A 137,356-nucleotide genomic window follows, 5' to 3' on the forward strand; every position below is an offset into this window, starting at 1 on the left:
TAAGTCTTGGGGCTAAGTCTTAGGGTTAAATCTTAAATCTTAGGTTTAAGTCTCAGTGTTGAGTCTTAGGGATAAGTCTTTGAATTAAGTCTTCAGGTTTTGTCTTAAGGTTTAACCTTAAGTTTAAGTCATAGGGTTAAGTCTTAGGGTTAAGTATTGAGTGTAAATCTTAAGGTTACGCTTTAAGGTTAAGTCTTAATGGTACATCTTCAAGTTAAGTCTTAGCATTAAGACTTAGGGTTAAATCCCAGGGTTAAATTTCAAGGTAAAGTCTCAAGGTTAAGTCTCAGGGTTACGTGGTCAAGTTGTGTCTTAGGATTCAGTCTTAGGGTTAAGTTTTGAAGTTAAACTTGAGGTTAAGTCTTAGGGTTAAGTCTCAGGATTATGTCTTAGGGATAAGTCTTAAGTTTAAACCTTAAGCTTAAGTCTTAGGGTTAAGCCTTAAGGTTAAGTGTCAGGGTTAATTCCTAAAGGTTAAGTCTTAAGTTTACATCTCATAGATTGAGCCTTAGGGTTAAGTCTTCATCTTAAGTTTTAGGGTTAAGTCTTAGAGTACAATCTTGAGGATAAGTCTTATGGTTAAGTCTCAGGGTTAAGTCTTAATGTTAAGTCTTAAGGTTGAGCCTTAGGGTTAAGCCTTAGAGTTATGTCTTGGGGATAAGTCTTAGGGCTAAGTCTCAGGATTAAGTATCAAGGTTAAAGCTCAAGGATAAGTCTCAGGGCTACGTTTTAGGGTTAAGTCTTGAGGTTAAATCTTAGGTTTAAGTCTCAGTTTTCAGTTTTAGGGATAAGTCTTATGGATAAATTTCACGACTAAGTCTCAGGGCTGAGTCTTAAGGTTAAAACTTAACCTGAAGTCTTAGGGTTAAGTCTTATGGTTAAATCTTAATGTTAAATCGTAATTTTAAGTCTTAGCGTTCAGTCTAAAGTTTAAATCACAAGCTGAAGTCTTAGGGTTAACTCTTTAGAGTTACGTCTTGGGGATAAGTCTTAGGGTTAAGTCTTAACGTTTCAGTCCTAAGGTTAACTCTCAGGGTTAAATCTGTAAGGTCAACACTTAAGGTTAACTCTTAGGGTTAAGTTTAGGGTTAAGCCTTAAGGTTACATCTTCAAGTTAAATATTAAGGTTAAGTCTTAGGGTTATTTCTTAAGTTTAAGTCTGAGGGTTATATCTGAGCGTTCATTATTAAGTTGAAGTCTTAGAGTTCATTCTCAGGGTTAAGTCTTCAAGTTACTTCTTAAGGTTGAGACTCTAGGGTTAAGTTTTAAGGTAAAGTCCGAATGTTACATCTTAAAGTTAAGTCTTAGGGTTAAATCTCAGTGTTAAGTCTCAAGGTTAGGTCTCAGGGTAGAAGTCGTAAGGTTGTGTCTTAATGTTCAGTCTTATTGTTAAGTCTTAAAAGTTATATTTTAGGGTTCAGTCTTAGGGTTAAATTTTAAGGTTAAGTCTTCAGGTTAAGTCTTAAGGTGAAGTCTTATGGCTTGAGTCTTAGGGTTAAGTCTAAAGTTTAATTCATAACTTGAAGTCTTAGACTTAAGTCTTGGGGCTAAGTCTTAGGGTTAAGTCTTAAATCTTAGGTTTAAGTCTCAGTGTTGAGTCTTAGGGATAAGTCTTTGAATTAAGTCTTCAGGTTTTGTCTTAAGGTTTAACCTTAAGTTTAAGTCATAGGGTTAAGTCTTAGGGTTAAGTATTGAGTGTAAATCTTAAGGTTACGCTTTAAGGTTAAGTCTTAATGGTACATCTTCAAGTGAAGTCTTAGCATTAAGACTTAGGGTTAAATCCCAGGGTTAAATTTCAAGGTAAAGTCTCAAGGTTAAGTCTCAGGGTTACGTGGTCAAGTTGTGTCTTAGGATTCAGTCTTAGGGTTAAGTTTTGAAGTTAAACTTGAGGTTAAGTCTTAGGGTTAAGTCTCAGGATTATGTCTTAGGGATAAGTCTTAAGTTTAAACCTTAAGCTTAAGTCTTAGGGTTAAGCCTTAAGGTTAAGTGTCAGGGTTAATTCCTAAAGGTTAAGTCTTAAGTTTACATCTCATAGATTGAGCCTTAGGGTTAATTAAGTCTTAAGTTTACATCTCATAGATTGAGTCTTAGGGTTAAGTCTTCATCTTAAGTCTTAGAGTACAATCTTGAGGATAAGTCTTATGGTTAAGTCTCAGGGTTAAGTCTTAATGTTAAGTCTTAAGGTTGAGCCTTAAGGTTAAGTCTTAGGGTTAAGCCTTAGAGTTATGTCTTGGGGATAAGTCTTAGGGCTAAGTCTCAGGATTAAGTATCAAGGTTAAAGCTCAAGGATAAGTCTCAGGGCTACGTTTTAGGGTTAAGTCTTCAGGTTAAATCTTAGGTTTAAGTCTCAGTTTTCAGTTTTAGGGATAAGTCTTATGGATAAATTTCACGACTAAGTCTCAGGGCTGAGTCTTAAGGTTAAAACTTAACCTGAAGTCTTAGGGTTAAGTCTTATGGTTAAATCTTAATGTTAAATCGTAATTTTAAGTCTTAGCGTTCAGTCTAAAGTTTAAATCACAAGCCGAAGTCTTAGGGTTAACTCTTTAGAGTTACGTCTTGGGGATAAGTCTTAGGGTTAAGTCTTAACGTTTCAGTCCTAAGGTTAACTCTCAGGGTTAAATCTGTAAGGTCAACACTTAAGGTTAACTCTTAGGGTTAAGTTTAGGGTTAAGCCTTAAGGTTACATCTTCAAGTTAAATATTAAGGTTAAGTCTTAGGGTTATTTCTTAAGTTTAAGTCTGAGGGTTATATCTGAGCGTTCATTATTAAGTTGAAGTCTTAGAGTTCATTCTCAGGGTTAAGTCTTCAAGTTACTTCTTAAGGTTGAGACTTAGGGTTAAGTTTTAAGGTTAAGTCCGAATGTTACATCTTAAAGTTAAGTCTTAGGGTTAAATCTCAGTGTTAAGTCTCAAGGTTAGGTCTCAGGGTAGAAGTCGTAAGGTTGTGTCTTAATGTTCAGTCTTATTGTTAAGTCTTAAAAGTTATATTTTAGGGTTCAGTCTTAGGGTTAAATTTTAAGGTTAAGTCTTCAGGTGAAGTCTTAAGGTGAAGTCTTATGGCTTGAGTCTTAGGGTTAAGTCTAAAGTTTAATTCATAAGTTGAAGTCTTAGACTTAAGTCTTGGGGCTAAGTCTTAGGGTTAAATCTTAAATCTTAGGTTTAAGTCTCAGTGTTGAGTCTTAGGGATAAGTCTTTGAATTAAGTCTTCAGGTTTTGTCTTAAGGTTTAACCTTAAGTTTAAGTCATAGGGTTAAGTCTTAGGGTTAAGTATTGAGTGTAAATCTTAAGGTTACGCTTTAAGGTTAAGTCTTAATGGTACATCTTCAAGTTAAGTCTTAGCATTAAGACTTAGGGTTAAATCCCAGGGTTAAATTTCAAGGTAAAGTCTCAAGGTTAAGTCTCAGGGTTACGTGGTCAAGTTGTGTCTTAGGATTCAGTCTTAGGGTTAAGTTTTGAAGTTAAACTTGAGGTTAAGTCTTAGGGTTAAGTCTCAGGATTATGTCTTAGGGATAAGTCTTAAGTTTAAACCTTAAGCTTAAGTCTTAGGGTTAAGCCTTAAGGTTAAGTGTCAGGGTTAATTCCTAAAGGTTAAGTCTTAAGTTTACATCTCATAGATTGAGCCTTAGGGTTAAGTCTTCATCTTAAGTTTTAGGGTTAAGTCTTAGAGTACAATCTTGAGGATAAGTCTTATGGTTAAGTCTCAGGGTTAAGTCTTAATGTTAAGTCTTAAGGTTGAGCCTTAGGGTTAAGCCTTAGAGTTATGTCTTGGGGATAAGTCTTAGGGCTAAGTCTCAGGATTAAGTATCAAGGTTAAAGCTCAAGGATAAGTCTCAGGGCTACGTTTTAGGGTTAAGTCTTGAGGTTAAATCTTAGGTTTAAGTCTCAGTTTTCAGTTTTAGGGATAAGTCTTATGGATAAATTTCACGACTAAGTCTCAGGGCTGAGTCTTAAGGTTAAAACTTAACCTGAAGTCTTAGGGTTAAGTCTTATGGTTAAATCTTAATGTTAAATCGTAATTTTAAGTCTTAGCGTTCAGTCTAAAGTTTAAATCACAAGCTGAAGTCTTAGGGTTAACTCTTTAGAGTTACGTCTTGGGGATAAGTCTTAGGGTTAAGTCTTAACGTTTCAGTCCTAAGGTTAACTCTCAGGGTTAAATCTGTAAGGTCAACACTTAAGGTTAACTCTTAGGGTTAAGTTTAGGGTTAAGCCTTAAGGTTACATCTTCAAGTTAAATATTAAGGTTAAGTCTTAGGGTTATTTCTTAAGTTTAAGTCTGAGGGTTATATCTGAGCGTTCATTATTAAGTTGAAGTCTTAGAGTTCATTCTCAGGGTTAAGTCTTCAAGTTACTTCTTAAGGTTGAGACTTAGGGTTAAGTTTTAAGGTTAAGTCCGAATGTTACATCTTAAAGTTAAGTCTTAGGGTTAAATCTCAGTGTTAAGTCTCAAGGTTAGGTCTCAGGGTAGAAGTCGTAAGGTTGTGTCTTAATGTTCAGTCTTATTGTTAAGTCTTAAAAGTTATATTTTAGGGTTCAGTCTTAGGGTTAAATTTTAAGGTTAAGTCTTCAGGTGAAGTCTTAAGGTGAAGTCTTATGGCTTGAGTCTTAGGGTTAAGTCTAAAGTTTAATTCATAAGTTGAAGTCTTAGACTTAAGTCTTGGGGCTAAGTCTTAGGGTTAAATCTTAAATCTTAGGTTTAAGTCTCAGTGTTGAGTCTTAGGGATAAGTCTTTGAATTAAGTCTTCAGGTTTTGTCTTAAGGTTTAACCTTAAGTTTAAGTCATAGGGTTAAGTCTTAGGGTTAAGTATTGAGTGTAAATCTTAAGGTTACGCTTTAAGGTTAAGTCTTAATGGTACATCTTCAAGTTAAGTCTTAGCATTAAGACTTAGGGTTAAATCCCAGGGTTAAATTTCAAGGTAAAGTCTCAAGGTTAAGTCTCAGGGTTACGTGGTCAAGTTGTGTCTTAGGATTCAGTCTTAGGGTTAAGTTTTGAAGTTAAACTTGAGGTTAAGTCTTAGGGTTAAGTCTCAGGATTATGTCTTAGGGATAAGTCTTAAGTTTAAACCTTAAGCTTAAGTCTTAGGGTTAAGCCTTAAGGTTAAGTGTCAGGGTTAATTCCTAAAGGTTAAGTCTTAAGTTTACATCTCATAGATTGAGCCTTAGGGTTAAGTCTTCATCTTAAGTCTTAGGGTTAAGTCTTAGAGTACAATCTTGAGGATAAGTCTTATGGTTAAGTCTCAGGGTTAAGTCTTAATGTTAAGTCTTAAGGTTGAGCCTTAAGGTTAAGTCTTAGGGTTAAGCCTTAGAGTTATGTCTTGGGGATAAGTCTTAGGGCTAAGTCTCAGGATTAAGTATCAAGGTTAAAGCTCAAGGATAAGTCTCAGGGCTACGTTTTAGGGTTAAGTCTTGAGGTTAAATCTTAGGTTTAAGTCTCAGTTTTCAGTTTTAGGGATAAGTCTTATGGATAAATTTCACGACTAAGTCTCAGGGCTGAGTCTTAAGGTTAAAACTTAACCTGAAGTCTTAGGGTTAAGTCTTATGGTTAAATCTTCATGTTAAATCGTAATTTTAAGTCTTAGCGTTCAGTCTAAAGTTTAAATCACAAGCTGAAGTCTTAGGGTTAACTCTTTAGAGTTACGTCTTGGGGATAAGTCTTAGGGTTAAGTCTTAACGTTTCAGTCCTAAGGTTAACTCTCAGGGTTAAATCTGTAAGGTCAACACTTAAGGTTAACTCTTAGGGTTAAGTTTAGGGTTAAGCCTTAAGGTTACATCTTCAAGTTAAATATTAAGGTTAAGTCTTAGGGTTATTTCTTAAGTTTAAGTCTGAGGGTTATATCTGAGCGTTCATTATTAAGTTGAAGTCTTAGAGTTCATTCTCAGGGTTAAGTCTTCAAGTTACTTCTTAAGGTTGAGACTTAGGGTTAAGTTTTAAGGTTAAGTCCGAATGTTACATCTTAAAGTTAAGTCTTAGGGTTAAATCTCAGTGTTAAGTCTCAAGGTTAGGTCTCAGGGTAGAAGTCGTAAGGTTGTGTCTTAATGTTCAGTCTTATTGTTAAGTCTTAAAAGTTATATTTTAGGGTTCAGTCTTAGGGTTAAATTTTAAGGTTAAGTCTTCAGGCTAAGTCTTAAGGTGAAGTCTTATGGCTTGAGTCTTAGGGTTAAGTCTAAAGTTTAATTCATAACTTGAAGTCTTAGACTTAAGTCTTGGGGCTAAGTCTTAGGGTTAAGTCTTAAATCTTAGGTTTAAGTCTCAGTGTTGAGTCTTAGGGATAAGTCTTTGAATTAAGTCTTCAGGTTTTGTCTTAAGGTTTAACCTTAAGTTTAAGTCATAGGGTTAAGTCTTAGGGTTAAGTATTGAGTGTAAATCTTAAGGTTACGCTTTAAGGTTAAGTCTTAATGGTACATCTTCAAGTTAAGTCTTAGCATTAAGACTTAGGGTTAAATCCCAGGGTTAAATTTCAAGGTAAAGTCTCAAGGTTAAGTCTCAGGGTTACGTGGTCAAGTTGTGTCTTAGGATTCAGTCTTAGGGTTAAGTTTTGAAGTTAAACTTGAGGTTAAGTCTTAGGGTTAAGTCTCAGGATTATGTCTTAGGGATAAGTCTTAAGTTTAAACCTTAAGCTTAAGTCTTAGGGTTAAGCCTTAAGGTTAAGTGTCAGGGTTAATTCCTAAAGGTTAAGTCTTAAGTTTACATCTCATAGATTGAGCCTTAGGGTTAAGTCTTCATCTTAAGTCTTAGGGTTAAGTCTTAGAGTACAATCTTGAGGATAAGTCTTATGGTTAAGTCTCAGGGTTAAGTCTTAATGTTAAGTCTTAAGGTTGAGCCTTAAGGTTAAGTCTTAGGGTTAAGCCTTAGAGTTATGTCTTGGGGATAAGTCTTAGGGCTAAGTCTCAGGATTAAGTATCAAGGTTAAAGCTCAAGGATAAGTCTCAGGGCTACGTTTTAGGGTTAAGTCTTCAGGTTAAATCTTAGGTTTAAGTCTCAGTTTTCAGTTTTAGGGATAAGTCTTATGGATAAATTTCACGACTAAGTCTCAGGGCTGAGTCTTAAGGTTAAAACTTAACCTGAAGTCTTAGGGTTAAGTCTTATGGTTAAATCTTAATGTTAAATCGTAATTTTAAGTCTTAGCGTTCAGTCTAAAGTTTAAATCACAAGCTGAAGTCTTAGGGTTAACTCTTTAGAGTTACGTCTTGGGGATAAGTCTTAGGGTTAAGTCTTAACGTTTCAGTCCTAAGGTTAACTCTCAGGGTTAAATCTGTAAGGTCAACACTTAAGGTTAACTCTTAGGGTTAAGTTTAGGGTTAAGCCTTAAGGTTACATCTTCAAGTTAAATATTAAGGTTAAGTCTTAGGGTTATTTCTTAAGTTTAAGTCTGAGGGTTATATCTGAGCGTTCATTATTAAGTTGAAGTCTTAGAGTTCATTCTCAGGGTTAAGTCTTCAAGTTACTTTTTAAGGTTGAGACTTAGGGTTAAGTTTTAAGGTTAAGTCCGAATGTTACATCTTAAAGTTAAGTCTTAGGGTTAAATCTCAGTGTTAAGTCTCAAGGTTAGGTCTCAGGGTAGAAGTCGTAAGGTTGTGTCTTAATGTTCAGTCTTATTGTTAAGTCTTAAAAGTTATATTTTAGGGTTCAGTCTTAGGGTTAAATTTTAAGGTTAAGTCTTCAGGTGAAGTCTTAAGGTGAAGTCTTATGGCTTGAGTCTTAGGGTTAAGTCTAAAGTTTAATTCATAACTTGAAGTCTTAGACTTAAGTCTTGGGGCTAAGTCTTAGGGTTAAGTCTTAAATCTTAGGTTTAAGTCTCAGTGTTGAGTCTTAGGGATAAGTCTTTGAATTAAGTCTTCAGGTTTTGTCTTAAGGTTTAACCTTAAGTTTAAGTCATAGGGTTAAGTCTTAGGGTTAAGTATTGAGTGTAAATCTTAAGGTTACGCTTTAAGGTTAAGTCTTAATGGTACATCTTCAAGTTAAGTCTTAGCATTAAGACTTAGGGTTAAATCCCAGGGTTAAATTTCAAGGTAAAGTCTCAAGGTTAAGTCTCAGGGTTACGTGGTCAAGTTGTGTCTTAGGATTCAGTCTTAGGGTTAAGTTTTGAAGTTAAACTTGAGGTTAAGTCTTAGGGTTAAGTCTCAGGATTATGTCTTAGGGATAAGTCTTAAGTTTAAACCTTAAGCTTAAGTCTTAGGGTTAAGCCTTAAGGTTAAGTGTCAGGGTTAATTCCTAAAGGTTAAGTCTTAAGTTTACATCTCATAGATTGAGCCTTAGGGTTAAGTCTTCATCTTAAGTCTTAGGGTTAAGTCTTAGAGTACAATCTTGAGGATAAGTCTTATGGTTAAGTCTCAGGGTTAAGTCTTAATGTTAAGTCTTAAGGTTGAGCCTTAAGGTTAAGTCTTAGGGTTAAGCCTTAGAGTTATGTCTTGGGGATAAGTCTTAGGGCTAAGTCTCAGGATTAAGTATCAAGGTTAAAGCTCAAGGATAAGTCTCAGGGCTACGTTTTAGGGTTAAGTCTTCAGGTTAAATCTTAGGTTTAAGTCTCAGTTTTCAGTTTTAGGGATAAGTCTTATGGATAAATTTCACGACTAAGTCTCAGGGCTGAGTCTTAAGGTTAAAACTTAACCTGAAGTCTTAGGGTTAAGTCTTATGGTTAAATCTTAATGTTAAATCGTAATTTTAAGTCTTAGCGTTCAGTCTAAAGTTTAAATCACAAGCTGAAGTCTTAGGGTTAACTCTTTAGAGTTACGTCTTGGGGATAAGTCTTAGGGTTAAGTCTTAACGTTTCAGTCCTAAGGTTAACTCTCAGGGTTAAATCTGTAAGGTCAACACTTAAGGTTAACTCTTAGGGTTAAGTTTAGGGTTAAGCCTTAAGGTTACATCTTCAAGTTAAATATTAAGGTTAAGTCTTAGGGTTATTTCTTAAGTTTAAGTCTGAGGGTTATATCTGAGCGTTCATTATTAAGTTGAAGTCTTAGAGTTCATTCTCAGGGTTAAGTCTTCAAGTTACTTCTTAAGGTTGAGACTTAGGGTTAAGTTTTAAGGTTAAGTCCGAATGTTACATCTTAAAGTTAAGTCTTAGGGTTAAATCTCAGTGTTAAGTCTCAAGGTTAGGTCTCAGGGTAGAAGTCGTAAGGTTGTGTCTTAATGTTCAGTCTTATTGTTAAGTCTTAAAAGTTATATTTTAGGGTTCAGTCTTAGGGTTAAATTTTAAGGTTAAGTCTTCAGGTGAAGTCTTAAGGTGAAGTCTTATGGCTTGAGTCTTAGGGTTAAGTCTAAAGTTTAATTCATAACTTGAAGTCTTAGACTTAAGTCTTGGGGCTAAGTCTTAGGGTTAAGTCTTAAATCTTAGGTTTAAGTCTCAGTGTTGAGTCTTAGGGATAAGTCTTTGAATTAAGTCTTCAGGTTTTGTCTTAAGGTTTAACCTTAAGTTTAAGTCATAGGGTTAAGTCTTAGGGTTAAGTATTGAGTGTAAATCTTAAGGTTACGCTTTAAGGTTAAGTCTTAATGGTACATCTTCAAGTGAAGTCTTAGCATTAAGACTTAGGGTTAAATCCCAGGGTTAAATTTCAAGGTAAAGTCTCAAGGTTAAGTCTCAGGGTTACGTGGTCAAGTTGTGTCTTAGGATTCAGTCTTAGGGTTAAGTTTTGAAGTTAACCTTGAGGTTAAGTCTTAGGGTTAAGTCTCAGGATTATGTCTTAGGGATAAGTCTTAAGTTTAAACCTTAAGCTTAAGTCTTAGGGTTAAGCCTTAAGGTTAAGTGTCAGGGTTAATTCCTAAAGGTTAAGTCTTAAGTTTACATCTCATAGATTGAGCCTTAGGGTTAATTAAGTCTTAAGTTTACATCTCATAGATTGAGTCTTAGGGTTAAGTCTTCATCTTAAGTCTTAGGGTTAAGTCTTAGAGTACAATCTTGAGGATAAGTCTTATGGTTAAGTCTCAGGGTTAAGTCTTAATGTTAAGTCTTAAGGTTGAGCCTTAGGGTTAAGCCTTAGAGTTATGTCTTGGGGATAAGTCTTAGGGCTAAGTCTCAGGATTAAGTATCAAGGTTAAAGCTCAAGGATAAGTCTCAGGGCTACGTTTTAGGGTTAAGTCTTGAGGTTAAATCTTAGGTTTAAGTCTCAGTTTTCAGTTTTAGGGATAAGTCTTATGGATAAATTTCACGACTAAGTCTCAGGGCTGAGTCTTAAGGTTAAAACTTAACCTGAAGTCTTAGGGTTAAGTCTTATGGTTAAATCTTCATGTTAAATCGTAATTTTAAGTCTTAGCGTTCAGTCTAAAGTTTAAATCACAAGCTGAAGTCTTAGGGTTAACTCTTTAGAGTTACGTCTTGGGGATAAGTCTTAGGGTTAAGTCTTAACGTTTCAGTCCTAAGGTTAACTCTTAGGGTTAAATCTGTAAGGTCAACACTTAAGGTTAACTCTTAGGGTTAAGTTTAGGGTTAAGCCTTAAGGTTACATCTTCAAGTTAAATATTAAGGTTAAGTCTTAGGGTTATTTCTTAAGTTTAAGTCTGAGGGTTATATCTGAGCGTTCATTATTAAGTTGAAGTCTTAGAGTTCATTCTCAGGGTTAAGTCTTCAAGTTACTTCTTAAGGTTGAGACTTAGGGTTAAGTTTTAAGGTTAAGTCCGAATGTTACATCTTAAAGTTAAGTCTTAGGGTTAAATCTCAGTGTTAAGTCTCAAGGTTAGGTCTCAGGGTAGAAGTCGTAAGGTTGTGTCTTAATGTTCAGTCTTATTGTTAAGTCTTAAAAGTTATATTTTAGGGTTCAGTCTTAGGGTTAAATTTTAAGCTTAAGTCTTCAGGTGAAGTCTTAAGGTGAAGTCTTATGGCTTGAGTCTTAGGGTTAAGTCTAAAGTTTAATTCATAACTTGAAGTCTTAGACTTAAGTCTTGGGGCTAAGTCTTAGGGTTAAGTCTTAAATCTTAGGTTTAAGTCTCAGTGTTGAGTCTTAGGGATAAGTCTTTGAATTAAGTCTTCAGGTTTTGTCTTAAGGTTTAACCTTAAGTTTAAGTCATAGGGTTAAGTCTTAGGGTTAAGTATTGAGTGTAAATCTTAAGGTTACGCTTTAAGGTTAAGTCTTAATGGTACATCTTCAAGTGAAGTCTTAGCATTAAGACTTAGGGTTAAATCCCAGGGTTAAATTTCAAGGTAAAGTCTCAAGGTTAAGTCTCAGGGTTACGTGGTCAAGTTGTGTCTTAGGATTCAGTCTTAGGGTTAAGTTTTGAAGTTAAACTTGAGGTTAAGTCTTAGGGTTAAGTCTCAGGATTATGTCTTAGGGATAAGTCTTAAGTTTAAACCTTAAGCTTAAGTCTTAGGGTTAAGCCTTAAGGTTAAGTGTCAGGGTTAATTCCTAAAGGTTAAGTCTTAAGTTTACATCTCATAGATTGAGTCTTAGGGTTCATTAAGTCTTAAGTTTACATCTCATAGATTGAGTCTTAGGGTTAAGTCTTCATCTTAAGTCTTAGGGTTAAGTCTTAGAGTACAATCTTGAGGATAAGTCTTATGGTTAAGTCTCAGGGTTAAGTCTTAATGTTAAGTCTTAAGGTTGAGCCTTAAGGTTAAGTCTTAGGGTTAAGCCTTAGAGTTATGTCTTGGGGATAAGTCTTAGGGCTAAGTCTCAGGATTAAGTATCAAGGTTAAAGCTCAAGGATAAGTCTCAGGGCTACGTTTTAGGGTTAAGTCTTGAGGTTAAATCTTAGGTTTAAGTCTCAGTTTTCAGTTTTAGGGATAAGTCTTATGGATAAATTTCACGACTAAGTCTCAGGGCTGAGTCTTAAGGTTAAAACTTAACCTGAAGTCTTAGGGTTAAGTCTTATGGTTAAATCTTAATGTTAAATCGTAATTTTAAGTCTTAGCGTTCAGTCTAAAGTTTAAATCACAAGCTGAAGTCTTAGGGTTAACTCTTTAGAGTTACGTCTTGGGGATAAGTCTTAGGGTTAAGTCTTAACGTTTCAGTCCTAAGGTTAACTCTCAGGGTTAAATCTGTAAGGTCAACACTTAAGGTTAACTCTTAGGGTTAAGTTTAGGGTTAAGCCTTAAGGTTACATCTTCAAGTTAAATATTAAGGTTAAGTCTTAGGGTTATTTCTTAAGTTTAAGTCTGAGGGTTATATCTGAGCGTTCGTTATTAAGTTGAAGTCTTAGAGTTCATTCTCAGGGTTAAGTCTTCAAGTTACTTCTTAAGGTTGAGACTTAGGGTTAAGTTTTAAGGTTAAGTCCGAATGTTACATCTTAAAGTTAAGTCTTAGGGTTAAATCTCAGTGTTAAGTCTCAAGGTTAGGTCTCAGGGTAGAAGTCGTAAGGTTGTGTCTTAATGTTCAGTCTTATTGTTAAGTCTTAAAAGTTATATTTTAGGGTTCAGTCTTAGGGTTAAATTTTAAGGTTAAGTCTTCAGGTGAAGTCTTAAGGTGAAGTCTTATGGCTTGAGTCTTAGGGTTAAGTCTAAAGTTTAATTCATAACTTGAAGTCTTAGACTTAAGTCTTGGGGCTAAGTCTTAGGGTTAAATCTTAAATCTTAGGTTTAAGTCTCAGTGTTGAGTCTTAGGGATAAGTCTTTGAATTAAGTCTTCAGGTTTTGTCTTAAGGTTTAACCTTAAGTTTAAGTCATAGGGTTAAGTCTTAGGGTTAAGTATTGAGTGTAAATCTTAAGGTTACGCTTTAAGGTTAAGTCTTAATGGTACATCTTCAAGTTAAGTCTTAGCATTAAGACTTAGGGTTAAATCCCAGGGTTAAATTTCAAGGTAAAGTCTCAAGGTTAAGTCTCAGGGTTACGTGGTCAAGTTGTGTCTTAGGATTCAGTCTTAGGGTTAAGTTTTGAAGTTAAACTTGAGGTTAAGTCTTAGGGTTAAGTCTCAGGATTATGTCTTAGGGATAAGTCTTAAGTTTAAACCTTAAGCTTAAGTCTTAGGGTTAAGCCTTAAGGTTAAGTGTCAGGGTTAATTCCTAAAGGTTAAGTCTTAAGTTTACATCTCATAGATTGAGCCTTAGGGTTAAGTCTTCATCTTAAGTCTTAGGGTTAAGTCTTAGAGTACAATCTTGAGGATAAGTCTTATGGTTAAGTCTCAGGGTTAAGTCTTAATGTTAAGTCTTAAGGTTGAGCCTTAAGGTTAAGTCTTAGGGTTAAGCCTTAGAGTTATGTCTTGGGGATAAGTCTTAGGGCTAAGTCTCAGGATTAAGTATCAAGGTTAAAGCTCAAGGATAAGTCTCAGGGCTACGTTTTAGGGTTAAGTCTTGAGGTTAAATCTTAGGTTTAAGTCTCAGTTTTCAGTTTTAGGGATAAGTCTTATGGATAAATTTCACGACTAAGTCTCAGGGCTGAGTCTTAAGGTTAAAACTTAACCTGAAGTCTTAGGGTTAAGTCTTATGGTTAAATCTTCATGTTAAATCGTAATTTTAAGTCTTAGCGTTCAGTCTAAAGTTTAAATCACAAGCTGAAGTCTTAGGGTTAACTCTTTAGAGTTACGTCTTGGGGATAAGTCTTAGGGTTAAGTCTTAACGTTTCAGTCCTAAGGTTAACTCTCAGGGTTAAATCTGTAAGGTCAACACTTAAGGTTAACTCTTAGGGTTAAGTTTAGGGTTAAGCCTTAAGGTTACATCTTCAAGTTAAATATTAAGGTTAAGTCTTAGGGTTATTTCTTAAGTTTAAGTCTGAGGGTTATATCTGAGCGTTCATTATGAAGTTGAAGTCTTAGAGTTCATTCTCAGGGTTAAGTCTTCAAGTTACTTCTTAAGGTTGAGACTTAGGGTTAAGTTTTAAGGTTAAGTCCGAATGTTACATCTTAAAGTTAAGTCTTAGGGTTAAATCTCAGTGTTAAGTCTCAAGGTTAGGTCTCAGGGTAGAAGTCGTAAGGTTGTGTCTTAATGTTCAGTCTTATTGTTAAGTCTTAAAAGTTATATTTTAGGGTTCAGTCTTAGGGTTAAATTTTAAGGTTAAGTCTTCAGGTGAAGTCTTAAGGTGAAGTCTTATGGCTTGAGTCTTAGGGTTAAGTCTAAAGTTTAATTCATAACTTGAAGTCTTAGACTTAAGTCTTGGGGCTAAGTCTTAGGGTTAAATCTTAAATCTTAGGTTTAAGTCTCAGTGTTGAGTCTTAGGGATAAGTCTTTGAATTAAGTCTTCAGGTTTTGTCTTAAGGTTTAACCTTAAGTTTAAGTCATAGGGTTAAGTCTTAGGGTTAAGTATTGAGTGTAAATCTTAAGGTTACGCTTTAAGGTTAAGTCTTAATGGTACATCTTCAAGTTAAGTCTTAGCATTAAGACTTAGGGTTAAATCCCAGGGTTAAATTTCAAGGTAAAGTCTCAAGGTTAAGTCTCAGGGTTACGTGGTCAAGTTGTGTCTTAGGATTCAGTCTTAGGGTTAAGTTTTGAAGTTAAACTTGAGGTTAAGTCTTAGGGTTAAGTCTCAGGATTATGTCTTAGGGATAAGTCTTAAGTTTAAACCTTAAGCTTAAGTCTTAGGGTTAAGCCTTAAGGTTAAGTGTCAGGGTTAATTCCTAAAGGTTAAGTCTTAAGTTTACATCTCATAGATTGAGCCTTAGGGTTAAGTCTTCATCTTAAGTCTTAGGGTTAAGTCTTAGAGTACAATCTTGAGGATAAGTCTTATGGTTAAGTCTCAGGGTTAAGTCTTAATGTTAAGTCTTAAGGTTGAGCCTTAAGGTTAAGTCTTAGGGTTAAGCCTTAGAGTTATGTCTTGGGGATAAGTCTTAGGGCTAAGTCTCAGGATTAAGTATCAAGGTTAAAGCTCAAGGATAAGTCTCAGGGCTACGTTTTAGGGTTAAGTCTTGAGGTTAAATCTTAGGTTTAAGTCTCAGTTTTCAGTTTTAGGGATAAGTCTTATGGATAAATTTCACGACTAAGTCTCAGGGCTGAGTCTTAAGGTTAAAACTTAACCTGAAGTCTTAGGGTTAAGTCTTATGGTTAAATCTTCATGTTAAATCGTAATTTTAAGTCTTAGCGTTCAGTCTAAAGTTTAAATCACAAGCTGAAGTCTTAGGGTTAACTCTTTAGAGTTACGTCTTGGGGATAAGTCTTAGGGTTAAGTCTTAACGTTTCAGTCCTAAGGTTAACTCTCAGGGTTAAATCTGTAAGGTCAACACTTAAGGTTAACTCTTAGGGTTAAGTTTAGGGTTAAGCCTTAAGGTTACATCTTCAAGTTAAATATTAAGGTTAAGTCTTAGGGTTATTTCTTAAGTTTAAGTCTGAGGGTTATATCTGAGCGTTCATTATTAAGTTGAAGTCTTAGAGTTCATTCTCAGGGTTAAGTCTTCAAGTTACTTCTTAAGGTTGAGACTTAGGGTTAAGTTTTAAGGTTAAGTCCGAATGTTACATCTTAAAGTTAAGTCTTAGGGTTAAATCTCAGTGTTAAGTCTCAAGGTTAGGTCTCAGGGTAGAAGTCGTAAGGTTGTGTCTTAATGTTCAGTCTTATTGTTAAGTCTTAAAAGTTATATTTTAGGGTTCAGTCTTAGGGTTAAATTTTAAGGTTAAGTCTTCAGGTGAAGTCTTAAGGTGAAGTCTTATGGCTTGAGACTTAGGGTTAAGTCTAAAGTTTAATTCATAAGTTGAAGTCTTAGACTTAAGTCTTGGGGCTAAGTCTTAGGGTTAAGTCTTAAATCTTAGGTTTAAGTCTCAGTGTTGAGTCTTAGGGATAAGTCTTTGAATTAAGTCTTCAGGTTTTGTCTTAAGGTTTAACCTTAAGTTTAAGTCATAGGGTTAAGTCTTAGGGTTAAGTATTGAGTGTAAATCTTAAGGTTACGCTTTAAGGTTAAGTCTTAATGGTACATCTTCAAGTTAAGTCTTAGCATTAAGACTTAGGGTTAAATCCCAGGGTTAAATTTCAAGGTAAAGTCTCAAGGTTAAGTCTCAGGGTTACGTGGTCAAGTTGTGTCTTAGGATTCAGTCTTAGGGTTAAGTTTTGAAGTTAAACTTGAGGTTAAGTCTTAGGGTTAAGTCTCAGGATTATGTCTTAGGGATAAGTCTTAAGTTTAAACCTTAAGCTTAAGTCTTAGGGTTAAGCCTTAAGGTTAAGTGTCAGGGTTAATTCCTAAAGGTTAAGTCTTAAGTTGACATCTCATAGATTGCGTCTTAGGGTTAATTAAGTCTTAAGTTTACATCTCATAGATTGAGTCTTAGGGTTAAGTCTTCATCTTAAGTCTTAGGGTTAAGTCTTAGAGTACAATCTTGAGGATAAGTCTTATGGTTAAGTCTCAGGGTTAAGTCTTAATGTTAAGTCTTAAGGTTGAGCCTTAAGGTTAAGTCTTAGGGTTAAGCCTTAGAGTTATGTCTTGGGGATAAGTCTTAGGGCTAAGTCTCAGGATTAAGTATCAAGGTTAAAGCTCAAGGATAAGTCTCAGGGCTACGTTTTAGGGTTAAGTCTTCAGGTTAAATCTTAGGTTTAAGTCTCAGTTTTCAGTTTTAGGGATAAGTCTTATGGATAAATTTCACGACTAAGTCTCAGGGCTGAGTCTTAAGGTTAAAACTTAACCTGAAGTCTTAGGGTTAAGTCTTATGGTTAAATCTTAATGTTAAATCGTAATTTTAAGTCTTAGCGTTCAGTCTAAAGTTTAAATCACAAGCTGAAGTCTTAGGGTTAACTCTTTAGAGTTACGTCTTGGGGATAAGTCTTAGGGTTAAGTCTTAACGTTTCAGTCCTAAGGTTAACTCTCAGGGTTAAATCTGTAAGGTCAACACTTAAGGTTAACTCTTAGGGTTAAGTTTAGGGTTAAGCCTTAAGGTTACATCTTCAAGTTAAATATTAAGGTTAAGTCTTAGGGTTATTTCTTAAGTTTAAGTCTGAGGGTTATATCTGAGCGTTCATTATTAAGTTGAAGTCTTAGAGTTCATTCTCAGGGTTAAGTCTTCAAGTTACTTCTTAAGGTTGAGACTTAGGGTTAAGTTTTAAGGTTAAGTCCGAATGTTACATCTTAAAGTTAAGTCTTAGGGTTAAATCTCAGTGTTAAGTCTCAAGGTTAGGTCTCAGGGTAGAAGTCGTAAGGTTGTGTCTTAATGTTCAGTCTTATTGTTAAGTCTTAAAAGTTATATTTTAGGGTTCAGTCTTAGGGTTAAATTTTAAGGTTAAGTCTTCAGGTGAAGTCTTAAGGTGAAGTCTTATGGCTTGAGTCTTAGGGTTAAGTCTAAAGTTTAATTCATAAGTTGAAGTCTTAGACTTAAGTCTTGGGGCTAAGTCTTAGGGTTAAATCTTAAATCTTAGGTTTAAGTCTCAGTGTTGAGTCTTAGGGATAAGTCTTTGAATTAAGTCTTCAGGTTTTGTCTTAAGGTTTAACCTTAAGTTTAAGTCATAGGGTTAAGTCTTAGGGTTAAGTATTGAGTGTAAATCTTAAGGTTACGCTTTAAGGTTAAGTCTTAATGGTACATCTTCAAGTTAAGTCTTAGCATTAAGACTTAGGGTTAAATCCCAGGGTTAAATTTCAAGGTAAAGTCTCAAGGTTAAGTCTCAGGGTTACGTGGTCAAGTTGTGTCTTAGGATTCAGTCTTAGGGTTAAGTTTTGAAGTTAAACTTGAGGTTAAGTCTTAGGGTTAAGTCTCAGGATTATGTCTTAGGGATAAGTCTTAAGTTTAAACCTTAAGCTTAAGTCTTAGGGTTAAGCCTTAAGGTTAAGTGTCAGGGTTAATTCCTAAAGGTTAAGTCTTAAGTTTACATCTCATAGATTGAGCCTTAGGGTTAAGTCTTCATCTTAAGTCTTAGGGTTAAGTCTTAGAGTACAATCTTGAGGATAAGTCTTATGGTTAAGTCTCAGGGTTAAGTCTTAATGTTAAGTCTTAAGGTTGAGCCTTAAGGTTAAGTCTTAGGGTTAAGCCTTAGAGTTATGTCTTGGGGATAAGTCTTAGGGCTAAGTCTCAGGATTAAGTATCAAGGTTAAAGCTCAAGGATAAGTCTCAGGGCTACGTTTTAGGGTTAAGTCTTGAGGTTAAATCTTAGGTTTAAGTCTCAGTTTTCAGTTTTAGGGATAAGTCTTATGGATAAATTTCACGACTAAGTCTCAGGGCTGAGTCTTAAGGTTAAAACTTAACCTGAAGTCTTAGGGTTAAGTCTTATGGTTAAATCTTAATGTTAAATCGTAATTTTAAGTCTTAGCGTTCAGTCTAATGTTTAAATCACAAGCCGAAGTCTTAGGGTTAACTCTTTAGAGTTACGTCTTGGGGATAAGTCTTAGGGTTAAGTCTTAACGTTTCAGTCCTAAGGTTAACTCTCAGGGTTAAATCTGTAAGGTCAACACTTAAGGTTAACTCTTAGGGTTAAGTTTAGGGTTAAGCCTTAAGGTTACATCTTCAAGTTAAATATTAAGGTTAAGTCTTAGGGTTATTTCTTAAGTTTAAGTCTGAGGGTTATATCTGAGCGTTCATTATTAAGTTGAAGTCTTAGAGTTCATTCTCAGGGTTAAGTCTTCAAGTTACTTCTTAAGGTTGAGACTTAGGGTTAAGTTTTAAGGTTAAGTCCGAATGTTACATCTTAAAGTTAAGTCTTAGGGTTAAATCTCAGTGTTAAGTCTCAAGGTTAGGTCTCAGGGTAGAAGTCGTAAGGTTGTGTCTTAATGTTCAGTCTTATTGTTAAGTCTTAAAAGTTATATTTTAGGGTTCAGTCTTAGGGTTAAATTTTAAGGTTAAGTCTTCAGGTGAAGTCTTAAGGTGAAGTCTTATGGCTTGAGTCTTAGGGTTAAGTCTAAAGTTTAATTCATAACTTGAAGTCTTAGACTTAAGTCTTGGGGCTAAGTCTTAGGGTTAAGTCTTAAATCTTAGGTTTAAGTCTCAGTGTTGAGTCTTAGGGATAAGTCTTTGAATTAAGTCTTCAGGTTTTGTCTTAAGGTTTAACCTTAAGTTTAAGTCATAGGGTTAAGTCTTAGGGTTAAGTATTGAGTGTAAATCTTAAGGTTACGCTTTAAGGTTAAGTCTTAATGGTACATCTTCAAGTGAAGTCTTAGCATTAAGACTTAGGGTTAAATCCCAGGGTTAAATTTCAAGGTAAAGTCTCAAGGTTAAGTCTCAGGGTTACGTGGTCAAGTTGTGTCTTAGGATTCAGTCTTAGGGTTAAGTTTTGAAGTTAAACTTGAGGTTAAGTCTTAGGGTTAAGTCTCAGGATTATGTCTTAGGGATAAGTCTTAAGTTTAAACCTTAAGCTTAAGTCTTAGGGTTAAGCCTTAAGGTTAAGTGTCAGGGTTAATTCCTAAAGGTTAAGTCTTAAGTTTACATCTCATAGATTGAGCCTTAGGGTTAAGTCTTCATCTTAAGTCTTAGGGTTAAGTCTTAGAGTACAATCTTGAGGATAAGTCTTATGGTTAAGTCTCAGGGTTAAGTCTTAATGTTAAGTCTTAAGGTTGAGCCTTAAGGTTAAGTCTTAGGGTTAAGCCTTAGAGTTATGTCTTGGGGATAAGTCTTAGGGCTAAGTCTCAGGATTAAGTATCAAGGTTAAAGCTCAAGGATAAGTCTCAGGGCTACGTTTTAGGGTTAAGTCTTGAGGTTAAATCTTAGGTTTAAGTCTCAGTTTTCAGTTTTAGGGATAAGTCTTATGGATAAATTTCACGACTAAGTCTCAGGGCTGAGTCTTAAGGTTAAAACTTAACCTGAAGTCTTAGGGTTAAGTCTTATGGTTAAATCTTAATGTTAAATCGTAATTTTAAGTCTTAGCGTTCAGTCTAAAGTTTAAATCACAAGCTGAAGTCTTAGGGTTAACTCTTTAGAGTTACGTCTTGGGGATAAGTCTTAGGGTTAAGTCTTAACGTTTCAGTCCTAAGGTTAACTCTCAGGGTTAAATCTGTAAGGTCAACACTTAAGGTTAACTCTTAGGGTTAAGTTTAGGGTTAAGCCTTAAGGTTACATCTTCAAGTTAAATATTAAGGTTAAGTCTTAGGGTTATTTCTTAAGTTTAAGTCTGAGGGTTATATCTGAGCGTTCATTATTAAGTTGAAGTCTTAGAGTTCATTCTCAGGGTTAAGTCTTCAAGTTACTTTTTAAGGTTGAGACTTAGGGTTAAGTTTTAAGGTTAAGTCCGAATGTTACATCTTAAAGTTAAGTCTTAGGGTTAAATCTCAGTGTTAAGTCTCAAGGTTAGGTCTCAGGGTAGAAGTCGTAAGGTTGTGTCTTAATGTTCAGTCTTATTGTTAAGTCTTAAAAGTTATATTTTAGGGTTCAGTCTTAGGGTTAAATTTTAAGGTTAAGTCTTCAGGTGAAGTCTTAAGGTGAAGTCTTATGGCTTGAGTCTTAGGGTTAAGTCTAAAGTTTAATTCATAACTTGAAGTCTTAGACTTAAGTCTTGGGGCTAAGTCTTAGGGTTAAGTCTTAAATCTTAGGTTTAAGTCTCAGTGTTGAGTCTTAGGGATAAGTCTTTGAATTAAGTCTTCAGGTTTTGTCTTAAGGTTTAACCTTAAGTTTAAGTCATAGGGTTAAGTCTTAGGGTTAAGTATTGAGTGTAAATCTTAAGGTTACGCTTTAAGGTTAAGTCTTAATGGTACATCTTCAAGTTAAGTCTTAGCATTAAGACTTAGGGTTAAATCCCAGGGTTAAATTTCAAGGTAAAGTCTCAAGGTTAAGTCTCAGGGTTACGTGGTCAAGTTGTGTCTTAGGATTCAGTCTTAGGGTTAAGTTTTGAAGTTAAACTTGAGGTTAAGTCTTAGGGTTAAGTCTCAGGATTATGTCTTAGGGATAAGTCTTAAGTTTAAACCTTAAGCTTAAGTCTTAGGGTTAAGCCTTAAGGTTAAGTGTCAGGGTTAATTCCTAAAGGTTAAGTCTTAAGTTTACATCTCATAGATTGAGCCTTAGGGTTAAGTCTTCATCTTAAGTCTTAGGGTTAAGTCTTAGAGTACAATCTTGAGGATAAGTCTTATGGTTAAGTCTCAGGGTTAAGTCTTAATGTTAAGTCTTAAGGTTGAGCCTTAAGGTTAAGTCTTAGGGTTAAGCCTTAGAGTTATGTCTTGGGGATAAGTCTTAGGGCTAAGTCTCAGGATTAAGTATCAAGGTTAAAGCTCAAGGATAAGTCTCAGGGCTACGTTTTAGGGTTAAGTCTTCAGGTTAAATCTTAGGTTTAAGTCTCAGTTTTCAGTTTTAGGGATAAGTCTTATGGATAAATTTCACGACTAAGTCTCAGGGCTGAGTCTTAAGGTTAAAACTTAACCTGAAGTCTTAGGGTTAAGTCTTATGGTTAAATCTTAATGTTAAATCGTAATTTTAAGTCTTAGCGTTCAGTCTAAAGTTTAAATCACAAGCTGAAGTCTTAGGGTTAACTCTTTAGAGTTACGTCTTGGGGATAAGTCTTAGGGTTAAGTCTTAACGTTTCAGTCCTAAGGTTAACTCTCAGGGTTAAATCTGTAAGGTCAACACTTAAGGTTAACTCTTAGGGTTAAGTTTAGGGTTAAGCCTTAAGGTTACATCTTCAAGTTAAATATTAAGGTTAAGTCTTAGGGTTATTTCTTAAGTTTAAGTCTGAGGGTTATATCTGAGCGTTCATTATTAAGTTGAAGTCTTAGAGTTCATTCTCAGGGTTAAGTCTTCAAGTTACTTCTTAAGGTTGAGACTTAGGGTTAAGTTTTAAGGTTAAGTCCGAATGTTACATCTTAAAGTTAAGTCTTAGGGTTAAATCTCAGTGTTAAGTCTCAAGGTTAGGTCTCAGGGTAGAAGTCGTAAGGTTGTGTCTTAATGTTCAGTCTTATTGTTAAGTCTTAAAAGTTATATTTTAGGGTTCAGTCTTAGGGTTAAATTTTAAGGTTAAGTCTTCAGGTGAAGTCTTAAGGTGAAGTCTTATGGCTTGAGTCTTAGGGTTAAGTCTAAAGTTTAATTCATAAGTTGAAGTCTTAGACTTAAGTCTTGGGGCTAAGTCTTAGGGTTAAGTCTTAAATCTTAGGTTTAAGTCTCAGTGTTGAGTCTTAGGGATAAGTCTTTGAATTAAGTCTTCAGGTTTTGTCTTAAGGTTTAACCTTAAGTTTAAGTCATAGGGTTAAGTCTTAGGGTTAAGTATTGAGTGTAAATCTTAAGGTTACGCTTTAAGGTTAAGTCTTAATGGTACATCTTCAAGTGAAGTCTTAGCATTAAGACTTAGGGTTAAATCCCAGGGTTAAATTTCAAGGTAAAGTCTCAAGGTTAAGTCTCAGGGTTACGTGGTCAAGTTGTGTCTTAGGATTCAGTCTTAGGGTTAAGTTTTGAAGTTAACCTTGAGGTTAAGTCTTAGGGTTAAGTCTCAGGATTATGTCTTAGGGATAAGTCTTAAGTTTAAACCTTAAGCTTAAGTCTTAGGGTTAAGCCTTAAGGTTAAGTGTCAGGGTTAATTCCTAAAGGTTAAGTCTTAAGTTTACATCTCATAGATTGAGCCTTAGGGTTAATTAAGTCTTAAGTTTACATCTCATAGATTGAGTCTTAGGGTTAAGTCTTCATCTTAAGTCTTAGGGTTAAGTCTTAGAGTACAATCTTGAGGATAAGTCTTATGGTTAAGTCTCAGGGTTAAGTCTTAATGTTAAGTCTTAAGGTTGAGCCTTAGGGTTAAGCCTTAGAGTTATGTCTTGGGGATAAGTCTTAGGGCTAAGTCTCAGGATTAAGTATCAAGGTTAAAGCTCAAGGATAAGTCTCAGGGCTACGTTTTAGGGTTAAGTCTTGAGGTTAAATCTTAGGTTTAAGTCTCAGTTTTCAGTTTTAGGGATAAGTCTTATGGATAAATTTCACGACTAAGTCTCAGGGCTGAGTCTTAAGGTTAAAACTTAACCTGAAGTCTTAGGGTTAAGTCTTATGGTTAAATCTTAATGTTAAATCGTAATTTTAAGTCTTAGCGTTCAGTCTAAAGTTTAAATCACAAGCTGAAGTCTTAGGGTTAATTCTTTAGAGTTACGTCTTGGGGATAAGTCTTAGGGTTAAGTCTTAACGTTTCAGTCCTAAGGTTAACTCTCAGGGTTAAATCTGTAAGGTCAACACTTAAGGTTAACTCTTAGGGTTAAGTTTAGGGTTAAGCCTTAAGGTTACATCTTCAAGTTAAATATTAAGGTTAAGTCTTAGGGTTATTTCTTAAGTTTAAGTCTGAGGGTTATATCTGAGCGTTCATTATTAAGTTGAAGTCTTAGAGTTCATTCTCAGGGTTAAGTCTTCAAGTTACTTCTTAAGGTTGAGACTTAGGGTTAAGTTTTAAGGTTAAGTCCGAATGTTACATCTTAAAGTTAAGTCTTAGGGTTAAATCTCAGTGTTAAGTCTCAAGGTTAGGTCTCAGGGTAGAAGTCGTAAGGTTGTGTCTTAATGTTCAGTCTTATTGTTAAGTCTTAAAAGTTATATTTTAGGGTTCAGTCTTAGGGTTAAATTTTAAGGTTAAGTCTTCAGGTGAAGTCTTAAGGTGAAGTCTTATGGCTTGAGTCTTAGGGTTAAGTCTAAAGTTTAATTCATAACTTGAAGTCTTAGACTTAAGTCTTGGGGCTAAGTCTTAGGGTTAAGTCTTAAATCTTAGGTTTAAGTCTCAGTGTTGAGTCTTAGGGATAAGTCTTTGAATTAAGTCTTCAGGTTTTGTCTTAAGGTTTAACCTTAAGTTTAAGTCATAGGGTTAAGTCTTAGGGTTAAGTATTGAGTGTAAATCTTAAGGTTACGCTTTAAGGTTAAGTCTTAATGGTACATCTTCAAGTTAAGTCTTAGCATTAAGACTTAGGGTTAAATCCCAGGGTTAAATTTCAAGGTAAAGTCTCAAGGTTAAGTCTCAGGGTTACGTGGTCAAGTTGTGTCTTAGGATTCAGTCTTAGGGTTAAGTTTTGAAGTTAAACTTGAGGTTAAGTCTTAGGGTTAAGTCTCAGGATTATGTCTTAGGGATAAGTCTTAAGTTTAAACCTTAAGCTTAAGTCTTAGGGTTAAGCCTTAAGGTTAAGTGTCAGGGTTAATTCCTAAAGGTTAAGTCTTAAGTTTACATCTCATAGATTGAGCCTTAGGGTTCATTAAGTCTTAAGTTTACATCTCATAGATTGAGTCTTAGGGTTAAGTCTTCATCTTAAGTCTTAGGGTTAAGTCTTAGAGTACAATCTTGAGGATAAGTCTTATGGTTAAGTCTCAGGGTTAAGTCTTAATGTTAAGTCTTAAGGTTGAGCCTTAAGGTTAAGTCTTAGGGTTAAGCCTTAGAGTTATGTCTTGGGGATAAGTCTTAGGGCTAAGTCTCAGGATTAAGTATCAAGGTTAAAGCTCAAGGATAAGTCTCAGGGCTACGTTTTAGGGTTAAGTCTTGAGGTTAAATCTTAGGTTTAAGTCTCAGTTTTCAGTTTTAGGGATAAGTCTTATGGATAAATTTCACGACTAAGTCTCAGGGCTGAGTCTTAAGGTTAAAACTTAACCTGAAGTCTTAGGGTTAAGTCTTATGGTTAAATCTTAATGTTAAATCGTAATTTTAAGTCTTAGCGTTCAGTCTAAAGTTTAAATCACAAGCTGAAGTCTTAGGGTTAACTCTTTAGAGTTACGTCTTGGGGATAAGTCTTAGGGTTAAGTCTTAACGTTTCAGTCCTAAGGTTAACTCTCAGGGTTAAATCTGTAAGGTCAACACTTAAGGTTAACTCTTAGGGTTAAGTTTAGGGTTAAGCCTTAAGGTTACATCTTCAAGTTAAATATTAAGGTTAAGTCTTAGGGTTATTTCTTAAGTTTAAGTCTGAGGGTTATATCTGAGCGTTCATTATGAAGTTGAAGTCTTAGAGTTCATTCTCAGGGTTAAGTCTTCAAGTTACTTCTTAAGGTTGAGACTTAGGGTTAAGTTTTAAGGTTAAGTCCGAATGTTACATCTTAAAGTTAAGTCTTAGGGTTAAATCTCAGTGTTAAGTCTCAAGGTTAGGTCTCAGGGTAGAAGTCGTAAGGTTGTGTCTTAATGTTCAGTCTTATTGTTAAGTCTTAAAAGTTATATTTTAGGGTTCAGTCTTAGGGTTAAATTTTAAGGTTAAGTCTTCAGGTGAAGTCTTAAGGTGAAGTCTTATGGCTTGAGTCTTAGGGTTAAGTCTAAAGTTTAATTCATAACTTGAAGTCTTAGACTTAAGTCTTGGGGCTAAGTCTTAGGGTTAAATCTTAAATCTTAGGTTTAAGTCTCAGTGTTGAGTCTTAGGGATAAGTCTTTGAATTAAGTCTTCAGGTTTTGTCTTAAGGTTTAACCTTTAAGTTTAAGTCATAGGGTTAAGTCTTAGGGTTAAGTATTGAGTGTAAATCTTAAGGTTACGCTTTAAGGTTAAGTCTTAATGGTACATCTTCAAGTTAAGTCTTAGCATTAAGACTTAGGGTTAAATCCCAGGGTTAAATTTCAAGGTAAAGTCTCAAGGTTAAGTCTCAGGGTTACGTGGTCAAGTTGTGTCTTAGGATTCAGTCTTAGGGTTAAGTTTTGAAGTTAAACTTGAGGTTAAGACTTAGGGTTAAGTCTCAGGATTATGTCTTAGGGATAAGTCTTAAGTTTAAACCTTAAGCTTAAGTCTTAGGGTTAAGCCTTAAGGTTAAGTGTCAGGGTTAATTCCTAAAGGTTAAGTCTTAAGTTTACATCTCATAGATTGAGCCTTAGGGTTAAGTCTTCATCTTAAGTCTTAGGGTTAAGTCTTAGAGTACAATCTTGAGGATAAGTCTTATGGTTAAGTCTCAGGGTTAAGTCTTAATGTTAAGTCTTAAGGTTGAGCCTTAAGGTTAAGTCTTAGGGTTAAGCCTTAGAGTTATGTCTTGGGGATAAGTCTTAGGGCTAAGTCTCAGGATTAAGTATCAAGGTTAAAGCTCAAGGATAAGTCTCAGGGCTACGTTTTAGGGTTAAGTCTTGAGGTTAAATCTTAGGTTTAAGTCTCAGTTTTCAGTTTTAGGGATAAGTCTTATGGATAAATTTCACGACTAAGTCTCAGGGCTGAGTCTTAAGGTTAAAACTTAACCTGAAGTCTTAGGGTTAAGTCTTATGGTTAAATCTTCATGTTAAATCGTAATTTTAAGTCTTAGCGTTCAGTCTAAAGTTTAAATCACAAGCTGAAGTCTTAGGGTTAACTCTTTAGAGTTACGTCTTGGGGATAAGTCTTAGGGTTAAGTCTTAACGTTTCAGTCCTAAGGTTAACTCTCAGGGTTAAATCTGTAAGGTCAACACTTAAGGTTAACTCTTAGGGTTAAGTTTAGGGTTAAGCCTTAAGGTTACATCTTCAAGTTAAATATTAAGGTTAAGTCTTAGGGTTATTTCTTAAGTTTAAGTCTGAGGGTTATATCTGAGCGTTCATTATTAAGTTGAAGTCTTAGAGTTCATTCTCAGGGTTAAGTCTTCAAGTTACTTCTTAAGGTTGAGACTTAGGGTTAAGTTTTAAGGTTAAGTCCGAATGTTACATCTTAAAGTTAAGTCTTAGGGTTAAATCTCAGTGTTAAGTCTCAAGGTTAGGTCTCAGGGTAGAAGTCGTAAGGTTGTGTCTTAATGTTCAGTCTTATTGTTAAGTCTTAAAAGTTATATTTTAGGGTTCAGTCTTAGGGTTAAATTTTAAGGTTAAGTCTTCAGGTGAAGTCTTAAGGTGAAGTCTTATGGCTTGAGACTTAGGGTTAAGTCTAAAGTTTAATTCATAAGTTGAAGTCTTAGACTTAAGTCTTGGGGCTAAGTCTTAGGGTTAAGTCTTAAATCTTAGGTTTAAGTCTCAGTGTTGAGTCTTAGGGATAAGTCTTTGAATTAAGTCTTCAGGTTTTGTCTTAAGGTTTAACCTTAAGTTTAAGTCATAGGGTTAAGTCTTAGGGTTAAGTATTGAGTGTAAATCTTAAGGTTACGCTTTAAGGTTAAGTCTTAATGGTACATCTTCAAGTTAAGTCTTAGCATTAAGACTTAGGGTTAAATCCCAGGGTTAAATTTCAAGGTAAAGTCTCAAGGTTAAGTCTCAGGGTTACGTGGTCAAGTTGTGTCTTAGGATTCAGTCTTAGGGTTAAGTTTTGAAGTTAAACTTGAGGTTAAGTCTTAGGGTTAAGTCTCAGGATTATGTCTTAGGGATAAGTCTTAAGTTTAAACCTTAAGCTTAAGTCTTAGGGTTAAGCCTTAAGGTTAAGTGTCAGGGTTAATTCCTAAAGGTTAAGTCTTAAGTTGACATCTCATAGATTGCGTCTTAGGGTTAATTAAGTCTTAAGTTTACATCTCATAGATTGAGTCTTAGGGTTAAGTCTGCATCTTAAGTCTTAGGGTTAAGTCTTAGAGTACAATCTTGAGGATAAGTCTTATGGTTAAGTCTCAGGGTTAAGTCTTAATGTTAAGTCTTAAGGTTGAGCCTTAAGGTTAAGTCTTAGGGTTAAGCCTTAGAGTTATGTCTTGGGGATAAGTCTTAGGGCTAAGTCTCAGGATTAAGTATCAAGGTTAAAGCTCAAGGATAAGTCTCAGGGCTACGTTTTAGGGTTAAGTCTTCAGGTTAAATCTTAGGTTTAAGTCTCAGTTTTCAGTTTTAGGGATAAGTCTTATGGATAAATTTCACGACTAAGTCTCAGGGCTGAGTCTTAAGGTTAAAACTTAACCTGAAGTCTTAGGGTTAAGTCTTATGGTTAAATCTTAATGTTAAATCGTAATTTTAAGTCTTAGCGTTCAGTCTAAAGTTTAAATCACAAGCTGAAGTCTTAGGGTTAACTCTTTAGAGTTACGTCTTGGGGATAAGTCTTAGGGTTAAGTCTTAACGTTTCAGTCCTAAGGTTAACTCTTAGGGTTAAATCTGTAAGGTCAACACTTAAGGTTAACTCTTAGGGTTAAGTTTAGGGTTAAGCCTTAAGGTTACATCTTCAAGTTAAATATTAAGGTTAAGTCTTAGGGTTATTTCTTAAGTTTAAGTCTGAGGGTTATATCTGAGCGTTCATTATTAAGTTGAAGTCTTAGAGTTCATTCTCAGGGTTAAGTCTTCAAGTTACTTCTTAAGGTTGAGACTCTAGGGTTAAGTTTTAAGGTTAAGTCCGAATGTTACATCTTAAAGTTAAGTCTTAGGGTTAAATCTCAGTGTTAAGTCTCAAGGTTAGGTCTCAGGGTAGAAGTCGTAAGGTTGTGTCTTAATGTTCAGTCTTATTGTTAAGTCTTAAAAGTTATATTTTAGGGTTCAGTCTTAGGGTTAAATTTTAAGGTTAAGTCTTCAGGTGAAGTCTTCAGGTGAAGTCTTATGGCTTGAGTCTTAGGGTTAAGTCTAAAGTTTAATTCATAACTTGAAGTCTTAGACTTAAGTCTTGGGGCTAAGTCTTAGGGTTAAGTCTTAAATCTTAGGTTTAAGTCTCAGTGTTGAGTCTTAGGGATAAGTCTTTGAATTAAGTCTTCAGGTTTTGTCTTAAGGTTTAACCTTAAGTTTAAGTCATAGGGTTAAGTCTTAGGGTTAAGTATTGAGTGTAAATCTTAAGGTTACGCTTTAAGGTTAAGTCTTAATGGTACATCTTCAAGTTAAGTCTTAGCATTAAGACTTAGGGTTAAATCCCAGGGTTAAATTTCAAGGTAAAGTCTCAAGGTTAAGTCTCAGGGTTACGTGGTCAAGTTGTGTCTTAGGATTCAGTCTTAGGGTTAAGTTTTGAAGTTAAACTTGAGGTTAAGTCTTAGGGTTAAGTCTCAGGATTATGTCTTAGGGATAAGTCTTAAGTTTAAACCTTAAGCTTAAGTCTTAGGGTTAAGCCTTAAGGTTAAGTGTCAGGGTTAATTCCTAAAGGTTAAGTCTTAAGTTTACATCTCATAGATTGAGCCTTAGGGTTAATTAAGTCTTAAGTTTACATCTCATAGATTGAGTCTTAGGGTTAAGTCTTCATCTTAAGTCTTAGAGTACAATCTTGAGGATAAGTCTTATGGTTAAGTCTCAGGGTTAAGTCTTAATGTTAAGTCTTAAGGTTGAGCCTTAAGGTTAAGTCTTAGGGTTAAGCCTTAGAGTTATGTCTTGGGGATAAGTCTTAGGGCTAAGTCTCAGGATTAAGTATCAAGGTTAAAGCTCAAGGATAAGTCTCAGGGCTACGTTTTAGGGTTAAGTCTTCAGGTTAAATCTTAGGTTTAAGTCTCAGTTTTCAGTTTTAGGGATAAGTCTTATGGATAAATTTCACGACTAAGTCTCAGGGCTGAGTCTTAAGGTTAAAACTTAACCTGAAGTCTTAGGGTTAAGTCTTATGGTTAAATCTTCATGTTAAATCGTAATTTTAAGTCTTAGCGTTCAGTCTAAAGTTTAAATCACAAGCTGAAGTCTTAGGGTTAACTCTTTAGAGTTACGTCTTGGGGATAAGTCTTAGGGTTAAGTCTTAACGTTTCAGTCCTAAGGTTAACTCTCAGGGTTAAATCTGTAAGGTCAACACTTAAGGTTAACTCTTAGGGTTAAGTTTAGGGTTAAGCCTTAAGGTTACATCTTCAAGTTAAATATTAAGGTTAAGTCTTAGGGTTATTTCTTAAGTTTAAGTCTGAGGGTTATATCTGAGCGTTCATTATTAAGTTGAAGTCTTAGAGTTCATTCTCAGGGTTAAGTCTTCAAGTTACTTCTTAAGGTTGAGACTTAGGGTTAAGTTTTAAGGTTAAGTCCGAATGTTACATCTTAAAGTTAAGTCTTAGGGTTAAATCTCAGTGTTAAGTCTCAAGGTTAGGTCTCAGGGTAGAAGTCGTAAGGTTGTGTCTTAATGTTCAGTCTTATTGTTAAGTCTTAAAAGTTATATTTTAGGGTTCAGTCTTAGGGTTAAATTTTAAGGTTAAGTCTTCAGGTGAAGTCTTAAGGTGAAGTCTTATGGCTTGAGTCTTAGGGTTAAGTCTAAAGTTTAATTCATAAGTTGAAGTCTTAGACTTAAGTCTTGGGGCTAAGTCTTAGGGTTAAATCTTAAATCTTAGGTTTAAGTCTCAGTGTTGAGTCTTAGGGATAAGTCTTTGAATTAAGTCTTCAGGTTTTGTCTTAAGGTTTAACCTTAAGTTTAAGTCATAGGGTTAAGTCTTAGGGTTAAGTATTGAGTGTAAATCTTAAGGTTACGCTTTAAGGTTAAGTCTTAATGGTACATCTTAAAGTTAAGTCTTAGCATTAAGACTTAGGGTTAAATCCCAGGGTTAAATTTCAAGGTAAAGTCTCAAGGTTAAGTCTCAGGGTTACGTGGTCAAGTTGTGTCTTAGGATTCAGTCTTAGGGTTAAGTTTTGAAGTTAAACTTGAGGTTAAGTCTTAGGGTTAAGTCTCAGGATTATGTCTTAGGGATAAGTCTTAAGTTTAAACCTTAAGCTTAAGTCTTAGGGTTAAGCCTTAAGGTTAAGTGTCAGGGTTAATTCCTAAAGGTTAAGTCTTAAGTTTACATCTCATAGATTGAGCCTTAGGGTTAATTAAGTCTTAAGTTTACATCTCATAGATTGAGTCTTAGGGTTAAGTCTTCATCTTAAGTCTTAGGGTTAAGTCTTAGAGTACAATCTTGAGGATAAGTCTTATGGTTAAGTCTCAGGGTTAAGTCTTAATGTTAAGTCTTAAGGTTGAGCCTTAAGGTTAAGTCTTAGGGTTAAGCCTTAGAGTTATGTCTTGGGGATAAGCCTTAGGGCTAAGTCTCAGGATTAAGTATCAAGGTTAAAGCTCAAGGATAAGTCTCAGGGCTACGTTTTAGGGTTAAGTCTTCAGGTTAAATCTTAGGTTTAAGTCTCAGTTTTCAGTTTTAGGGATAAGTCTTATGGATAAATTTCACGACTAAGTCTCAGGGCTGAGTCTTAAGGTTAAAACTTAACCTGAAGTCTTAGGGTTAAGTCTTATGGTTAAATCTTAATGTTAAATCGTAATTTTAAGTCTTAGCGTTCAGTCTAAAGTTTAAATCACAAGCTGAAGTCTTAGGGTTAACTCTTTAGAGTTACGTCTTGGGGATAAGTCTTAGGGTTAAGTCTTAACGTTTCAGTCCTAAGGTTAACTCTTAGGGTTAAATCTGTAAGGTCAACACTTAAGGTTAACTCTTAGGGTTAAGTTTAGGGTTAAGCCTTAAGGTTACATCTTCAAGTTAAATATTAAGGTTAAGTCTTAGGGTTATTTCTTAAGTTTAAGTCTGAGGGTTATATCTGAGCGTTCATTATTAAGTTGAAGTCTTAGAGTTCATTCTCAGGGTTAAGTCTTCAAGTTACTTCTTAAGGTTGAGGCTTAGGGTTAAGTTTTAAGGTTAAGTCCGAATGTTACATCTTAAAGTTAAGTCTTAGGGTTAAATCTCAGTGTTAAGTCTCAAGGTTAGGTCTCAGGGTAGAAGTCGTAAGGTTGTGTCTTAATGTTCAGTCTTATTGTTAAGTCTTAAAAGTTATATTTTAGGGTTCAGTCTTAGGGTTAAATTTTAAGGTTAAGTCTTCAGGTGAAGTCTTAAGGTGAAGTCTTATGGCTTGAGTCTTAGGGTTAAGTCTAAAGTTTAATTCATAAGTTGAAGTCTTAGACTTAAGTCTTGGGGCTAAGTCTTAGGGTTAAATCTTAAATCTTAGGTTTAAGTCTCAGTGTTGAGTCTTAGGGATAAGTCTTTGAATTAAGTCTTCAGGTTTTGTCTTAAGGTTTAACCTTAAGTTTAAGTCATAGGGTTAAGTCTTAGGGTTAAGTATTGAGTGTAAATCTTAAGGTTACGCTTTAAGGTTAAGTCTTAATGGTACATCTTCAAGTTAAGTCTTAGCATTAAGACTTAGGGTTAAATCCCAGGGTTAAATTTCAAGGTAAAGTCTCAAGGTTAAGTCTCAGGGTTACGTGGTCAAGTTGTGTCTTAGGATTCAGTCTTAGGGTTAAGTTTTGAAGTTAAACTTGAGGTTAAGTCTTAGGGTTAAGTCTCAGGATTATGTCTTAGGGATAAGTCTTAAGTTTAAACCTTAAGCTTAAGTCTTAGGGTTAAGCCTTAAGGTTAAGTGTCAGGGTTAATTCCTAAAGGTTAAGTCTTAAGTTTACATCTCATAGATTGAGCCTTAGGGTTCATTAAGTCTTAAGTTTACATCTCATAGATTGAGTCTTAGGGTTAAGTCTTCATCTTAAGTCTTAGGGTTAAGTCTTAGAGTACAATCTTGAGGATAAGTCTTATGGTTAAGTCTCAGGGTTAAGTCTTAATGTTAAGTCTTAAGGTTGAGCCTTAAGGTTAAGTCTTAGGGTTAAGCCTTAGAGTTATGTCTTGGGGATAAGTCTTAGGGCTAAGTCTCAGGATTAAGTATCAAGGTTAAAGCTCAAGGATAAGTCTCAGGGCTACGTTTTAGGGTTAAGTCCTCAGGTTAAATCTTAGGTTTAAGTCTCAGTTTTCAGTTTTAGGGATAAGTCTTATGGATAAATTTCACGACTAAGTCTCAGGGCTGAGTCTTAAGGTTAAAACTTAACCTGAAGTCTTAGGGTTAAGTCTTATGGTTAAATCTTCATGTTAAATCGTAATTTTAAGTCTTAGCGTTCAGTCTAAAGTTTAAATCACAAGCTGAAGTCTTAGGGTTAACTCTTTAGAGTTACGTCTTGGGGATAAGTCTTAGGGTTAAGTCTTAACGTTTCAGTCCTAAGGTTAACTCTCAGGGTTAAATCTGTAAGGTCAACACTTAAGGTTAACTCTTAGGGTTAAGTTTAGGGTTAAGCCTTAAGGTTACATCTTCAAGTTAAATATTAAGGTTAAGTCTTAGGGTTATTTCTTAAGTTTAAGTCTGAGGGTTATATCTGAGCGTTCATTAGGAAGTTGAAGTCTTAGAGTTCATTCTCAGGGTTAAGTCTTCAAGTTACTTCTTAAGGTTGAGACTTAGGGTTAAGTTTTAAGGTTAAGTCCGAATGTTACATCTTAAAGTTAAGTCTTAGGGTTAAATCTCAGTGTTAAGTCTCAAGGTTAGGTCTCAGGGTAGAAGTCGTAAGGTTGTGTCTTAATGTTCAGTCTTATTGTTAAGTCTTAAAAGTTATATTTTAGGGTTCAGTCTTAGGGTTAAATTTTAAGGTTAAGTCTTCAGGTGAAGTCTTAAGGTGAAGTCTTATGGCTTGAGTCTTAGGGTTAAGTCTAAAGTTTAATTCATAACTTGAAGTCTTAGACTTAAGTCTTGGGGCTAAGTCTTAGGGTTAAGTCTTAAATCTTAGGTTTAAGTCTCAGCGTTGAGTCTTAGGGATAAGTCTTTGAATTAAGTCTTCAAGTTTTGTCTTAAGGTTTAACCTTAAGTTTAAGTCATAGGGTTAAGTCTTAGGGTTAAGTATTGAGTGTAAATCTTAAGGTTACGCTTTAAGGTTAAGTCTTAATGGTACATCTTCAAGTTAAGTCTTAGCATTAAGACTTAGGGTTAAATCCCAGGGTTAAATTTCAAGGTAAAGTCTCAAGGTTAAGTCTCAGGGTTACATGGTCAAGTTGTGTCTTAGGATTCAGTCTTAGGGTTAAGTTTTGAAGTTAAACTTGTGGTTAAGTCTTAGGGTTAAGTCTCAGGATTATGTCTTAGGGATAAGTCTTAAGTTTAAACCTTAAGCTTAAGTCTTAGGGTTAAGCCTTAAGGTTAAGTGTCAGGGTTAATTCCTAAAGGTTAAGTCTTAAGTTTACATCTCATAGATTGAGCCTTAGGGTTCATTAAGTCTTAAGTTTACATCTCATAGATTGAGTCTTAGGGTTAAGTCTTCATCTTAAGTCTTAGGGTTAAGTCTTAGAGTACAATCTTGAGGATAAGTCTTATGGTTAAGTCTCAGGGTTAAGTCTTAATGTTAAGTCTTAAGGTTGAGCCTTAAGGTTAAGTCTTAGGGTTAAGCCTTAGAGTTATGTCTTGGGGATAAGTCTTAGGGCTAAGTCTCAGGATTAAGTATCAAGGTTAAAGCTCAAGGATAAGTCTCAGGGCTACGTTTTAGGGTTAAGTCCTCAGGTTAAATCTTAGGTTTAAGTCTCAGTTTTCAGTTTTAGGGATAAGTCTTATGGATAAATTTCACGACTAAGTCTCAGGGCTGAGTCTTAAGGTTAAAACTTAACCTGAAGTCTTAGGGTTAAGTCTTATGGTTAAATCTTCATGTTAAATCGTAATTTTAAGTCTTAGCGTTCAGTCTAAAGTTTAAATCACAAGCTGAAGTCTTAGGGTTAACTCTTTAGAGTTACGTCTTGGGGATAAGTCTTAGGGTTAAGTCTTAACGTTTCAGTCCTAAGGTTAACTCTCAGGGTTAAATCTGTAAGGTCAACACTTAAGGTTAACTCTTAGGGTTAAGTTTAGGGTTAAGCCTTAAGGTTACATCTTCAAGTTAAATATTAAGGTTAAGTCTTAGGGTTATTTCTTAAGTTTAAGTCTGAGGGTTATATCTGAGCGTTCATTAGGAAGTTGAAGTCTTAGAGTTCATTCTCAGGGTTAAGTCTTCAAGTTACTTCTTAAGGTTGAGACTTAGGGTTAAGTTTTAAGGTTAAGTCCGAATGTTACATCTTAAAGTTAAGTCTTAGGGTTAAATCTCAGTGTTAAGTCTCAAGGTTAGGTCTCAGGGTAGAAGTCGTAAGGTTGTGTCTTAATGTTCAGTCTTATTGTTAAGTCTTAAAAGTTATATTTTAGGGTTCAGTCTTAGGGTTAAATTTTAAGGTTAAGTCTTCAGGTGAAGTCTTAAGGTGAAGTCTTATGGCTTGAGTCTTAGGGTTAAGTCTAAAGTCTAATTCATAACTTGAAGTCTTAGACTTAAGTCTTGGGGCTAAGTCTTAGGGTTAAGTCTTAAATCTTAGGTTTAAGTCTCAGTGTTGAGTCTTAGGGATAAGTCTTTGAATTAAGTCTTCAAGTTTTGTCTTAAGGTTTAACCTTAAGTTTAAGTCATAGGGTTAAGTCTTAGGGTTAAGTATTGAGTGTAAATCTTAAGGTTACGCTTTAAGGTTAAGTCTTAATGGTACATCTTCAAGTTAAGTCTTAGCATTAAGACTTAGGGTTAAATCCCAGGGTTAAATTTCAAGGTAAAGTCTCAAGGTTAAGTCTCAGGGTTACGTGGTCAAGTTGTGTCTTAGGATTCAGTCTTAGGGTTAAGTTTTGAAGTTAAACTTGTGGTTAAGTCTTAGGGTTAAGTCTCAGGATTATGTCTTAGGGATAAGTCTTAAGTTTAAACCTTAAGCTTAAGTCTTAGGGTTAAGCCTTAAGGTTAAGTGTCAGGGTTAATTCCTAAAGGTTAAGTCTTAAGTTTACATCTCATAGATTGAGTCTTAGGGTTCATTAAGTCTTAAGTTTACATCTCATAGATTGAGTCTTAGGGTTAAGTCTTCATCTTAAGTCTTAGGGTTAAGTCTTAGAGTACAATCTTGAGGATAAGTCTTATGGTTAAGTCTCAGGGTTAAGTCTTAATGTTAAGTCTTAAGGTTGAGCCTTAAGGTTAAGTCTTAGGGTTAAGCCTCAGAGTTATGTCTTGGGGATAAGTCTTAGGGCTAAGTCTCAGGATTAAGTATCAAGGTTAAAGCTCAAGGATAAGTCTCAGGGCTACGTTTTAGGGTTAAGTCTTCAGGTTAAATCTTAGGTTTAAGTCTCAGTTTTCAGTTTTAGGGATAAGTCTTATGGATAAATTTCACGACTAAGTCTCAGGGCTGAGTCTTAAGGTTAAAACTTAACCTGAAGTCTTAGGGTTAAGTCTTATGGTTAAATCTTCATGTTAAATCGTAATTTTAAGTCTTAGCGTTCAGTCTAAAGTTTAAATCACAAGCTGAAGTCTTAGGGTTAACTCTTTAGAGTTACGTCTTGGGGATAAGTCTTAGGGTTAAGTCTTAACGTTTCAGTCCTAAGGTTAACTCTTAGGGTTAAATCTGTAAGGTCAACACTTAAGGTTAACTCTTAGGGTTAAGTTTAGGGTTAAGCCTTAAGGTTACATCTTCAAGTTAAATATTAAGGTTAAGTCTTAGGGTTATTTCTTAAGTTTAAGTCTGAGGGTTATATCTGAGCGTTCATTATTAAGTTGAAGTCTTAGAGTTCATTCTCAGGGTTAAGTCTTCAAGTTACTTCTTAAGGTTGAGACTTAGGGTTAAGTTTTAAGGTTAAGTCCGAATGTTACATCTTAAAGTTAAGTCTTAGGGTTAAATCTCAGTGTTAAGTCTCAAGGTTAGGTCTCAGGGTAGAAGTCGTAAGGTTGTGTCTTAATGTTCAGTCTTATTGTTAAGTCTTAAAAGTTATATTTTAGGGTTCAGTCTTAGGGTTAAATTTTAAGGTTAAGTCTTCAGGTGAAGTCTTAAGGTGAAGTCTTATGGCTTGAGTCTTAGGGTTAAGTCTAAAGTTTAATTCATAAGTTGAAGTCTTAGACTTAAGTCTTGGGGCTAAGTCTTAGGGTTAAGTCTTAAATCTTAGGTTTAAGTCTCAGTGTTGAGTCTTAGGGATAAGTCTTTGAATTAAGTCTTCAGGTTTTGTCTTAAGGTTTAACCTTAAGTTTAAGTCATAGGGTTAAGTCTTAGGGTTAAGTATTGAGTGTAAATCTTAAGGTTACGCTTTAAGGTTAAGTCTTAATGGTACATCTTCAAGTTAAGTCTTAGCATTAAGACTTAGGGTTAAATCCCAGGGTTAAATTTCAAGGTAAAGTCTCAAGGTTAAGTCTCAGGGTTACGTGGTCAAGTTGTGTCTTAGGATTCAGTCTTAGGGTTAAGTTTTGAAGTTAAACTTGAGGTTAAGTCTTAGGGTTAAGTCTCAGGATTATGTCTTAGGGATAAGTCTTAAGTTTAAACCTTAAGCTTAAGTCTTAGGGTTAAGCCTTAAGGTTAAGTGTCAGGGTTAATTCCTAAAGGTTAAGTCTTAAGTTTACATCTCATAGATTGAGTCTTAGGGTTCATTAAGTCTTAAGTTTACATCTCATAGATTGAGTCTTAGGGTTAAGTCTTCATCTTAAGTCTTAGGGTTAAGTCTTAGAGTACAATCTTGAGGATAAGTCTTATGGTTAAGTCTCAGGGTTAAGTCTTAATGTTAAGTCTTAAGGTTGAGCCTTAAGGTTAAGTCTTAGGGTTAAGCCTTAGAGTTATGTCTTGGGGATAAGTCTTAGGGCTAAGTCTCAGGATTAAGTATCAAGGTTAAAGCTCAAGGATAAGTCTCAGGGCTACGTTTTAGGGTTAAGTCTTCAGGTTAAATCTTAGGTTTAAGTCTCAGTTTTCAGTTTTAGGGATAAGTCTTATGGATAAATTTCACGACTAAGTCTCAGGGCTGAGTCTTAAGGTTAAAACTTAACCTGAAGTCTTAGGGTTAAGTCTTATGGTTAAATCTTAATGTTAAATCGTAATTTTAAGTCTTAGCGTTCAGTCTAAAGTTTAAATCACAAGCTGAAGTCTTAGGGTTAACTCTTTAGAGTTACGTCTTGGGGATAAGTCTTAGGGTTAAGTCTTAACGTTTCAGTCCTAAGGTTAACTCTTAGGGTTAAATCTGTAAGGTCAACACTTAAGGTTAACTCTTAGGGTTAAGTTTAGGGTTAAGCCTTAAGGTTACATCTTCAAGTTAAATATTAAGGTTAAGTCTTAGGGTTATTTCTTAAGTTTAAGTCTGAGGGTTATATCTGAGCGTTCATTAGGAAGTTGAAGTCTTAGAGTTCATTCTCAGGGTTAAGTCTTCAAGTTACTTCTTAAGGTTGAGACTTAGGGTTAAGTTTTAAGGTAAAGTCCGAATGTTACATCTTAAAGTTAAGTCTTAGGGTTAAATCTCAGTGTTAAGTCTCAAGGTTAGGTCTCAGGGTAGAAGTCGTAAGGTTGTGTCTTAATGTTCAGTCTTATTGTTAAGTCTTAAAAGTTATATTTTAGGGTTCAGTCTTAGGGTTAAATTTTAAGGTTAAGTCTTCAGGTGAAGTCTTAAGGTGAAGTCTTATGGCTTGAGTCTTAGGGTTAAGTCTAAAGTTTAATTCATAACTTGAAGTCTTAGACTTAAGTCTTGGGGCTAAGTCTTAGGGTTAAGTCTTAAATCTTAGGTTTAAGTCTCAGTGTTGAGTCTTAGGGATAAGTCTTTGAATTAAGTCTTCAGGTTTTGTCTTAAGGTTTAACCTTAAGTTTAAGTCATAGGGTTAAGTCTTAGGGTTAAGTATTGAGTGTAAATCTTAAGGTTACGCTTTAAGGTTAAGTCTTAATGGTACATCTTCAAGTTAAGTCTTAGCATTAAGACTTAGGGTTAAATCCCAGGGTTAAATTTCAAGGTAAAGTCTCAAGGTTAAGTCTCAGGGTTACGTGGTCAAGTTGTGTCTTAGGATTCAGTCTTAGGGTTAAGTTTTGAAGTTAAACTTGAGGTTAAGTCTTAGGGTTAAGTCTCAGGATTATGTCTTAGGGATAAGTCTTAAGTTTAAACCTTAAGCTTAAGTCTTAGGGTTAAGCCTTAAGGTTAAGTGTCAGGGTTAATTCCTAAAGGTTAAGTCTTAAGTTTACATCTCATAGATTGAGTCTTAGGGTTCATTAAGTCTTAAGTTTACATCTCATAGATTGAGCCTTAGGGTTAAGTCTTCATCTTAAGTCTTAGGGTTAAGTCTTAGAGTACAATCTTGAGGATAAGTCTTATGGTTAAGTCTCAGGGTTAAGTCTTAATGTTAAGTCTTAAGGTTGAGCCTTAAGGTTAAGTCTTAGGGTTAAGCCTTAGAGTTATGTCTTGGGGATAAGTCTTAGGGCTAAGTCTCAGGATTAAGTATCAAGGTTAAAGCTCAAGGATAAGTCTCAGGGCTACGTTTTAGGGTTAAGTCTTCAGGTTAAATCTTAGGTTTAAGTCTCAGTTTTCAGTTTTAGGGATAAGTCTTATGGATAAATTTCACGACTAAGTCTCAGGGCTGAGTCTTAAGGTTAAAACTTAACCTGAAGTCTTAGGGTTAAGTCTTATGGTTAAATCTTAATGTTAAATCGTAATTTTAAGTCTTAGCGTTCAGTCTAAAGTTTAAATCACAAGCTGAAGTCTTAGGGTTAACTCTTTAGAGTTACGTCTTGGGGATAAGTCTTAGGGTTAAGTCTTAACGTTTCAGTCCTAAGGTTAACTCTTAGGGTTAAATCTGTAAGGTCAACACTTAAGGTTAACTCTTAGGGTTAAGTTTAGGGTTAAGCCTTAAGGTTACATCTTCAAGTTAAATATTAAGGTTAAGTCTTAGGGTTATTTCTTAAGTTTAAGTCTGAGGGTTATATCTGAGCGTTCATTATTAAGTTGAAGTCTTAGAGTTCATTCTCAGGGTTAAGTCTTCAAGTTACTTCTTAAGGTTGAGACTTAGGGTTAAGTTTTAAGGTAAAGTCCGAATGTTACATCTTAAAGTTAAGTCTTAGGGTTAAATCTCAGTGTTAAGTCTCAAGGTTAGGTCTCAGGGTAGAAGTCGTAAGGTTGTGTCTTAATGTTCAGTCTTATTGTTAAGTCTTAAAAGTTATATTTTAGGGTTCAGTCTTAGGGTTAAATTTTAAGGTTAAGTCTTCAGGTGAAGTCTTAAGGTGAAGTCTTATGGCTTGAGTCTTAGGGTTAAGTCTAAAGTTTAATTCATAACTTGAAGTCTTAGACTTAAGTCTTGGGGCTAAGTCTTAGGGTTAAGTCTTAAATCTTAGGTTTAAGTCTCAGCGTTGAGTCTTAGGGATAAGTCTTTGAATTAAGTCTTCAGGTTTTGTCTTAAGGTTTAACCTTAAGTTTAAGTCATAGGGTTAAGTCTTAGCGTTAAGTATTGAGTGTAAATCTTAAGGTTACGCTTTAAGGTTAAGTCTTAATGGTACATCTTCAAGTTAAGTCTTAGCATTAAGACTTAGGGTTAAATCCCAGGGTTAAATTTCAAGGTAAAGTCTCAAGGTTAAGTCTCAGGGTTACGTGGTCAAGTTGTGTCTTAGGATTCAGTCTTAGGGTTAAGTTTTGAAGTTAAACTTGAGGTTAAGTCTTAGGGTTAAGTCTCAGGATTATGTCTTAGGGATAAGTCTTAAGTTTAAACCTTAAGCTTAAGTCTTAGGGTTAAGCCTTAAGGTTAAGTGTCAGGGTTAATTCCTAAAGGTTAAGTCTTAAGTTTACATCTCATAGATTGAGCCTTAGGGTTAATTAAGTCTTAAGTTTACATCTCATAGATTGAGTCTTAGGGTTAAGTCTTCATCTTAAGTCTTAGGGTTAAGTCTTAGAGTACAATCTTGAGGATAAGTCTTATGGTTAAGTCTCAGGGTTAAGTCTTAATGTTAAGTCTTAAGGTTGAGCCTTAAGGTTAAGTCTTAGGGTTAAGCCTTAGAGTTATGTCTTGGGGATAAGTCTTAGGGCTAAGTCTCAGGATTAAGTATCAAGGTTAAAGCTCAAGGATAAGTCTCAGGGCTACGTTTTAGGGTTAAGTCTTGAGGTTAAATCTTAGGTTTAAGTCTCAGTTTTCAGTTTTAGGGATAAGTCTTATGGATAAATTTCACGACTAAGTCTCAGGGCTGAGTCTTAAGGTTAAAACTTAACCTGAAGTCTTAGGGTTAAGTCTTATGGTTAAATCTTCATGTTAAATCGTAATTTTAAGTCTTAGCGTTCAGTCTAAAGTTTAAATCACAAGCTGAAGTCTTAGGGTTAACTCTTTAGAGTTACGTCTTGGGGATAAGTCTTAGGGTTAAGTCTTAACGTTTCAGTCCTAAGGTTAACTCTTAGGGTTAAATCTGTAAGGTCAACACTTAAGGTTAACTCTTAGGGTTAAGTTTAGGGTTAAGCCTTAAGGTTACATCTTCAAGTTAAATATTAAGGTTAAGTCTTAGGGTTATTTCTTAAGTTTAAGTCTGAGGGTTATATCTGAGCGTTAATTATTAAGTTGAAGTCTTAGAGTTCATTCTCAGGGTTAAGTCTTCAAGTTACTTCTTAAGGTTGAGACTTAGGGTTAAGTTTTAAGGTAAAGTCCGAATGTTACATCTTAAAGTTAAGTCTTAGGGTTAAATCTCAGTGTTAAGTCTCAAGGTTAGGTCTCAGGGTAGAAGTCGTAAGGTTGTGTCTTAATGTTCAGTCTTATTGTTAAGTCTTAAAAGTTATATTTTAGGGTTCAGTCTTAGGGTTAAATTTTAAGCTTAAGTCTTCAGGTGAAGTCTTAAGGTGAAGTCTTATGGCTTGAGTCTTAGGGTTAAGTCTAAAGTTTAATTCATAACTTGAAGTCTTAGACTTAAGTCTTGGGGCTAAGTCTTAGGGTTAAGTCTTAAATCTTAGGTTTAAGTCTCAGTGTTGAGTCTTAGGGATAAGTCTTTGAATTAAGTCTTCAGGTTTTGTCTTAAGGTTTAACCTTAAGTTTAAGTCATAGGGTTAAGTCTTAGGGTTAAGTATTGAGTGTAAATCTTAAGGTTACGCTTTAAGGTTAAGTCTTAATGGTACATCTTCAAGTTAAGTCTTAGCATTAAGACTTAGGGTTAAATCCCAGGGTTAAATTTCAAGGTAAAGTCTCAAGGTTAAGTCTCAGGGTTACGTGGTCAAGTTGTGTCTTAGGATTCAGTCTTAGGGTTAAGTTTTGAAGTTAAACTTGAGGTTAAGTCTTAGGGTTAAGTCTCAGGATTATGTCTTAGGGATAAGTCTTAAGTTTAAACCTTAAGCTTAAGTCTTAGGGTTAAGCCTTAAGGTTAAGTGTCAGGGTTAATTCCTAAAGGTTAAGTCTTAAGTTTACATCTCATAGATTGAGTCTTAGGGTTCATTAAGTCTTAAGTTTACATCTCATAGATTGAGTCTTAGGGTTAAGTCTTCATCTTAAGTCTTAGAGTACAATCTTGAGGATAAGTCTTATGGTTAAGTCTCAGGGTTAAGTCTTAATGTTAAGTCTTAAGGTTGAGCCTTAAGGTTAAGTCTTAGGGTTAAGCCTTAGAGTTATGTCTTGGGGATAAGTCTTAGGGCTAAGTCTCAGGATTAAGTATCAAGGTTAAAGCTCAAGGATAAGTCTCAGGGCTACGTTTTAGGGTTAAGTCTTGAGGTTAAATCTTAGGTTTAAGTCTCAGTTTTCAGTTTTAGGGATAAGTCTTATGGATAAATTTCATGACTAAGTCTCAGGGCTGAGTCTTAAGGTTAAAACTTAACCTGAAGTCTTAGGGTTAAGTCTTATGGTTAAATCTTCATGTTAAATCGTAATTTTAAGTCTTAGCGTTCAGTCTAAAGTTTAAATCACAAGCTGAAGTCTTAGGGTTAACTCTTTAGAGTTACGTCTTGGGGATAAGTCTTAGGGTTAAGTCTTAACGTTTCAGTCCTAAGGTTAACTCTTAGGGTTAAATCTGTAAGGTCAACACTTAAGGTTAACTCTTAGGGTTAAGTTTAGGGTTAAGCCTTAAGGTTACATCTTCAAGTTAAATATTAAGGTTAAGTCTTAGGGTTATTTCTTAAGTTTAAGTCTGAGGGTTATATCTGAGCGTTCATTATTAAGTTGAAGTCTTAGAGTTCATTCTCAGGGTTAAGTCTTCAAGTTACTTCTTAAGGTTGAGACTTAGGGTTAAGTTTTAAGGTTAAGTCCGAATGTTACATCTTAAAGTCAAGTCTTAGGGTTAAATCTCAGTGTTAAGTCTCAAGGTTAGGTCTCAGGGTAGAAGTCGTAAGGTTGTGTCTTAATGTTCAGTCTTATTGTTAAGTCTTAAAAGTTATATTTTAGGGTTCAGTCTTAGGGTTAAATTTTAAGGTTAAGTCTTCAGGTGAAGTCTTAAGGTGAAGTCTTATGGCTTGAGTCTTAGGGTTAAGTCTAAAGTTTAATTCATAACTTGAAGTCTTAGACTTAAGTCTTGGGGCTAAGTCTTAGGGTTAAGTCTTAAATCTTAGGTTTAAGTCTCAGTGTTGAGTCTTAGGGATAAGTCTTTGAATTAAGTCTTCAAGTTTTGTCTTAAGGTTTAACCTTAAGTTTAAGTCATAGGGTTAAGTCTTAGGGTTAAGTATTGAGTGTAAATCTTAAGGTTACGCTTTAAGGTTAAGTCTTAATGGTACATCTTAAAGTTAAGTCTTAGCATTAAGACTTAGGGTTAAATCCCAGGGTTAAATTTCAAGGTAAAGTCTCAAGGTTAAGTCTCAGGGTTACGTGGTCAAGTTGTGTCTTAGGATTCAGTCTTAGGGTTAAGTTTTGAAGTTAAACTTGAGGTTAAGTCTTAGGGTTAAGTCTCAGGATTATGTCTTAGGGATAAGTCTTAAGTTTAAACCTTAAGCTTAAGTCTTAGGGTTAAGCCTTAAGGTTAAGTGTCAGGGTTAATTCCTAAAGGTTAAGTCTTAAGTTTACATCTCATAGATTGAGTCTTAGGGTTCATTAAGTCTTAAGTTTACATCTCATAGATTGAGTCTTAGGGTTAAGTCTTCATCTTAAGTCTTAGGGTTAAGTCTTAGAGTACAATCTTGAGGATAAGTCTTATGGTTAAGTCTCAGGGTTAAGTCTTAATGTTAAGTCTTAAGGTTGAGCCTTAAGGTTAAGTCTTAGGGTTAAGCCTCAGAGTTATGTCTTGGGGATAAGTCTTAGGGCTAAGTCTCAGGATTAAGTATCAAGGTTAAAGCTCAAGGATAAGTCTCAGGGCTACGTTTTAGGGTTAAGTCTTCAGGTTAAATCTTAGGTTTAAGTCTCAGTTTTCAGTTTTAGGGATAAGTCTTATGGATAAATTTCACGACTAAGTCTCAGGGCTGAGTCTTAAGGTTAAAACTTAACCTGAAGTCTTAGGGTTAAGTCTTATGGTTAAATCTTAATGTTAAATCGTAATTTTAAGTCTTAGCGTTCAGTCTAAAGTTTAAATCACAAGCTGAAGTCTTAGGGTTAACTCTTTAGAGTTACGTCTTGGGGATAAGTCTTAGGGTTAAGTCTTAACGTTTCAGTCCTAAGGTTAACTCTTAGGGTTAAATCTGTAAGGTCAACACTTAAGGTTAACTCTTAGGGTTAAGTTTAGGGTTAAGCCTTAAGGTTACATCTTCAAGTTAAATATTAAGGTTAAGTCTTAGGGTTATTTCTTAAGTTTAAGTCTGAGGGTTATATCTGAGCGTTCATTAGGAAGTTGAAGTCTTAGAGTTCATTCTCAGGGTTAAGTCTTCAAGTTACTTCTTAAGGTTGAGACTTAGGGTTAAGTTTTAAGGTTAAGTCCGAATGTTACATCTTAAAGTCAAGTCTTAGGGTTAAATCTCAGTGTTAAGTCTCAAGGTTAGGTCTCAGGGTAGAAGTCGTAAGGTTGTGTCTTAATGTTCAGTCTTATTGTTAAGTCTTAAAAGTTATATTTTAGGGTTCAGTCTTAGGGTTAAATTTTAAGGTTAAGTCTTCAGGTGAAGTCTTAAGGTGAAGTCTTATGGCTTGAGTCTTAGGGTTAAGTCTAAAGTTTAATTCATAACTTGAAGTCTTAGACTTAAGTCTTGGGGCTAAGTCTTAGGGTTAAGTCTTAAATCTTAGGTTTAAGTCTCAGTGTTGAGTCTTAGGGATAAGTCTTTGAATTAAGTCTTCAGGTTTTGTCTTAAGGTTTAACCTTAAGTTTAAGTCATAGGGTTAAGTCTTAGGGTTAAGTATTGAGTGTAAATCTTAAGGTTACGCTTTAAGGTTAAGTCTTAATGGTACATCTTCAAGTTAAGTCTTAGCATTAAGACTTAGGGTTAAATCCCAGGGTTAAATTTCAAGGTAAAGTCTCAAGGTTAAGTCTCAGGGTTACGTGGTCAAGTTGTGTCTTAGGATTCAGTCTTAGGGTTAAGTTTTGAAGTTAAACTTGAGGTTAAGTCTTAGGGTTAAGTCTCAGGATTATGTCTTAGGGATAAGTCTTAAGTTTAAACCTTAAGCTTAAGTCTTAGGGTTAAGCCTTAAGGTTAAGTGTCAGGGTTAATTCCTAAAGGTTAAGTCTTAAGTTTACATCTCATAGATTGAGTCTTAGGGTTCATTAAGTCTTAAGTTTACATCTCATAGATTGAGTCTTAGGGTTAAGTCTTCATCTTAAGTCTTAGGGTTAAGTCTTAGAGTACAATCTTGAGGATAAGTCTTATGGTTAAGTCTCAGGGTTAAGTCTTAATGTTAAGTCTTAAGGTTGAGCCTTAAGGTTAAGTCTTAGGGTTAAGCCTCAGAGTTATGTCTTGGGGATAAGTCTTAGGGCTAAGTCTCAGGATTAAGTATCAAGGTTAAAGCTCAAGGATAAGTCTCAGGGCTACGTTTTAGGGTTAAGTCTTGAGGTTAAATCTTAGGTTTAAGTCTCAGTTTTCAGTTTTAGGGATAAGTCTTATGGATAAATTTCACGACTAAGTCTCAGGGCTGAGTCTTAAGGTTAAAACTTAACCTGAAGTCTTAGGGTTAAGTCTTATGGTTAAATCTTCATGTTAAATCGTAATTTTAAGTCTTAGCGTTCAGTCTAAAGTTTAAATCACAAGCTGAAGTCTTAGGGTTAACTCTTTAGAGTTACGTCTTGGGGATAAGTCTTAGGGTTAAGTCTTAACGTTTCAGTCCTAAGGTTAACTCTCAGGGTTAAATCTGTAAGGTCAACACTTAAGGTTAACTCTTAGGGTTAAGTTTAGGGTTAAGCCTTAAGGTTACATCTTCAAGTTAAATATTAAGGTTAAGTCTTAGGGTTATTTCTTAAGTTTAAGTCTGAGGGTTATATCTGAGCGTTCATTATTAAGTTGAAGTCTTAGAGTTCATTCTCAGGGTTAAGTCTTCAAGTTACTTCTTAAGGTTGAGACTTAGGGTTAAGTTTTAAGGTTAAGTCCGAATGTTACATCTTAAAGTTAAGTCTTAGGGTTAAATCTCAGTGTTAAGTCTCAAGGTTAGGTCTCAGGGTAGAAGTCGTAAGGTTGTGTCTTAATGTTCAGTCTTATTGTTAAGTCTTAAAAGTTATATTTTAGGGTTCAGTCTTAGGGTTAAATTTTAAGGTTAAGTCTTCAGGTGAAGTCTTAAGGTGAAGTCTTATGGCTTGAGTCTTAGGGTTAAGTCTAAAGTTTAATTCATAAGTTGAAGTCTTAGACTTAAGTCTTGGGGCTAAGTCTTAGGGTTAAGTCTTAAATCTTAGGTTTACGTCTCAGTGTTGAGTCTTAGGGATAAGTCTTTGAATTAAGTCTTCAGGTTTTGTCTTAAGGTTTAACCTTAAGTTTAAGTCATAGGGTTAAGTCTTAGGGTTAAGTATTGAGTGTAAATCTTAAGGTTACGCTTTAAGGTTAAGTCTTAATGGTACATCTTCAAGTTAAGTCTTAGCATTAAGACTTAGGGTTAAATCCCAGGGTTAAATTTCAAGGTAAAGTCTCAAGGTTAAGTCTCAGGGTTACGTGGTCAAGTTGTGTCTTAGGATTCAGTCTTAGGGTTAAGTTTTGAAGTTAAACTTGAGGTTAAGTCTTAGGGTTAAGTCTCAGGATTATGTCTTAGGGATAAGTCTTAAGTTTAAACCTTAAGCTTAAGTCTTAGGGTTAAGCCTTAAGGTTAAGTGTCAGGGTTAATTCCTAAAGGTTAAGTCTTAAGTTTACATCTCATAGATTGAGTCTTAGGGTTCATTAAGTCTTAAGTTTACATCTCATAGATTGAGTCTTAGGGTTAAGTCTTCATCTTAAGTCTTAGGGTTAAGTCTTAGAGTACAATCTTGAGGATAAGTCTTATGGTTAAGTCTCAGGGTTAAGTCTTAATGTTAAGTCTTAAGGTTGAGCCTTAAGGTTAAGTCTTAGGGTTAAGCCTTAGAGTTATGTCTTGGGGATAAGTCTTAGGGCTAAGTCTCAGGATTAAGTATCAAGGTTAAAGCTCAAGGATAAGTCTCAGGGCTACGTTTTAGGGTTAAGTCCTCAGGTTAAATCTTAGGTTTAAGTCTCAGTTTTCAGTTTTAGGGATAAGTCTTATGGATAAATTTCACGACTAAGTCTCAGGGCTGAGTCTTAAGGTTAAAACTTAACCTGAAGTCTTAGGGTTAAGTCTTATGGTTAAATCTTCATGTTAAATCGTAATTTTAAGTCTTAGCGTTCAGTCTAAAGTTTAAATCACAAGCTGAAGTCTTAGGGTTAACTCTTTAGAGTTACGTCTTGGGGATAAGTCTTAGGGTTAAGTCTTAACGTTTCAGTCCTAAGGTTAACTCTTAGGGTTAAATCTGTAAGGTCAACACTTAAGGTGAACTCTTAGGGTTAAGTTTAGGGTTAAGCCTTAAGGTTACATCTTCAAGTTAAATATTAAGGTTAAGTCTTAGGGTTATTTCTTAAGTTTAAGTCTGAGGGTTATATCTGAGCGTTCATTAGGAAGTTGAAGTCTTAGAGTTCATTGAGAGGGTTAAGTCTTCAAGTTACTTCTTAAGGTTGAGGCTTAGGGTTAAGTTTTAAGGTAAAGTCCGAATGTTACATCTTAAAGTTAAGTCTTAGGGTTAAATCTCAGTGTTAAGTCTCAAGGTTAGGTCTCAGGGTAGAAGTCGTAAGGTTGTGTCTTAATGTTCAGTCTTATTGTTAAGTCTTAAAAGTTATATTTTAGGGTTCAGTCTTAGGGTTAAATTTTAAGGTTAAGTCTTCAGGTGAAGTCTTAAGGTGAAGTCTTATGGCTTGAGTCTTAGGGTTAAGTCTAAAGTTTAATTCATAACTTGAAGTCTTAGACTTAAGTCTTGGGGCTAAGTCTTAGGGTTAAGTCTTAAATCTTAGGTTTAAGTCTCAGCGTTGAGTCTTAGGGATAAGTCTTTGAATTAAGTCTTCAAGTTTTGTCTTAAGGTTTAACCTTAAGTTTAAGTCATAGGGTTAAGTCTTAGGGTTAAGTATTGAGTGTAAATCTTAAGGTTACGCTTTAAGGTTAAGTCTTAATGGTACATCTTCAAGTTAAGTCTTAGCATTAAGACTTAGGGTTAAATCCCAGGGTTAAATTTCAAGGTAAAGTCTCAAGGTTAAGTCTCAGGGTTACGTGGTCAAGTTGTGTCTTAGGATTCAGTCTTAGGGTTAAGTTTTGAAGTTAAACTTGAGGTTAAGTCTTAGGGTTAAGTCTCAGGATTATGTCTTAGGGATAAGTCTTAAGTTTAAACCTTAAGCTTAAGTCTTAGGGTTAAGCCTTAAGGTTAAGTGTCAGGGTTAATTCCTAAAGGTTAAGTCTTAAGTTTACATCTCATAGATTGAGTCTTAGGGTTCATTAAGTCTTAAGTTTACATCTCATAGATTGAGTCTTAGGGTTAAGTCTTCATCTTAAGTCTTAGGGTTAAGTCTTAGAGTACAATCTTGAGGATAAGTCTTATGGTTAAGTCTCAGGGTTAAGTCTTAATGTTAAGTCTTAAGGTTGAGCCTTAAGGTTAAGTCTTAGGGTTAAGCCTCAGAGTTATGTCTTGGGGATAAGTCTTAGGGCTAAGTCTCAGGATTAAGTATCAAGGTTAAAGCTCAAGGATAAGTCTCAGGGCTACGTTTTAGGGTTAAGTCTTCAGGTTAAATCTTAGGTTTAAGTCTCAGTTTTCAGTTTTAGGGATAAGTCTTATGGATAAATTTCACGACTAAGTCTCAGGGCTGAGTCTTAAGGTTAAAACTTAACCTGAAGTCTTAGGGTTAAGTCTTATGGTTAAATCTTCATGTTAAATCGTAATTTTAAGTCTTAGCGTTCAGTCTAAAGTTTAAATCACAAGCTGAAGTCTTAGGGTTAACTCTTTAGAGTTACGTCTTGGGGATAAGTCTTAGGGTTAAGTCTTAACGTTTCAGTCCTAAGGTTAACTCTTAGGGTTAAATCTGTAAGGTCAACACTTAAGGTTAACTCTTAGGGTTAAGTTTAGGGTTAAGCCTTAAGGTTACATCTTCAAGTTAAATATTAAGGTTAAGTCTTAGGGTTATTTCTTAAGTTTAAGTCTGAGGGTTATATCTGAGCGTTCATTAGGAAGTTGAAGTCTTAGAGTTCATTCTCAGGGTTAAGTCTTCAAGTTACTTCTTAAGGTTGAGACTTAGGGTTAAGTTTTAAGGTTAAGTCCGAATGTTACATCTTAAAGTCAAGTCTTAGGGTTAAATCTCAGTGTTAAGTCTCAAGGTTAGGTCTCAGGGTAGAAGTCGTAAGGTTGTGTCTTAATGTTCAGTCTTATTGTTAAGTCTTAAAAGTTATATTTTAGGGTTCAGTCTTAGGGTTAAATTTTAAGGTTAAGTCTTCAGGTGAAGTCTTAAGGTGAAGTCTTATGGCTTGAGTCTTAGGGTTAAGTCTAAAGTTTAATTCATAACTTGAAGTCTTAGACTTAAGTCTTGGGGCTAAGTCTTAGGGTTAAGTCTTAAATCTTAGGTTTAAGTCTCAGTGTTGAGTCTTAGGGATAAGTCTTTGAATTAAGTCTTCAGGTTTTGTCTTAAGGTTTAACCTTAAGTTTAAGTCATAGGGTTAAGTCTTAGGGTTAAGTATTGAGTGTAAATCTTAAGGTTACGCTTTAAGGTTAAGTCTTAATGGTACATCTTCAAGTTAAGTCTTAGCATTAAGACTTAGGGTTAAATCCCAGGGTTAAATTTCAAGGTAAAGTCTCAAGGTTAAGTCTCAGGGTTACGTGGTCAAGTTGTGTCTTAGGATTCAGTCTTAGGGTTAAGTTTTGAAGTTAAACTTGAGGTTAAGTCTTAGGGTTAAGTCTCAGGATTATGTCTTAGGGATAAGTCTTAAGTTTAAACCTTAAGCTTAAGTCTTAGGGTTAAGCCTTAAGGTTAAGTGTCAGGGTTAATTCCTAAAGGTTAAGTCTTAAGTTTACATCTCATAGATTGAGTCTTAGGGTTCATTAAGTCTTAAGTTTACATCTCATAGATTGAGTCTTAGGGTTAAGTCTTCATCTTAAGTCTTAGGGTTAAGTCTTAGAGTACAATCTTGAGGATAAGTCTTATGGTTAAGTCTCAGGGTTAAGTCTTAATGTTAAGTCTTAAGGTTGAGCCTTAAGGTTAAGTCTTAGGGTTAAGCCTCAGAGTTATGTCTTGGGGATAAGTCTTAGGGCTAAGTCTCAGGATTAAGTATCAAGGTTAAAGCTCAAGGATAAGTCTCAGGGCTACGTTTTAGGGTTAAGTCTTGAGGTTAAATCTTAGGTTTAAGTCTCAGTTTTCAGTTTTAGGGATAAGTCTTATGGATAAATTTCACGACTAAGTCTCAGGGCTGAGTCTTAAGGTTAAAACTTAACCTGAAGTCTTAGGGTTAAGTCTTATGGTTAAATCTTCATGTTAAATCGTAATTTTAAGTCTTAGCGTTCAGTCTAAAGTTTAAATCACAAGCTGAAGTCTTAGGGTTAACTCTTTAGAGTTACGTCTTGGGGATAAGTCTTAGGGTTAAGTCTTAACGTTTCAGTCCTAAGGTTAACTCTCAGGGTTAATTCTGTAAGGTCAACACTTAAGGTTAACTCTTAGGGTTAAGTTTAGGGTTAAGCCTTAAGGTTACATCTTCAAGTTAAATATTAAGGTTAAGTCTTAGGGTTATTTCTTAAGTTTAAGTCTGAGGGTTATATCTGAGCGTTCATTATTAAGTTGAAGTCTTAGAGTTCATTCTCAGGGTTAAGTCTTCAAGTTACTTCTTAAGGTTGAGACTTAGGGTTAAGTTTTAAGGTAAAGTCCGAATGTTACATCTTAAAGTTAAGTCTTAGGGTTAAATCTCAGTGTTAAGTCTCAAGGTTAGGTCTCAGGGTAGAAGTCGTAAGGTTGTGTCTTAATGTTCAGTCTTATTGTTAAGTCTTAAAAGTTATATTTTAGGGTTCAGTCTTAGGGTTAAATTTTAAGGTTAAGTCTTCAGGTGAAGTCTTAAGGTGAAGTCTTATGGCTTGAGTCTTAGGGTTAAGTCTAAAGTTTAATTCATAACTTGAAGTCTTAGACTTAAGTCTTGGGGCTAAGTCTTAGGGTTAAGTCTTAAATCTTAGGTTTACGTCTCAGTGTTGAGTCTTAGGGATAAGTCTTTGAATTAAGTCTTCAGGTTTTGTCTTAAGGTTTAACCTTAAGTTTAAGTCATAGGGTTAAGTCTTAGGGTTAAGTATTGAGTGTAAATCTTAAGGTTACGCTTTAAGGTTAAGTCTTAATGGTACATCTTCAAGTTAAGTCTTAGCATTAAGACTTAGGGTTAAATCCCAGGGTTAAATTTCAAGGTAAAGTCTCAAGGTTAAGTCTCAGGGTTACGTGGTCAAGTTGTGTCTTAGGATTCAGTCTTAGGGTTAAGTTTTGAAGTTAAACTTGAGGTTAAGTCTTAGGGTTAAGTCTCAGGATTATGTCTTAGGGATAAGTCTTAAGTTTAAACCTTAAGCTTAAGTCTTAGGGTTAAGCCTTAAGGTTAAGTGTCAGGGTTAATTCCTAAAGGTTAAGTCTTAAGTTTACATCTCATAGATTGAGTCTTAGGGTTCATTAAGTCTTAAGTTTACATCTCATAGATTGAGTCTTAGGGTTAAGTCTTCATCTTAAGTCTTAGAGTACAATCTTGAGGATAAGTCTTATGGTTAAGTCTCAGGGTTAAGTCTTAATGTTAAGTCTTAAGGTTGAGCCTTAAGGTTAAGTCTTAGGGTTAAGCCTTAGAGTTATGTCTTGGGGATAAGTCTTAGGGCTAAGTCTCAGGATTAAGTATCAAGGTTAAAGCTCAAGGATAAGTCTCAGGGCTACGTTTTAGGGTTAAGTCCTCAGGTTAAATCTTAGGTTTAAGTCTCAGTTTTCAGTTTTAGGGATAAGTCTTATGGATAAATTTCACGACTAAGTCTCAGGGCTGAGTCTTAAGGTTAAAACTTAACCTGAAGTCTTAGGGTTAAGTCTTATGGTTAAATCTTAATGTTAAATCGTAATTTTAAGTCTTAGCGTTCAGTCTAAAGTTTAAATCACAAGCTGAAGTCTTAGGGTTAACTCTTTAGAGTTACGTCTTGGGGATAAGTCTTAGGGTTAAGTCTTAACGTTTCAGTCCTAAGGTTAACTCTTAGGGTTAAATCTGTAAGGTCAACACTTAAGGTTAACTCTTAGGGTTAAGTTTAGGGTTAAGCCTTAAGGTTACATCTTCAAGTTAAATATTAAGGTTAAGTCTTAGGGTTATTTCTTAAGTTTAAGTCTGAGGGTTATATCTGAGCGTTCATTAGGAAGTTGAAGTCTTAGAGTTCATTCTCAGGGTTAAGTCTTCAAGTTACTTCTTAAGGTTGAGACTTAGGGTTAAGTTTTAAGGTTAAGTCCGAATGTTACATCTTAAAGTCAAGTCTTAGGGTTAAATCTCAGTGTTAAGTCTCAAGGTTAGGTCTCAGGGTAGAAGTCGTAAGGTTGTGTCTTAATGTTCAGTCTTATTGTTAAGTCTTAAAAGTTATATTTTAGGGTTCAGTCTTAGGGTTAAATTTTAAGGTTAAGTCTTCAGGTGAAGTCTTAAGGTGAAGTCTTATGGCTTGAGTCTTAGGGTTAAGTCTAAAGTTTAATTCATAACTTGAAGTCTTAGACTTAAGTCTTGGGGCTAAGTCTTAGGGTTAAGTCTTAAATCTTAGGTTTAAGTCTCAGTGTTGAGTCTTAGGGATAAGTCTTTGAATTAAGTCTTCAGGTTTTGTCTTAAGGTTTAACCTTAAGTTTAAGTCATAGGGTTAAGTCTTAGGGTTAAGTATTGAGTGTAAATCTTAAGGTTACGCTTTAAGGTTAAGTCTTAATGGTACATCTTCAAGTTAAGTCTTAGCATTAAGACTTAGGGTTAAATCCCAGGGTTAAATTTCAAGGTAAAGTCTCAAGGTTAAGTCTCAGGGTTACGTGGTCAAGTTGTGTCTTAGGATTCAGTCTTAGGGTTAAGTTTTGAAGTTAAACTTGAGGTTAAGTCTTAGGGTTAAGTCTCAGGATTATGTCTTAGGGATAAGTCTTAAGTTTAAACCTTAAGCTTAAGTCTTAGGGTTAAGCCTTAAGGTTAAGTGTCAGGGTTAATTCCTAAAGGTTAAGTCTTAAGTTTACATCTCATAGATTGAGTCTTAGGGTTCATTAAGTCTTAAGTTTACATCTCATAGATTGAGTCTTAGGGTTAAGTCTTCATCTTAAGTCTTAGGGTTAAGTCTTAGAGTACAATCTTGAGGATAAGTCTTATGGTTAAGTCTCAGGGTTAAGTCTTAATGTTAAGTCTTAAGGTTGAGCCTTAAGGTTAAGTCTTAGGGTTAAGCCTCAGAGTTATGTCTTGGGGATAAGTCTTAGGGCTAAGTCTCAGGATTAAGTATCAAGGTTAAAGCTCAAGGATAAGTCTCAGGGCTACGTTTTAGGGTTAAGGCTTCAGGTTAAATCTTAGGTTTAAGTCTCAGTTTTCAGTTTTAGGGATAAGTCTTATGGATAAATTTCACGACTAAGTCTCAGGGCTGAGTCTTAAGGTTAAAACTTAACCTGAAGTCTTAGGGTTAAGTCTTATGGTTAAATCTTAATGTTAAATCGTAATTTTAAGTCTTAGCGTTCAGTCTAAAGTTTAAATCACAAGCTGAAGTCTTAGGGTTAACTCTTTAGAGTTACGTCTTGGGGATAAGTCTTAGGGTTAAGTCTTAACGTTTCAGTCCTAAGGTTAACTCTTAGGGTTAAATCTGTAAGGTCAACACTTAAGGTTAACTCTTAGGGTTAAGTTTAGGGTTAAGCCTTAAGGTTACATCTTCAAGTTAAATATTAAGGTTAAGTCTTAGGGTTATTTCTTAAGTTTAAGTCTGAGGGTTATATCTGAGCGTTCATTATTAAGTTGAAGTCTTAGAGTTCATTCTCAGGGTTAAGTCTTCAAGTTACTTCTTAAGGTTGAGACTTAGGGTTAAGTTTTAAGGTAAAGTCCGAATGTTACATCTTAAAGTTAAGTCTTAGGGTTAAATCTCAGTGTTAAGTCTCAAGGTTAGGTCTCAGGGTAGAAGTCGTAAGGTTGTGTCTTAATGTTCAGTCTTATTGTTAAGTCTTAAAAGTTATATTTTAGGGTTCAGTCTTAGGGTTAAATTTTAAGGTTAAGTCTTCAGGTTAAGTCTTAAGGTGAAGTCTTATGGCTTGAGTCTTAGGGTTAAGTCTAAAGTTTAATTCATAAGTTGAAGTCTTAGACTTAAGTCTTGGGGCTAAGTCTTAGGGTTAAGTCTTAAATCTTAGGTTTAAGTCTCAGTGTTGAGTCTTAGGGATAAGTCTTTGAATTAAGTCTTCAGGTTTTGTCTTAAGGTTTAACCTTAAGTTTAAGTCATAGGGTTAAGTCTTAGGGTTAAGTATTGAGTGTAAATCTTAAGGTTACGCTTTAAGGTTAAGTCTTAATGGTACATCTTCAAGTTAAGTCTTAGCATTAAGACTTAGGGTTAAATCCCAGGGTTAAATTTCAAGGTAAAGTCTCAAGGTTAAGTCTCAGGGTTACGTGGTCAAGTTGTGTCTTAGGATTCAGTCTTAGGGTTAAGTTTTGAAGTTAAACTTGAGGTTAAGTCTTAGGGTTAAGTCTCAGGATTATGTCTTAGGGATAAGTCTTAAGTTTAAACCTTAAGCTTAAGTCTTAGGGTTAAGCCTTAAGGTTAAGTGTCAGGGTTAATTCCTAAAGGTTAAGTCTTAAGTTTACATCTCATAGATTGAGCCTTAGGGTTAATTAAGTCTTAAGTTTACATCTCATAGATTGAGTCTTAGGGTTAAGTCTTCATCTTAAGTCTTAGGGTTAAGTCTTAGAGTACAATCTTGAGGATAAGTCTTATGGTTAAGTCTCAGGGTTAAGTCTTAATGTTAAGTCTTAAGGTTGAGCCTTAAGGTTAAGTCTTAGGGTTAAGCCTCAGAGTTATGTCTTGGGGATAAGTCTTAGGGCTAAGTCTCAGGATTAAGTATCAAGGTTAAAGCTCAAGGATAAGTCTCAGGGCTACGTTTTAGGGTTAAGTCTTGAGGTTAAATCTTAGGTTTAAGTCTCAGTTTTCAGTTTTAGGGATAAGTCTTATGGATAAATTTCACGACTAAGTCTCAGGGCTGAGTCTTAAGGTTAAAACTTAACCTGAAGTCTTAGGGTTAAGTCTTATGGTTAAATCTTAATGTTAAATCGTAATTTTAAGTCTTAGCGTTCAGTCTAAAGTTTAAATCACAAGCTGAAGTCTTAGGGTTAACTCTTTAGAGTTACGTCTTGGGGATAAGTCTTAGGGTTAAGTCTTAACGTTTCAGTCCTAAGGTTAACTCTTAGGGTTAAATCTGTAAGGTCAACACTTAAGGTTAACTCTTAGGGTTAAGTTTAGGGTTAAGCCTTAAGGTTACATCTCGAAGTTAAATATTAAGGTTAAGTCTTAGGGTTATTTCTTAAGTTTAAGTCTGAGGGTTATATCTGAGCGTTCATTAGGAAGTTGAAGTCTTAGAGTTCATTCTCAGGGTTAAGTCTTCAAGTTACTTCTTAAGGTTGAGGCTTAGGGTTAAGTTTTAAGGTAAAGTCCGAATGTTACATCTTAAAGTTAAGTCTTAGGGTTAAATCTCAGTGTTAAGTCTCAAGGTTAGGTCTCAGGGTAGAAGTCGTAAGGTTGTGTCTTAATGTTCAGTCTTATTGTTAAGTCTTAAAAGTTATATTTTAGGGTTCAGTCTTAGGGTTAAATTTTAAGGTTAAGTCTTCAGGTGAAGTCTTAAGGTGAAGTCTTATGGCTTGAGTCTTAGGGTTAAGTCTAAAGTTTAATTCATAACTTGAAGTCTTAGACTTAAGTCTTGGGGCTAAGTCTTAGGGTTAAGTCTTAAATCTTAGGTTTAAGTCTCAGCGTTGAGTCTTAGGGATAAGTCTTTGAATTAAGTCTTCAAGTTTTGTCTTAAGGTTTAACCTTAAGTTTAAGTCATAGGGTTAAGTCTTAGGGTTAAGTATTGAGTGTAAATCTTAAGGTTACGCTTTAAGGTTAAGTCTTAATGGTACATCTTCAAGTTAAGTCTTAGCATTAAGACTTAGGGTTAAATCCCAGGGTTAAATTTCAAGGTAAAGTCTCAAGGTTAAGTCTCAGGGTTACGTGGTCAAGTTGTGTCTTAGGATTCAGTCTTAGGGTTAAGTTTTGAAGTTAAACTTGAGGTTAAGTCTTAGGGTTAAGTCTCAGGATTATGTCTTAGGGATAAGTCTTAAGTTTAAACCTTAAGCTTAAGTCTTAGGGTTAAGCCTTAAGGTTAAGTGTCAGGGTTAATTCCTAAAGGTTAAGTCTTAAGTTTACATCTCATAGATTGAGTCTTAGGGTTCATTAAGTCTTAAGTTTACATCTCATAGATTGAGTCTTAGGGTTAAGTCTTCATCTTAAGTCTTAGGGTTAAGTCTTAGAGTACAATCTTGAGGATAAGTCTTATGGTTAAGTCTCAGGGTTAAGTCTTAATGTTAAGTCTTAAGGTTGAGCCTTAAGGTTAAGTCTTAGGGTTAAGCCTCAGAGTTATGTCTTGGGGATAAGTCTTAGGGCTAAGTCTCAGGATTAAGTATCAAGGTTAAAGCTCAAGGATAAGTCTCAGGGCTACGTTTTAGGGTTAAGTCTTGAGGTTAAATCTTAGGTTTAAGTCTCAGTTTTCAGTTTTAGGGATAAGTCTTATGGATAAATTTCACGACTAAGTCTCAGGGCTGAGTCTTAAGGTTAAAACTTAACCTGAAGTCTTAGGGTTAAGTCTTATGGTTAAATCTTCATGTTAAATCGTAATTTTAAGTCTTAGCGTTCAGTCTAAAGTTTAAATCACAAGCTGAAGTCTTAGGGTTAACTCTTTAGAGTTACGTCTTGGGGATAAGTCTTAGGGTTAAGTCTTAACGTTTCAGTCCTAAGGTTAACTCTTAGGGTTAAATCTGTAAGGTCAACACTTAAGGTTAACTCTTAGGGTTAAGTTTAGGGTTAAGCCTTAAGGTTACATCTTCAAGTTAAATATTAAGGTTAAGTCTTAGGGTTATTTCTTAAGTTTAAGTCTGAGGGTTATATCTGAGCGTTCATTAGGAAGTTGAAGTCTTAGAGTTCATTCTCAGGGTTAAGTCTTCAAGTTACTTCTTAAGGTTGAGACTTAGGGTTAAGTTTTAAGGTTAAGTCCGAATGTTACATCTTAAAGTTAAGTCTTAGGGTTAAATCTCAGTGTTAAGTCTCAAGGTTAGGTCTCAGGGTAGAAGTCGTAAGGTTGTGTCTTAATGTTCAGTCTTATTGTTAAGTCTTAAAAGTTATATTTTAGGGTTCAGTCTTAGGGTTAAATTTTAAGGTTAAGTCTTCAGGTGAAGTCTTAAGGTGAAGTCTTATGGCTTGAGTCTTAGGGTTAAGTCTAAAGTTTAATTCATAACTTGAAGTCTTAGACTTAAGTCTTGGGGCTAAGTCTTAGGGTTAAGTCTTAAATCTTAGGTTTAAGTCTCAGCGTTGAGTCTTAGGGATAAGTCTTTGAATTAAGTCTTCAGGTTTTGTCTTAAGGTTTAACCTTAAGTTTAAGTCATAGGGTTAAGTCTTAGGGTTAAGTATTGAGTGTAAATCTTAAGGTTACGCTTTAAGGTTAAGTCTTAATGGTACATCTTCAAGTTAAGTCTTAGCATTAAGACTTAGGGTTAAATCCCAGGGTTAAATTTCAAGGTAAAGTCTCAAGGTTAAGTCTCAGGGTTACGTGGTCAAGTTGTGTCTTAGGATTCAGTCTTAGGGTTAAGTTTTGAAGTTAAACTTGAGGTTAAGTCTTAGGGTTAAGTCTCAGGATTATGTCTTAGGGATAAGTCTTAAGTTTAAACCTTAAGCTTAAGTCTTAGGGTTAAGCCTTAAGGTTAAGTGTCAGGGTTAATTCCTAAAGGTTAAGTCTTAAGTTTACATCTCATAGATTGAGCCTTAGGGTTAATTAAGTCTTAAGTTTACATCTCATAGATTGAGTCTTAGGGTTAAGTCTTCATCTTAAGTCTTAGGGTTAAGTCTTAGAGTACAATCTTGAGGATAAGTCTTATGGTTAAGTCTCAGGGTTAAGTCTTAATGTTAAGTCTTAAGGTTGAGCCTTAAGGTTAAGTCTTAGGGTTAAGCCTTAGAGTTATGTCTTGGGGATAAGTCTTAGGGCTAAGTCTCAGGATTAAGTATCAAGGTTAAAGCTCAAGGATAAGTCTCAGGGCTACGTTTTAGGGTTAAGGCTTCAGGTTAAATCTTAGGTTTAAGTCTCAGTTTTCAGTTTTAGGGATAAGTCTTATGGATAAATTTCACGACTAAGTCTCAGGGCTGAGTCTTAAGGTTAAAACTTAACCTGAAGTCTTAGGGTTAAGTCTTATGGTTAAATCTTCATGTTAAATCGTAATTTTAAGTCTTAGCGTTCAGTCTAAAGTTTAAATCACAAGCTGAAGTCTTAGGGTTAACTCTTTAGAGTTACGTCTTGGGGATAAGTCTTAGGGTTAAGTCTTAACGTTTCAGTCCTAAGGTTAACTCTTAGGGTTAAATCTGTAAGGTCAACACTTAAGGTTAACTCTTAGGGTTAAGTTTAGGGTTAAGCCTTAAGGTTACATCTTCAAGTTAAATATTAAGGTTAAGTCTTAGGGTTATTTCTTAAGTTTAAGTCTGAGGGTTATATCTGAGCGTTAATTATTAAGTTGAAGTCTTAGAGTTCATTCTCAGGGTTAAGTCTTCAAGTTACTTCTTAAGGTTGAGACTTAGGGTTAAGTTTTAAGGTAAAGTCCGAATGTTACATCTTAAAGTTAAGTCTTAGGGTTAAATCTCAGTGTTAAGTCTCAAGGTTAGGTCTCAGGGTAGAAGTCGTAAGGTTGTGTCTTAATGTTCAGTCTTATTGTTAAGTCTTAAAAGTTATATTTTAGGGTTCAGTCTTAGGGTTAAATTTTAAGGTTAAGTCTTCAGGTGAAGTCTTAAGGTGAAGTCTTATGGCTTGAGTCTTAGGGTTAAGTCTAAAGTTTAATTCATAACTTGAAGTCTTAGACTTAAGTCTTGGGGCTAAGTCTTAGGGTTAAGTCTTAAATCTTAGGTTTAAGTCTCAGCGTTGAGTCTTAGGGATAAGTCTTTGAATTAAGTCTTCAGGTTTTGTCTTAAGGTTTAACCTTAAGTTTAAGTCATAGGGTTAAGTCTTAGGGTTAAGTATTGAGTGTAAATCTTAAGGTTACGCTTTAAGGTTAAGTCTTAATGGTACATCTTCAAGTTAAGTCTTAGCATTAAGACTTAGGGTTAAATCCCAGGGTTAAATTTCAAGGTAAAGTCTCAAGGTTAAGTCTCAGGGTTACGTGGTCAAGTTGTGTCTTAGGATTCAGTCTTAGGGTTAAGTTTTGAAGTTAAACTTGAGGTTAAGTCTTAGGGTTAAGTCTCAGGATTATGTCTTAGGGATAAGTCTTAAGTTTAAACCTTAAGCTTAAGTCTTAGGGTTAAGCCTTAAGGTTAAGTGTCAGGGTTAATTCCTAAAGGTTAAGTCTTAAGTTTACATCTCATAGATTGAGCCTTAGGGTTAATTAAGTCTTAAGTTTACATCTCATAGATTGAGTCTTAGGGTTAAGTCTTCATCTTAAGTCTTAGGGTTAAGTCTTAGAGTACAATCTTGAGGATAAGTCTTATGGTTAAGTCTCAGGGTTAAGTCTTAATGTTAAGTCTTAAGGTTGAGCCTTAAGGTTAAGTCTTAGGGTTAAGCCTCAGAGTTATGTCTTGGGGATAAGTCTTAGGGCTAAGTCTCAGGATTAAGTATCAAGGTTAAAGCTCAAGGATAAGTCTCAGGGCTACGTTTTAGGGTTAAGTCTTCAGGTTAAATCTTAGGTTTAAGTCTCAGTTTTCAGTTTTAGGGATAAGTCTTATGGATAAATTTCACGACTAAGTCTCAGGGCTGAGTCTTAAGGTTAAAACTTAACCTGAAGTCTTAGGGTTAAGTCTTATGGTTAAATCTTCATGTTAAATCGTAATTTTAAGTCTTAGCATTCAGTCTAAAGTTTAAATCACAAGCTGAAGTCTTAGGGTTAACTCTTTAGAGTTACGTCTTGGGGATAAGTCTTAGGGTTAAGTCTTAACGTTTCAGTCCTAAGGTTAACTCTTAGGGTTAAATCTGTAAGGTCAACACTTAAGGTTAACTCTTAGGGTTAAGTTTAGGGTTAAGCCTTAAGGTTACATCTTCAAGTTAAATATTAAGGTTAAGTCTTAGGGTTATTTCTTAAGTTTAAGTCTGAGGGTTATATCTGAGCGTTCATTATTAAGTTGAAGTCTTAGAGTTCATTCTCAGGGTTAAGTCTTCAAGTTACTTCTTAAGGTTGAGGCTTAGGGTAAAGTTTTAAGGTAAAGTCCGAATGTTACATCTTAAAGTTAAGTCTTAGGGTTAAATCTCAGTGTTAAGTCTCAAGGTTAGGTCTCAGGGTAGAAGTCGTAAGGTTGTGTCTTAATGTTCAGTCTTATTGTTAAGTCTTAAAAGTTATATTTTAGGGTTCAGTCTTAGGGTTAAATTTTAAGGTTAAGTCTTCAGGTGAAGTCTTAAGGTGAAGTCTTATGGCTTGAGTCTTAGGGTTAAGTCTAAAGTTTAATTCATAAGTTGAAGTCTTAGACTTAAGTCTTGGGGCTAAGTCTTAGGGTTAAGTCTTAAATCTTAGGTTTAAGTCTCAGTGTTGAGTCTTAGGGATAAGTCTTTGAATTAAGTCTTCAGGTTTTGTCTTAAGGTTTAACCTTAAGTTTAAGTCATAGGGTTAAGTCTTAGGGTTAAGTATTGAGTGTAAATCTTAAGGTTACGCTTTAAGGTTAAGTCTTAATGGTACATCTTCAAGTTAAGTCTTAGCATTAAGACTTAGGGTTAAATCCCAGGGTTAAATTTCAAGGTAAAGTCTCAAGGTTAAGTCTCAGGGTTACGTGGTCAAGTTGTGTCTTAGGATTCAGTCTTAGGGTTAAGTTTTGAAGTTAAACTTGAGGTTAAGTCTTAGGGTTAAGTCTCAGGATTATGTCTTAGGGATAAGTCTTAAGTTTAAACCTTAAGCTTAAGTCTTAGGGTTAAGCCTTAAGGTTAAGTGTCAGGGTTAATTCCTAAAGGTTAAGTCTTAAGTTTACATGTCATAGATTGAGCCTTAGGGTTAATTAAGTCTTAAGTTTACATCTCATAGATTGAGTCTTAGGGTTAAGTCTTCATCTTAAGTCTTAGGGTTAAGTCTTAGAGTACAATCTTGAGGATAAGTCTTATGGTTAAGTCTCAGGGTTAAGTCTTAATGTTAAGTCTTAAGGTTGAGCCTTAAGGTTAAGTCTTAGGGTTAAGCCTCAGAGTTATGTCTTGGGGATAAGTCTTAGGGCTAAGTCTCAGGATTAAGTATCAAGGTTAAAGCTCAAGGATAAGTCTCAGGGCTACGTTTTAGGGTTAAGTCTTCAGGTTAAATCTTAGGTTTAAGTCTCAGTTTTCAGTTTTAGGGATAAGTCTTATGGATAAATTTCACGACTAAGTCTCAGGGCTGAGTCTTAAGGTTAAAACTTAACCTGAAGTCTTAGGGTTAAGTCTTATGGTTAAATCTTAATGTTAAATCGTAATTTTAAGTCTTAGCGTTCAGTCTAAAGTTTAAATCACAAGCTGAAGTCTTAGGGTTAACTCTTTAGAGTTACGTCTTGGGGATAAGTCTTAGGGTTAAGTCTTAACGTTTCAGTCCTAAGGTTAACTCTTAGGGTTAAATCTGTAAGGTCAACACTTAAGGTTAACTCTTAGGGTTAAGTTTAGGGTTAAGCCTTAAGGTTACATCTTCAAGTTAAATATTAAGGTTAAGTCTTAGGGTTATTTCTTAAGTTTAAGTCTGAGGGTTATATCTGAGCGTTAATTATTAAGTTGAAGTCTTAGAGTTCATTCTCAGGGTTAAGTCTTCAAGTTACTTCTTAAGGTTGAGACTTAGGGTTAAGTTTTAAGGTAAAGTCCGAATGTTACATCTTAAAGTTAAGTCTTAGGGTTAAATCTCAGTGTTAAGTCTCAAGGTTAGGTCTCAGGGTAGAAGTCGTAAGGTTGTGTCTTAATGTTCAGTCTTATTGTTAAGTCTTAAAAGTTATATTTTAGGGTTCAGTCTTAGGGTTAAATTTTAAGGTTAAGTCTTCAGGTGAAGTCTTAAGGTGAAGTCTTATGGCTTGAGTCTTAGGGTTAAGTCTAAAGTTTAATTCATAACTTGAAGTCTTAGACTTAAGTCTTGGGGCTAAGTCTTAGGGTTAAGTCTTAAATCTTAGGTTTAAGTCTCAGTGTTGAGTCTTAGGGATAAGTCTTTGAATTAAGTCTTCAGGTTTTGTCTTAAGGTTTAACCTTAAGTTTAAGTCATAGGGTTAAGTCTTAGGGTTAAGTATTGAGTGTAAATCTTAAGGTTACGCTTTAAGGTTAAGTCTTAATGGTACATCTTCAAGTTAAGTCTTAGCATTAAGACTTAGGGTTAAATCCCAGGGTTAAATTTCAAGGTAAAGTCTCAAGGTTAAGTCTCAGGGTTACGTGGTCAAGTTGTGTCTTAGGATTCAGTCTTAGGGTTAAGTTTTGAAGTTAAACTTGAGGTTAAGTCTTAGGGTTAAGTCTCAGGATTATGTCTTAGGGATAAGTCTTAAGTTTAAACCTTAAGCTTAAGTCTTAGGGTTAAGCCTTAAGGTTAAGTGTCAGGGTTAATTCCTAAAGGTTAAGTCTTAAGTTTACATCTCATAGATTGAGCCTTAGGGTTAATTAAGTCTTAAGTTTACATCTCATAGATTGAGTCTTAGGGTTAAGTCTTCATCTTAAGTCTTAGAGTACAATCTTGAGGATAAGTCTTATGGTTAAGTCTCAGGGTTAAGTCTTAATGTTAAGTCTTAAGGTTGAGCCTTAAGGTTAAGTCTTAGGGTTAAGCCTTAGAGTTATGTCTTGGGGATAAGTCTTAGGGCTAAGTCTCAGGATTAAGTATCAAGGTTAAAGCTCAAGGATAAGTCTCAGGGCTACGTTTTAGGGTTAAGGCTTCAGGTTAAATCTTAGGTTTAAGTCTCAGTTTTCAGTTTTAGGGATAAGTCTTATGGATAAATTTCACGACTAAGTCTCAGGGCTGAGTCTTAAGGTTAAAACTTAACCTGAAGTCTTAGGGTTAAGTCTTATGGTTAAATCTTCATGTTAAATCGTAATTTTAAGTCTTAGCGTTCAGTCTAAAGTTTAAATCACAAGCTGAAGTCTTAGGGTTAACTCTTTAGAGTTACGTCTTGGGGATAAGTCTTAGGGTTAAGTCTTAACGTTTCAGTCCTAAGGTTAACTCTTAGGGTTAAATCTGTAAGGTCAACACTTAAGGTTAACTCTTAGGGTTAAGTTTAGGGTTAAGCCTTAAGGTTACATCTTCAAGTTAAATATTAAGGTTAAGTCTTAGGGTTATTTCTTAAGTTTAAGTCTGAGGGTTATATCTGAGCGTTAATTATTAAGTTGAAGTCTTAGAGTTCATTCTCAGGGTTAAGTCTTCAAGTTACTTCTTAAGGTTGAGACTTAGGGTTAAGTTTTAAGGTAAAGTCCGAATGTTACATCTTAAAGTTAAGTCTTAGGGTTAAATCTCAGTGTTAAGTCTCAAGGTTAGGTCTCAGGGTAGAAGTCGTAAGGTTGTGTCTTAATGTTCAGTCTTATTGTTAAGTCTTAAAAGTTATATTTTAGGGTTCAGTCTTAGGGTTAAATTTTAAGGTTAAGTCTTCAGGTGAAGTCTTAAGGTGAAGTCTTATGGCTTGAGTCTTAGGGTTAAGTCTAAAGTTTAATTCATAACTTGAAGTCTTAGACTTAAGTCTTGGGGCTAAGTCTTAGGGTTAAGTCTTAAATCTTAGGTTTAAGTCTCAGCGTTGAGTCTTAGGGATAAGTCTTTGAATTAAGTCTTCAGGTTTTGTCTTAAGGTTTAACCTTAAGTTTAAGTCATAGGGTTAAGTCTTAGGGTTAAGTATTGAGTGTAAATCTTAAGGTTACGCTTTAAGGTTAAGTCTTAATGGTACATCTTCAAGTTAAGTCTTAGCATTAAGACTTAGGGTTAAATCCCAGGGTTAAATTTCAAGGTAAAGTCTCAAGGTTAAGTCTCAGGGTTACGTGGTCAAGTTGTGTCTTAGGATTCAGTCTTAGGGTTAAGTTTTGAAGTTAAACTTGAGGTTAAGTCTTAGGGTTAAGTCTCAGGATTATGTCTTAGGGATAAGTCTTAAGTTTAAACCTTAAGCTTAAGTCTTAGGGTTAAGCCTTAAGGTTAAGTGTCAGGGTTAATTCCTAAAGGTTAAGTCTTAAGTTTACATCTCATAGATTGAGCCTTAGGGTTAATTAAGTCTTAAGTTTACATCTCATAGATTGAGTCTTAGGGTTAAGTCTTCATCTTAAGTCTTAGGGTTAAGTCTTAGAGTACAATCTTGAGGATAAGTCTTATGGTTAAGTCTCAGGGTTAAGTCTTAATGTTAAGTCTTAAGGTTGAGCCTTAAGGTTAAGTCTTAGGGTTAAGCCTCAGAGTTATGTCTTGGGGATAAGTCTTAGGGCTAAGTCTCAGGATTAAGTATCAAGGTTAAAGCTCAAGGATAAGTCTCAGGGCTACGTTTTAGGGTTAAGTCTTGAGGTTAAATCTTAGGTTTAAGTCTCAGTTTTCAGTTTTAGGGATAAGTCTTATGGATAAATTTCACGACTAAGTCTCAGGGCTGAGTCTTAAGGTTAAAACTTAACCTGAAGTCTTAGGGTTAAGTCTTATGGTTAAATCTTCATGTTAAATCGTAATTTTAAGTCTTAGCATTCAGTCTAAAGTTTAAATCACAAGCTGAAGTCTTAGGGTTAACTCTTTAGAGTTACGTCTTGGGGATAAGTCTTAGGGTTAAGTCTTAACGTTTCAGTCCTAAGGTTAACTCTTAGGGTTAAATCTGTAAGGTCAACACTTAAGGTTAACTCTTAGGGTTAAGTTTAGGGTTAAGCCTTAAGGTTACATCTTCAAGTTAAATATTAAGGTTAAGTCTTAGGGTTATTTCTTAAGTTTAAGTCTGAGGGTTATATCTGAGCGTTCATTATTAAGTTGAAGTCTTAGAGTTCATTCTCAGGGTTAAGTCTTCAAGTTACTTCTTAAGGTTGAGGCTTAGGGTTAAGTTTTAAGGTTAAGTCCGAATGTTACATCTTAAAGTTAAGTCTTAGGGTTAAATCTCAGTGTTAAGTCTCAAGGTTAGGTCTCAGGGTAGAAGTCGTAAGGTTGTGTCTTAATGTTCAGTCTTATTGTTAAGTCTTAAAAGTTATATTTTAGGGTTCAGTCTTAGGGTTAAATTTTAAGGTTAAGTCTTCAGGTGAAGTCTTAAGGTGAAGTCTTATGGCTTGAGTCTTAGGGTTAAGTCTAAAGTTTAATTCATAACTTGAAGTCTTAGACTTAAGTCTTGGGGCTAAGTCTTAGGGTTAAGTCTTAAATCTTAGGTTTAAGTCTCAGCGTTGAGTCTTAGGGATAAGTCTTTGAATTAAGTCTTCAGGTTTTGTCTTAAGGTTTAACCTTAAGTTTAAGTCATAGGGTTAAGTCTTAGGGTTAAGTATTGAGTGTAAATCTTAAGGTTACGCTTTAAGGTTAAGTCTTAATGGTACATCTTCAAGTTAAGTCTTAGCATTAAGACTTAGGGTTAAATCCCAGGGTTAAATTTCAAGGTAAAGTCTCAAGGTTAAGTCTCAGGGTTACGTGGTCAAGTTGTGTCTTAGGATTCAGTCTTAGGGTTAAGTTTTGAAGTTAAACTTGAGGTTAAGTCTTAGGGTTAAGTCTCAGGATTATGTCTTAGGGATAAGTCTTAAGTTTAAACCTTAAGCTTAAGTCTTAGGGTTAAGCCTTAAGGTTAAGTGTCAGGGTTAATTCCTAAAGGTTAAGTCTTAAGTTTACATCTCATAGATTGAGCCTTAGGGTTAATTAAGTCTTAAGTTTACATCTCATAGATTGAGTCTTAGGGTTAAGTCTTCATCTTAAGTCTTAGGGTTAAGTCTTAGAGTACAATCTTGAGGATAAGTCTTATGGTTAAGTCTCAGGGTTAAGTCTTAATGTTAAGTCTTAAGGTTGAGCCTTAAGGTTAAGTCTTAGGGTTAAGCCTTAGAGTTATGTCTTGGGGATAAGTCTTAGGGCTAAGTCTCAGGATTAAGTATCAAGGTTAAAGCTCAAGGATAAGTCTCAGGGCTACGTTTTAGGGTTAAGGCTTCAGGTTAAATCTTAGGTTTAAGTCTCAGTTTTCAGTTTTAGGGATAAGTCTTATGGATAAATTTCACGACTAAGTCTCAGGGCTGAGTCTTAAGGTTAAAACTTAACCTGAAGTCTTAGGGTTAAGTCTTATGGTTAAATCTTCATGTTAAATCGTAATTTTAAGTCTTAGCGTTCAGTCTAAAGTTTAAATCACAAGCTGAAGTCTTAGGGTTAACTCTTTAGAGTTACGTCTTGGGGATAAGTCTTAGGGTTAAGTCTTAACGTTTCAGTCCTAAGGTTAACTCTTAGGGTTAAATCTGTAAGGTCAACACTTAAGGTTAACTCTTAGGGTTAAGTTTAGGGTTAAGCCTTAAGGTTACATCTTCAAGTTAAATATTAAGGTTAAGTCTTAGGGTTATTTCTTAAGTTTAAGTCTGAGGGTTATATCTGAGCGTTAATTATTAAGTTGAAGTCTTAGAGTTCATTCTCAGGGTTAAGTCTTCAAGTTACTTCTTAAGGTTGAGACTTAGGGTTAAGTTTTAAGGTAAAGTCCGAATGTTACATCTTAAAGTTAAGTCTTAGGGTTAAATCTCAGTGTTAAGTCTCAAGGTTAGGTCTCAGGGTAGAAGTCGTAAGGTTGTGTCTTAATGTTCAGTCTTATTGTTAAGTCTTAAAAGTTATATTTTAGGGTTCAGTCTTAGGGTTAAATTTTAAGGTTAAGTCTTCAGGTGAAGTCTTAAGGTGAAGTCTTATGGCTTGAGTCTTAGGGTTAAGTCTAAAGTTTAATTCATAACTTGAAGTCTTAGACTTAAGTCTTGGGGCTAAGTCTTAGGGTTAAGTCTTAAATCTTAGGTTTAAGTCTCAGCGTTGAGTCTTAGGGATAAGTCTTTGAATTAAGTCTTCAGGTTTTGTCTTAAGGTTTAACCTTAAGTTTAAGTCATAGGGTTAAGTCTTAGGGTTAAGTATTGAGTGTAAATCTTAAGGTTACGCTTTAAGGTTAAGTCTTAATGGTACATCTTCAAGTTAAGTCTTAGCATTAAGACTTAGGGTTAAATCCCAGGGTTAAATTTCAAGGTAAAGTCTCAAGGTTAAGTCTCAGGGTTACGTGGTCAAGTTGTGTCTTAGGATTCAGTCTTAGGGTTAAGTTTTGAAGTTAAACTTGAGGTTAAGTCTTAGGGTTAAGTCTCAGGATTATGTCTTAGGGATAAGTCTTAAGTTTAAACCTTAAGCTTAAGTCTTAGGGTTAAGCCTTAAGGTTAAGTGTCAGGGTTAATTCCTAAAGGTTAAGTCTTAAGTTTACATCTCATAGATTGAGCCTTAGGGTTAATTAAGTCTTAAGTTTACATCTCATAGATTGAGTCTTAGGGTTAAGTCTTCATCTTAAGTCTTAGGGTTAAGTCTTAGAGTACAATCTTGAGGATAAGTCTTATGGTTAAGTCTCAGGGTTAAGTCTTAATGTTAAGTCTTAAGGTTGAGCCTTAAGGTTAAGTCTTAGGGTTAAGCCTCAGAGTTATGTCTTGGGGATAAGTCTTAGGGCTAAGTCTCAGGATTAAGTATCAAGGTTAAAGCTCAAGGATAAGTCTCAGGGCTACGTTTTAGGGTTAAGTCTTCAGGTTAAATCTTAGGTTTAAGTCTCAGTTTTCAGTTTTAGGGATAAGTCTTATGGATAAATTTCACGACTAAGTCTCAGGGCTGAGTCTTAAGGTTAAAACTTAACCTGAAGTCTTAGGGTTAAGTCTTATGGTTAAATCTTCATGTTAAATCGTAATTTTAAGTCTTAGCATTCAGTCTAAAGTTTAAATCACAAGCTGAAGTCTTAGGGTTAACTCTTTAGAGTTACGTCTTGGGGATAAGTCTTAGGGTTAAGTCTTAACGTTTCAGTCCTAAGGTTAACTCTTAGGGTTAAATCTGTAAGGTCAACACTTAAGGTTAACTCTTAGGGTTAAGTTTAGGGTTAAGCCTTAAGGTTACATCTTCAAGTTAAATATTAAGGTTAAGTCTTAGGGTTATTTCTTAAGTTTAAGTCTGAGGGTTATATCTGAGCGTTCATTATTAAGTTGAAGTCTTAGAGTTCATTCTCAGGGTTAAGTCTTCAAGTTACTTCTTAAGGTTGAGGCTTAGGGTTAAGTTTTAAGGTAAAGTCCGAATGTTACATCTTAAAGTTAAGTCTTAGGGTTAAATCTCAGTGTTAAGTCTCAAGGTTAGGTCTCAGGGTAGAAGTCGTAAGGTTGTGTCTTAATGTTCAGTCTTATTGTTAAGTCTTAAAAGTTATATTTTAGGGTTCAGTCTTAGGGTTAAATTTTAAGGTTAAGTCTTCAGGTGAAGTCTTAAGGTGAAGTCTTATGGCTTGAGTCTTAGGGTTAAGTCTAAAGTTTAATTCATAAGTTGAAGTCTTAGACTTAAGTCTTGGGGCTAAGTCTTAGGGTTAAGTCTTAAATCTTAGGTTTAAGTCTCAGTGTTGAGTCTTAGGGATAAGTCTTTGAATTAAGTCTTCAGGTTTTGTCTTAAGGTTTAACCTTAAGTTTAAGTCATAGGGTTAAGTCTTAGGGTTAAGTATTGAGTGTAAATCTTAAGGTTACGCTTTAAGGTTAAGTCTTAATGGTACATCTTCAAGTTAAGTCTTAGCATTAAGACTTAGGGTTAAATCCCAGGGTTAAATTTCAAGGTAAAGTCTCAAGGTTAAGTCTCAGGGTTACGTGGTCAAGTTGTGTCTTAGGATTCAGTCTTAGGGTTAAGTTTTGAAGTTAAACTTGAGGTTAAGTCTTAGGGTTAAGTCTCAGGATTATGTCTTAGGGATAAGTCTTAAGTTTAAACCTTAAGCTTAAGTCTTAGGGTTAAGCCTTAAGGTTAAGTGTCAGGGTTAATTCCTAAAGGTTAAGTCTTAAGTTTACATCTCATAGATTGAGCCTTAGGGTTAATTAAGTCTTAAGTTTACATCTCATAGATTGAGTCTTAGGGTTAAGTCTTCATCTTAAGTCTTAGGGTTAAGTCTTAGAGTACAATCTTGAGGATAAGTCTTATGGTTAAGTCTCAGGGTTAAGTCTTAATGTTAAGTCTTAAGGTTGAGCCTTAAGGTTAAGTCTTAGGGTTAAGCCTCAGAGTTATGTCTTGGGGATAAGTCTTAGGGCTAAGTCTCAGGATTAAGTATCAAGGTTAAAGCTCAAGGATAAGTCTCAGGGCTACGTTTTAGGGTTAAGTCTTCAGGTTAAATCTTAGGTTTAAGTCTCAGTTTTCAGTTTTAGGGATAAGTCTTATGGATAAATTTCACGACTAAGTCTCAGGGCTGAGTCTTAAGGTTAAAACTTAACCTGAAGTCTTAGGGTTAAGTCTTATGGTTAAATCTTCATGTTAAATCGTAATTTTAAGTCTTAGCGTTCAGTCTAAAGTTTAAATCACAAGCTGAAGTCTTAGGGTTAACTCTTTAGAGTTACGTCTTGGGGATAAGTCTTAGGGTTAAGTCTTAACGTTTCAGTCCTAAGGTTAACTCTTAGGGTTAAATCTGTAAGGTCAACACTTAAGGTTAACTCTTAGGGTTAAGTTTAGGGTTAAGCCTTAAGGTTACATCTTCAAGTTAAATATTAAGGTTAAGTCTTAGGGTTATTTCTTAAGTTTAAGTCTGAGGGTTATATCTGAGCGTTAATTATTAAGTTGAAGTCTTAGAGTTCATTCTCAGGGTTAAGTCTTCAAGTTACTTCTTAAGGTTGAGACTTAGGGTTAAGTTTTAAGGTAAAGTCCGAATGTTACATCTTAAAGTTAAGTCTTAGGGTTAAATCTCAGTGTTAAGTCTCAAGGTTAGGTCTCAGGGTAGAAGTCGTAAGGTTGTGTCTTAATGTTCAGTCTTATTGTTAAGTCTTAAAAGTTATATTTTAGGGTTCAGTCTTAGGGTTAAATTTTAAGGTTAAGTCTTCAGGTGAAGTCTTAAGGTGAAGTCTTATGGCTTGAGTCTTAGGGTTAAGTCTAAAGTTTAATTCATAACTTGAAGTCTTAGACTTAAGTCTTGGGGCTAAGTCTTAGGGTTAAGTCTTAAATCTTAGGTTTAAGTCTCAGCGTTGAGTCTTAGGGATAAGTCTTTGAATTAAGTCTTCAGGTTTTGTCTTAAGGTTTAACCTTAAGTTTAAGTCATAGGGTTAAGTCTTAGGGTTAAGTATTGAGTGTAAATCTTAAGGTTACGCTTTAAGGTTAAGTCTTAATGGTACATCTTCAAGTTAAGTCTTAGCATTAAGACTTAGGGTTAAATCCCAGGGTTAAATTTCAAGGTAAAGTCTCAAGGTTAAGTCTCAGGGTTACGTGGTCAAGTTGTGTCTTAGGATTCAGTCTTAGGGTTAAGTTTTGAAGTTAAACTTGAGGTTAAGTCTTAGGGTTAAGTCTCAGGATTATGTCTTAGGGATAAGTCTTAAGTTTAAACCTTAAGCTTAAGTCTTAGGGTTAAGCCTTAAGGTTAAGTGTCAGGGTTAATTCCTAAAGGTTAAGTCTTAAGTTTACATCTCATAGATTGAGCCTTAGGGTTAATTAAGTCTTAAGTTTACATCTCATAGATTGAGTCTTAGGGTTAAGTCTTCATCTTAAGTCTTAGGGTTAAGTCTTAGAGTACAATCTTGAGGATAAGTCTTATGGTTAAGTCTCAGGGTTAAGTCTTAATGTTAAGTCTTAAGGTTGAGCCTTAAGGTTAAGTCTTAGGGTTAAGCCTCAGAGTTATGTCTTGGGGATAAGTCTTAGGGCTAAGTCTCAGGATTAAGTATCAAGGTTAAAGCTCAAGGATAAGTCTCAGGGCTACGTTTTAGGGTTAAGTCTTCAGGTTAAATCTTAGGTTTAAGTCTCAGTTTTCAGTTTTAGGGATAAGTCTTATGGATAAATTTCACGACTAAGTCTCAGGGCTGAGTCTTAAGGTTAAAACTTAACCTGAAGTCTTAGGGTTAAGTCTTATGGTTAAATCTTAATGTTAAATCGTAATTTTAAGTCTTAGCGTTCAGTCTAAAGTTTAAATCACAAGCTGAAGTCTTAGGGTTAACTCTTTAGAGTTACGTCTTGGGGATAAGTCTTAGGGTTAAGTCTTAACGTTTCAGTCCTAAGGTTAACTCTTAGGGTTAAATCTGTAAGGTCAACACTTAAGGTTAACTCTTAGGGTTAAGTTTAGGGTTAAGCCTTAAGGTTACATCTTCAAGTTAAATATTAAGGTTAAGTCTTAGGGTTATTTCTTAAGTTTAAGTCTGAGGGTTATATCTGAGCGTTAATTATTAAGTTGAAGTCTTAGAGTTCATTCTCAGGGTTAAGTCTTCAAGTTACTTCTTAAGGTTGAGACTTAGGGTTAAGTTTTAAGGTAAAGTCCGAATGTTACATCTTAAAGTTAAGTCTTAGGGTTAAATCTCAGTGTTAAGTCTCAAGGTTAGGTCTCAGGGTAGAAGTCGTAAGGTTGTGTCTTAATGTTCAGTCTTATTGTTAAGTCTTAAAAGTTATATTTTAGGGTTCAGTCTTAGGGTTAAATTTTAAGGTTAAGTCTTCAGGTGAAGTCTTAAGGTGAAGTCTTATGGCTTGAGTCTTAGGGTTAAGTCTAAAGTTTAATTCATAACTTGAAGTCTTAGACTTAAGTCTTGGGGCTAAGTCTTAGGGTTAAGTCTTAAATCTTAGGTTTAAGTCTCAGCGTTGAGTCTTAGGGATAAGTCTTTGAATTAAGTCTTCAGGTTTTGTCTTAAGGTTTAACCTTAAGTTTAAGTCATAGGGTTAAGTCTTAGGGTTAAGTATTGAGTGTAAATCTTAAGGTTACGCTTTAAGGTTAAGTCTTAATGGTACATCTTCAAGTTAAGTCTTAGCATTAAGACTTAGGGTTAAATCCCAGGGTTAAATTTCAAGGTAAAGTCTCAAGGTTAAGTCTCAGGGTTACGTGGTCAAGTTGTGTCTTAGGATTCAGTCTTAGGGTTAAGTTTTGAAGTTAAACTTGAGGTTAAGTCTTAGGGTTAAGTCTCAGGATTATGTCTTAGGGATAAGTCTTAAGTTTAAACCTTAAGCTTAAGTCTTAGGGTTAAGCCTTAAGGTTAAGTGTCAGGGTTAATTCCTAAAGGTTAAGTCTTAAGTTTACATCTCATAGATTGAGCCTTAGGGTTAATTAAGTCTTAAGTTTACATCTCATAGATTGAGTCTTAGGGTTAAGTCTTCATCTTAAGTCTTAGAGTACAATCTTGAGGATAAGTCTTATGGTTAAGTCTCAGGGTTAAGTCTTAATGTTAAGTCTTAAGGTTGAGCCTTAAGGTTAAGTCTTAGGGTTAAGCCTTAGAGTTATGTCTTGGGGATAAGTCTTAGGGCTAAGTCTCAGGATTAAGTATCAAGGTTAAAGCTCAAGGATAAGTCTCAGGGCTACGTTTTAGGGTTAAGGCTTCAGGTTAAATCTTAGGTTTAAGTCTCAGTTTTCAGTTTTAGGGATAAGTCTTATGGATAAATTTCACGACTAAGTCTCAGGGCTGAGTCTTAAGGTTAAAACTTAACCTGAAGTCTTAGGGTTAAGTCTTATGGTTAAATCTTCATGTTAAATCGTAATTTTAAGTCTTAGCGTTCAGTCTAAAGTTTAAATCACAAGCTGAAGTCTTAGGGTTAACTCTTTAGAGTTACGTCTTGGGGATAAGTCTTAGGGTTAAGTCTTAACGTTTCAGTCCTAAGGTTAACTCTTAGGGTTAAATCTGTAAGGTCAACACTTAAGGTTAACTCTTAGGGTTAAGTTTAGGGTTAAGCCTTAAGGTTACATCTTCAAGTTAAATATTAAGGTTAAGTCTTAGGGTTATTTCTTAAGTTTAAGTCTGAGGGTTATATCTGAGCGTTAATTATTAAGTTGAAGTCTTAGAGTTCATTCTCAGGGTTAAGTCTTCAAGTTACTTCTTAAGGTTGAGACTTAGGGTTAAGTTTTAAGGTAAAGTCCGAATGTTACATCTTAAAGTTAAGTCTTAGGGTTAAATCTCAGTGTTAAGTCTCAAGGTTAGGTCTCAGGGTAGAAGTCGTAAGGTTGTGTCTTAATGTTCAGTCTTATTGTTAAGTCTTAAAAGTTATATTTTAGGGTTCAGTCTTAGGGTTAAATTTTAAGGTTAAGTCTTCAGGTGAAGTCTTAAGGTGAAGTCTTATGGCTTGAGTCTTAGGGTTAAGTCTAAAGTTTAATTCATAACTTGAAGTCTTAGACTTAAGTCTTGGGGCTAAGTCTTAGGGTTAAGTCTTAAATCTTAGGTTTAAGTCTCAGCGTTGAGTCTTAGGGATAAGTCTTTGAATTAAGTCTTCAGGTTTTGTCTTAAGGTTTAACCTTAAGTTTAAGTCATAGGGTTAAGTCTTAGGGTTAAGTATTGAGTGTAAATCTTAAGGTTACGCTTTAAGGTTAAGTCTTAATGGTACATCTTCAAGTTAAGTCTTAGCATTAAGACTTAGGGTTAAATCCCAGGGTTAAATTTCAAGGTAAAGTCTCAAGGTTAAGTCTCAGGGTTACGTGGTCAAGTTGTGTCTTAGGATTCAGTCTTAGGGTTAAGTTTTGAAGTTAAACTTGAGGTTAAGTCTTAGGGTTAAGTCTCAGGATTATGTCTTAGGGATAAGTCTTAAGTTTAAACCTTAAGCTTAAGTCTTAGGGTTAAGCCTTAAGGTTAAGTGTCAGGGTTAATTCCTAAAGGTTAAGTCTTAAGTTTACATCTCATAGATTGAGCCTTAGGGTTAATTAAGTCTTAAGTTTACATCTCATAGATTGAGTCTTAGGGTTAAGTCTTCATCTTAAGTCTTAGGGTTAAGTCTTAGAGTACAATCTTGAGGATAAGTCTTATGGTTAAGTCTCAGGGTTAAGTCTTAATGTTAAGTCTTAAGGTTGAGCCTTAAGGTTAAGTCTTAGGGTTAAGCCTCAGAGTTATGTCTTGGGGATAAGTCTTAGGGCTAAGTCTCAGGATTAAGTATCAAGGTTAAAGCTCAAGGATAAGTCTCAGGGCTACGTTTTAGGGTTAAGTCTTCAGGTTAAATCTTAGGTTTAAGTCTCAGTTTTCAGTTTTAGGGATAAGTCTTATGGATAAATTTCACGACTAAGTCTCAGGGCTGAGTCTTAAGGTTAAAACTTAACCTGAAGTCTTAGGGTTAAGTCTTATGGTTAAATCTTCATGTTAAATCGTAATTTTAAGTCTTAGCATTCAGTCTAAAGTTTAAATCACAAGCTGAAGTCTTAGGGTTAACTCTTTAGAGTTACGTCTTGGGGATAAGTCTTAGGGTTAAGTCTTAACGTTTCAGTCCTAAGGTTAACTCTTAGGGTTAAATCTGTAAGGTCAACACTTAAGGTTAACTCTTAGGGTTAAGTTTAGGGTTAAGCCTTAAGGTTACATCTTCAAGTTAAATATTAAGGTTAAGTCTTAGGGTTATTTCTTAAGTTTAAGTCTGAGGGTTATATCTGAGCGTTCATTATTAAGTTGAAGTCTTAGAGTTCATTCTCAGGGTTAAGTCTTCAAGTTACTTCTTAAGGTTGAGGCTTAGGGTTAAGTTTTAAGGTAAAGTCCGAATGTTACATCTTAAAGTTAAGTCTTAGGGTTAAATCTCAGTGTTAAGTCTCAAGGTTAGGTCTCAGGGTAGAAGTCGTAAGGTTGTGTCTTAATGTTCAGTCTTATTGTTAAGTCTTAAAAGTTATATTTTAGGGTTCAGTCTTAGGGTTAAATTTTAAGGTTAAGTCTTCAGGTGAAGTCTTAAGGTGAAGTCTTATGGCTTGAGTCTTAGGGTTAAGTCTAAAGTTTAATTCATAAGTTGAAGTCTTAGACTTAAGTCTTGGGGCTAAGTCTTAGGGTTAAGTCTTAAATCTTAGGTTTAAGTCTCAGTGTTGAGTCTTAGGGATAAGTCTTTGAATTAAGTCTTCAGGTTTTGTCTTAAGGTTTAACCTTAAGTTTAAGTCATAGGGTTAAGTCTTAGGGTTAAGTATTGAGTGTAAATCTTAAGGTTACGCTTTAAGGTTAAGTCTTAATGGTACATCTTCAAGTTAAGTCTTAGCATTAAGACTTAGGGTTAAATCCCAGGGTTAAATTTCAAGGTAAAGTCTCAAGGTTAAGTCTCAGGGTTACGTGGTCAAGTTGTGTCTTAGGATTCAGTCTTAGGGTTAAGTTTTGAAGTTAAACTTGAGGTTAAGTCTTAGGGTTAAGTCTCAGGATTATGTCTTAGGGATAAGTCTTAAGTTTAAACCTTAAGCTTAAGTCTTAGGGTTAAGCCTTAAGGTTAAGTGTCAGGGTTAATTCCTAAAGGTTAAGTCTTAAGTTTACATCTCATAGATTGAGTCTTAGGGTTAATTAAGTCTTAAGTTTACATCTCATAGATTGAGTCTTAGGGTTAAGTCTTCATCTTAAGTCTTAGGGTTAAGTCTTAGAGTACAATCTTGAGGATAAGTCTTAGGGTTAAGTCTCAGGGTTCAGTCTTAAGGTTGAGCCTTAAGGTTAAGTCTTAGGGTTAAGCCTCAGAGTTATGTCTTGGGGATAAGTCTTAGGGCTAAGTCTCAGGATTAAGTATCAAGGTTAAAGCTCAAGGATAAGTCTCAGGGCTACGTTTTAGGGTTAAGTCTTCAGGTTAAATCTTAGGTTTAAGTCTCAGTTTTCAGTTTTAGGGATAAGTCTTATGGATAAATTTCACGACTAAGTCTCAGGGCTGAGTCTTAAGGTTAAAACTTAACCTGAAGTCTTAGGGTTAAGTCTTATGGTTAAATCTTCATGTTAAATCGTAATTTTAAGTCTTAGCGTTCAGTCTAAAGTTTAAATCACAAGCTGAAGTCTTAGGGTTAACTCTTTAGAGTTACGTCTTGGGGATAAGTCTTAGGGTTAAGTCATAACGTTTCAGTCCTAAGGTTAACTCTTAGGGTTAAATCTGTAAGGTCAACACTTAAGGTTAACTCTTAGGGTTAAGTTTAGGGTTAAGCCTTAAGGTTACATCTTCAAGTTAAATATTAAGGTTAAGTCTTAGGGTTATTTCTTAAGTTTAAGTCTGAGGGTTATATCTGAGCGTTCATTATTAAGTTGAAGTCTTAGAGTTCATTGAGAGGGTTAAGTCTTCAAGTTACTTCTTAAGGTTGAGGCTTAGGGTTAAGTTTGAAGGTTAAGTCCGAATGTTACATCTTAAAGTTAAGTCTTAGGGTTAAATCTCAGTGTTAAGTCTCAAAGTTAGGTCTCAGGGTAGAAGTCGTAAGGTTGTGTCTTAATGTTCAGTCTTATTGTTAAGTCTTAAAAGTTATATTTTAGGGTTCAGTCTTAGGGTTAAATTTTAAGGTTAAGTCTTCAGGTGAAGTCTTAAGGTGAAGTCTTATGGCTTGAGTCTTAGGGTTAAGTCTAAAGTTTAATTCATAAGTTGAAGTCTTAGACTTAAGTCTTGGGGCTAAGTCTTAGGGTTAAGTCTTAAATCTTAGGTTTAAGTCTCAGTGTTGAGTCTTAGGGATAAGTCTTTGAATTAAGTCTTCAGGTTTTGTCTTAAGGTTTAACCTTAAGTTTAAGTCATAGGGTTAAGTCTTAGGGTTAAGTATTGAGTGTAAATCTTAAGGTTACGCTTTAAGGTTAAGTCTTAATGGTACATCTTCAAGTTAAGTCTTAGCATTAAGACTTAGGGTTAAATCCCAGGGTTAAATTTCAAGGTAAAGTCTCAAGGTTAAGTCTCAGGGTTACGTGGTCAAGTTGTGTCTTAGGATTCAGTCTTAGGGTTAAGTTTTGAAGTTAAACTTGAGGTTAAGTCTTAGGGTTAAGTCTCAGGATTATGTCTTAGGGATAAGTCTTAAGTTTAAACCTTAAGCTTAAGTCTTAGGGTTAAGCCTTAAGGTTAAGTGTCAGGGTTAATTCCTAAAGGTTAAGTCTTAAGTTTACATCTCATAGATTGAGCCTTAGGGTTAATTAAGTCTTAAGTTTACATCTCATAGATTGAGTCTTAGGGTTAAGTCTTCATCTTAAGTCTTAGGGTTAAGTCTTAGAGTACAATCTTGAGGATAAGTCTTATGGTTAAGTCTCAGGGTTAAGTCTTAATGTTAAGTCTTAAGGTTGAGCCTTAAGGTTAAGTCTTAGGGTTAAGCCTCAGAGTTATGTCTTGGGGATAAGTCTTAGGGCTAAGTCTCAGGATTAAGTATCAAGGTTAAAGCTCAAGGATAAGTCTCAGGGCTACGTTTTAGGGTTAAGTCTTCAGGTTAAATCTTAGGTTTAAGTCTCAGTTTTCAGTTTTAGGGATAAGTCTTATGGATAAATTTCACGACTAAGTCTCAGGGCTGAGTCTTAAGGTTAAAACTTAACCTGAAGTCTTAGGGTTAAGTCTTATGGTTAAATCTTCATGTTAAATCGTAATTTTAAGTCTTAGCGTTCAGTCTAAAGTTTAAATCACAAGCTGAAGTCTTAGGGTTAACTCTTTAGAGTTACGTCTTGGGGATAAGTCTTAGGGTTAAGTCTTAACGTTTCAGTCCTAAGGTTAACTCTTAGGGTTAAATCTGTAAGGTCAACACTTAAGGTTAACTCTTAGGGTTAAGTTTAGGGTTAAGCCTTAAGGTTACATCTTCAAGTTAAATATTAAGGTTAAGTCTTAGGGTTATTTCTTAAGTTTAAGTCTGAGGGTTATATCTGAGCGTTCATTATTAAGTTGAAGTCTTAGAGTTCATTCTCAGGGTTAAGTCTTCAAGTTACTTCTTAAGGTTGAGGCTTAGGGTTAAGTTTTAAGGTAAAGTCCGAATGTTACATCTTAAAGTTAAGTCTTAGGGTTAAATCTCAGTGTTAAGTCTCAAAGTTAGGTCTCAGGGTAGAAGTCGTAAGGTTGTGTCTTAATGTTCAGTCTTATTGTTAAGTCTTAAAAGTTATATTTTAGGGTTCAGTCTTAGGGTTAAATTTTAAGGTTAAGTCTTCAGGTGAAGTCTTAAGGTGAAGTCTTATGGCTTGAGTCTTAGGGTTAAGTCTAAAGTTTAATTCATAAGTTGAAGTCTTAGACTTAAGTCTTGGGGCTAAGTCTTAGGGTTAAGTCTTAAATCTTAGGTTTAAGTCTCAGTGTTGAGTCTTAGGGATAAGTCTTTGAATTAAGTCTTCAGGTTTTGTCTTAAGGTTTAACCTTAAGTTTAAGTCATAGGGTTAAGTCTTAGGGTTAAGTATTGAGTGTAAATCTTAAGGTTACGCTTTAAGGTTAAGTCTTAATGGTACATCTTCAAGTTAAGTCTTAGCATTAAGACTTAGGGTTAAATCCCAGGATTACATTTCAAGGTAAAGTCTCAAGGTTAAGTCTCAGGGTTACGTGGTCAAGTTGTGTCTTAGGATTCAGTCTTAGGGTTAAGTTTTGAAGTTAAACTTGAGGTTAAGTCTTAGGGTTAAGTCTCAGGATTATGTCTTAGGGATAAGTCTTAAGTTTAAACCTTAAGCTTAAGTCTTAGGGTTAAGCCTTAAGGTTAAGTGTCAGGGTTAATTCCTAAAGGTTAAGTCTTAAGTTTACATCTCATAGATTGAGTCTTAGGGTTAATTAAGTCTTAAGTTTACATCTCATAGATTGAGTCTTAGGGTTAAGTCTTCATCTTAAGTCTTAGGGTTAAGTCTTAGAGTACAATCTTGAGGATAAGTCTTATGGTTAAGTCTCAGGGTTAAGTCTTAATGTTAAGTCTTAAGGTTGAGCCTTAAGGTTAAGTCTTAGGGTTAAGCCTCAGAGTTATGTCTTGGGGATAAGTCTTAGGGCTAAGTCTCAGGATTAAGTATCAAGGTTAAAGCTCAAGGATAAGTCTCAGGGCTACGTTTTAGGGTTAAGGCTTCAGGTTAAATCTTAGGTTTAAGTCTCAGTTTTCAGTTTTAGGGATAAGTCTTATGGATAAATTTCACGACTAAGTCTCAGGGCTGAGTCTTAAGGTTAAAACTTAACCTGAAGTCTTAGGGTTAAGTCTTATGGTTAAATCTTCATGTTAAATCGTAATTTTAAGTCTTAGCGTTCAGTCTAAAGTTTAAATCACAAGCTGAAGTCTTAGGGTTAACTCTTTAGAGTTACGTCTTGGGGATAAGTCTTAGGGTTAAGTCTTAACGTTTCAGTCCTAAGGTTAACTCTTAGGGTTAAATCTGTAAGGTCAACACTTAAGGTTAACTCTTAGGGTTAAGTTTAGGGTTAAGCCTTAAGGTTACATCTTCAAGTTAAATATTAAGGTTAAGTCTTAGGGTTATTTCTTAAGTTTAAGTCTGAGGGTTATATCTGAGCGTTCATTATTAAGTTGAAGTCTTAGAGTTCATTCTCAGGGTTAAGTCTTCAAGTTACTTCTTAAGGTTGAGGCTTAGGGTTAAGTTTGAAGGTTAAGTCCGAATGTTACATCTTAAAGTTAAGTCTTAGGGTTAAATCTCAGTGTTAAGTCTCAAAGTTAGGTCTCAGGGTAGAAGTCGTAAGGTTGTGTCTTAATGTTCAGTCTTATTGTTAAGTCTTAAAAGTTATATTTTAGGGTTCAGTCTTAGGGTTAAATTTTAAGGTTAAGTCTTCAGGTGAAGTCTTAAGGTGAAGTCTTATGGCTTGAGTCTTAGGGTTAAGTCTAAAGTTTAATTCATAAGTTGAAGTCTTAGACTTAAGTCTTGGGGCTAAGTCTTAGGGTTAAGTCTTAAATCTTAGGTTTAAGTCTCAGTGTTGAGTCTTAGGGATAAGTCTTTGAATTAAGTCTTCAGGTTTTGTCTTAAGGTTTAACCTTAAGTTTAAGTCATAGGGTTAAGTCTTAGGGTTAAGTATTGAGTGTAAATCTTAAGGTTACGCTTTAAGGTTAAGTCTTAATGGTACATCTTCAAGTTAAGTCTTAGCATTAAGACTTAGGGTTAAATCCCAGGGTTAAATTTCAAGGTAAAGTCTCAAGGTTAAGTCTCAGGGTTACGTGGTCAAGTTGTGTCTTAGGATTCAGTCTTAGGGTTAAGTTTTGAAGTTAAACTTGAGGTTAAGTCTTAGGGTTAAGTCTCAGGATTATGTCTTAGGGATAAGTCTTAAGTTTAAACCTTAAGCTTAAGTCTTAGGGTTAAGCCTTAAGGTTAAGTGTCAGGGTTAATTCCTAAAGGTTAAGTCTTAAGTTTACATCTCATAGATTGAGCCTTAGGGTTAATTAAGTCTTAAGTTTACATCTCATAGATTGAGTCTTAGGGTTAAGTCTTCATCTTAAGTCTTAGGGTTAAGTCTTAGAGTACAATCTTGAGGATAAGTCTTATGGTTAAGTCTCAGGGTTAAGTCTTAATGTTAAGTCTTAAGGTTGAGCCTTAAGGTTAAGTCTTAGGGTTAAGCCTCAGAGTTATGTCTTGGGGATAAGTCTTAGGGCTAAGTCTCAGGATTAAGTATCAAGGTTAAAGCTCAAGGATAAGTCTCAGGGCTACGTTTTAGGGTTAAGTCTTGAGGTTAAATCTTAGGTTTAAGTCTCAGTTTTCAGTTTTAGGGATAAGTCTTATGGATAAATTTCACGACTAAGTCTCAGGGCTGAGTCTTAAGGTTAAAACTTAACCTGAAGTCTTAGGGTTAAGTCTTATGGTTAAATCTTCATGTTAAATCGTAATTTTAAGTCTTAGCATTCAGTCTAAAGTTTAAATCACAAGCTGAAGTCTTAGGGTTAACTCTTTAGAGTTACGTCTTGGGGATAAGTCTTAGGGTTAAGTCTTAACGTTTCAGTCCTAAGGTTAACTCTTAGGGTTAAATCTGTAAGGTCAACACTTAAGGTTAACTCTTAGGGTTAAGTTTAGGGTTAAGCCTTAAGGTTACATCTTCAAGTTAAATATTAAGGTTAAGTCTTAGGGTTATTTCTTAAGTTTAAGTCTGAGGGTTATATCTGAGCGTTCATTATTAAGTTGAAGTCTTAGAGTTCATTCTCAGGGTTAAGTCTTCAAGTTACTTCTTAAGGTTGAGGCTTAGGGTTAAGTTTTAAGGTAAAGTCCGAATGTTACATCTTAAAGTTAAGTCTTAGGGTTAAATCTCAGTGTTAAGTCTCAAGGTTAGGTCTCAGGGTAGAAGTCGTAAGGTTGTGTCTTAATGTTCAGTCTTATTGTTAAGTCTTAAAAGTTATATTTTAGGGTTCAGTCTTAGGGTTAAATTTTAAGGTTAAGTCTTCAGGTGAAGTCTTAAGGTGAAGTCTTATGGCTTGAGTCTTAGGGTTAAGTCTAAAGTTTAATTCATAAGTTGAAGTCTTAGACTTAAGTCTTGGGGCTAAGTCTTAGGGTTAAGTCTTAAATCTTAGGTTTAAGTCTCAGTGTTGAGTCTTAGGGATAAGTCTTTGAATTAAGTCTTCAGGTTTTGTCTTAAGGTTTAACCTTAAGTTTAAGTCATAGGGTTAAGTCTTAGGGTTAAGTATTGAGTGTAAATCTTAAGGTTACGCTTTAAGGTTAAGTCTTAATGGTACATCTTCAAGTTAAGTCTTAGCATTAAGACTTAGGGTTAAATCCCAGGGTTAAATTTCAAGGTAAAGTCTCAAGGTTAAGTCTCAGGGTTACGTGGTCAAGTTGTGTCTTAGGATTCAGTCTTAGGGTTAAGTTTTGAAGTTAAACTTGAGGTTAAGTCTTAGGGTTAAGTCTCAGGATTATGTCTTAGGGATAAGTCTTAAGTTTAAACCTTAAGCTTAAGTCTTAGGGTTAAGCCTTAAGGTTAAGTGTCAGGGTTAATTCCTAAAGGTTAAGTCTTAAGTTTACATCTCATAGATTGAGCCTTAGGGTTAATTAAGTCTTAAGTTTACATCTCATAGATTGAGTCTTAGGGTTAAGTCTTCATCTTAAGTCTTAGGGTTAAGTCTTAGAGTACAATCTTGAGGATAAGTCTTATGGTTAAGTCTCAGGGTTAAGTCTTAATGTTAAGTCTTAAGGTTGAGCCTTAAGGTTAAGTCTTAGGGTTAAGCCTCAGAGTTATGTCTTGGGGATAAGTCTTAGGGCTAAGTCTCAGGATTAAGTATCAAGGTTAAAGCTCAAGGATAAGTCTCAGGGCTACGTTTTAGGGTTAAGTCTTCAGGTTAAATCTTAGGTTTAAGTCTCAGTTTTCAGTTTTAGGGATAAGTCTTATGGATAAATTTCACGACTAAGTCTCAGGGCTGAGTCTTAAGGTTAAAACTTAACCTGAAGTCTTAGGGTTAAGTCTTATGGTTAAATCTTCATGTTAAATCGTAATTTTAAGTCTTAGCATTCAGTCTAAAGTTTAAATCACAAGCTGAAGTCTTAGGGTTAACTCTTTAGAGTTACGTCTTGGGGATAAGTCTTAGGGTTAAGTCTTAACGTTTCAGTCCTAAGGTTAACTCTTAGGGTTAAATCTGTAAGGTCAAGACTTAAGGTTAACTCTTAGGGTTAAGTTTAGGGTTAAGCCTTAAGGTTACATCTTCAAGTTAAATATTAAGGTTAAGTCTTAGGGTTATTTCTTAAGTTTAAGTCTGAGGGTTATATCTGAGCGTTCATTATTAAGTTGAAGTCTTAGAGTTCATTCTCAGGGTTAAGTCTTCAAGTTACTTCTTAAGGTTGAGGCTTAGGGTTAAGTTTTAAGGTAAAGTCCGAATGTTACATCTTAAAGTTAAGTCTTAGGGTTAAATCTCAGTGTTAAGTCTCAAGGTTAGGTCTCAGGGTAGAAGTCGTAAGGTTGTGTCTTAATGTTCAGTCTTATTGTTAAGTCTTAAAAGTTATATTTTAGGGTTCAGTCTTAGGGTTAAATTTTAAGGTTAAGTCTTCAGGTGAAGTCTTAAGGTGAAGTCTTATGGCTTGAGTCTTAGGGTTAAGTCTAAAGTTTAATTCATAAGTTGAAGTCTTAGACTTAAGTCTTGGGGCTAAGTCTTAGGGTTAAGTCTTAAATCTTAGGTTTAAGTCTCAGTGTTGAGTCTTAGGGATAAGTCTTTGAATTAAGTCTTCAGGTTTTGTCTTAAGGTTTAACCTTAAGTTTAAGTCATAGGGTTAAGTCTTAGGGTTAAGTATTGAGTGTAAATCTTAAGGTTACGCTTTAAGGTTAAGTCTTAATGGTACATCTTAAAGTTAAGTCTTAGCATTAAGACTTAGGGTTAAATCCCAGGGTTAAATTTCAAGGTAAAGTCTCAAGGTTAAGTCTCAGGGTTACGTGGTCAAGTTGTGTCTTAGGATTCAGTCTTAGGGTTAAGTTTTGAAGTTAAACTTGAGGTTAAGTCTTAGGGTTAAGTCTCAGGATTATGTCTTAGGGATAAGTCTTAAGTTTAAACCTTAAGCTTAAGTCTTAGGGTTAAGCCTTAAGGTTAAGTGTCAGGGTTAATTCCTAAAGGTTAAGTCTTAAGTTTACATCTCATAGATTGAGCCTTAGGGTTAATTAAGTCTTAAGTTTACATCTCATAGATTGAGTCTTAGGGTTAAGTCTTCATCTTAAGTCTTAGGGTTAAGTCTTAGAGTACAATCTTGAGGATAAGTCTTATGGTTAAGTCTCAGGGTTAAGTCTTAATGTTAAGTCTTAAGGTTGAGCCTTAAGGTTAAGTCTTAGGGTTAAGCCTCAGAGTTATGTCTTGGGGATAAGTCTTAGGGCTAAGTCTCAGGATTAAGTATCAAGGTTAAAGCTCAAGGATAAGTCTCAGGGCTACGTTTTAGGGTTAAGTCTTCAGGTTAAATCTTAGGTTTAAGTCTCAGTTTTCAGTTTTAGGGATAAGTCTTATGGATAAATTTCACGACTAAGTCTCAGGGCTGAGTCTTAAGGTTAAAACTTAACCTGAAGTCTTAGGGTTAAGTCTTATGGTTAAATCTTAATGTTAAATCGTAATTTTAAGTCTTAGCGTTCAGTCTAAAGTTTAAATCACAAGCTGAAGTCTTAGGGTTAACTCTTTAGAGTTACGTCTTGGGGATAAGTCTTAGGGTTAAGTCTTAACGTTTCAGTCCTAAGGTTAACTCTTAGGGTTAAATCTGTAAGGTCAACACTTAAGGTTAACTCTTAGGGTTAAGTTTAGGGTTAAGCCTTAAGGTTACATCTTCAAGTTAAATATTAAGGTTAAGTCTTAGGGTTATTTCTTAAGTTTAAGTCTGAGGGTTATATCTGAGCGTTAATTATTAAGTTGAAGTCTTAGAGTTCATTCTCAGGGTTAAGTCTTCAAGTTACTTCTTAAGGTTGAGACTTAGGGTTAAGTTTTAAGGTAAAGTCCGAATGTTACATCTTAAAGTTAAGTCTTAGGGTTAAATCTCAGTGTTAAGTCTCAAGGTTAGGTCTCAGGGTAGAAGTCGTAAGGTTGTGTCTTAATGTTCAGTCTTATTGTTAAGTCTTAAAAGTTATATTTTAGGGTTCAGTCTTAGGGTTAAATTTTAAGGTTAAGTCTTCAGGTGAAGTCTTAAGGTGAAGTCTTATGGCTTGAGTCTTAGGGTTAAGTCTAAAGTTTAATTCATAACTTGAAGTCTTAGACTTAAGTCTTGGGGCTAAGTCTTAGGGTTAAGTCTTAAATCTTAGGTTTAAGTCTCAGCGTTGAGTCTTAGGGATAAGTCTTTGAATTAAGTCTTCAGGTTTTGTCTTAAGGTTTAACCTTAAGTTTAAGTCATAGGGTTAAGTCTTAGGGTTAAGTATTGAGTGTAAATCTTAAGGTTACGCTTTAAGGTTAAGTCTTAATGGTACATCTTCAAGTTAAGTCTTAGCATTAAGACTTAGGGTTAAATCCCAGGGTTAAATTTCAAGGTAAAGTCTCAAGGTTAAGTCTCAGGGTTACGTGGTCAAGTTGTGTCTTAGGATTCAGTCTTAGGGTTAAGTTTTGAAGTTAAACTTGAGGTTAAGTCTTAGGGTTAAGTCTCAGGATTATGTCTTAGGGATAAGTCTTAAGTTTAAACCTTAAGCTTAAGTCTTAGGGTTAAGCCTTAAGGTTAAGTGTCAGGGTTAATTCCTAAAGGTTAAGTCTTAAGTTTACATCTCATAGATTGAGCCTTAGGGTTAATTAAGTCTTAAGTTTACATCTCATAGATTGAGTCTTAGGGTTAAGTCTTCATCTTAAGTCTGAGGGTTAAGTCTTAGAGTACAATCTTGAGGATAAGTCTTATGGTTAAGTCTCAGGGTTAAGTCTTAATGTTAAGTCTTAAGGTTGAGCCTTAAGGTTAAGTCTTAGGGTTAAGCCTCAGAGTTATGTCTTGGGGATAAGTCTTAGGGCTAAGTCTCAGGATTAAGTATCAAGGTTAAAGCTCAAGGATAAGTCTCAGGGCTACGTTTTAGGGTTAAGTCTTGAGGTTAAATCTTAGGTTTAAGTCTCAGTTTTCAGTTTTAGGGATAAGTCTTATGGATAAATTTCACGACTAAGTCTCAGGGTTGAGTCTTAAGGTTAAAACTTAACCTGAAGTCTTAGGGTTAAGTCTTATGGTTAAATCTTAATGTTAAATCGTAATTTTAAGTCTTAGCGTTCAGTCTAAAGTTTAAATCACAAGCTGAAGTCTTAGGGTTAACTCTTTAGAGTTAAGTCTTGGGGATAAGTCTTAGGGTTAAGTCTTAACGTTTCAGTCCTAAGGTTAACTCTTAGGGTTAAATCTGTAAGGTCAACACTTAAGGTTAACTCTTAGGGTTAAGTTTAGGGTTAAGCCTTAAGGTTACATCTTAAAGTTAAATATTAAGGTTAAGTCTTAGAGTTATTTCTTAAGTTTAAGTCTGAGGGTTATATCTGAGCGTTAATTATTAAGTTGAAGTCTTAGAGTTCATTCTCAGGGTTAAGTCTTCAAGTTACTTCTTAAGGTTGAAACTTAGGGTTAAGTTTTAAGGTTAAGTCCGAATGTTACATCTTAAAGTTAAGTCTTAGGGTTAAATCTCAGTGTTAAGTCTCAAGGTTAGGTCTCAGGGTAGAAGTCGTAAGGTTGTGTCTTAATGTTCAGTCTTATTGTTAAGTCTTAAAAGTTATATTTTAGGGTTCAGTCTTAGGGTTAAATTTTAAGGTTAAGTCTTCAGGTGAAGTCTTAAGGTGAAGTCTTATGGCTTGAGTCTTAGGGTTAAGTCTAAAGTTTAATTCATAAGTTTAAGTCTTAGACTTAAGTCTTGGGGCTAAGTCTTAGGGTTAAGTCTTAAATCTTAGGTTTAAGTCTCAGTGTTGAGTCTTAGGGATAAGTCTTTGAATTAAGTCTTCAAGTTTTGTCTTAAGGTTTAACCTTAAGTTTAAATCATAGGGTTAAGTCTTAGGGTTAAGTATTGAGTGTAAATCTTAAGGTTACGCTTTAAGGTTAAGTCTTAATGGTACATCTTAAAGTTAAGTCTTAGCATTAAGACTTAGGGTTAAATCCCAGGGTTAAATTTCAAGGTAAAGTCTCAAGGTTAAGTCTCAGGGTTACGTGGTCAAGTTGTGTCTTAGGATTCAGTCTTAGGGTTAAGTTTTGAAGTTAACCTTGAGGTTAAGTCTTAGGGTTAAGTCTCAGGATTATGTCTTAGGGATAAGTCTTAAGTTTAAACCTTAAGCTTAAGTCTTAGGGTTAAGCCTTAAGGTTAAGTGTCAGGGTTGATTCCTAAAGGTTAAGTCTTAAGTTTACATCTCATAGATTGAGCCTTAGGGTTCATTAAGTCTTAAGTTTACATCTCATAGACTGAGTCTTAGGGTTAAGTCTTCATCTTAAGTCTTAGGGTTAAGTCTTAGAGTACAATCTTGAGGATAAGTCTTATGGTTAAGTCTCAGGGTTAAGTCTTAATGTTAAGTCTTAAGGTTGAGCCTTAAGGTTAAGTCTTAGGGTTAAGCCTTAGAGTTATGTCTTGGGGATAAGTCTTAGGGCTAAGTCTCAGGATTAAGTATCAAGGTTAAAGCTCAAGGATAAGTCTCAGGGCTACGTTTTAGGGTTAAGTCTTCAGGTTAAATCTTAAGTTTAGGTCTCAGTTTTCAGTTTTAGGGATAAGTCTTATGGATAAATTTCACGACTAAGTCTCAGGGTTGAGTCTTAAGGTTAAAACTTAACCTGAAGTCTTAGGGTTAAGTCTTATGGTTAAATCTTCATGTTAAATCGTAATTTTAAGTCTTAGCGTTCAGTCTAAAGTTTAAATCACAAGTTGAAATCTTAGGGTTAACTCTTTAGAGTTAAGTCTTGGGGATAAGTCTTAGGGTTAAGTCTTAACATTTAAGTCCTAAGGTTAACTCTTAGGGTTAAATCTGTAAGGTCAACACTTAAGGTTAACTCTTAGGGTTAAGTTTAGGGTTAAGCCTTAAGGTTACATCTTCAAGTTAAATATTAAGGTTAAGTCTTAGGGTTATTTCTTAAGTTTAAGTCTGAGGGTTATATCTGAGCGTTAATTATTAAGTTGAAGTCTTAGAGTTCATTCTCAGGGTTAAGTCTTCAAGTTACTTCTTAAGGTTGAGACTTAGGGTTAAGTTTTAAGGTTAAGTCCGAATGTTACATCTTAAAGTTAAGTCTTAGGGTTAAATCTCAGTGTTAAGTCTCAAGGTTAGGTCTCAAGGTAGAAGTCGTAAGGTTGTGTCTTAATGTTCAGTCTTATTGTTAAGTCTTAAAAGTTATATTTTAGGGTTCAGTCTTAGGGTTAAATTTTAAGGTTAAGTCTTCAGGTGAAGTCTTAAGGTGAAGTCTTATGGCTTGAGTCTTAGGGTTAAGTCTAAAGTTTAATTCATAACTTGAAGTCTTAGACTTAAGTCTTGGGGCTAAGTCTTAGGGTTAAGTCTTAAATCTTAGGTTTAAGTCTCAGTGTTGAGTCTTAGGGATAAGTCTTTGAATTAAGTCTTCAAGTTTTGTCTTAAGGTTTAACCTTAAGTTTAAGTCATAGGGTTAAGTCTTAGGGTTAAGTATTGAGTGTAAATCTTAAGGTTACGCTTTAAGGTTAAGTCTTAATGGTACATCTTAAAGTTAAGTCTTAGCATTAAGACTTAGAGTTAAATCCCAGGGTTACATTTCAAGGTAAAGTCTCAAGGTTAAGTCTCAGGGTTACGTGGTCAAGTTGTGTCTTAGGATTCAGTCTTAGGGTTAAGTTTTGAAGTTAAACTTGAGGTTAAGTCTTAGGGTTAAGTCTCAGGATTATGTCTTAGGGATAAGTCTTAAGTTTAAACCTTAAGCTTAAGTCTTAGGGTTAAGCCTTAAGGTTAAGTGTCAGGGTTAATTCCTAAAGGTTAAGTCTTAAGTTTACATCTCATAGATTGAGCCTTAGGGTTAATTAAGTCTTAAGTTTACATCTCATAGATTGAGTCTTAGGGTTAAGTCTTCATCTTAAGTCTTAGGGTTAAGTCTTAGAGTACAATCTTGAGGATAAGTCTTATGGTTAAGTCTCAGGGTTAAGTCTTAATGTTAAGTCTTAAGGTTGAGCCTTAAGGTTAAGTCTTAGGGTTAAGCCTTAGAGTTATGTCTTGGGGATAAGTCTTAGGGCTAAGTCTCAGGATTAAGTATCAAGGTTAAAGCTCAAGGATAAGTCTCAGGGCTACGTTTTAGGGTTAAGGCTTCAGGTTAAATCTTAGGTTTAAGTCTCAGTTTTCAGTTTTAGGGATAAGTCTTATGGATAAATTTCACGACTAAGTCTCAGGGTTGAGTCTTAAGGTTAAAACTTAACCTGAAGTCTAAGGGTTAAGTCTTATGGTTAAATCTTAATGTTAAATCGTAATTTTAAGTCTTAGCGTTCAGTCTAAAGTTTAAATCACAAGTTGAAGTCTTAGGGTTAACTCTTTAGAGTTAAGTCTTGGGGATAAGTCTTAGGGTTAAGTCTTAACGTTTCAGTCCTAAGGTTAACTCTTAGGGTTAAATCTGTAAGGTCAACACTTAAGGTGAACTCTTAGGGTAAAGCCTTAAGGTTACATCTTCAAGTTAAATATTAAGGTTAAGTCTTAGGGTTATTTCTTAAGTTTAAGTCTGAGGGTTATATCTGAGCGTTCATTATTAAGTTGAAGTCTTAGAGTTCATTCTCAGGGTTAAGTCTTCAAGTTACTTCTTAAGGTTGAGACTTAGGGTTAAGTTTTAAGGTTAAGTCCGAATGTTACATCTTAAAGTTAAGTCTTAGGGTTAAATCTCAGTGTTAAGTCTCAAGGTTAGGTCTCAGGGTAGAAGTCGTAAGGTTGTGTCTTAATGTTCAGTCTTATTGTTAAGTCTTAAAAGTTATATTTTAGGGTTCAGTCTTAGGGTTAAATTTTAAGGTTAAGTCTTTAGGTTAAGTCTTATGGCTTGAGTCTTAGGGTTAAGTCTAAAGTTTAATTCATAACTTGAAGTCTTAGACTTAAGTCTTGGGGCTAAGTCTTAGGGTTAAGTCTTAAATCTTAGGTTTAAGTCTCAGTGTTGAGTCTTAGGGATAAGTCTTTGAATTAAGTCTTCAAGTTTTGTCTTAAGGTTTAACCTTAAGTTTAAATCATAGGGTTAAGTCTTAGGGTTAAGTATTGAGTGTAAATCTAAAGGTTACGCTTTAAGGCTAAGTCTTAATGGTACATCTTAAAGTTAAGTCTTAGCATTAAGACTTAGGGTTAAATCCCAGGGTTAAATTTCAAGGTAAAGTCTCAAGGTTAAGTCTCAGGGTTACGTGGTCAAGTTGTGTCTTAGGATTCAGTCTTAGGGTTAAGTTTTGAAGTTAAACTTGAGGTTAAGTCTTAGGGTTAAGTCTCAGGATTATGTCTTAGGGATAAGTCTTAAGTTTAAACCTTAAGCTTAAGTCTTAGGGTTAAGCCTTAAGGTTAAGTGTCAGGGTTAATTCCTAAAGGTTAAGTCTTAAGTTTACATCTCATAGATTGAGCCTTAGGGTTAATTAAGTCTTAAGTTTACATCTCATAGATTGAGTCTTAGGGTTAAGTCTTCATCTTAAGTCTTAGGGTTAAGTCTTAGAGTACAATCTTGAGGATAAGTCTTATGGTTAAGTCTCAGGGTTAAGTCTTAAGGTTGAGCCTTAAGGTTAAGTCTTAGGGTTAAGCCTTAGAGTTATGTCTTGGGGATAAGTCTTAGGGCTAAGTCTCAGGATTAAGTATCAAGGTTAAAGCTCAAGGATAAGTCTCAGGGCTACGTTTTAGGGTTAAGTCTTCAGGTTAAATCTTAGGTTTAGGTCTCAGTTTTCAGTTTTAGGGATAAGTCTTATGGATAAATTTCATGACTAAGTCTCAGGGTTGAGTCTTAAGGTTAAAACTTAACCTGAAGTCTTAGGGTTAAGTCTTATGGTTAAATCTTAATGTTAAATCGTAATTTTAAGTCTTAGCGTTCAGTCTAAAGTTTAAATCACAAGTTGAAGTCTTAGGGTTAACTCTTTAGAGTTACGTCTTGGGGATAAGTCTTAGGGTTAAGTCTTAACGTTTCAGTCCTAAGGTTAACTCTTAGGGTTAAATCTGTAAGGTCAACACTTAAGGTTAACTCTTAGGGTTAAGTTTAGGGTTAAGCCTTAAGGTTACATCTTCAAGTTAAATATTAAGGTTAAGTCTTAGGGTTATTTCTTAAGTTTAAGTCTGAGGGTTATATCTGAGCGTTCATTAGGAAGTTGAAGTCTTAGAGTTCATTCTCAGGGTTAAGTCTTCAAGTTACTTCTTAAGGTTGAGACTTAGGGTTAAGTTTTAAGGTTAAGTCCGAATGTTACATCTTAAAGTTAAGTCTTAGGGTTAAATCTCAGTGTTAAGTCTCAAGGTTAGGTCTCAGGGTAGAAGTCGTAAGGTTGTGTCTTAATGTTCAGTCTTATTGTTAAGTCTTAAAAGTTATATTTTAGGGTTCAGTCTTAGGGTTAAATTTTAAGGTTAAGTCTTCAGGTTAAGTCTTAAGGTGAAGTCTTACGGCTTGAGTCTTAGGGTTAAGTCTAAAGTTTAATTCATAAGTTGAAGTCTTAGACTTAAGTCTTGGGGCTAAGTCTTAGGGTTAAGTCTTAAATCTTAGGTTTAAGTCTCAGTGTTGAGTCTTAGGGATAAGTCTTTGAATTAAGTCTTCAAGTTTTGTCTTAAGGTTTAACCTTAAGTTTAAGTCATAGGGTTAAGTCTTAGGGTTAAGTATTGAGTGTAAATCTTAAGGTTACGCTTTAAGGTTAAGTCTTAATGGTACATCTTAAAGTTAAGTCTTAGCATTAAGACTTAGGGTTAAATCCCAGGGTTACATTTCAAGGTAAAGTCTCAAGGTTAAGTCTCAGGGTTACGTGGTCAAGTTGTGTCTTAGGATTCAGTCTTAGGGTTAAGTTTTGAAGTTAAACTTGAGGTTAAGTCTTAGGGTTAAGTCTCAGGATTATGTCTTAGGGATAAGTCTTAAGTTTAAACCTTAAGCTTAAGTCTTAGGGTTAAGCCTTAAGGTTAAGTGTCAGGGTTAATTCCTAAAGGTTAAGTCTTAAGTTTACATCTCATAGATTGAGCCTTAGGGTTAATTAAGTCTTAAGTTTACATCTCATAGATTGAGTCTTAGGGTTAAGTCTTCATCTTAAGTCTTAGGGTTAAGTCTTAGAGTACAATCTTGAGGATAAGTCTTATGGTTAAGTCTCAGGGTTAAGTCTTAATGTTAAGTCTTAAGGTTGAGCCTTAAGGTTAAGTCTTAGGGTTAAGCCTCAGAGTTATGTCTTGGGGATAAGTCTTAGGGCTAAGTCTCAGGATTAAGTATCAAGGTTAAAGCTCAAGGATAAGTCTCAGGGCTACGTTTTAGGGTTAAGTCTTCAGGTTAAATCTTAGGTTTAGGTCTCAGTTTTCAGTTTTAGGGATAAGTCTTATGGATAAATTTCACGACTAAGTCTCAGGGTTGAGTCTTAAGGTTAAAACTTAACCTGAAGTCTAAGGGTTAAGTCTTATGGTTAAATCTTCATGTTAAATCGTAATTTTAAGTCTTAGCGTTCAGTCTAAAGTTTAAATCACAAGTTGAAGTCTTAGGGTTAACTCTTTAGAGTTGCGTCTTGGGGATAAGTCTTAGGGTTAAGTCTTAACGTTTCAGTCCTAAGGTTAACTCTTAGGGTTAAATCTGTAAGGTCAACACTTAAGGTGAACTCTTAGGGTAAAGCCTTAAGGTTACATCTTCAAGTTAAATATTAAGGTTAAGTCTTAGGGTTATTTCTTAAGTTTAAGTCTGAGGGTTATATCTGAGCGTTCATTATTAAGTTGAAGTCTTAGAGTTCATTCTCAGGGTTAAGTCTTCAAGTTACTTCTTAAGGTTGAGACTTAGGGTTAAGTTTTAAGGTTAAGTCCGAATGTTACATCTTAAAGTTAAGTCTTAGGGTTAAATCTCAGTGTTAAGTCTCAAGGTTAGGTCTCAGGGTAGAAGTCGTAAGGTTGTGTCTTAATGTTCAGTCTTATTGTTAAGTCTTAAAAGTTATATTTTAGGGTTCAGTCTTAGGGTTAAATTTTAAGGTTAAGTCTTTAGGTTAAGTCTTATGGCTTGAGTCTTAGGGTTAAGTCTAAAGTTTAATTCATAACTTGAAGTCTTAGACTTAAGTCTTGGGGCTAAGTCTTAGGGTTAAGTCTTAAATCTTAGGTTTAAGTCTCAGTGTTGAGTCTTAAGGATAAGTCTTTGAATTAAGTATTCAAATTTTGTCTTAAGGTTTAACCTTAAGTTTAAGTCATAGCGTTGAGTCTTAGGGTTAAGTATTGAGTGTAAATCTTAAGGTTACGCTTTAAGGTTAAGTCTTAATGGTACATCTTAAAGTTAAGTCTTAGCATTAAGACTTAGGGTTAAATCCCAGGGTTAAATTTCAAGGTAAAGTCTCAAGGTTAAGTCTCAGGGTTACGTGGTCAAGTTGTGTCTTAGGATTCAGTCTTAGGGTTAAGTTTTGAAGTTAAACTTGAGGTTAAGTCTTAGGGTTAAGTCTCAGGATTATGTCTTAGGGATAAGTCTTAAGTTTAAACCTTAAGCTTAAGTCTTAGGGTTAAGCCTTAAGGTTAAGTGTCAGGGTTAATTCCTAAAGGTTAAGTCTTAAGTTTACATCTCATAGATTGAGCCTTAGGGTTAATTAAGTCTTAAGTTTACATCTCATAGATTGAGTCTTAGGGTTAAGTCTTCATCTTAAGTCTTAGGGTTAAGTCTTAGAGTACAATCTTGAGGATAAGTCTTATGGTTAAGTCTCAGGGTTAAGTCTTAAGGTTGAGCCTTAAGGTTAAGTCTTAGGGTTAAGCCTTAGAGTTATGTCTTGGGGATAAGTCTTAGGGCTAAGTCTCAGGATTAAGTATCAAGGTTAAAGCTCAAGGATAAGTCTCAGGGCTACGTTTTAGGGTTAAGTCTTCAGGTTAAATCTTAAGTTTAGGTCTCAGTTTTCAGTTTTAGGGATAAGTCTTATGGATAAATTTCACGACTAAGTCTCAGGGTTGAGTCTTAAGGTTAAAACTTAACCTGAAGTCTTAGGGTTAAGTCTTATGGTTAAATCTTCATGTTAAATCGTAATTTTAAGTCTTAGCGTTCAGTCTAAAGTTTAAATCACAAGTTGAAGTCTTAGGGTTAACTCTTTAGAGTTACGTCTTGGGGATAAGTCTTAGGGTTAAGTCTTAACATTTAAGTCCTAAGGTTAACTCTTAGGGTTAAATCTGTAAGGTCAACACTTAAGGTGAACTCTTAGGGTAAAGCCTTAAGGTTACATCTTCAAGTTAAATATTAAGGTTAAGTCTTAGGGTTATTTCTTAAGTTTAAGTCTGAGGTTTATATCTGAGCGTTAATTATTAAGTTGAAGTCTTAGAGTTCATTCTCAGGGTTAAGTCTTCAAGTTACTTCTTAAGGTTGAGACTTAGGGTTAAGTTTTAAGGTTAAGTCCGAATGTTACATCTTAAAGTTAAGTCTTAGGGTTAAATCTCAGTGTTAAGTCTCAAGGTTAGGTCTCAGGGTAGAAGTCGTAAGGTTGTGTCTTAATGTTCAGTCTTATTGTTAAGTCTTAAAAGTTATATTTTAGGGTTCAGTCTTAGGGTTAAATTTTAAGGTTAAGTCTTCAGGTGAAGTCTTAAGGTGAAGTCTTATGGCTTGAGTCTTAGGGTTAAGTCTAAAGTTTAATTCATAAGTTTAAGTCTTAGACTTAAGTCTTGGGGCTAAGTCTTAGGGTTAAGTCTTAAATCTTAGGTTTAAGTCTCAGTGTTGAGTCTTAGGGATAAGTCTTTGAATTAAGTCTTCAAGTTTTGTCTTAAGGTTTAACCTTAAGTTTAAGTCATAGGGTTAAGTATTGAGTGTAAATCTTAAGGTTACGCTTTAAGGTTAAGTCTTAATGGTACATCTTAAAGTTAAGTCTTAGCATTAAGACTTAGGGTTAAATCCCAGGGTTAAATTTCAAGGTAAAGTCTCAAGGTTAAGTCTCAGGGTTACGTGGTCAAGTTGTGTCTTAGGATTCAGTCTTAGGGTTAAGTTTTGAAGTTAAACTTGAGGTTAAGTCTTAGGGTTAAGTCTCAGGATTATGTCTTAGGGATAAGTCTTAAGTTTAAACCTTAAGCTTAAGTCTTAGGGTTAAGCCTTAAGGTTAAGTGTCAGGGTTAATTCCTAAAGGTTAAGTCTTAAGTTTACATCTCATAGATTGAGCCTTAGGGTTAATTAAGTCTTAAGTTTACATCTCATAGATTGAGTCTTAGGGTTAAGTCTTCATCTTAAGTCTTAGGGTTAAGTCTTAGAGTACAATCTTGAGGATAAGTCTTATGGTTAAGTCTCAGGGTTAAGTCTTAATGTTAAGTCTTAAGGTTGAGCCTTAAGGTTAAGTCTTAGGGTTAAGCCTTAGAGTTATGTCTTGGGGATAAGTCTTAGGGCTAAGTCTCAGGATTAAGTATCAAGGTTAAAGCTCAAGGATAAGTCTCAGGGCTACGTTTTAGGGTTAAGTCTTCAGGTTAAATCTTAGGTTTAGGTCTCAGTTTTCAGTTTTAGGGATAAGTCTTATGGATAAATTTCACGACTAAGTCTCAGGGTTGAGTCTTAAGGTTAAAACTTAACCTGAAGTCTAAGGGTTAAGTCTTATGGTTAAATCTTCATGTTAAATCGTAATTTTAAGTCTTAGCGTTCAGTCTAAAGTTTAAATCACAAGTTGAAGTCTTAGGGTTAACTCTTTAGAGTTGCGTCTTGGGGATAAGTCTTAGGGTTAAGTCTTAACGTTTCAGTCCTAAGGTTAACTCTTAGGGTTAAATCTGTAAGGTCAACACTTAAGGTGAACTCTTAGGGTAAAGCCTTAAGGTTACATCTTCAAGTTAAATATTAAGGTTAAGTCTTAGGGTTAATTCTTAAGTTTAAGTCTGAGGGTTATATCTGAGCGTTCATTATTAAGTTGAAGTCTTAGAGTTCATTCTCAGGGTTAAGTCTTCAAGTTACTTCTTAAGGTTGAGACTTAGGGTTAAGTTTTAAGGTTAAGTCCGAATGTTACATCTTAAAGTTAAGTCTTAGGGTTAAATCTCAGTGTTAAGTCTCAAGGTTAGGTCTCAGGGTAGAAGTCGTAAGGTTGTGTCTTAATGTTCAGTCTTATTGTTAAGTCTTAAAAGTTATATTTTAGGGTTCAGTCTTAGGGTTAAATTTTAAGGTTAAGTCTTTAGGTTAAGTCTTATGGCTTGAGTCTTAGGGTTAAGTCTAAAGTTTAATTCATAACTTGAAGTCTTAGACTTAAGTCTTGGGGCTAAGTCTTAGGGTTAAGTCTTAAATCTTAGGTTTAAGTCTCAGTGTTGAGTCTTAAGGATAAGTCTTTGAATTAAGTATTCAAATTTTGTCTTAAGGTTTAACCTTAAGTTTAAGTCATAGCGTTGAGTCTTAGGGTTAAGTATTGAGTGTAAATCTTAAGGTTACGCTTTAAGGTTAAGTCTTAATGGTACATCTTCAAGTTAAGTCTTAGCATTAAGACTTAGGGTTAAATCCCAGGGTTAAATTTCAAGGTAAAGTCTCAAGGTTAAGTCTCAGGGTTACGTGGTCAAGTTGTGTCTTAGGATTCAGTCTTAGGGTTAAGTTTTGAAGTTAAACTTGAGGTTAAGTCTTAGGGTTAAGTCTCAGGATTATGTCTTAGGGATAAGTCTTAAGTTTAAACCTTAAGCTTAAGTCTTAGGGTTAAGCCTTAAGGTTAAGTGTCAGGGTTAATTCCTAAAGGTTAAGTCTTAAGTTTACATCTCATAGATTGAGCCTTAGGGTTAATTAAGTCTTAAGTTTACATCTCATAGATTGAGTCTTAGGGTTAAGTCTTCATCTTAAGTCTTAGGGTTAAGTCTTAGAGTACAATCTTGAGGATAAGTCTTATGGTTAAGTCTCAGGGTTAAGTCTTAAGGTTGAGCCTTAAGGTTAAGTCTTAGGGTTAAGCCTTAGAGTTATGTCTTGGGGATAAGTCTTAGGGCTAAGTCTCAGGATTAAGTATCAAGGTTAAAGCTCAAGGATAAGTCTCAGGGCTACGTTTTAGGGTTAAGTCTTCAGGTTAAATCTTAAGTTTAGGTCTCAGTTTTCAGTTTTAGGGATAAGTCTTATGGATAAATTTCACGACTAAGTCTCAGGGTTGAGTCTTAAGGTTAAAACTTAACCTGAAGTCTTAGGGTTAAGTCTTATGGTTAAATCTTCATGTTAAATCGTAATTTTAAGTCTTAGCGTTCAGTCTAAAGTTTAAATCACAAGTTGAAGTCTTAGGGTTAACTCTTTAGAGTTACGTCTTGGGGATAAGTCTTAGGGTTAAGTCTTAACATTTAAGTCCTAAGGTTAACTCTTAGGGTTAAATCTGTAAGGTCAACACTTAAGGTGAACTCTTAGGGTAAAGCCTTAAGGTTACATCTTCAAGTTAAATATTAAGGTTAAGTCTTAGGGTTATTTCTTAAGTTTAAGTCTGAGGTTTATATCTGAGCGTTAATTATTAAGTTGAAGTCTTAGAGTTCATTCTCAGGGTTAAGTCTTCAAGTTACTTCTTAAGGTTGAGACTTAGGGTTAAGTTTTAAGGTTAAGTCCGAATGTTACATCTTAAAGTTAAGTCTTAGGGTTAAATCTCAGTGTTAAGTCTCAAGGTTAGGTCTCAGGGTAGAAGTCGTAAGGTTGTGTCTTAATGTTCAGTCTTATTGTTAAGTCTTAAAAGTTATATTTTAGGGTTCAGTCTTAGGGTTAAATTTTAAGGTTAAGTCTTCAGGTGAAGTCTTAAGGTGAAGTCTTATGGCTTGAGTCTTAGGGTTAAGTCTAAAGTTTAATTCATAAGTTGAAGTCTTAGACTTAAGTCTTGGGGCTAAGTCTTAGGGTTAAGTCTTAAATCTTAGGTTTAAGTCTCAGTGTTGAGTCTTAGGGATAAGTCTTTGAATTAAGTCTTCAAGTTTTGTCTTAAGGTTTAACCTTAAGTTTAAGTCATAGGGTTAAGTATTGAGTGTAAATCTTAAGGTTACGCTTTAAGGTTAAGTCTTAATGGTACATCTTAAAGTTAAGTCTTAGCATTAAGACTTAGGGTTAAATCCCAGGGTTAAATTTCAAGGTAAAGTCTCAAGGTTAAGTCTCAGGGTTACGTGGTCAAGTTGTGTCTTAGGATTCAGTCTTAGGGTTAAGTTTTGAAGTTAAACTTGAGGTTAAGTCTTAGGGTTAAGTCTCAGGATTATGTCTTAGGGATAAGTCTTAAGTTTAAACCTTAAGCTTAAGTCTTAGGGTTAAGCCTTAAGGTTAAGTGTCAGGGTTAATTCCTAAAGGTTAAGTCTTAAGTTTACATCTCATAGATTGAGCCTTAGGGTTAATTAAGTCTTAAGTTTACATCTCATAGATTGAGTCTTAGGGTTAAGTCTTCATCTTAAGTCTTAGGGTTAAGTCTTAGAGTACAATCTTGAGGATAAGTCTTATGGTTAAGTCTCAGGGTTAAGTCTTAATGTTAAGTCTTAAGGTTGAGCCTTAAGGTTAAGTCTTAGGGTTAAGCCTTAGAGTTATGTCTTGGGGATAAGTCTTAGGGCTAAGTCTCAGGATTAAGTATCAAGGTTAAAGCTCAAGGATAAGTCTCAGGGCTACGTTTTAGGGTTAAGTCTTCAGGTTAAATCTTAGGTTTAGGTCTCAGTTTTCAGTTTTAGGGATAAGTCTTATGGATAAATTTCACGACTAAGTCTCAGGGTTGAGTCTTAAGGTTAAAACTTAACCTGAAGTCTAAGGGTTAAGTCTTATGGTTAAATCTTCATGTTAAATCGTAATTTTAAGTCTTAGCGTTCAGTCTAAAGTTTAAATCACAAGTTGAAGTCTTAGGGTTAACTCTTTAGAGTTGCGTCTTGGGGATAAGTCTTAGGGTTAAGTCTTAACGTTTCAGTCCTAAGGTTAACTCTTAGGGTTAAATCTGTAAGGTCAACACTTAAGGTGAACTCTTAGGGTAAAGCCTTAAGGTTACATCTTCAAGTTAAATATTAAGGTTAAGTCTTAGGGTTAATTCTTAAGTTTAAGTCTGAGGGTTATATCTGAGCGTTCATTATTAAGTTGAAGTCTTAGAGTTCATTCTCAGGGTTAAGTCTTCAAGTTACTTCTTAAGGTTGAGACTTAGGGTTAAGTTTTAAGGTTAAGTCCGAATGTTACATCTTAAAGTTAAGTCTTAGGGTTAAATCTCAGTGTTAAGTCTCAAGGTTAGGTCTCAGGGTAGAAGTCGTAAGGTTGTGTCTTAATGTTCAGTCTTATTGTTAAGTCTTAAAAGTTATATTTTAGGGTTCAGTCTTAGGGTTAAATTTTAAGGTTAAGTCTTTAGGTTAAGTCTTATGGCTTGAGTCTTAGGGTTAAGTCTAAAGTTTAATTCATAACTTGAAGTCTTAGACTTAAGTCTTGGGGCTAAGTCTTAGGGTTAAGTCTTAAATCTTAGGTTTAAGTCTCAGTGTTGAGTCTTAAGGATAAGTCTTTGAATTAAGTATTCAAATTTTGTCTTAAGGTTTAACCTTAAGTTTAAGTCATAGCGTTGAGTCTTAGGGTTAAGTATTGAGTGTAAATCTTAAGGTTACGCTTTAAGGTTAAGTCTTAATGGTACATCTTAAAGTTAAGTCTTAGCATTAAGACTTAGGGTTAAATCCCAGGGTTAAATTTCAAGGTAAAGTCTCAAGGTTAAGTCTCAGGGTTACGTGGTCAAGTTGTGTCTTAGGATTCAGTCTTAGGGTTAAGTTTTGAAGTTAAACTTGAGGTTAAGTCTTAGGGTTAAGTCTCAGGATTATGTCTTAGGGATAAGTCTTAAGTTTAAACCTTAAGCTTAAGTCTTAGGGTTAAGCCTTAAGGTTAAGTGTCAGGGTTAATTCCTAAAGGTTAAGTCTTAAGTTTACATCTCATAGATTGAGCCTTAGGGTTAATTAAGTCTTAAGTTTACATCTCATAGATTGAGTCTTAGGGTTAAGTCTTCATCTTAAGTCTTAGGGTTAAGTCTTAGAGTACAATCTTGAGGATAAGTCTTATGGTTAAGTCTCAGGGTTAAGTCTTAAGGTTGAGCCTTAAGGTTAAGTCTTAGGGTTAAGCCTTAGAGTTATGTCTTGGGGATAAGTCTTAGGGCTAAGTCTCAGGATTAAGTATCAAGGTTAAAGCTCAAGGATAAGTCTCAGGGCTACGTTTTAGGGTTAAGTCTTCAGGTTAAATCTTAAGTTTAGGTCTCAGTTTTCAGTTTTAGGGATAAGTCTTATGGATAAATTTCACGACTAAGTCTCAGGGTTGAGTCTTAAGGTTAAAACTTAACCTGAAGTCTTAGGGTTAAGTCTTATGGTTAAATCTTCATGTTAAATCGTAATTTTAAGTCTTAGCGTTCAGTCTAAAGTTTAAATCACAAGTTGAAGTCTTAGGGTTAACTCTTTAGAGTTACGTCTTGGGGATAAGTCTTAGGGTTAAGTCTTAACATTTAAGTCCTAAGGTTAACTCTTAGGGTTAAATCTGTAAGGTCAACACTTAAGGTGAACTCTTAGGGTAAAGCCTTAAGGTTACATCTTCAAGTTAAATATTAAGGTTAAGTCTTAGGGTTATTTCTTAAGTTTAAGTCTGAGGTTTATATCTGAGCGTTAATTATTAAGTTGAAGTCTTAGAGTTCATTCTCAGGGTTAAGTCTTCAAGTTACTTCTTAAGGTTGAGACTTAGGGTTAAGTTTTAAGGTTAAGTCCGAATGTTACATCTTAAAGTTAAGTCTTAGGGTTAAATCTCAGTGTTAAGTCTCAAGGTTAGGTCTCAGGGTAGAAGTCGTAAGGTTGTGTCTTAATGTTCAGTCTTATTGTTAAGTCTTAAAAGTTATATTTTAGGGTTCAGTCTTAGGGTTAAATTTTAAGGTTAAGTCTTCAGGTGAAGTCTTAAGGTGAAGTCTTATGGCTTGAGTCTTAGGGTTAAGTCTAAAGTTTAATTCATAAGTTGAAGTCTTAGACTTAAGTCTTGGGGCTAAGTCTTAGGGTTAAGTCTTAAATCTTAGGTTTAAGTCTCAGTGTTGAGTCTTAGGGATAAGTCTTTGAATTAAGTCTTCAAGTTTTGTCTTAAGGTTTAACCTTAAGTTTAAGTCATAGGGTTAAGTATTGAGTGTAAATCTTAAGGTTACGCTTTAAGGTTAAGTCTTAATGGTACATCTTAAAGTTAAGTCTTAGCATTAAGACTTAGGGTTAAATCCCAGGGTTAAATTTCAAGGTAAAGTCTCAAGGTTAAGTCTCAGGGTTACGTGGTCAAGTTGTGTCTTAGGATTCAGTCTTAGGGTTAAGTTTTGAAGTTAAACTTGAGGTTAAGTCTTAGGGTTAAGTCTCAGGATTATGTCTTAGGGATAAGTCTTAAGTTTAAACCTTAAGCTTAAGTCTTAGGGTTAAGCCTTAAGGTTAAGTGTCAGGGTTAATTCCTAAAGGTTAAGTCTTAAGTTTACATCTCATAGATTGAGCCTTAGGGTTAATTAAGTCTTAAGTTTACATCTCATAGATTGAGTCTTAGGGTTAAGTCTTCATCTTAAGTCTTAGGGTTAAGTCTTAGAGTACAATCTTGAGGATAAGTCTTATGGTTAAGTCTCAGGGTTAAGTCTTAATGTTAAGTCTTAAGGTTGAGCCTTAAGGTTAAGTCTTAGGGTTAAGCCTTAGAGTTATGTCTTGGGGATAAGTCTTAGGGCTAAGTCTCAGGATTAAGTATCAAGGTTAAAGCTCAAGGATAAGTCTCAGGGCTACGTTTTAGGGTTAAGTCTTCAGGTTAAATCTTAGGTTTAGGTCTCAGTTTTCAGTTTTAGGGATAAGTCTTATGGATAAATTTCACGACTAAGTCTCAGGGTTGAGTCTTAAGGTTAAAACTTAACCTGAAGTCTAAGGGTTAAGTCTTATGGTTAAATCTTCATGTTAAATCGTAATTTTAAGTCTTAGCGTTCAGTCTAAAGTTTAAATCACAAGTTGAAGTCTTAGGGTTAACTCTTTAGAGTTGCGTCTTGGGGATAAGTCTTAGGGTTAAGTCTTAACGTTTCAGTCCTAAGGTTAACTCTTAGGGTTAAATCTGTAAGGTCAACACTTAAGGTGAACTCTTAGGGTAAAGCCTTAAGGTTACATCTTCAAGTTAAATATTAAGGTTAAGTCTTAGGGTTAATTCTTAAGTTTAAGTCTGAGGGTTATATCTGAGCGTTCATTATTAAGTTGAAGTCTTAGAGTTCATTCTCAGGGTTAAGTCTTCAAGTTACTTCTTAAGGTTGAGACTTAGGGTTAAGTTTTAAGGTTAAGTCCGAATGTTACATCTTAAAGTTAAGTCTTAGGGTTAAATCTCAGTGTTAAGTCTCAAGGTTAGGTCTCAGGGTAGAAGTCGTAAGGTTGTGTCTTAATGTTCAGTCTTATTGTTAAGTCTTAAAAGTTATATTTTAGGGTTCAGTCTTAGGGTTAAATTTTAAGGTTAAGTCTTTAGGTTAAGTCTTATGGCTTGAGTCTTAGGGTTAAGTCTAAAGTTTAATTCATAACTTGAAGTCTTAGACTTAAGTCTTGGGGCTAAGTCTTAGGGTTAAGTCTTAAATCTTAGGTTTAAGTCTCAGTGTTGAGTCTTAAGGATAAGTCTTTGAATTAAGTATTCAAATTTTGTCTTAAGGTTTAACCTTAAGTTTAAGTCATAGCGTTGAGTCTTAGGGTTAAGTATTGAGTGTAAATCTTAAGGTTACGCTTTAAGGTTAAGTCTTAATGGTACATCTTAAAGTTAAGTCTTAGCATTAAGACTTAGGGTTAAATCCCAGGGTTAAATTTCAAGGTAAAGTCTCAAGGTTAAGTCTCAGGGTTACGTGGTCAAGTTGTGTCTTAGGATTCAGTCTTAGGGTTAAGTTTTGAAGTTAAACTTGAGGTTAAGTCTTAGGGTTAAGTCTCAGGATTATGTCTTAGGGATAAGTCTTAAGTTTAAACCTTAAGCTTAAGTCTTAGGGTTAAGCCTTAAGGTTAAGTGTCAGGGTTAATTCCTAAAGGTTAAGTCTTAAGTTTACATCTCATAGATTGAGCCTTAGGGTTAATTAAGTCTTAAGTTTACATCTCATAGATTGAGTCTTAGGGTTAAGTCTTCATCTTAAGTCTTAGGGTTAAGTCTTAGAGTACAATCTTGAGGATAAGTCTTATGGTTAAGTCTCAGGGTTAAGTCTTAAGGTTGAGCCTTAAGGTTAAGTCTTAGGGTTAAGCCTTAGAGTTATGTCTTGGGGATAAGTCTTAGGGCTAAGTCTCAGGATTAAGTATCAAGGTTAAAGCTCAAGGATAAGTCTCAGGGCTACGTTTTAGGGTTAAGTCTTCAGGTTAAATCTTAAGTTTAGGTCTCAGTTTTCAGTTTTAGGGATAAGTCTTATGGATAAATTTCACGACTAAGTCTCAGGGTTGAGTCTTAAGGTTAAAACTTAACCTGAAGTCTTAGGGTTAAGTCTTATGGTTAAATCTTCATGTTAAATCGTAATTTTAAGTCTTAGCGTTCAGTCTAAAGTTTAAATCACAAGTTGAAGTCTTAGGGTTAACTCTTTAGAGTTACGTCTTGGGGATAAGTCTTAGGGTTAAGTCTTAACATTTAAGTCCTAAGGTTAACTCTTAGGGTTAAATCTGTAAGGTCAACACTTAAGGTGAACTCTTAGGGTAAAGCCTTAAGGTTACATCTTCAAGTTAAATATTAAGGTTAAGTCTTAGGGTTATTTCTTAAGTTTAAGTCTGAGGTTTATATCTGAGCGTTAATTATTAAGTTGAAGTCTTAGAGTTCATTCTCAGGGTTAAGTCTTCAAGTTACTTCTTAAGGTTGAGACTTAGGGTTAAGTTTTAAGGTTAAGTCCGAATGTTACATCTTAAAGTTAAGTCTTAGGGTTAAATCTCAGTGTTAAGTCTCAAGGTTAGGTCTCAGGGTAGAAGTCGTAAGGTTGTGTCTTAATGTTCAGTCTTATTGTTAAGTCTTAAAAGTTATATTTTAGGGTTCAGTCTTAGGGTTAAATTTTAAGGTTAAGTCTTCAGGTGAAGTCTTAAGGTGAAGTCTTATGGCTTGAGTCTTAGGGTTAAGTCTAAAGTTTAATTCATAAGTTGAAGTCTTAGACTTAAGTCTTGGGGCTAAGTCTTAGGGTTAAGTCTTAAATCTTAGGTTTAAGTCTCAGTGTTGAGTCTTAGGGATAAGTCTTTGAATTAAGTCTTCAAGTTTTGTCTTAAGGTTTAACCTTAAGTTTAAGTCATAGGGTTAAGTATTGAGTGTAAATCTTAAGGTTACGCTTTAAGGTTAAGTCTTAATGGTACATCTTAAAGTTAAGTCTTAGCATTAAGACTTAGGGTTAAATCCCAGGGTTAAATTTCAAGGTAAAGTCTCAAGGTTAAGTCTCAGGGTTACGTGGTCAAGTTGTGTCTTAGGATTCAGTCTTAGGGTTAAGTTTTGAAGTTAAACTTGAGGTTAAGTCTTAGGGTTAAGTCTCAGGATTATGTCTTAGGGATAAGTCTTAAGTTTAAACCTTAAGCTTAAGTCTTAGGGTTAAGCCTTAAGGTTAAGTGTCAGGGTTAATTCCTAAAGGTTAAGTCTTAAGTTTACATCTCATAGATTGAGCCTTAGGGTTAATTAAGTCTTAAGTTTACATCTCATAGATTGAGTCTTAGGGTTAAGTCTTCATCTTAAGTCTTAGGGTTAAGTCTTAGAGTACAATCTTGAGGATAAGTCTTATGGTTAAGTCTCAGGGTTAAGTCTTAATGTTAAGTCTTAAGGTTGAGCCTTAAGGTTAAGTCTTAGGGTTAAGCCTTAGAGTTATGTCTTGGGGATAAGTCTTAGGGCTAAGTCTCAGGATTAAGTATCAAGGTTAAAGCTCAAGGATAAGTCTCAGGGCTACGTTTTAGGGTTAAGTCTTCAGGTTAAATCTTAGGTTTAGGTCTCAGTTTTCAGTTTTAGGGATAAGTCTTATGGATAAATTTCACGACTAAGTCTCAGGGTTGAGTCTTAAGGTTAAAACTTAACCTGAAGTCTAAGGGTTAAGTCTTATGGTTAAATCTTCATGTTAAATCGTAATTTTAAGTCTTAGCGTTCAGTCTAAAGTTTAAATCACAAGTTGAAGTCTTAGGGTTAACTCTTTAGAGTTGCGTCTTGGGGATAAGTCTTAGGGTTAAGTCTTAACGTTTCAGTCCTAAGGTTAACTCTTAGGGTTAAATCTGTAAGGTCAACACTTAAGGTGAACTCTTAGGGTAAAGCCTTAAGGTTACATCTTCAAGTTAAATATTAAGGTTAAGTCTTAGGGTTATTTCTTAAGTTTAAGTCTGAGGGTTATATCTGAGCGTTCATTATTAAGTTGAAGTCTTAGAGTTCATTCTCAGGGTTAAGTCTTCAAGTTACTTCTTAAGGTTGAGACTTAGGGTTAAGTTTTAAGGTTAAGTCCGAATGTTACATCTTAAAGTTAAGTCTTAGGGTTAAATCTCAGTGTTAAGTCTCAAGGTTAGGTCTCAGGGTAGAAGTCGTAAGGTTGTGTCTTAATGTTCAGTCTTATTGTTAAGTCTTAAAAGTTATATTTTAGGGTTCAGTCTTAGGGTTAAATTTTAAGGTTAAGTCTTTAGGTTAAGTCTTATGGCTTGAGTCTTAGGGTTAAGTCTAAAGTTTAATTCATAACTTGAAGTCTTAGACTTAAGTCTTGGGGCTAAGTCTTAGGGTTAAGTCTTAAATCTTAGGTTTAAGTCTCAGTGTTGAGTCTTAAGGATAAGTCTTTGAATTAAGTATTCAAATTTTGTCTTAAGGTTTAACCTTAAGTTTAAGTCATAGCGTTGAGTCTTAGGGTTAAGTATTGAGTGTAAATCTTAAGGTTACGCTTTAAGGTTAAGTCTTAATGGTACATCTTAAAGTTAAGTCTTAGCATTAAGACTTAGGGTTAAATCCCAGGGTTAAATTTCAAGGTAAAGTCTCAAGGTTAAGTCTCAGGGTTACGTGGTCAAGTTGTGTCTTAGGATTCAGTCTTAGGGTTAAGTTTTGAAGTTAAACTTGAGGTTAAGTCTTAGGGTTAAGTCTCAGGATTATGTCTTAGGGATAAGTCTTAAGTTTAAACCTTAAGCTTAAGTCTTAGGGTTAAGCCTTAAGGTTAAGTGTCAGGGTTAATTCCTAAAGGTTAAGTCTTAAGTTTACATCTCATAGATTGAGCCTTAGGGTTAATTAAGTCTTAAGTTTACATCTCATAGATTGAGTCTTAGGGTTAAGTCTTCATCTTAAGTCTTAGGGTTAAGTCTTAGAGTACAATCTTGAGGATAAGTCTTATGGTTAAGTCTCAGGGTTAAGTCTTAAGGTTGAGCCTTAAGGTTAAGTCTTAGGGTTAAGCCTTAGAGTTATGTCTTGGGGATAAGTCTTAGGGCTAAGTCTCAGGATTAAGTATCAAGGTTAAAGCTCAAGGATAAGTCTCAGGGCTACGTTTTAGGGTTAAGTCTTCAGGTTAAATCTTAAGTTTAGGTCTCAGTTTTCAGTTTTAGGGATAAGTCTTATGGATAAATTTCACGACTAAGTCTCAGGGTTGAGTCTTAAGGTTAAAACTTAACCTGAAGTCTTAGGGTTAAGTCTTATGGTTAAATCTTCATGTTAAATCGTAATTTTAAGTCTTAGCGTTCAGTCTAAAGTTTAAATCACAAGTTGAAGTCTTAGGGTTAACTCTTTAGAGTTACGTCTTGGGGATAAGTCTTAGGGTTAAGTCTTAACATTTAAGTCCTAAGGTTAACTCTTAGGGTTAAATCTGTAAGGTCAACACTTAAGGTGAACTCTTAGGGTAAAGCCTTAAGGTTACATCTTCAAGTTAAATATTAAGGTTAAGTCTTAGGGTTATTTCTTAAGTTTAAGTCTGAGGTTTATATCTGAGCGTTAATTATTAAGTTGAAGTCTTAGAGTTCATTCTCAGGGTTAAGTCTTCAAGTTACTTCTTAAGGTTGAGACTTAGGGTTAAGTTTTAAGGTTAAGTCCGAATGTTACATCTTAAAGTTAAGTCTTAGGGTTAAATCTCAGTGTTAAGTCTCAAGGTTAGGTCTCAGGGTAGAAGTCGTAAGGTTGTGTCTTAATGTTCAGTCTTATTGTTAAGTCTTAAAAGTTATATTTTAGGGTTCAGTCTTAGGGTTAAATTTTAAGGTTAAGTCTTCAGGTTAAGTCTTAAGGTGAAGTCTTATGGCTTGAGTCTTAGGGTTAAGTCTAAAGTTTAATTCATAAGTTTAAGTCTTAGACTTAAGTCTTGGGGCTAAGTCTTAGGGTTAAGTCTTAAATCTTAGGTTTAAGTCTCAGTGTTGAGTCTTAGGGATAAGTCTTTGAATTAAGTCTTCAAGTTTTGTCTTAAGGTTTAACCTTAAGTTTAAGTCATAGGGTTAAGTATTGAGTGTAAATCTTAAGGTTACGCTTTAAGGTTAAGTCTTAATGGTACATCTTAAAGTTAAGTCTTAGCATTAAGACTTAGGGTTAAATCCCAGGGTTAAATTTCAAGGTAAAGTCTCAAGGTTAAGTCTCAGGGTTACGTGGTCAAGTTGTGTCTTAGGATTCAGTCTTAGGGTTAAGTTTTGAAGTTAAACTTGAGGTTAAGTCTTAGGGTTAAGTCTCAGGATTATGTCTTAGGGATAAGTCTTAAGTTTAAACCTTAAGCTTAAGTCTTAGGGTTAAGCCTTAAGGTTAAGTGTCAGGGTTAATTCCTAAAGGTTAAGTCTTAAGTTTACATCTCATAGATTGAGCCTTAGGGTTAATTAAGTCTTAAGTTTACATCTCATAGATTGAGTCTTAGGGTTAAGTCTTCATCTTAAGTCTTAGGGTTAAGTCTTAGAGTACAATCTTGAGGATAAGTCTTATGGTTAAGTCTCAGGGTTAAGTCTTAATGTTAAGTCTTAAGGTTGAGCCTTAAGGTTAAGTCTTAGGGTTAAGCCTTAGAGTTATGTCTTGGGGATAAGTCTTAGGGCTAAGTCTCAGGATTAAGTATCAAGGTTAAAGCTCAAGGATAAGTCTCAGGGCTACGTTTTAGGGTTAAGTCTTCAGGTTAAATCTTAGGTTTAGGTCTCAGTTTTCAGTTTTAGGGATAAGTCTTATGGATAAATTTCACGACTAAGTCTCAGGGTTGAGTCTTAAGGTTAAAACTTAACCTGAAGTCTAAGGGTTAAGTCTTATGGTTAAATCTTCATGTTAAATCGTAATTTTAAGTCTTAGCGTTCAGTCTAAAGTTTAAATCACAAGTTGAAGTCTTAGGGTTAACTCTTTAGAGTTGCGTCTTGGGGATAAGTCTTAGGGTTAAGTCTTAACGTTTCAGTCCTAAGGTTAACTCTTAGGGTTAAATCTGTAAGGTCAACACTTAAGGTGAACTCTTAGGGTAAAGCCTTAAGGTTACATCTTCAAGTTAAATATTAAGGTTAAGTCTTAGGGTTATTTCTTAAGTTTAAGTCTGAGGGTTATATCTGAGCGTTCATTATTAAGTTGAAGTCTTAGAGTTCATTCTCATGGTTAAGTCTTCAAGTTACTTCTTAAGGTTGAGACTTAGGGTTAAGTTTTAAGGTTAAGTCCGAATGTTACATCTTAAAGTTAAGTCTTAGGGTTAAATCTCAGTGTTAAGTCTCAAGGTTAGGTCTCAGGGTAGAAGTCGTAAGGTTGTGTCTTAATGTTCAGTCTTATTGTTAAGTCTTAAAAGTTATATTTTAGGGTTCAGTCTTAGGGTTAAATTTTAAGGTTAAGTCTTTAGGTTAAGTCTTATGGCTTGAGTCTTAGGGTTAAGTCTAAAGTTTAATTCATAACTTGAAGTCTTAGACTTAAGTCTTGGGGCTAAGTCTTAGGGTTAAGTCTTAAATCTTAGGTTTAAGTCTCAGTGTTGAGTCTTAAGGATAAGTCTTTGAATTAAGTATTCAAATTTTGTCTTAAGGTTTAACCTTAAGTTTAAGTCATAGCGTTGAGTCTTAGGGTTAAGTATTGAGTGTAAATCTTAAGGTTACGCTTTAAGGTTAAGTCTTAATGGTACATCTTAAAGTTAAGTCTTAGCATTAAGACTTAGGGTTAAATCCCAGGGTTAAATTTCAAGGTAAAGTCTCAAGGTTAAGTCTCAGGGTTACGTGGTCAAGTTGTGTCTTAGGATTCAGTCTTAGGGTTAAGTTTTGAAGTTAAACTTGAGGTTAAGTCTTAGGGTTAAGTCTCAGGATTATGTCTTAGGGATAAGTCTTAAGTTTAAACCTTAAGCTTAAGTCTTAGGGTTAAGCCTTAAGGTTAAGTGTCAGGGTTAATTCCTAAAGGTTAAGTCTTAAGTTTACATCTCATAGATTGAGCCTTAGGGTTAATTAAGTCTTAAGTTTACATCTCATAGATTGAGTCTTAGGGTTAAGTCTTCATCTTAAGTCTTAGGGTTAAGTCTTAGAGTACAATCTTGAGGATAAGTCTTATGGTTAAGTCTCAGGGTTAAGTCTTAAGGTTGAGCCTTAAGGTTAAGTCTTAGGGTTAAGCCTTAGAGTTATGTCTTGGGGATAAGTCTTAGGGCTAAGTCTCAGGATTAAGTATCAAGGTTAAAGCTCAAGGATAAGTCTCAGGGCTACGTTTTAGGGTTAAGTCTTCAGGTTAAATCTTAAGTTTAGGTCTCAGTTTTCAGTTTTAGGGATAAGTCTTATGGATAAATTTCACGACTAAGTCTCAGGGTTGAGTCTTAAGGTTAAAACTTAACCTGAAGTCTTAGGGTTAAGTCTTATGGTTAAATCTTCATGTTAAATCGTAATTTTAAGTCTTAGCGTTCAGTCTAAAGTTTAAATCACAAGTTGAAGTCTTAGGGTTAACTCTTTAGAGTTACGTCTTGGGGATAAGTCTTAGGGTTAAGTCTTAACATTTAAGTCCTAAGGTTAACTCTTAGGGTTAAATCTGTAAGGTCAACACTTAAGGTGAACTCTTAGGGTAAAGCCTTAAGGTTACATCTTCAAGTTAAATATTAAGGTTAAGTCTTAGGGTTATTTCTTAAGTTTAAGTCTGAGGGTTATATCTGAGCGTTCATTATTAAGTTGAAGTCTTAGAGTTCATTCTCAGGGTTAAGTCTTCAAGTTACTTCTTAAGGTTGAGACTTAGGGTTAAGTTTTAAGGTTAAGTCCGAATGTTACATCTTAAAGTTAAGTCTTAGGGTTAAATCTCAGTGTTAAGTCTCAAGGTTAGGTCTCAGGGTAGAAGTCGTAAGGTTGTGTCTTAATGTTCAGTCTTATTGTTAAGTCTTAAAAGTTATATTTTAGGGTTCAGTCTTAGGGTTAAATTTTAAGGTTAAGTCTTCAGGTTAAGTCTTAAGGTGAAGTCTTATGGCTTGAGTCTTAGGGTTAAGTCTAAAGTTTAATTCATAAGTTTAAGTCTTAGACTTAAGTCTTGGGGCTAAGTCTTAGGGTTAAGTCTTAAATCTTAGGTTTAAGTCTCAGTGTTGAGTCTTAGGGATAAGTCTTTGAATTAAGTCTTCAAGTTTTGTCTTAAGGTTTAACCTTAAGTTTAAGTCATAGGGTTAAGTATTGAGTGTAAATCTTAAGGTTACGCTTTAAGGTTAAGTCTTAATGGTACATCTTAAAGTTAAGTCTTAGCATTAAGACTTAGGGTTAAATCCCAGGGTTAAATTTCAAGGTAAAGTCTCAAGGTTAAGTCTCAGGGTTACGTGGTCAAGTTGTGTCTTAGGATTCAGTCTTAGGGTTAAGTTTTGAAGTTAAACTTGAGGTTAAGTCTTAGGGTTAAGTCTCAGGATTATGTCTTAGGGATAAGTCTTAAGTTTAAACCTTAAGCTTAAGTCTTAGGGTTAAGCCTTAAGGTTAAGTGTCAGGGTTAATTCCTAAAGGTTAAGTCTTAAGTTTACATGTCATAGATTGAGCCTTAGGGTTAATTAAGTCTTAAGTTTACATCTCATAGATTGAGTCTTAGGGTTAAGTCTTCATCTTAAGTCTTAGGGTTAAGTCTTAGAGTACAATCTTGAGGATAAGTCTTATGGTTAAGTCTCAGGGTTAAGTCTTAATGTTAAGTCTTAAGGTTGAGCCTTAAGGTTAAGTCTTAGGGTTAAGCCTTAGAGTTATGTCTTGGGGATAAGTCTTAGGGCTAAGTCTCAGGATTAAGTATCAAGGTTAAAGCTCAAGGATAAGTCTCAGGGCTACGTTTTAGGGTTAAGTCTTCAGGTTAAATCTTAGGTTTAGGTCTCAGTTTTCAGTTTTAGGGATAAGTCTTATGGATAAATTTCATGACTAAGTCTCAGGGTTGAGTCTTAAGGTTAAAACTTAACCTGAAGTCTTAGGGTTAAGTCTTATGGTTAAATCTTCATGTTAAATCGTAATTTTAAGTCTTAGCGTTCAGTCTAAAGTTTAAATCACAAGTTGAAGTCTTAGGGTTAACTCTTTAGAGTTACGTCTTGGGGATAAGTCTTAGGGTTAAGTCTTAACATTTAAGTCCTAAGGTTAACTCTTAGGGTTAAATCTGTAAGGTCAACACTTAAGGTGAACTCTTAGGGTAAAGCCTTAAGGTTACATCTTCAAGTTAAATATTAAGGTTAAGTCTTAGGGTTATTTCTTAAGTTTAAGTCTGAGGGTTATATCTGAGCGTTAATTATTAAGTTGAAGTCTTAGAGTTCATTCTCAGGGTTAAGTCTTCAAGTTACTTCTTAAGGTTGAGACTTAGGGTTAAGTTTTAAGGTTAAGTCCGAATGTTACATCTTAAAGTTAAGTCTTAGGGTTAAATCTCAGTGTTAAGTCTCAAGGTTAGGTCTCAGGGTAGAAGTCGTAAGGTTGTGTCTTAATGTTCAGTCTTATTGTTAAGTCTTAAAAGTTATATTTTAGGGTTCAGTCTTAGGGTTAAATTTTAAGGTTAAGTCTTTAGGTTAAGTCTTATGGCTTGAGTCTTAGGGTTAAGTCTAAAGTTTAATTCATAACTTGAAGTCTTAGACTTAAGTCTTGGGGCTAAGTCTTAGGGTTAAGTCTTAAATCTTAGGTTTAAGTCTCAGTGTTGAGTCTTAAGGATAAGTCTTTGAATTAAGTATTCAAATTTTGTCTTAAGGTTTAACCTTAAGTTTAAGTCATAGCGTTGAGTCTTAGGGTTAAGTATTGAGTGTAAATCTTAAGGTTACGCTTTAAGGTTAAGTCTTAATGGTACATCTTCAAGTTAAGTCTTAGCATTAAGACTTAGGGTTAAATCCCAGGGTTAAATTTCAAGGTAAAGTCTCAAGGTTAAGTCTCAGGGTTACGTGGTCAAGTTGTGTCTTAGGATTCAGTCTTAGGGTTAAGTTTTGAAGTTAAACTTGAGGTTAAGTCTTAGGGTTAAGTCTCAGGATTATGTCTTAGGGATAAGTCTTAAGTTTAAACCTTAAGCTTAAGTCTTAGGGTTAAGCCTTAAGGTTAAGTGTCAGGGTTAATTCCTAAAGGTTAAGTCTTAAGTTTACATCTCATAGATTGAGCCTTAGGGTTAATTAAGTCTTAAGTTTACATCTCATAGATTGAGTCTTAGGGTTAAGTCTTCATCTTAAGTCTTAGGGTTAAGTCTTAGAGTACAATCTTGAGGATAAGTCTTATGGTTAAGTCTCAGGGTTAAGTCTTAAGGTTGAGCCTTAAGGTTAAGTCTTAGGGTTAAGCCTTAGAGTTATGTCTTGGGGATAAGTCTTAGGGCTAAGTCTCAGGATTAAGTATCAAGGTTAAAGCTCAAGGATAAGTCTCAGGGCTACGTTTTAGGGTTAAGTCTTGAGGTTAAATCTTAAGTTTAGGTCTCAGTTTTCAGTTTTAGGGATAAGTCTTATGGATAAATTTCACGACTAAGTCTCAGGGTTGAGTCTTAAGGTTAAAACTTAACCTGAAGTCTTAGGGTTAAGTCTTATGGTTAAATCTTCATGTTAAATCGTGATTTTAAGTCTTAGCGTTCAGTCTAAAGTTTAAATCACAAGTTGAAATCTTAGGGTTAACTCTTTAGAGTTACGTCTTGGGGATAAGTCTTAGGGTTAAGTCTTAACGTTTCAGTCCTAAGGTTAACTCTTAGGGTTAAATCTGTAAGGTCAACACTTAAGGTGAACTCTTAGGGTTAAGCCTTAAGGTTACATCTTCAAGTTAAATATTAAGGTTAAGTCTTAGGGTTATTTCTTAAGTTTAAGTCTGAGGGTTATATCTGAGCGTTAATTATTAAGTTGAAGTCTTAGAGTTCATTCTCAGGGTTAAGTCTTCAAGTTACTTCTTAAGGTTGAGGCTTAGGGTTAAGTTTTAAGGTTAAGTCCGAATGTTACATCTTAAAGTTAAGTCTTAGGGTTAAATCTCAGTGTTAAGTCTCAAGGTTAGGTCTCAGGGTAGAAGTCGTAAGGTTGTGTCTTAATGTTCAGTCTTATTGTTAAGTCTTAAAAGTTATATTTTAGGGTTCAGTCTTAGGGTTAAATTTTAAGGTTAAGTCTTCAGGTGAAGTCTTATGGCTTGAGTCTTAGGGTTAAGTCTAAAGTTTAATTCATAACTTGAAGTCTTAGACTTAAGTCTTGGGGCTAAGTCTTAGGGTTAAGTCTTAAATCTTAGGTTTACGTCTCAGTGTTGAGTCTTAGGGATAAGTCTTTGAATTAAGTCTTCAAGTTTTGTCTTAAGGTTTAACCTTAAGTTTACGTCATAGGGTTAAGTCTTAGGGTTAAGTATTGAGTGTAAATCTTAAGGTTACGCTTTAAGGTTAAGTCTTAATGGTACATCTTAAAGTTAAGTCTTAGCATTAAGACTTAGGGTTAAATCCCAGGGTTAAATTTCAAGGTAAAGTCTCAAGGTTAAGTCTCAGGGTTACGTGGTCAAGTTGTGTCTTAGGATTCAGTCTTAGGGTTAAGTTTTGAAGTTAAACTTGAGGTTAAGTCTTAGGGTTAAGTCTCAGGATTATGTCTTAGGGATAAGTCTTAAGTTTAAACCTTAAGCTTAAGTCTTAGGGTTAAGCCTTAAGGTTAAGTGTCAGGGTTAATTCCTAAAGGTTAAGTCTTAAGTTTACATCTCATAGATTGAGCCTTAGGGTTAATTAAGTCTTAAGTTTACATCTCATAGATTGAGTCTTAGGGTTAAGTCTTCATCTTAAGTCTTAGGGTTAAGTCTTAGAGTACAATCTTGAGGATAAGTCTTATGGTTAAGTCTCAGGGTTAAGTCTTAATGTTAAGTCTTAAGGTTGAGCCTTAAGGTTAAGTCTTAGGGTTAAGCCTTAGAGTTATGTCTTGGGGATAAGTCTTAGGGCTAAGTCTCAGGATTAAGTATCAAGGTTAAAGCTCAAGGATAAGTCTCAGGGCTACGTTTTAGGGTTAAGTCTTCAGGTTAAATCTTAGGTTTAGGTCTCAGTTTTCAGTTTTAGGGATAAGTCTTATGGATAAATTTCATGACTAAGTCTCAGGGTTGAGTCTTAAGGTTAAAACTTAACCTGAAGTCTTAGGGTTAAGTCTTATGGTTAAATCTTAATGTTAAATCGTAATTTTAAGTCTTAGCGTTCAGTCTAAAGTTTAAATCACAAGCTGAAGTCTTAGGGTTAACTCTTTAGAGTTACGTCTTGGGGATAAGTCTTAGGGTTAAGTCTTAACGTTTCAGTCCTAAGGTTAACTCTTAGGGTTAAATCTGTAAGGTCAACACTTAAGGTTAACTCTTAGGGTTAAGTTTAGGGTTAAGCCTTAAGGTTACATCTTCAAGTTAAATATTAAGGTTAAGTCTTAGGGTTATTTCTTAAGTTTAAGTCTGAGGGTTATATCTGAGCGTTAATTATTAAGTTGAAGTCTTAGAGTTCATTCTCAGGGTTAAGTCTTCAAGTTACTTCTTAAGGTTGAGACTTAGGGTTAAGTTTTAAGGTTAAGTCCGAATGTTACATCTTAAAGTTAAGTCTTAGGGTTAAATCTCAGTGTTAAGTCTCAAGGTTAGGTCTCAGGGTAGAAGTCGTAAGGTTGTGTCTTAATGTTCAGTCTTATTGTTAAGTCTTAAAAGTTATATTTTAGGGTTCAGTCTTAGGGTTAAATTTTAAGGTTAAGTCTTTAGGTTAAGTCTTATGGCTTGAGTCTTAGGGTTAAGTCTAAAGTTTAATTCATAACTTGAAGTCTTAGACTTAAGTCTTGGGGCTAAGTCTTAGGGTTAAGTCTTAAATCTTAGGTTTAAGTCTCAGTGTTGAGTCTTAAGGATAAGTCTTTGAATTAAGTATTCAAATTTTGTCTTAAGGTTTAACCTTAAGTTTAAGTCATAGCGTTGAGTCTTAGGGTTAAGTATTGAGTGTAAATCTTAAGGTTACGCTTTAAGGTTAAGTCTTAATGGTACATCTTAAAGTTAAGTCTTAGCATTAAGACTTAGGGTTAAATCCCAGGGTTAAATTTCAAGGTAAAGTCTCAAGGTTAAGTCTCAGGGTTACGTGGTCAAGTTGTGTCTTAGGATTCAGTCTTAGGGTTAAGTTTTGAAGTTAAACTTGAGGTTAAGTCTTAGGGTTAAGTCTCAGGATTATGTCTTAGGGATAAGTCTTAAGTTTAAACCTTAAGCTTAAGTCTTAGGGTTAAGCCTTAAGGTTAAGTGTCAGGGTTAATTCCTAAAGGTTAAGTCTTAAGTTTACATCTCATAGATTGAGCCTTAGGGTTAATTAAGTCTTAAGTTTACATCTCATAGATTGAGTCTTAGGGTTAAGTCTTCATCTTAAGTCTTAGGGTTAAGTCTTAGAGTACAATCTTGAGGATAAGTCTTATGGTTAAGTCTCAGGGTTAAGTCTTAAGGTTGAGCCTTAAGGTTAAGTCTTAGGGTTAAGCCTTAGAGTTATGTCTTGGGGATAAGTCTTAGGGCTAAGTCTCAGGATTAAGTATCAAGGTTAAAGCTCAAGGATAAGTCTCAGGGCTACGTTTTAGGGTTAAGTCTTGAGGTTAAATCTTAAGTTTAGGTCTCAGTTTTCAGTTTTAGGGATAAGTCTTATGGATAAATTTCACGACTAAGTCTCAGGGTTGAGTCTTAAGGTTAAAACTTAACCTGAAGTCTTAGGGTTAAGTCTTATGGTTAAATCTTCATGTTAAATCGTAATTTTAAGTCTTAGCGTTCAGTCTAAAGTTTAAATCACAAGTTGAAATCTTAGGGTTAACTCTTTAGAGTTACGTCTTGGGGATAAGTCTTAGGGTTAAGTCTTAACGTTTCAGTCCTAAGGTTAACTCTTAGGGTTAAATCTGTAAGGTCAACACTTAAGGTGAACTCTTAGGGTTAAGCCTTAAGGTTACATCTTCAAGTTAAATATTAAGGTTAAGTCTTAGGGTTATTTCTTAAGTTTAAGTCTGAGGGTTATATCTGAGCGTTAATTATTAAGTTGAAGTCTTAGAGTTCATTCTCAGGGTTAAGTCTTCAAGTTACTTCTTAAGGTTGAGGCTTAGGGTTAAGTTTTAAGGTTAAGTCCGAATGTTACATCTTAAAGTTAAGTCTTAGGGTTAAATCTCAGTGTTAAGTCTCAAGGTTAGGTCTCAGGGTAGAAGTCGTAAGGTTGTGTCTTAATGTTCAGTCTTATTGTTAAGTCTTAAAAGTTATATTTTAGGGTTCAGTCTTAGGGTTAAATTTTAAGGTTAAGTCTTCAGGTGAAGTCTTATGGCTTGAGTCTTAGGGTTAAGTCTAAAGTTTAATTCATAACTTGAAGTCTTAGACTTAAGTCTTGGGGCTAAGTCTTAGGGTTAAGTCTTAAATCTTAGGTTTACGTCTCAGTGTTGAGTCTTAGGGATAAGTCTTTGAATTAAGTCTTCAAGTTTTGTCTTAAGGTTTAACCTTAAGTTTACGTCATAGGGTTAAGTCTTAGGGTTAAGTATTGAGTGTAAATCTTAAGGTTACGCTTTAAGGTTAAGTCTTAATGGTACATCTTAAAGTTAAGTCTTAGCATTAAGACTTAGGGTTAAATCCCAGGGTTAAATTTCAAGGTAAAGTCTCAAGGTTAAGTCTCAGGGTTACGTGGTCAAGTTGTGTCTTAGGATTCAGTCTTAGGGTTAAGTTTTGAAGTTAAACTTGAGGTTAAGTCTTAGGGTTAAGTCTCAGGATTATGTCTTAGGGATAAGTCTTAAGTTTAAACCTTAAGCTTAAGTCTTAGGGTTAAGCCTTAAGGTTAAGTGTCAGGGTTAATTCCTAAAGGTTAAGTCTTAAGTTTACATCTCATAGATTGAGCCTTAGGGTTAATTAAGTCTTAAGTTTACATCTCATAGATTGAGTCTTAGGGTTAAGTCTTCATCTTAAGTCTTAGGGTTAAGTCTTAGAGTACAATCTTGAGGATAAGTCTTATGGTTAAGTCTCAGGGTTAAGTCTTAATGTTAAGTCTTAAGGTTGAGCCTTAAGGTTAAGTCTTAGGGTTAAGCCTTAGAGTTATGTCTTGGGGATAAGTCTTAGGGCTAAGTCTCAGGATTAAGTATCAAGGTTAAAGCTCAAGGATAAGTCTCAGGGCTACGTTTTAGGGTTAAGTCTTCAGGTTAAATCTTAGGTTTAGGTCTCAGTTTTCAGTTTTAGGGATAAGTCTTATGGATAAATTTCATGACTAAGTCTCAGGGTTGAGTCTTAAGGTTAAAACTTAACCTGAAGTCTTAGGGTTAAGTCTTATGGTTAAATCTTCATGTTAAATCGTAATTTTAAGTCTTAGCGTTCAGTCTAAAGTTTAAATCACAAGTTGAAGTCTTAGGGTTAACTCTTTAGAGTTACGTCTTGGGGATAAGTCTTAGGGTTAAGTCTTAACATTTAAGTCCTAAGGTTAACTCTTAGGGTTAAATCTGTAAGGTCAACACTTAAGGTTAACTCTTAGGGTTAAGTTTAGGGTTAAGCCTTAAGGTTACATCTTCAAGTTAAATATTAAGGTTAAGTCTTAGGGTTATTTCTTAAGTTTAAGTCTGAGGGTTATATCTGAGCGTTCATTATTAAGTTGAAGTCTTAGAGTTCATTCTCAGGGTTAAGTCTTCAAGTTACTTCTTAAGGTTGAGACTTAGGGTTAAGTTTTAAGGTTAAGTCCGAATGTTACATCTTAAAGTTAAGTCTTAGGGTTAAATCTCAGTGTTAAGTCTCAAGGTTAGGTCTCAAGGTAGAAGTCGTAAGGTTGTGTCTTAATGTTCAGTCTTATTGTTAAGTCTTAAAAGTTATATTTTAGGGTTCAGTCTTAGGGTTAAATTTTAAGGTTAAGTCTTCAGGTTAAGTCTTAAGGTGAAGTCTTACGGCTTGAGTCTTAGGGTTAAGTCTAAAGTTTAATTCATAAGTTGAAGTCTTAGACTTAAGTCTTGGGGCTAAGTCTTAGGGTTAAGTCTTAAATCTTAGGTTTAAGTCTCAGCGTTGAGTCTTAGGGATAAGTCTTTGAATTAAGTCTTCAGGTTTTGTCTTAAGGTTTAACCTTAAGTTTAAGTCATAGGGTTAAGTCTTAGGGTTAAGTATTGAGTGTAAATCTTAAGGTTACGCTTTAAGGTTAAGTCTTAATGGTACATCTTCAAGTTAAGTCTTAGCATTAAGACTTAGGGTTAAATCCCAGGGTTAAATTTCAAGGTAAAGTCTCAAGGTTAAGTCTCAGGGTTACGTGGTCAAGTTGTGTCTTAGGATTCAGTCTTAGGGTTAAGTTTTGAAGTTAAACTTGAGGTTAAGTCTTAGGGTTAAGTCTCAGGATTATGTCTTAGGGATAAGTCTTAAGTTTAAACCTTAAGCTTAAGTCTTAGGGTTAAGCCTTAAGGTTAAGTGTCAGGGTTAATTCCTAAAGGTTAAGTCTTAAGTTTACATCTCATAGATTGAGCCTTAGGGTTAATTAAGTCTTAAGTTTACATCTCATAGATTGAGTCTTAGGGTTAAGTCTTCATCTTAAGTCTTAGGGTTAAGTCTTAGAGTACAATCTTGAGGATAAGTCTTATGGTTAAGTCTCAGGGTTAAGTCTTAATGTTAAGTCTTAAGGTTGAGCCTTAAGGTTAAGTCTTAGGGTTAAGCCTTAGAGTTATGTCTTGGGGATAAGTCTTAGGGCTAAGTCTCAGGATTAAGTATCAAGGTTAAAGCTCAAGGATAAGTCTCAGGGCTACGTTTTAGGGTTAAGTCTTCAGGTTAAATCTTAGGTTTAGGTCTCAGTTTTCAGTTTTAGGGATAAGTCTTATGGATAAATTTCACGACTAAGTCTCAGGGTTGAGTCTTAAGGTTAAAACTTAACCTGAAGTCTAAGGGTTAAGTCTTATGGTTAAATCTTCATGTTAAATCGTAATTTTAAGTCTTAGCGTTCAGTCTAAAGTTTAAATCACAAGTTGAAGTCTTAGGGTTAACTCTTTAGAGTTGCGTCTTGGGGATAAGTCTTAGGGTTAAGTCTTAACGTTTCAGTCCTAAGGTTAACTCTTAGGGTTAAATCTGTAAGGTCAACACTTAAGGTGAACTCTTAGGGTAAAGCCTTAAGGTTACATCTTCAAGTTAAATATTAAGGTTAAGTCTTAGGGTTATTTCTTAAGTTTAAGTCTGAGGGTTATATCTGAGCGTTCATTATTAAGTTGAAGTCTTAGAGTTCATTCTCAGGGTTAAGTCTTCAAGTTACTTCTTAAGGTTGAGACTTAGGGTTAAGTTTTAAGGTTAAGTCCGAATGTTACATCTTAAAGTTAAGTCTTAGGGTTAAATCTCAGTGTTAAGTCTCAAGGTTAGGTCTCAGGGTAGAAGTCGTAAGGTTGTGTCTTAATGTTCAGTCTTATTGTTAAGTCTTAAAAGTTATATTTTAGGGTTCAGTCTTAGGGTTAAATTTTAAGGTTAAGTCTTTAGGTTAAGTCTTATGGCTTGAGTCTTAGGGTTAAGTCTAAAGTTTAATTCATAACTTGAAGTCTTAGACTTAAGTCTTGGGGCTAAGTCTTAGGGTTAAGTCTTAAATCTTAGGTTTAAGTCTCAGTGTTGAGTCTTAAGGATAAGTCTTTGAATTAAGTATTCAAATTTTGTCTTAAGGTTTAACCTTAAGTTTAAGTCATAGCGTTGAGTCTTAGGGTTAAGTATTGAGTGTAAATCTTAAGGTTACGCTTTAAGGTTAAGTCTTAATGGTACATCTTAAAGTTAAGTCTTAGCATTAAGACTTAGGGTTAAATCCCAGGGTTAAATTTCAAGGTAAAGTCTCAAGGTTAAGTCTCAGGGTTACGTGGTCAAGTTGTGTCTTAGGATTCAGTCTTAGGGTTAAGTTTTGAAGTTAAACTTGAGGTTAAGTCTTAGGGTTAAGTCTCAGGATTATGTCTTAGGGATAAGTCTTAAGTTTAAACCTTAAGCTTAAGTCTTAGGGTTAAGCCTTAAGGTTAAGTGTCAGGGTTAATTCCTAAAGGTTAAGTCTTAAGTTTACATCTCATAGATTGAGCCTTAGGGTTAATTAAGTCTTAAGTTTACATCTCATAGATTGAGTCTTAGGGTTAAGTCTTCATCTTAAGTCTTAGGGTTAAGTCTTAGAGTACAATCTTGAGGATAAGTCTTATGGTTAAGTCTCAGGGTTAAGTCTTAAGGTTGAGCCTTAAGGTTAAGTCTTAGGGTTAAGCCTTAGAGTTATGTCTTGGGGATAAGTCTTAGGGCTAAGTCTCAGGATTAAGTATCAAGGTTAAAGCTCAAGGATAAGTCTCAGGGCTACGTTTTAGGGTTAAGTCTTCAGGTTAAATCTTAGGTTTAAGTCTCAGTTTTCAGTTTTAGGGATAAGTCTTATGGATAAATTTCACGACTAAGTCTCATGGTTGAGTCTTAAGGTTAAAACTTAACCTGAAGTCTTAGGGTTAAGTCTTATGGTTAAATCTTCATGTTAAATCGTAATTTTAAGTCTTAGCGTTCAGTCTAAAGTTTAAATCACAAGTTGAAGTCTTAGGGTTAACTCTTTAGAGTTACGTCTTGGGGATAAGTCTTAGGGTTAAGTCTTAACATTTAAGTCCTAAGGTTAACTCTTAGGGTTAAATCTGTAAGGTCAACACTTAAGGTGAACTCTTAGGGTAAAGCCTTAAGGTTACATCTTCAAGTTAAATATTAAGGTTAAGTCTTAGGGTTATTTCTTAAGTTTAAATCTGAGGGTTATATCTGAGCGTTAATTATTAAGTTGAAGTCTTAGAGTTCATTCTCAGGGTTAAGTCTTCAAGTTACTTCTTAAGGTTGAGACTTAGGGTTAAGTTTTAAGGTTAAGTCCGAATGTTACATCTTAAAGTTAAGTCTTAGGGTTAAATCTCAGTGTTAAGTCTCAAGGTTAGGTCTCAGGGTAGAAGTCGTAAGGTTGTGTCTTAATGTTCAGTCTTATTGTTAAGTCTTAAAAGTTATATTTTAGGGTTCAGTCTTAGGGTTAAATTTTAAGGTTAAGTCTTTAGGTGAAGTCTTATGGCTTGAGTCTTAGGGTTAAGTCTAAAGTTTAATTCATAACTTGAAGTCTTAGACTTAAGTCTTGGGGCTAAGTCTTAGGGTTAAGTCTTAAATCTTAGGTTTAAGTCTCAGTGTTGAGTCTTAAGGATAAGTCTTTGAATTAAGTATTCAAATTTTGTCTTAAGGTTTAACCTTAAGTTTAAGTCATAGCGTTGAGTCTTAGGGTTAAGTATTGAGTGTAAATCTTAAGGTTACGCTTTAAGGTTAAGTCTTAATGGTACATCTTAAAGTTAAGTCTTAGCATTAAGACTTAGGGTTAAATCCCAGGGTTAAATTTCAAGGTAAAGTCTCAAGGTTAAGTCTCAGGGTTACGTGGTCAAGTTGTGTCTTAGGATTCAGTCTTAGGGTTAAGTTTTGAAGTTAAACTTGAGGTTAAGTCTTAGGGTTAAGTCTCAGGATTATGTCTTAGGGATAAGTCTTAAGTTTAAACCTTAAGCTTAAGTCTTAGGGTTAAGCCTTAAGGTTAAGTGTCAGGGTTAATTCCTAAAGGTTAAGTCTTAAGTTTACATCTCATAGATTGAGCCTTAGGGTTAATTAAGTCTTAAGTTTACATCTCATAGATTGAGTCTTAGGGTTAAGTCTTCATCTTAAGTCTTAGGGTTAAGTCTTAGAGTACAATCTTGAGGATAAGTCTTATGGTTAAGTCTCAGGGTTAAGTCTTAATGTTAAGTCTTAAGGTTGAGCCTTAAGGTTAAGTCTTAGGGTTAAGCCTTAGAGTTATGTCTTGGGGATAAGTCTTAGGGCTAAGTCTCAGGATTAAGTATCAAGGTTAAAGCTCAAGGATAAGTCTCAGGGCTACGTTTTAGGGTTAAGTCTTCAGGTTAAATCTTAAGTTTAGGTCTCAGTTTTCAGTTTTAGGGATAAGTCTTATGGATAAATTTCACGACTAAGTCTCAGGGTTGAGTCTTAAGGTTAAAACTTAACCTGAAGTCTTAGGGTTAAGTCTTATGGTTAAATCTTCATGTTAAATCGTAATTTTAAGTCTTAGCGTTCAGTCTAAAGTTTAAATCACAAGTTGAAGTCTTAGGGTTAACTCTTTAGAGTTACGTCTTGGGGATAAGTCTTAGGGTTAAGTCTTAACATTTAAGTCCTAAGGTTAACTCTTAGGGTTAAATCTGTAAGGTCAACACTTAAGGTTAACTCTTAGGGTTAAGTTTAGGGTTAAGCCTTAAGGTTACATCTTCAAGTTAAATATTAAGGTTAAGTCTTAGGGTTATTTCTTAAGTTTAAGTCTGAGGGTTATATCTGAGCGTTCATTATTAAGTTGAAGTCTTAGAGTTCATTCTCAGGGTTAAGTCTTCAAGTTACTTCTTAAGGTTGAGACTTAGGGTTAAGTTTTAAGGTTAAGTCCGAATGTTACATCTTAAAGTTAAGTCTTAGGGTTAAATCTCAGTGTTAAGTCTCAAGGTTAGGTCTCAAGGTAGAAGTCGTAAGGTTGTGTCTTAATGTTCAGTCTTATTGTTAAGTCTTAAAAGTTATATTTTAGGGTTCAGTCTTAGGGTTAAATTTTAAGGTTAAGTCTTCAGGTTAAGTCTTAAGGTGAAGTCTTACGGCTTGAGTCTTAGGGTTAAGTCTAAAGTTTAATTCATAAGTTGAAGTCTTAGACTTAAGTCTTGGGGCTAAGTCTTAGGGTTAAGTCTTAAATCTTAGGTTTAAGTCTCAGTGTTGAGTCTTAAGGATAAGTCTTTGAATTAAGTATTCAAATTTTGTCTTAAGGTTTAACCTTAAGTTTAAGTCATAGCGTTGAGTCTTAGGGTTAAGTATTGAGTGTAAATCTTAAGGTTACGCTTTAAGGTTAAGTCTTAATGGTACATCTTAAAGTTAAGTCTTAGCATTAAGACTTAGGGTTAAATCCCAGGGTTAAATTTCAAGGTAAAGTCTCAAGGTTAAGTCTCAGGGTTACGTGGTCAAGTTGTGTCTTAGGATTCAGTCTTAGGGTTAAGTTTTGAAGTTAAACTTGAGGTTAAGTCTTAGGGTTAAGTCTCAGGATTATGTCTTAGGGATAAGTCTTAAGTTTAAACCTTAAGCTTAAGTCTTAGGGTTAAGCCTTAAGGTTAAGTGTCAGGGTTAATTCCTAAAGGTTAAGTCTTAAGTTTACATCTCATAGATTGAGCCTTAGGGTTAATTAAGTCTTAAGTTTACATCTCATAGATTGAGTCTTAGGGTTAAGTCTTCATCTTAAGTCTTAGGGTTAAGTCTTAGAGTACAATCTTGAGGATAAGTCTTATGGTTAAGTCTCAGGGTTAAGTCTTAATGTTAAGTCTTAAGGTTGAGCCTTAAGGTTAAGTCTTAGGGTTAAGCCTTAGAGTTATGTCTTGGGGATAAGTCTTAGGGCTAAGTCTCAGGATTAAGTATCAAGGTTAAAGCTCAAGGATAAGTCTCAGGGCTACGTTTTAGGGTTAAGTCTTCAGGTTAAATCTTAAGTTTAGGTCTCAGTTTTCAGTTTTAGGGATAAGTCTTATGGATAAATTTCACGACTAAGTCTCAGGGTTGAGTCTTAAGGTTAAAACTTAACCTGAAGTCTTAGGGTTAAGTCTTATGGTTAAATCTTCATGTTAAATCGTAATTTTAAGTCTTAGCGTTCAGTCTAAAGTTTAAATCACAAGTTGAAGTCTTAGGGTTAACTCTTTAGAGTTACGTCTTGGGGATAAGTCTTAGGGTTAAGTCTTAACGTTTCAGTCCTAAGGTTAACTCTTAGGGTTAAATCTGTAAGGTCAACACTTAAGGTGAACTCTTAGGGTAAAGCCTTAAGGTTACATCTTCAAGTTAAATATTAAGGTTAAGTCTTAGGGTTATTTCTTAAGTTTAAGTCTGAGGGTTATATCTGAGCGTTCATTATTAAGTTGAAGTCTTAGAGTTCATTCTCAGGGTTAAGTCTTCAAGTTACTTCTTAAGGTTGAGACTTAGGGTTAAGTTTTAAGGTTAAGTCCGAATGTTACATCTTAAAGTTAAGTCTTAGGGTTAAATCTCAGTGTTAAGTCTCAAGGTTAGGTCTCAGGGTAGAAGTCGTAAGGTTGTGTCTTAATGTTCAGTCTTATTGTTAAGTCTTAAAAGTTATATTTTAGGGTTCAGTCTTAGGGTTAAATTTTAAGGTTAAGTCTTTAGGTTAAGTCTTATGGCTTGAGTCTTAGGGTTAAGTCTAAAGTTTAATTCATAACTTGAAGTCTTAGACTTAAGTCTTGGGGCTAAGTCTTAGGGTTAAGTCTTAAATCTTAGGTTTAAGTCTCAGTGTTGAGTCTTAAGGATAAGTCTTTGAATTAAGTATTCAAATTTTGTCTTAAGGTTTAACCTTAAGTTTAAGTCATAGCGTTGAGTCTTAGGGTTAAGTATTGAGTGTAAATCTTAAGGTTACGCTTTAAGGTTAAGTCTTAATGGTACATCTTAAAGTTAAGTCTTAGCATTAAGACTTAGGGTTAAATCCCAGGGTTAAATTTCAAGGTAAAGTCTCAAGGTTAAGTCTCAGGGTTACGTGGTCAAGTTGTGTCTTAGGATTCAGTCTTAGGGTTAAGTTTTGAAGTTAAACTTGAGGTTAAGTCTTAGGGTTAAGTCTCAGGATTATGTCTTAGGGATAAGTCTTAAGTTTAAACCTTAAGCTTAAGTCTTAGGGTTAAGCCTTAAGGTTAAGTGTCAGGGTTAATTCCTAAAGGTTAAGTCTTAAGTTTACATCTCATAGATTGAGCCTTAGGGTTAATTAAGTCTTAAGTTTACATCTCATAGATTGAGTCTTAGGGTTAAGTCTTCATCTTAAGTCTTAGGGTTAAGTCTTAGAGTACAATCTTGAGGATAAGTCTTATGGTTAAGTCTCAGGGTTAAGTCTTAAGGTTGAGCCTTAAGGTTAAGTCTTAGGGTTAAGCCTTAGAGTTATGTCTTGGGGATAAGTCTTAGGGCTAAGTCTCAGGATTAAGTATCAAGGTTAAAGCTCAAGGATAAGTCTCAGGGCTACGTTTTAGGGTTAAGTCTTCAGGTTAAATCTTAGGTTTAAGTCTCAGTTTTCAGTTTTAGGGATAAGTCTTATGGATAAATTTCACGACTAAGTCTCATGGTTGAGTCTTAAGGTTAAAACTTAACCTGAAGTCTTAGGGTTAAGTCTTATGGTTAAATCTTCATGTTAAATCGTAATTTTAAGTCTTAGCGTTCAGTCTAAAGTTTAAATCACAAGTTGAAGTCTTAGGGTTAACTCTTTAGAGTTACGTCTTGGGGATAAGTCTTAGGGTTAAGTCTTAACATTTAAGTCCTAAGGTTAACTCTTAGGGTTAAATCTGTAAGGTCAACACTTAAGGTGAACTCTTAGGGTAAAGCCTTAAGGTTACATCTTCAAGTTAAATATTAAGGTTAAGTCTTAGGGTTATTTCTTAAGTTTAAATCTGAGGGTTATATCTGAGCGTTAATTATTAAGTTGAAGTCTTAGAGTTCATTCTCAGGGTTAAGTCTTCAAGTTACTTCTTAAGGTTGAGACTTAGGGTTAAGTTTTAAGGTTAAGTCCGAATGTTACATCTTAAAGTTAAGTCTTAGGGTTAAATCTCAGTGTTAAGTCTCAAGGTTAGGTCTCAGGGTAGAAGTCGTAAGGTTGTGTCTTAATGTTCAGTCTTATTGTTAAGTCTTAAAAGTTATATTTTAGGGTTCAGTCTTAGGGTTAAATTTTAAGGTTAAGTCTTTAGGTGAAGTCTTATGGCTTGAGTCTTAGGGTTAAGTCTAAAGTTTAATTCATAACTTGAAGTCTTAGACTTAAGTCTTGGGGCTAAGTCTTAGGGTTAAGTCTTAAATCTTAGGTTTAAGTCTCAGTGTTGAGTCTTAAGGATAAGTCTTTGAATTAAGTATTCAAATTTTGTCTTAAGGTTTAACCTTAAGTTTAAGTCATAGCGTTGAGTCTTAGGGTTAAGTATTGAGTGTAAATCTTAAGGTTACGCTTTAAGGTTAAGTCTTAATGGTACATCTTAAAGTTAAGTCTTAGCATTAAGACTTAGGGTTAAATCCCAGGGTTAAATTTCAAGGTAAAGTCTCAAGGTTAAGTCTCAGGGTTACGTGGTCAAGTTGTGTCTTAGGATTCAGTCTTAGGGTTAAGTTTTGAAGTTAAACTTGAGGTTAAGTCTTAGGGTTAAGTCTCAGGATTATGTCTTAGGGATAAGTCTTAAGTTTAAACCTTAAGCTTAAGTCTTAGGGTTAAGCCTTAAGGTTAAGTGTCAGGGTTAATTCCTAAAGGTTAAGTCTTAAGTTTACATCTCATAGATTGAGCCTTAGGGTTAATTAAGTCTTAAGTTTACATCTCATAGATTGAGTCTTAGGGTTAAGTCTTCATCTTAAGTCTTAGGGTTAAGTCTTAGAGTACAATCTTGAGGATAAGTCTTATGGTTAAGTCTCAGGGTTAAGTCTTAATGTTAAGTCTTAAGGTTGAGCCTTAAGGTTAAGTCTTAGGGTTAAGCCTTAGAGTTATGTCTTGGGGATAAGTCTTAGGGCTAAGTCTCAGGATTAAGTATCAAGGTTAAAGCTCAAGGATAAGTCTCAGGGCTACGTTTTAGGGTTAAGTCTTCAGGTTAAATCTTAAGTTTAGGTCTCAGTTTTCAGTTTTAGGGATAAGTCTTATGGATAAATTTCACGACTAAGTCTCAGGGTTGAGTCTTAAGGTTAAAACTTAACCTGAAGTCTTAGGGTTAAGTCTTATGGTTAAATCTTCATGTTAAATCGTAATTTTAAGTCTTAGCGTTCAGTCTAAAGTTTAAATCACAAGTTGAAGTCTTAGGGTTAACTCTTTAGAGTTACGTCTTGGGGATAAGTCTTAGGGTTAAGTCTTAACATTTAAGTCCTAAGGTTAACTCTTAGGGTTAAATCTGTAAGGTCAACACTTAAGGTGAACTCTTAGGGTAAAGCCTTAAGGTTACATCTTCAAGTTAAATATTAAGGTTAAGTCTTAGGGTTATTTCTTAAGTTTAAGTCTGAGGGTTATATCTGAGCGTTCATTATTAAGTTGAAGTCTTAGAGTTCATTCTCAGGGTTAAGTCTTCAAGTTACTTCTTAAGGTTGAGACTTAGGGTTAAGTTTTAAGGTTAAGTCCGAATGTTACATCTTAAAGTTAAGTCTTAGGGTTAAATCTCAGTGTTAAGTCTCAAGGTTAGGTCTCAAGGTAGAAGTCGTAAGGTTGTGTCTTAATGTTCAGTCTTATTGTTAAGTCTTAAAAGTTATATTTTAGGGTTCAGTCTTAGGGTTAAATTTTAAGGTTAAGTCTTCAGGTTAAGTCTTAAGGTGAAGTCTTACGGCTTGAGTCTTAGGGTTAAGTCTAAAGTTTAATTCATAAGTTGAAGTCTTAGACTTAAGTCTTGGGGCTAAGTCTTAGGGTTAAGTCTTAAATCTTAGGTTTAAGTCTCAGTGTTGAGTCTTAAGGATAAGTCTTTGAATTAAGTATTCAAATTTTGTCTTAAGGTTTAACCTTAAGTTTAAGTCATAGCGTTGAGTCTTAGGGTTAAGTATTGAGTGTAAATCTTAAGGTTACGCTTTAAGGTTAAGTCTTAATGGTACATCTTAAAGTTAAGTCTTAGCATTAAGACTTAGGGTTAAATCCCAGGGTTAAATTTCAAGGTAAAGTCTCAAGGTTAAGTCTCAGGGTTACGTGGTCAAGTTGTGTCTTAGGATTCAGTCTTAGGGTTAAGTTTTGAAGTTAAACTTGAGGTTAAGTCTTAGGGTTAAGTCTCAGGATTATGTCTTAGGGATAAGTCTTAAGTTTAAACCTTAAGCTTAAGTCTTAGGGTTAAGCCTTAAGGTTAAGTGTCAGGGTTAATTCCTAAAGGTTAAGTCTTAAGTTTACATCTCATAGATTGAGCCTTAGGGTTAATTAAGTCTTAAGTTTACATCTCATAGATTGAGTCTTAGGGTTAAGTCTTCATCTTAAGTCTTAGGGTTAAGTCTTAGAGTACAATCTTGAGGATAAGTCTTATGGTTAAGTCTCAGGGTTAAGTCTTAATGTTAAGTCTTAAGGTTGAGCCTTAAGGTTAAGTCTTAGGGTTAAGCCTTAGAGTTATGTCTTGGGGATAAGTCTTAGGGCTAAGTCTCAGGATTAAGTATCAAGGTTAAAGCTCAAGGATAAGTCTCAGGGCTACGTTTTAGGGTTAAGTCTTCAGGTTAAATCTTAAGTTTAGGTCTCAGTTTTCAGTTTTAGGGATAAGTCTTATGGATAAATTTCACGACTAAGTCTCAGGGTTGAGTCTTAAGGTTAAAACTTAACCTGAAGTCTTAGGGTTAAGTCTTATGGTTAAATCTTCATGTTAAATCGTAATTTTAAGTCTTAGCGTTCAGTCTAAAGTTTAAATCACAAGTTGAAGTCTTAGGGTTAACTCTTTAGAGTTACGTCTTGGGGATAAGTCTTAGGGTTAAGTCTTAACATTTAAGTCCTAAGGTTAACTCTTAGGGTTAAATCTGTAAGGTCAACACTTAAGGTGAACTCTTAGGGTAAAGCCTTAAGGTTACATCTTCAAGTTAAATATTAAGGTTAAGTCTTAGGGTTATTTCTTAAGTTTAAGTCTGAGGGTTATATCTGAGCGTTCATTATTAAGTTGAAGTCTTAGAGTTCATTCTCAGGGTTAAGTCTTCAAGTTACTTCTTAAGGTTGAGACTTAGGGTTAAGTTTTAAGGTTAAGTCCGAATGTTACATCTTAAAGTTAAGTCTTAGGGTTAAATCTCAGTGTTAAGTCTCAAGGTTAGGTCTCAAGGTAGAAGTCGTAAGGTTGTGTCTTAATGTTCAGTCTTATTGTTAAGTCTTAAAAGTTATATTTTAGGGTTCAGTCTTAGGGTTAAATTTTAAGGTTAAGTCTTCAGGTTAAGTCTTAAGGTGAAGTCTTACGGCTTGAGTCTTAGGGTTAAGTCTAAAGTTTAATTCATAAGTTGAAGTCTTAGACTTAAGTCTTGGGGCTAAGTCTTAGGGTTAAGTCTTAAATCTTAGGTTTAAGTCTCAGTGTTGAGTCTTAGGGATAAGTCTTTGAATTAAGTCTTCAAGTTTTGTCTTAAGGTTTAACCTTAAGTTTAAGTCATAGGGTTAAGTATTGAGTGTAAATCTTAAGGTTACGCTTTAAGGTTAAGTCTTAATGGTACATCTTAAAGTTAAGTCTTAGCATTAAGACTTAGGGTTAAATCCCAGGGTTACATTTCAAGGTAAAGTCTCAAGGTTAAGTCTCAGGGTTACGTGGTCAAGTTGTGTCTTAGGATTCAGTCTTAGGGTTAAGTTTTGAAGTTAAACTTGAGGTTAAGTCTTAGGGTTAAGTCTCAGGATTATGTCTTAGGGATAAGTCTTAAGTTTAAACCTTAAGCTTAAGTCTTAGGGTTAAGCCTTAAGGTTAAGTGTCAGGGTTAATTCCTAAAGGTTAAGTCTTATGTTTACATGTCATAGATTGAGCCTTAGGGTTAATTAAGTCTTAAGTTTACATCTCATAGATTGAGTCTTAGGGTTAAGTCTTCATCTTAAGTCTTAGGGTTAAGTCTTAGAGTACAATCTTGAGGATAAGTCTTATGGTTAAGTCTCAGGGTTAAGTCTTAATGTTAAGTCTTAAGGTTGAGCCTTAAGGTTAAGTCTTAGGGTTAAGCCTTAGAGTTATGTCTTGGGGATAAGTCTTAGGGCTAAGTCTCAGGATTAAGTATCAAGGTTAAAGCTCAAGGATAAGTCTCAGGGCTACGTTTTAGGGTTAAGTCTTCAGGTTAAATCTTAGGTTTAGGTCTCAGTTTTCAGTTTTAGGGATAAGTCTTATGGATAAATTTCACGACTAAGTCTCAGGGTTGAGTCTTAAGGTTAAAACTTAACCTGAAGTCTAAGGGTTAAGTCTTATGGTTAAATCTTAATGTTAAATCGTAATTTTAAGTCTTAGCGTTCAGTCTAAAGTTTAAATCACAAGTTGAAGTCTTAGGGTTAACTCTTTAGAGTTACGTCTTGGGGATAAGTCTTAGGGTTAAGTCTTAACGTTTCAGTCCTAAGGTTAACTCTTAGGGTTAAATCTGTAAGGTCAACACTTAAGGTGAACTCTTAGGGTAAAGCCTTAAGGTTACATCTTCAAGTTAAATATTAAGGTTAAGTCTTAGGGTTATCTCTTAAGTTTAAATCTGAGGGTTATATCTGAGCGTTCATTAATAAGTTGAAGTCTTAGAGTTCATTCTCAGGGTTAAGTCTTCAAGTTACTTCTTAAGGTTGAGACTTAGGGTTAAGTTTTAAGGTTAAGTCCGAATGTTACATCTTAAAGTTAAGTCTTAGGGTTAAATCTCAGTGTTAAGTCTCAAGGTTAGGTCTCAAGGTAGAAGTCGTAAGGTTGTGTCTTAATGTTCAGTCTTATTGTTAAGTCTTAAAAGTTATATTTTAGGGTTCAGTCTTAGGGTTAAATTTTAAGGTTAAGTCTTAAGGTGAAGTCTTATGGCTTGAGTCTTAGGGTTAAGTCTAAAGTTTAATTCATAAGTTTAAGTCTTAGACTTAAGTCTTGGGGCTAAGTCTTAGGGTTAAGTCTTAAATCTTAGGTTTAAGTCTCAGTGTTGAGTCTTAGGGATAAGTCTTTGAATTAAGTCTTCAAGTTTTGTCTTAAGGTTTAACCTTAAGTTTAAGTCATAGGGTTAAGTCTTAGGGTTAAGTATTGAGTGTAAATCTTAAGGTTACGCTTTAAGGTTAAGTCTTAATGGTACATCTTAAAGTTAAGTCTTAGCATTAAGACTTAGGGTTAAATCCCAGGGTTAAATTTCAAGGTAAAGTCTCAAGGTTAAGTCTCAGGGTTACGTGGTCAAGTTGTGTCTTAGGATTCAGTCTTAGGGTTAAGTTTTGAAGTTAAACTTGAGGTTAAGTCTTAGGGTTAAGTCTCAGGATTATGTCTTAGGGATAAGTCTTAATGTGAAGTCCTAAGTTTAAACCTTAAGCTTAAGTCTTAGGGTTAAGCCTTAAGGTTAAGTGTCAGGGTTAATTCCTAAAGGTTAAGTCTTAAGTTTACATCTCATAGATTGAGCCTTAGGGTTAATTAAGTCTTAAGTTTACATCTCATAGATTGAGTCTTAGGGTTAAGTCTTCATCTTAAGTCTTAGGGTTAAGTCTTAGAGTACAATCTTGAGGATAAGTCTTATGGTTAAGTCTCAGGGTTAAGTCTTAAGGTTGAGCCTTAAGGTTAAGTCTTAGGGTTAAGCCTTAGAGTTATGTCTTGGGGATAAGTCTTAGGGCTAAGTCTCAGGATTAAGTATCAAGGTTAAAGCTCAAGGATAAGTCTCAGGGCTACGTTTTAGGGTTAAGTCTTCAGGTTAAATCTTAGGTTTAGGTCTCAGTTTTCAGTTTTAGGGATAAGTCTTATGGATAAATTTCACGACTAAGTCTCAGGGTTGAGTCTTAAGGTTAAAACTTAACCTGAAGTCTAAGGGTTAAGTCTTATGGTTAAATCTTAATGTTAAATCGTAATTTTAAGTCTTAGCGTTCAGTCTAAAGTTTAAATCACAAGTTGAAGTCTTAGGGTTAACTCTTTAGAGTTACGTCTTGGGGATAAGTCTTAGGGTTAAGTCTTAACGTTTCAGTCCTAAGGTTAACTCTTAGGGTTAAATCTGTAAGGTCAACACTTAAGGTGAACTCTTAGGGTAAAGCCTTAAGGTTACATCTTCAAGTTAAATATTAAGGTTAAGTCTTAGGGTTATCTCTTAAGTTTAAATCTGAGGGTTATATCTGAGCGTTCATTAATAAGTTGAAGTCTTAGAGTTCATTCTCAGGGTTAAGTCTTCAAGTTACTTCTTAAGGTTGAGACTTAGGGTTAAGTTTTAAGGTTAAGTCCGAATGTTACATCTTAAAGTTAAGTCTTAGGGTTAAATCTCAGTGTTAAGTCTCAAGGTTAGGTCTCAAGGTAGAAGTCGTAAGGTTGTGTCTTAATGTTCAGTCTTATTGTTAAGTCTTAAAAGTTATATTTTAGGGTTCAGTCTTAGGGTTAAATTTTAAGGTTAAGTCTTAAGGTGAAGTCTTATGGCTTGAGTCTTAGGGTTAAGTCTAAAGTTTAATTCATAAGTTTAAGTCTTAGACTTAAGTCTTGGGGCTAAGTCTTAGGGTTAAGTCTTAAATCTTAGGTTTAAGTCTCAGTGTTGAGTCTTAGGGATAAGTCTTTGAATTAAGTCTTCAAGTTTTGTCTTAAGGTTTAACCTTAAGTTTAAGTCATAGGGTTAAGTCTTAGGGTTAAGTATTGAGTGTAAATCTTAAGGTTACGCTTTAAGGTTAAGTCTTAATGGTACATCTTAAAGTTAAGTCTTAGCATTAAGACTTAGGGTTAAATCCCAGGGTTAAATTTCAAGGTAAAGTCTCAAGGTTAAGTCTCAGGGTTACGTGGTCAAGTTGTGTCTTAGGATTCAGTCTTAGGGTTAAGTTTTGAAGTTAAACTTGAGGTTAAGTCTTAGGGTTAAGTCTCAGGATTATGTCTTAGGGATAAGTCTTAAGTTTAAACCTTAAGCTTAAGTCTTAGGGTTAAGCCTTAAGGTTAAGTGTCAGGGTTAATTCCTAAAGGTTAAGTCTTAAGTTTACATCTCATAGATTGAGCCTTAGGGTTAATTAAGTCTTAAGTTTACATCTCATAGATTGAGTCTTAGGGTTAAGTCTTCATCTTAAGTCTTAGGGTTAAGTCTTAGAGTACAATCTTGAGGATAAGTCTTATGGTTAAGTCTCAGGGTTAAGTCTTAATGTTAAGTCTTAAGGTTGAGCCTTAAGGTTAAGTCTTAGGGTTAAGCCTTAGAGTTATGTCTTGGGGATAAGCCTTAGGGCTAAGTCTCAGGATTAAGTATCAAGGTTAAAGCTCAAGGATAAGTCTCAGGGCTACGTTTTAGGGTTAAGTCTTCAGGTTAAATCTTAGGTTTAGGTCTCAGTTTTCAGTTTTAGGGATAAGTCTTATGGATAAATTTCACGACTAAGTCTCAGGGTTGAGTCTTAAGGTTAAAACTTAACCTGAAGTCTTAGGGTTAAGTCTTATGGTTAAATCTTAATGTTAAATCGTAATTTTAAGTCTTAGCGTTCAGTCTAAAGTTTAAATCACAAGTTGAAGTCTTAGGGTTAACTCTTTAGAGTTACGTCTTGGGGATAAGTCTTAGGGTTAAGTCTTAACATTTAAGTCCTAAGGTTAACTCTTAGGGTTAAATCTGTAAGGTCAACACTTAAGGTGAACTCTTAGGGTAAAGCCTTAAGGTTACATCTTCAAGTTAAATATTAAGGTTAAGTCTTAGGGTTATTTCTTAAGTTTAAGTCTGAGGGTTATATCTGAGCGTTAATTATTAAGTTGAAGTCTTAGAGTTCATTCTCAGGGTTAAGTCTTCAAGTTACTTCTTAAGGTTGAGGCTTAGGGTTAAGTTTTAAGGTTAAGTCCGAATGTTACATCTTAAAGTTAAGTCTTAGGGTTAAATCTCAGTGTTAAGTCTCAAGGTTAGGTCTCAGGGTAGAAGTCGTAAGGTTGTGTCTTAATGTTCAGTCTTATTGTTAAGTCTTAAAAGTTATATTTTAGGGTTCAGTCTTAGGGTTAAATTTTAAGGTTAAGTCTTTAGGTTAAGTCTTATGGCTTGAGTCTTAGGGTTAAGTCTAAAGTTTAATTCATAACTTGAAGTCTTAGACTTAAGTCTTGGGGCTAAGTCTTAGGGTTAAGTCTTAAATCTTAGGTTTAAGTCTCAGTGTTGAGTCTTAAGGATAAGTCTTTGAATTAAGTATTCAAATTTTGTCTTAAGGTTTAACCTTAAGTTTAAGTCATAGCGTTGAGTCTTAGGGTTAAGTATTGAGTGTAAATCTTAAGGTTACGCTTTAAGGTTAAGTCTTAATGGTACATCTTCAAGTTAAGTCTTAGCATTAAGACTTAGGGTTAAATCCCAGGGTTAAATTTCAAGGTAAAGTCTCAAGGTTAAGTCTCAGGGTTACGTGGTAAGGTTGTGTCTTAGGATTCAGTCTTAGGGTTAAGTTTTGAAGTTAAACTTGAGGTTAAGTCTTAGGGTTAAGTCTCAGGATTATGTCTTAGGGATAAGTCTTAATGTGAAGTCCTAAGTTTAAACCTTAAGCTTAAGTCTTAGGGTTAAGCCTTAAGGTTAAGTGTCAGGGTTAATTCCTAAAGGTTAAGTCTTAAGTTTACATCTCATAGATTGAGCCTTAGGGTTAATTAAGTCTTAAGTTTACATCTCATAGATTGAGTCTTAGGGTTAAGTCTTCATCTTAAGTCTTAGGGTTAAGTCTTAGAGTACAATCTTGAGGATAAGTCTTATGGTTAAGTCTCAGGGTTAAGTCTTAAGGTTGAGCCTTAAGGTTAAGTCTTAGGGTTAAGCCTTAGAGTTATGTCTTGGGGATAAGTCTTAGGGCTAAGTCTCAGGATTAAGTATCAAGGTTAAAGCTCAAGGATAAGTCTCAGGGCTACGTTTTAGGGTTAAGTCTTCAGGTTAAATCTTAGGTTTAAGTCTCAGTTTTCAGTTTTAGGGATAAGTCTTATGGATAAATTTCACGACTAAGTCTCAGGGTTGAGTCTTAAGGTTAAAACTTAACCTGAAGTCTTAGGGTTAAGTCTTATGGTTAAATCTTCATGTTAAATCGTAATTTTAAGTCTTAGCGTTCAGTCTAAAGTTTAAATCACAAGTTGAAGCCTTAGGGTTAACTCTTTAGAGTTACGTCTTGGGGATAAGTCTTAGGGTTAAGTCTTAACGTTTAAGTCCTAAGGTTAACTCTTAGGGTTAAATCTGTAAGGTCAACACTTAAGGTTAACTCTTAGGGTTAAGTTTAGGGTTAAGCCTTAAGGTTACATCTTCAAGTTAAATATTAAGGTTAAGTCTTAGGGTTATTTCTTAAGTTTAAGTCTGAGGGTTATATCTGAGCGTTAATTATTAAGTTGAAGTCTTAGAGTTCATTCTCAGGGTTAAGTCTTCAAGTTACTTCTTAAGGTTGAGGCTTAGGGTTAAGTTTTAAGGTTAAGTCCGAATGTTACATCTTAAAGTTAAGTCTTAGGGTTAAATCTCAGTGTTAAGTCTCAAGGTTAGGTCTCAGGGTAGAAGTCGTAAGGTTGTGTCTTAATGTTCAGTCTTATTGTTAAGTCTTAAAAGTTATATTTTAAAGTTCAGTCTTAGGGTTAAATTTTAAGGTTAAGTCTTAAGGTGAAGTCTTATGGCTTGAGTCTTAGGGTTAAGTCTAAAGTTTAATTCATAACTTGAAGTCTTAGACTTAAGTCTTGGGGCTAAGTCTTAGGGTTAAGTCTTAAATCTTAGGTTTAAGTCTCAGTGTTGAGTCTTAGGGATAAGTCTTTGAATTAAGTCTTCAAGTTTTGTCTTAAGGTTTAAACTTAAGTTTAAATCATAGGGTTAAGTCTTAGGGTTAAGTATTGAGTGTAAATCTTAAGGTTACGCTTTAAGGTTAAGTCTTAATAGTACATCTTCAAGTTAAGTCTTAGCATTAAGACTTAGGGTTAAATCCCAGGGTTAAATTTCAAGGTAAAGTCTCAAGGTTAAGTCTCAGGGTTACGTGGTCAAGTTGTGTCTTAGGATTCAGTCTTAGGGTTAAGTTTTGAAGTTAAACTTGAGGTTAAGTCTTAGGGTTAAGTCTCAGGATTATGTCTTAGGGATAAGTCTTAAGTTTAAACCTTAAGCTTAAGTCTTAGGGTTAAGCCTTAAGGTTAAGTGTCAGGGTTAATTCCTAAAGGTTAAGTCTTAAGTTTACATCTCATAGATTGAGCCTTAGGGTTAATTAAGTCTTAAGTTTACATCTCATAGATTGAGTCTTAGGGTTAAGTCTTCATCTTAAGTCTTAGGGTTAAGTCTTAGAGTACAATCTTGAGGATAAGTCTTATGGTTAAGTCTCAGGGTTAAGTCTTAATGTTAAGTCTTAAGGTTGAGCCTTAAGGTTAAGTCTTAGGGTTAAGCCTTAGAGTTATGTCTTGGGGATAAGTCTTAGGGCTAAGTCTCAGGATTAAGTATCAAGGTTAAAGCTCAAGGATAAGTCTCAGGGCTACGTTTTAGGGTTAAGTCTTCAGGTTAAATCTTAGGTTGAAGTCTCAGTTTTCAGTTTTAGGGATAAGTCTTATGGATAAATTTCACGACTAAGTCTCAGGGTTGAGTCTTAAGGTTAAAACTTAACCTGAAGTCTTAGGGTTAAGTCTTATGGTTAAATCTTCATGTTAAATCGTAATTTTAAGTCTTAGCGTTCAGTGTAATATTTAAATCACAAGTTGAAGTCTTAGGGTTAACTCTTTAGAGTTACGTCTTGGGGATAAGTCTTAGGGTTAAGTCTTAACGTTTCAGTCCTAAGGTTAACTCTTAGGGTTAAATCTGTAAGGTCAACACTTAAGGTTAACTCTTAGGGTTAAGTTTAGGGTTAAGCCTTAAGGTTACATCTTCAAGTTAAATATTAAGGTTAAGTCTTAGGGTTATTTCTTAAGTTTAAATCTGAGGGTTATATCTGAGCGTTAATTATTAAGTTGAAGTCTTAGAGTTCATTCTCAGGGTTAAGTCTTCAAGTTACTTCTTAAGGTTGAGACTTAGGGTTAAGTTTTAAGGTTAAGTCCGAATGTTACATCTTAAAGTTAAGTCTTAGGGTTAAATCTCAGTGTTAAGTCTCAAGGTTAGGTCTCAGGGTAGAAGTCGTAAGGTTGTGTCTTAATGTTCAGTCTTATTGTTAAGTCTTAAAAGTTATATTTTAGGGTTCAGTCTTAGGGTTAAATTTTAAGGTTAAGTCTTTAGGTGAAGTCTTATGGCTTGAGTCTTAGGGTTAAGTCTAAAGTTTAATTCATAACTTGAAGTCTTAGACTTAAGTCTTGGGGCTAAGTCTTAGGGTTAAGTCTTAAATCTTAGGTTTAAGTCTCAGTGTTGAGTCTTAAGGATAAGTCTTTGAATTAAGTATTCAAATTTTGTCTTAAGGTTTAACCTTAAGTTTAAGTCATAGCGTTGAGTCTTAGGGTTAAGTATTGAGTGTAAATCTTAAGGTTACGCTTTAAGGTTAAGTCTTAATGGTACATCTTAAAGTTAAGTCTTAGCATTAAGACTTAGGGTTAAATCCCAGGGTTAAATTTCAAGGTAAAGTCTCAAGGTTAAGTCTCAGGGTTACGTGGTCAAGTTGTGTCTTAGGATTCAGTCTTAGGGTTAAGTTTTGAAGTTAAACTTGAGGTTAAGTCTTAGGGTTAAGTCTCAGGATTATGTCTTAGGGATAAGTCTTAAGTTTAAACCTTAAGCTTAAGTCTTAGGGTTAAGCCTTAAGGTTAAGTGTCAGGGTTAATTCCTAAAGGTTAAGTCTTAAGTTTACATCTCATAGATTGAGCCTTAGGGTTAATTAAGTCTTAAGTTTACATCTCATAGATTGAGTCTTAGGGTTAAGTCTTCATCTTAAGTCTTAGGGTTAAGTCTTAGAGTACAATCTTGAGGATAAGTCTTATGGTTAAGTCTCAGGGTTAAGTCTTAATGTTAAGTCTTAAGGTTGAGCCTTAAGGTTAAGTCTTAGGGTTAAGCCTTAGAGTTATGTCTTGGGGATAAGTCTTAGGGCTAAGTCTCAGGATTAAGTATCAAGGTTAAAGCTCAAGGATAAGTCTCAGGGCTACGTTTTAGGGTTAAGTCTTCAGGTTAAATCTTAAGTTTAGGTCTCAGTTTTCAGTTTTAGGGATAAGTCTTATGGATAAATTTCACGACTAAGTCTCAGGGTTGAGTCTTAAGGTTAAAACTTAACCTGAAGTCTTAGGGTTAAGTCTTATGGTTAAATCTTCATGTTAAATCGTAATTTTAAGTCTTAGCGTTCAGTCTAAAGTTTAAATCACAAGTTGAAGTCTTAGGGTTAACTCTTTAGAGTTACGTCTTGGGGATAAGTCTTAGGGTTAAGTCTTAACATTTAAGTCCTAAGGTTAACTCTTAGGGTTAAATCTGTAAGGTCAACACTTAAGGTGAACTCTTAGGGTAAAGCCTTAAGGTTACATCTTCAAGTTAAATATTAAGGTTAAGTCTTAGGGTTATTTCTTAAGTTTAAGTCTGAGGGTTATATCTGAGCGTTCATTATTAAGTTGAAGTCTTAGAGTTCATTCTCAGGGTTAAGTCTTCAAGTTACTTCTTAAGGTTGAGACTTAGGGTTAAGTTTTAAGGTTAAGTCCGAATGTTACATCTTAAAGTTAAGTCTTAGGGTTAAATCTCAGTGTTAAGTCTCAAGGTTAGGTCTCAAGGTAGAAGTCGTAAGGTTGTGTCTTAATGTTCAGTCTTATTGTTAAGTCTTAAAAGTTATATTTTAGGGTTCAGTCTTAGGGTTAAATTTTAAGGTTAAGTCTTCAGGTTAAGTCTTAAGGTGAAGTCTTACGGCTTGAGTCTTAGGGTTAAGTCTAAAGTTTAATTCATAAGTTGAAGTCTTAGACTTAAGTCTTGGGGCTAAGTCTTAGGGTTAAGTCTTAAATCTTAGGTTTAAGTCTCAGTGTTGAGTCTTAGGGATAAGTCTTTGAATTAAGTCTTCAAGTTTTGTCTTAAGGTTTAACCTTAAGTTTAAGTCATAGGGTTAAGTATTGAGTGTAAATCTTAAGGTTACGCTTTAAGGTTAAGTCTTAATGGTACATCTTAAAGTTAAGTCTTAGCATTAAGACTTAGGGTTAAATCCCAGGGTTACATTTCAAGGTAAAGTCTCAAGGTTAAGTCTCAGGGTTACGTGGTCAAGTTGTGTCTTAGGATTCAGTCTTAGGGTTAAGTTTTGAAGTTAAACTTGAGGTTAAGTCTTAGGGTTAAGTCTCAGGA

This window comes from Falco punctatus, assembly GCF_963210335.1.
Source record: "Falco punctatus genome assembly, contig: scaffold_27, whole genome shotgun sequence".
Lineage (NCBI taxonomy): Eukaryota > Metazoa > Chordata > Aves > Falconiformes > Falconidae > Falco > Falco punctatus.